The following is a 142,705-nucleotide window of genomic DNA, read 5'->3' as shown; positions in this document are numbered from 1 at the left end:
CATCCTGTTCCTGAGGCAAGACGTCCCACATCCTCGTCCAGATGCCTCAGGACTTCATATGAGCACACAGATACTTCCTTCACATCTCTTCCTCAACCTCATCCACCCCACAGGAAGCAAGTCATCACTCCTTCAGTGGGATCATCCAACCCAGCCACAACAGAAAATAAAGCCATAGGGAAAAGCATTAGGCAGTATCTTTAAAAGCAATTATCTCAACAGAGCTCCAACAACATCTTAACCCAAATCTCTCAAATTAGTATGCAGCCTACTAGAGCCTGGGCAGTAGCAGCAGTGCCTGATGATTTGGGGGAAGCACCTGTTGGCTTTCAGTTCCCTATGTAGGCACTGAAAACTCTGCCTTGGCAGAGGATTTTGGATCCATCAGCCATTTCTCAAGCATCATGTGAGCAAAACTTACCCCTTGCCTGCAGGCAGATGGACAGTGAATTGTCATTCACCAAATATTCAGTCCACAGACAAGTGACAATCACTTAAAAGGATTTTTACCCTTCTGCAAGCAAGCAGGTAAGTTAAGCTCTCCAGCAAACCTCCTTCTATCATGAAGCCAACATGAAGTCATACCAGTTTCAGACTCCATGTTAGGGCACTGAGCCTGCTCAGCTCTTTGCTGGCACATCACAGCAACTAAGATTTGTTGATGCAGCAAACAATCACCTGGTAGAACCCATTTCCTGGGCAAAAGGTGTCTGCTAGTCAAAGAATTTACTTTTGAAATGCCACACGTACAGCTTTCCAGAAACAAAAACAGTTGCTTACATAAACATCCTGAGCCAGGAGGTGTGCTTTTAAAAACCTACATACCACTGATTATTAATCTCGTCATCTCACAGCCTGCTGCCAGCCCTAACTTACTTACATGGTAATTAAAAGAAGGCATTAGATGCATTTTTAAACACACTTCACATTTTCAAAATCCCATTGTTCTGTCCCTGATACGTTGGCTGGCAATAAGAGCTGTCAGTTACCTCTCCAAAAACATGACAAACACACCATGTTTACAGCTGACAAAATTAACACAACAGCCATAGGTTAAAACTATTCTCCAGCAAGTCTGCTATTCACCATGTGCCTACCTAAATCAGATTTCTGGCAATGACACCTCACAGCCCTGAGCGTATACTTCATTTGTTAATTTGAAGTGTATGTATATAAGTATATTTACATACACACACACACTCACGTATTTCCCATCAAAAACTTAATTCTAAAGTTTAAGAAGTAAGCAGCAACATTAGGTGAATTTAAAACATTTTTTTTTCTTCTACTCACAATATCTATTCTTTCCATAGCAGATATCCAGGGTCAAGTACTTGGGATCCCTACCTAGCTAAAAATGTTTCCCCAGCCTGATTGGGTATTGCAGACAACTCTGATGTCCTCTTATTATCAAAAACAAATAGTCCTGAGCTGAGCCCAAGATTTACACCCAGCGCTACCTAAAGATGCCATTTTTCTTTAATCCTAAGGGAAAATCTGAATGTTTATTCACACACACACACACACACACAAAAACGCAACATTTGAGTTCAACAATTGCAAAACTCTGAGTTTTTGAGTATCATAGAATCATAGAATCACCAAGGTTGGAAAAGACCTAAAAGCTCATCCAGTCCAACCGTTCACCTATTACCAATAGCTCCCACTAAACCATGTCCCTCAACGCAACAGAGTATACTCAGAACTCACAGAGCTACGCAGCAGGAAGCATCTCTTTCACATGAAGGCTGAAGAAATATTTACAAAATACCTGAATTTTTCCAGCTGCCCAAACTTGCATTCCTTTCATTTTCCATTAGTGGTGTTACAATCCAGTAGGTGTTTACCAACCTTGACTGCACACCACCCCTCTCATCAAGAGAGCTGGCTCCTATTAGGGAGCAATAGGAGCAGCTGCTCTGCTCTGGGAGTAGCACCTGGCTCTACTAGAGGAGCTGCAGCAGCCTGGCTTTGGGAGAGCCTCTCATTGACTAAACGAGGATGTTTTCATCCAGTTACTAATGATATTTAAAGAGTTGTTATCCATTTTTTCAAAATAAGCTATCTTAGTGAGGTATGTAAAAAAGTGTCATATGTATTACACAAGAAACAGTAGGCACTGAGAAGACCTTACAGCAGCCTTCCAGTACCTAAAGGAGGCCTTCAGGAAAGCTGGGGAGGGACTTCTTAAAAGGACAGGTATCAACAGGATGAGGGGAAATGGTTTTAAACTGGAAGAGGGTAGATTTAGACTAGATATCAGAAATTCTTTACTGTGAGGGTGGTAAGATATTGGAACAGGTTGCCCAGCGATGCTGTGGATGCCCATTCCCTGCAGTATTCAAGGCCAGGCTGGATGGGGTGTGAGCAACCTGGTCTGGAAGGAGATGTCCCTGCCTGTAGCAGAAGGGTTGGAACCAGATGATCTTAAAGGCGGTCCCTTCCAACCCTTCCAACAATTCTGTGATTCTATGATCTACTTTCTTTTCACTTTAAAAATGATCATACATTTTTGAGATAGAAAATATTTGTTTCTTTTTCTAAATCCACCACAGGGCACCCTCTTTGACTGGATGGTGACGTCAAGGGATTCATTTATTGCTGGGGCTGGGATGTGCGATGACTGTGCTCAGCTCTCACAGTCAACACCAGCACATTGTACCCTCTGAGCCCACACTCCTTCCCCCAGGACCTGTTTGGTAACTGGTTGGTTATACACCACCTGCATAATGAGCACTTCTGTTTCTCTGCTGCTATCTCCAAGCTCCCATAGACCTCTCGAGATCTGGAAATACAGTTTCTTTTCCCTGCAGGAAAACAAGCAAACAAACCAGGACTCACGTTTGCCCCTCTATGGTAAGGACAGGACATATTGGAACTCCACAAGCCTCAGAGGCTGGGAGGTCAGTGTGGTGGGACCAAGAAAGGCTCCCAGCTGGAGCCCCTTTGCCTTCGGAGGGTCTCTGCACACTGCAAGGAGCACGGGGTGCAGGTATTCAGCTTCAGCACAACCACGTCCCCTCAAAGATGGGCCTGAGCTTGCCTTTAAGGTTGGAACCTAGAGCTGCTAACAGAAAGGAGGGCAACACGCAGGGTTTATGTGAATCATCAAAAACTTCAGTGTAGTTCAGCTTAATGTGGTCCCACTTGCCTTTGCCTAGGCAAGTAAGTACATCATGTAGACATGATTATTTTGCAGTAAGTTTGCCTGCTTATTCTCTGCTTATCCCCAAAGCTGCATTCTCCTTTCTGAAACAGCAGCCCCAGACTTGGTGGGTGAGGTGCAGGGAGGGGGTATTAACAGCAGCTTCCTCTGGGCAGAAACCATCATTTGGAGAAGTCACAAACCACACTTGTGAAGGCCTAAGAAAGAGTGAAATGAAGATTTAGCTCCTCGATGTACCCTAGCCCTGGGCAGTGAAGTCAGACCCGTTACGCCATCACAGACCTGTGCTTCTGAAAAATTCCAGCGTTGCAGTCTGAGGGATTGCCAAGGGACTGCAGTGCTGCTCTTTGTACTCAGCCTAACCCACAGGACAGCTCTGCACTCCTGGTTTTCTAGGAACTTTCAGATCACCTCGGGGAAGTGACTGCAAGGATCCTCCACGCAGACAGTCCCAGTGACTAAGATTTTTCTCAGATTTTCCATCCTCAGAACACGTCTTTTTGAGGTACATAGTGAAGAGATTATGGGGTTATTTCCACATTTTGGGGACTATTTCTGGCAGCACTCAATCAGAACTTGCTTCCAGCTCCCCACGTTGGCTCCATAAATGCACAGAAGTAAATCCGAACAACAGCGGCAAGCAAGCAATCTACTTACAACTAAAATGCAGGGGAAAAACTTTGTGCAATACTGTTCTGAGAAATCTACTTTTGCAAGATGTTGACACTTCTGAGGAGCCAGCTCAGGTAAAACAAAAATATTTGCATTTCCATTGCCATCTACTGCTAGCTACAGTGTTTATAGCTGAGGTGTAGCTGACGTTGGCCTCAAAGCAGGCCAGGTTCCCAGCATTTTACCTGCAGTACATGCAATGCTGGACCTACAGAAGTGAAAACATCAAATCCCAGCTGCAGAGCACAGTGGGTTTGCTTTCACTACCCTGAGGAATTAAACACTGCTCCTTCTGTATGTAATCCAGCTTCATCAGCTGAGAGACATCGAGTCCCCAGCCCAGGGAAACATCACCTGCCCAGTGGTCCCAAGTGATGCAAGTATGGGGTGGTTAGCATAGGGAACTCCCTGCAAGGCCAGAGAGTTGATTTAGCTTCTCTTCTGTGAAGTACACAACCAGAATATTTGATTGTGGTTTTAACTGCTTTGAATCAAGTATTTTAATTCAAAGTATTTTTTCCCTGAGATTAGTAGTAAAACTGAACGTGTAAGACTGTTGTGTGCACAAGAAGAGTGCTGTGTGAAGGGTATTTGCTTCTGCTCTGTCCCCACCTATCAAAATGCCAGGAAGAAAATGTAATTAATCAACATTTTATTTAACAAAAAGATCAGTCATCCCACATTTAATGATATCAAATGCCAAAAACAGTTCACTGCTTTTTCTTTAACAGCTGTATTAAAAACCAATGCAAAATGTTTTTGCCCAATCAAAACATCAGTTTCTAAAGAGCATCTCTCAGGGAGCTTACAACCCACATGTACAGATGAAGAAAAGCAAGGAAGTAGACACAAAGCATATAATGAAACACAACTCCCTTTCTACGTGTCTTTGACAGTGTTGCACTATACCTATTTGTGCTCCTTACGTGTAACGGAGTGAGGGGGGAAATCATACAGCTTTCCAGAAGAAAAAAAATGGCTATTCAGCATATTTTTATATTAAACAGCTAGAGCTACATTTAGAGCTTTCACGGGTGATTGTATGAAGAGTTCATCATCTAAACAGCACTCCCAGGGCTCATCTGATATATCGAGGGATACGCCAGAACATTTGCAGGTGTAAACAGGGTCTGTTCCTTGATTCTGTCACTGTCTTTTTGTTTGTTCACCATGCCAGGCTGCTCTGCTGCACCAGCTCCTCGTGGCTCCTGAGCCTAACAATTCCCTAAATAGGAGGCAGAAACCCAACACAGAATCGATTGTGTCCAGTACTTATGACACTATTTGGACCCCGTAATACTAATATTTAAAGTCTAACAGAACTATAAATAAAATTGCAACTATAAATGTTTGGGAATCACCCCCTAAAACGGTGAACAGTGTTTTAACAGGCCAGCAAGAAGAGTCAAAGTTATTCAATATAACAGAGGGTTGGCAAACTCATTTCATGAAGTAATAACCCACCCCTCACACGGATACAGGCCTGTTCACTTCACAGCTTAGGACATTTTGCAATGGCACGGTGATCACTGATGTGTTCTGCAATTTGCAAATCAAGAGCTCCCACTGGCAAATATTCCTCTGAGTTTGTTCCGTTACCGGAGAGAGCACTCATCCCTTCTGAAAGGAAATGGGATCCACTACTGACAATGTTGAGTTATTTTCACGGGGAATATTTTCTGATTTGTCCTCCTGCAGAAATATTTCAGGTACGGCGTGTTTCTCAAAGTTCTTTTGAAGGCACTCTGTAAGTGTCTCCCCTCCACACATCCAAGTCACTTTGTATTGATCCACAGACCGCATGCTTCACGACGCCACGTTTGGCAGTACACTCTATCAGGTTACACATCCTCTCTTAAGGCACTTAAGACTGCTTTTTATTTTTACATACACCTAACAGTTCCAACTGAAAAATCTCCTCCTGTTTCATCAGTCTGCCCAGCACACACAGGCTGAGCACTAACCTTACAGAAACACACTTGCTTAAACCCCTCCCAGTACACACGTCCTAAGAGTAGGCCAGCCCAGTACCCTTCACTCCTCTTAGCTTTACAGTTCATCGTGTCCCTCTTTGGCCTCTTGGTCCTTCAGCTTGAATTCTTCCGCAGTAACTTTACCATTTCCATCCCGGTCCTGATTGGTGAACATATTTTTGACAATCTTCTCAAAATCAAAACCAGGAGCTAGTTTTCCTTTGCCAGAATCAACCTGAGCTTGAATGTACTCTGAAAACTGTGGGAAAGGAGGAGAAAACAGCTCATTTAGAACAAACACTGAACTGATGAGATAAATCTTACAACTTAAATTAGACTAATTAGGAGAGACAGATGAGATTAAATTGCACTACGTGGAGCTCGAGGGGAATTTCCTCAACTTATTCCAGCCATCTCTGGATTCAGAAAAAGAAAAGCTATTTCTCATCATTTTGAGTGTTTTGTTTCAGGTTTGTTTTTTCTGGGTGTAGGAAAGATGAGGTGAACAAAAAGTGACTTAGGAGCAGTTCTGTACAGAGAGAGGGTGTCTAATTCTGCATGCTGACACAAGAAGTTTGTCTCGTAAAAGAAGCCTCCACCTGCAGCTTAAAAGATTGAAAGAATGAAACACAAATGAGAGCTGAAATATCAGGATACCATGCATTTTGTTAAAGTAGCTCCAGGCATTATGCCTTGCATTCAATTCCCATAATTTTGATGAAGGGAAGAGTGATGAAAAGGTTGCCAGGTTACAAGGTTAGTTTTCCCTAAAAATTCTTTCCTGACACATGTGATGATGTTATTGAAGGTAGACATCTGGCAGAAGTCATACTGCTGGCTTGCCATGAACAGAAAGCCCGCAGTCAGCTTTGCTGATCACTGATCTCTATGGCACTACTTGCTAAATAAGCTTCAGTGGCAAGAACTTCTTTTGCCATTCATTGACACTTTTTGGACTAAGCGCCCTCTGGTCTCCTTTGCTCCTCCCTCCCTCCTTGCCAGGCGACCAGGAGGACATGACAGGGAAGACCAGAGAATTCAAAACAAACAAATGAAATTCCTCAGTGAAGAGAAAACACAGAAGAACACCTCGCAGAGATTTATAGGATCAGAAGTGGCACGGCAAAGAGAAGGGACTTGCCACTCAGTGGCATTCTCACACCGCAGATTTGAAGAGCAAGTGAGGGGAAGGACTCGTTCATTGCACAGCACACCATTCACCTAGGGAGGTTCCAGAAGCATTGGACAGTTCCTGGATGCACTACTGCAAGCTCATCTTTGTCTCAAGATTTCACCAAAAACCTTCAGTGAGCAGACACTGTCAAGGTTGATATAGTGAAGGATCATTGAATACTAGCCTTGCCTTTTATGCCCTTTCCCTACAGATCTGATGTTGACCGCAGGAGACAACAGTAGAACAGAGTCTTAAGTAGTATGGCCATTCCTGTTTGGTTTTTTTCCCCTCACCTCCCTCTCTAGAGCTAAATAACTGTATTTAAACAGACACACTGGCTTCCTGTTAACTTGAAAACACCCGAGATACGAAAAAAGACAAGCAAAGTGATGCAAAGAGCCCATTCTTTGATATCTCAGCACCTTGGTGATGGCATCAGGAAAAAAACCATAGGAAGGATTTTCACTGCCTTAGCTTACCTCTTCCAAAAGAACCTCTCCGTCGTGATTCTGGTCTATTTCTTCAAAAAGATTGGGAGAGACTTCACCGTTCCAGACAAACATGTATCCTTCAGGCAAGCCAGACACCAGCTCCAGCAGTTCAATGTCAAAAACTAACACGGCACTGCCAGGCACTTCTCCTTCTGTCCCAACGAAAGGCAAAGAGAGGTATTTATACTCTTCAGAGTAAGTGAGGACATTTGCTTTTAATACAGAATTATATTTCTCTTCCATCTCCAATGGGTTCTTTTCTATTGGGATTCCCAAGCCCTGGGATTCCAAGCCCACCAAACCTTCCTGCTCCCTTCAGAGGTGAATGTAACATAAAGGAAGAAATCAGAATAAAACTGCATCCACCTTTTTTTTTAAATTAGAAAGTAAAAATTGTGGAAATTAATTTATCTACACAATATACTGTGTGTCAAAGTGTCAGTGACACAAATACATACACGTGTTGTACCAGCTAGCTATACTGCCTCAATTAAACTACAGAAGGAGCTTAATTTATCCTTGAAAAAGTAAAACAGAGGTCATCTCTAACTTTTATTCAGCAGCAACAAGAAGCTCTTCAGATTTGTGGGCATAAATCAAAACACTGACCATCATGTAATGTTTTAAACCATGGATATCAAATACAGTTAGTGTGATGCCAAATACCCACCACTGGTATATTCATAAGGGGTTTTTAAATATAATATTAAATTAAATATAAATAGCAGGGTTTTTTTTCCATTGTATAAGTTATTTTTCAATGTATTATATATAACTATAAATCTTATAGAATAGTATAAAATATCATATATTTCTAATATTCATATTTCTTCATAATTCTTATGGAAACCAGGTACAAGTATAAAAGCCTTTTTATCACTTATCACAAATTAATTCTCCATTAAGCCTGATGTTTGATGCCTGGCAGTTTTTATAAAATACAAACTGTTCTGGAGACATTCAAGGAGCATAGCTACTTACACAACTGTTTCCACATTAAACCAGAGCTTTTTGCTCTTGGGAATCTCCTGATAAGATTCGTTCCCCTCAGTTCTTTAACTATCAAAGTTCTTATCATTTCTATATTGATAATATTGTTCTTTCTATTGTTGTCCTTGTCATTAAAAAAGTGATAAGCCTCAGTGCTCTAAAACATGGATTTTCCAAGGTGCCTTGTTTTCTTGCTGGGGTTTCAACAGCTGTGGTCGTAAATTGCTGCACATTTTACACTCAGATTACATGGTTTCTGAATTTTGACTTTTCTTTGAATTTTCTAACACACAAGTGCTAAATTCAGTTGTCTTTACAGCACAGTGAGCACCCATTCCCTATCAGTGAGAACTGTGTTTACATCCCTCTGCAACACCAGAGTGCCTGGAGCTTTCCATTTTGACAAAGCAACATGACTGGAGCACGTGTTAACCTTTGTACTGGGATACTCTCTGCAGTGGCCACAGCAATAACATGACTTAAATGCAACACAGGCAGTGCGTTCCTTTCAACAGGGAATGGGGGCAGTGCCTCAAATAATGCAATGAAAACAAACTCTAAGAAATCACGTTCAAGCAGCTAAGAGAGACTTACCTTATATCCTAACACTTAGCAAGTAACAAAACCTGCAGACATGCTCCAGAGGTCCTAAGTGGCCGTGCAATAGGTCGTGGCCATGCAATAGGTCTCACTCACTTACCCACTCCATCTTCTCCATAACCAAGATGAGGTGGTATAACCACCGTCCGTCGCTCTCCGACACACATATCCTGCAGGCCCATGTCCATCCCTATCACCACCTGTCCGGATCCCAGAACTATGTTGTAGGTCTTGCCAAGACTGTGTCTGGAGCAAAGGGAGCAGGAAAAGAAACACAAAATTAAAAAATAAATAAATCAACATACTGTAGAGAATTTCTATTATTCAGAACTACCACGTAAGTAGCGGTTTCTAATTAGTGTTTTCTCTTTGGCAAGAATTAATTTCATGCCCAATGCTCTGTTCTACCAAGCAGTTACCTGAAGTTCTTCTCAAGGCAACATCAAACAGAAGTGTCCCAGTTGAGAAGCCATCTGGTATTAAAATTCTAGGTTTCATGAAAGAAATCCCATTAGAATGATTCATCCTGCCAATTAAACCCCCAAAGTAGTTTATTTCTAAGCAAGATGTTCTGCCTCTCAAATATTTTCAACAAACAACGTTGGCTTTTTTAGCACATCTAAAAACTCCAGATGTAAATTGGTCCCAGAACTACAAGCCTACGAGGACTGGGATACATTCACAAGCATCAGCCATTACATTAATATTAATCACTCACCATAACAAGTGAATTATCAAGGCAGCTGGAAAGCATAAGAGTACTACTGCTATTTAACATTATTACTTATTGAATTATGCTTTGTTGCTCTAGTTTATTCCTGAAATTAGAAATGACCAAGAGATAAGAGATAAGCATATGTTGTAACTCTAAAAATAAGAGTGTCCTGTGTCAAGACTTCTTACATAGTATGCACCACATCAGCAGGATCCTTTCTTCTGTCAGTCTCTGTCCTTGGCTGTTTGGCTTGACTTTACCATTGCAGGACACATTTTGTTTTTTGGTTTTTTAGAACGGAGCATTATTTGCAAAGAAAAGAATTCAATGGATTGCAGGCCCATCTTACATTTAGAACTGTGAGATACACGATCTTTGATGCCCTGTGAACTGCTTTGAATAAGACAGTCTCACTTGGCTCCTGCCACAAAATGAGAATTGTGCATTTCTACCACATAAAAGGTGTTTTGTATGCATGGTGTTATTTCTATACATACCTGACCACAGCATAATATCATGTGCTTCAACGTAAGTCAGCTTTTCAGCTCTGCAAGCTATTGTGTGAACTGTGAAAACTATGCACTGGCTTCCTATAATAATTATAACCTGTTTAAAAATAGCTTTTTCCAACTTCCCTGCCAAAAATAAAATATTATTTAGATGACTAATGCTATCCAAAAAACAACAGAAACAAGCTAGCAAAAGTATTGAAGCTGCAGCTAAACAGTGTTGCGAGCTTACTTTAGTTGTATATGAGAGACTGGAGCACTCTGCTACCCTCATAAACCTACTGTCAACAGGAAGAGAAACACTATAATCACAGCAATGACCTGATGATAATTTCTCCACGCCGCCACTTATTGCAACAGTACAGTTGCACTAAGGAAAACCAGCACCCATCCGTGGTACAGATATGATGATGACTACTTACTGTACAACACCCTGAAGCTAGCTTTAACAGGATCACACAGAGTGCCTCTACCAGACCTCTCTCAGGAGCACTGAGCCAACAGAGTGCAAACTCTACCAGGAAACTGGTTTGTTCACACACATAGCCCTGTGCCACTGCGGTACAACGGGCCCAGATTCCTGAATTTGCCATCTGTCATGCAGCCAACTCGTTTCATCACTCTGCCTGTAGTGTTTATGTTCTTCCCAGCACATTCCTACGCCCTCTTTCTTCCTGGTTCTCTCACTATGATAGACTGCCTTCCTTCTCCAATACTTCTTAGGCAGGCAGACATAAAAATACAAACTGTGTAATAGCTTCTCAGGCTATTCCAGACAAGGGTCCAGAGGAGAGCCACGAAGATGATCAGGGGAATGGAGCACCTCCCCTATGAGGACAGGCTGAGGGAGCTGGGCTTGTTCAGCCTGGAGAAAAGAAGGCTGCAGGGTGACCTCACTGCAGCCTTCCAGTACCTAAAGGGAGCCTACAGGGGGGAGGGGAATCAACTCTTTAAAAGAATAGATAACTGCAGGACAAGGGGAAATGGTTTGAAGTTGAGGGAGGAAAGATTTAGGTTGGATATCAGGGGGAAATTCTTCACAGAGAGTGGTGAGGTGCTGGAACAGCTGCCCAGAGAGGCTGTGGATGCCCCATCCCTGCAAGTATTCAAGGCCAGGTTGGATGGGGCCCTGGGCAGCCTGGTATGGTATTAAATGGGGAGGTCGGTGGCCCTGCATGTGGCAGGGGGTTGGAGATTCATGATCCTTGAGGTCCCTTCCAACCCTGGCCATTTTGTGATTCTGTGATATTCACTCTGCCTTCACTGCTGCCACAGCCATTTTCTTTAATGGGTAACATACTTACGTCGAGACCAGCAGAGTGCCATCCAGGAGTGAAGCATTGTAGTGATACTTCAGGTAATCTCCCTTCTTACTCAGGAGGCTGCAGTTGGAAGGTTTGTAGTTAACAGTAATGCTGACTGAATCAGAGGGGTTGTGGAAGTCAGCCACATGAATGTCAAAGACCAGCACCGCAGATCCAGGAATCTTTCCTAGATAAGAAGCAAATTAGGCAAGTAGTAAGAATAGAAATGGTACCCAAAAAGTCATATGATGACCAGGTTCTGTACCCAGTAGAAATAATAATTCCCTCTACGTCCACTACTGAGTCACTTTGCTCTTCTTGTTCAGAATTAAAGGATTACAGCTCCTCTACAAGCAACAGATGCAAGTTTCATCCAATGTAGGAAAGTGAACCAGTAGAAAAGCACTGAGTTTGCACTCAGTTCCATGATGAAGGAAAAAATATTCATTATTCCGAATTGGAAAACCACTCAGAAATGAAGCAGTAAGCATGTATTTTCCTCTGACCCCCCTAAATGAAACTGCTATTTGTTTCACACATCAACTCATTATCGACCATCAGAATTCTCCTAGGATTTCTCATGCTTCAAGGAATGCCATTGTGTCTTAAAGGTTACATTTTCTTAATATGTGCTGATAGCAAGCAACTTCTTCTCCCCTATGCAGAATAACGATAATTGCATTACCAGCAGTGCCCAGCACATCCAGAGCCAGCAATGAGTTTTGTTGGTAAGGAACCTCATTCCCAAATCAAGAGCCCAGAATTTGTATTCACAGAACACAGGCTTCTCTTCTAAGTCAGTTTTTTTCCAAATATCAACCCTGGAGGTAGCTTTTAAAATACCAGCCACAGAACTGTGATTGGCTAGAAGGATTATCATATTCAACCTCTCACAGCAATCCTTTCAGTACCAGTAAATCCTCCCAAAGGAATTTTAATTGTATGTTATACATACACAGATACTTTGCTGTTACATGCATCCGTTTACAGAGGCGGCTTAGGAGTCCACAAAACCTGTGGCTGTGGAAGGAATGGGGAAGAAAACTTAACACAGTTAATTCCTTTAGCACACAGCACTTGTTAAGACACACAGGAAGGAATCTGATTCTGCAATGCTGCAGAGTTCCTGGCACCCAAGTACCAGTCTGTCTGAAACACTGATTATCCAAATGATTTCAGGTCACCAAGTACCAATCTGCCTGAAACATTAATTATCCAAATGATTCCAGGTCACCAATTACATGAGAGATTGTCCTGCATTCCTATTGTCCTGCCTATTGGGTAATTAAAATAATTTTGCACGTTCTGGGTGTTATCCTGTCAGTTGCATGCCCACAAAATTAACAGATTAGTTTATAAGCCTTTTGTATGCCAGAAAGTTGGAAAAAAAAAAAAATACTTCATATAGCTTAACTACAAACAACTGCACAGAACAGCAAAGGAAACATCATTAATTATGGAAGTCTTGAATGAAAAGTCAATCTTACCTCTTCCTTCTTCTCCATATCCAAGGTGAGGAGGGATTATTATTCTTCTCCTTTCACCAGTGCATACACCTAGCAAACCTTCATCCATCCCAGCAATCACATAGCCCTTCCCCACATAGGTGTCATATGTACGATTTCGTGAGTAGCTGTGGAAAAGTTATTTGCTTTTTTAGCACTGGCAGGTGCTCAAGAGAGTACAGAATCTTGCAACACAGTTCTTAAACCAGTTAGGTCAAACACGTGGTCATTAACCATCACCAGAGAGACACAGTGCAATCACCATGAATGTAGGCCACCAAGTTTCACGAGTCAGTGATGCATACGTGCCATTCAATAGCCACCACTGGGACCCTGGCTTGTTTGCAAATGCATCCCTACTATATGCTGAAAAACATCTCACCTTTGTCTGTACTTTATTACAAATGATGTTTGTTGAGTTCAAATTGCTGGAAAAAAAAAAATATCAGTTTTCTCCTTTAAATTTTCCCATGCTCTAACCCTATTCTCATCAGTGCTTAGCAAGATATATTGCAGGTGCATTTTGTCTCAGTTTGCAACCACAGCTATGCTGCTGAACTGCTACAGGCAGGAGGCAGAATAAATGAGTTCTCCTGGGATGCACAGCATTAAAATGAGTCATGACAACAAAAAGTATCGACACTATCCTTCCGTTCTTAACTATCTCAATCGCTGAAACACTGGTTTATGAATATGCTTCTGCACCTAAGCTAAGAGTGAAACAAGCCTGCAACAAGTGATTGTTTACCAGAAGGATGTGTCTGTCTTCTGCCTTTCTTTGAGCCATGTTACATGAAGGCACAACACAAAGAAGGGAAGGCAGAAAGGTTTTAATTCATCTTTACAAGGAACTCTGGGACAGAAGGAGACCAATATACAGCCTTAGTTAATTTGGGGGCTTGCTGAACTGCTCTAAGTCCAGACTGCCTTGGCTGAGCTTCCCAGGTACTTGCTGCAGCTGAATATTGCAGAGAAAGAAATGAATGAAAAGATTATTAGAGATCTTGACCCCAGCCATTAGCTGTGCTTTTGGAATGCTCCCTGTACTAGTGACTTTTTTTTTTCCTGGCTGACTCCAAGGCTTTCACTAACTATTGCTAGCTGCTCTATTTCTTCCTAGGCTTGTCAGACATGGCCTTTCTTGTAAATTCTGCAGGAAGCCAGGATATGACACTTTAACAAAGATTGTAACAATTATCAGCTCTTTGGAATGATATACAGGCAGCTGCCTACAAAGCATTTATTACTAATTATTGACAAAACCCCCAGTAAACATATTACAGCTATTTTAAACGATTGTTTAATTACTACAGAAAAGGCAATACCCATTTACTTCTGGAAAATTAAAAAAAGAGAGATATTCTGGCCAGATGCACTGTGGATAACCTAGAAGTTCTCAACTTGCAAGTTTTTGTAAGGTGCTCTGAAAGGTGGAGAAGGAAAGTAATGTACTGCTCATTAAAAGAAAAAAAAATAATGTCTCAGTAAGTTACAAGGGTATTATTCATCATATAATTCTGCACAAGGTGTGGATGTACCCAGAGCACTATGAATATGAAGTGACAGTGAACCTTCTTCCTTTATCAAGTAACTGTGTTGATGAATTTTGTCTTGAAAGGCACCAGCCTTCAAAATGTAGACAGCTTTCAAGTAGATAAGGAAGGTTTCAACCTCCAACTAGGCACGAGATCACTGACCCACAATTCTCAGGACATAAAAAATAAAATAAGAATCATATTTACTTTCTCTCTCTTTAGTAGAGTTACCTACTTGGCATATAAGCTCAGTGGAGCAAAAACTATTCAAGCACACATGTCTGAAGCATGTAGAGCTTTATCAGATGGATGGCAACCCCTAGATGGCGTCTCTGATAGTGCCCAGATACAAAATAGCCCTCTGTCTTCTTAGTTTGATAAGAGCTGGGTGTTTTTTTTAATGCAAGAAGACTCCAACTCCATTGAAAACTTCCGAAAAGGAAGGACTGGCGAAGAGTTTCACGTAAGCATATTATGGACAAGACAGACAAACCAAGTTGGAAATGGATTCTGTGGTGCTCAAGGGTTTGGGTACCTGGAATCAAACAAGGTGCCATCCAAAAGCGTGCCGTTGTAATGGTATCGGATGAAGTCTCCTGCTTGGGTTCTTCGCTCACAAGATTCCGGCACAAACTGGTTCTCAATAGTAATACCATCTTTAGGGTTGTGGAGATCTAGCAAAGCCACATCAAAGACAAGAGAAGCTTGGCCAGGGATCTCCTTACCTGAAAACGACAGCAGAAAGCTGGTAAGACAGAGCCCATGTTCTACAGGGAGCTGAAGCGTTCTTGATGAAGAAAAATACTGCCAAATCAGGCACTTCAGCTCCCAAAATAAACCAGCATAATCTGCTTCTAGTCAGTCACTGTGTGTGTGGGTTTGTCACTTGATTTCCCATTCCGTTATTTTCCTCTGTTCCTATAGTGATGGCACTGCCTCACCAAAAACAAGGCTCTTTGGTAATGCTCACCTTAGTCACTGTATGCCACCAAGTCCATCTGAGTTCCATGTTCTAAGCTACCACTATTTCCAACACACTTTATGAATAAAGTGCCTAAAATATCCATCAACATACAGATGTGGTACATCTGCTCTTCCTCTCCTGTTAACACCAAAACAGGAGACTACACAATGGAAGCTGAAGATGGATAAATTGACTCTCTCAGTAAAAAAATACCACTTCACCAACACACAAATTGTAACATGGATTGCTTTGTCTGACAATCAGTGAGCTCAAGATCTTGTCAAGATTTCCTAACACAGCCTCTGTATTTCTGTTTTCTGCTCCCAGTGGCAGCCTTTGGAAGAATTATGCAGTCACCTGACTTTTTGGAGCCATTATTAACTACAAGTGATATTCTCTAAATGAAATTAGATTTCAGTATATAAAGATTATAATTTGTACCAACAATATGTTAACTAAGCAACATACTGCTCATGTTAAAAAAAAAAAACTTGTATTTTATAATCAGTTACATCCCATACGTGACACATTTTTATCCCTCCTTCCATCACTTTGTTCCCTTTGTCTGAAATTAGCAGTCATGTATTGTCATGAATTTAAAATACTCAAAGCTCGACTTTGTATTAGAATATAGATGGCTCAGATTAAAAATAATAATAATAATAATAATAATAAGGAACAACTTTACCATCTCCTTCTTCTCCATATGCCAGGAAAGGTGGAATTGTGATAATGCGCTTCTCCCCGACGCACATCCCCAAGAGACCCTGATCCATTCCAGGAATCAGCCATCCAATGCCCACATAGGTATCGTAAGTTCTCATCCGATTATGGCTAAAAATATAAACAAACCAAAAAAAAGCCAACAAACAATTCAGGAACAACATTAATCCCCAGCAGCCAACCACTAAGCATGATATACGTCACCATTTGCTGCTCGTTATTAACATTGCTCATCAATTGACCAACGTCTCGCTGCCTAGCATTTTCCAGAACACTTAGCTATCTCAGAAACCTAGCAGAGGTTTTGAAAACTTATTTACAAATAGAATGGCAGCTGTTATTAAAGCATCATTTTCCACACGACTTTAACGAAGGACACATGCTGCACATTTAAAATCTCAATAAAAAAGTGTTAATAGCTCAATTTCTTTTAAACCTCCACCCGCTTAACTTATAAAGCTTGTATGTTAACATGAAGAGCTATCCTGCATTAGTGATAAAGCTATGAGCTGACTGCAGCAGACAGTAATACAGATACGGGCTGTTAATACCTAGCAGAAATTCTACAGCTGTTTGTTTTATTGGTCTGAGTCAGTTCTGCTGTCCCATAGTGCCTGAATAAATCACTTTTACACGATGCTGGCCTTTAATTTCTTGGGAAAACTGCCTGTGTTTCTGGTCAGATAGCACTAACTGCTCTACCAACAGAATGGGGGAGAAGAGGATGGTTTCACATGACTAATTCAGATGCCTGCTAAAATACACAAGCACACACAGCCCAGCTGCACACCTGGAATCAAAGAGAGTCCCATCTAAGAAGGTCCCATTGTAATGGTATCGTACAAAGTCGGACACCTGGACCCTCCGAGTGCACTTCTCAGGTTTGAAGTAAGTCTCAACCTGCACTTCATCTTCAGGATTCCAAAGATCTATCAGAAGCACATCAAAATGGAGCACGGCATTGGGGGGGATCACACCAGCTGCAAAAAGCAGAACAACACAATGGAGTTTATGTCCTGTTTTCTAAAGGGCAGCAATGTAAAGGGAATCAACCTGCACATTCCCTAAACAATCCGTGGTGCACAACTTCTTCATCTGTGGGTTTGTATCCCTCTGTTCCTTAACACTTCTGCGGCTGCACAGGGGGAGGAGGATCTGACAGCATGAACTGCTATCAACTACATCCATCTGTTCAAGTGACCTTGATCTAAGCCTGTGAGTCTGCAAGCAAAGCTGCTTTTGTCACTGGCAAGACCTGGTGCAGACTGACAATGGCAAAACACAAAAAAGCATCTGACAAAAAAAGCAGATGCAAATAAATAGCTATCTCTAGCTAGCATGGCTACAGCCTGAAAGTCCTCTGCAGTCCCAGCTCCCCCTTCAGCACACTGTACTTACACACGCCTTCGCTTCCATAGGCGAGCTTGGGGGGAATTTTCACGAAGCGCCGCTCGTTGACACACATGCCAACCAGGGCCTTGTCCATCCCAGCAATAAGCTGCCCTTTTCCCACAAACACGTTAAAAGTGGATCCCCTGTCATAGCTGCAAAGGGAAAAGCAGGGAGAAAAGGTTAGTGGTTCCTTTACTGACATTCCTGCTGGTTTTTCAGAGCTTATCTGTACCTCGTCCCCCCTTTGACTGTTAGCCCAAGTTTATTGAGAGGCAGCTGCTAAAGGAACAATCAATTCCAGGTGTTTCTGAAACTCCAACCCATCCTTTCCTCTGCTGGCTGCTCGCCACCCAGCTGACACACATCCTAACGCTGTGCCACGGACACAGCAGGCACTCAAAACCCACACCTACCAACGATTAATTTATGCACCAGTGCTAGGAGCAGCACTGAAAAATTCAGGACAAAAGAGAAAATTAAATGCTGCTGCAGGATGTGAAAGGATGTGAGGCTGCTCTCACAACAGGATCTTAACATGTCAACGCTGGTAATCAACATTAAACACCACACAAGACTGACAAGCTTTGCAATGTGAGACGCCGTGCTTGGTGGCTGCTAGAGCAGAGAAAAGGGAAGAAGGGGCCTTTGAGTCCTAACTGTGAGGTTTGCCCATCGATTATTTTCTCCACCACACACCCAGCTCTCATTTCACTTAGATTTGAATAAATAGCAAAAACTACAGCTGTGCCTTGAACAGCAAGTCAGCCAGATTGAAAATCAGTTGATCTGATTAAGAGATCGTCCACTGCAAAAAGAAACATTCAACAGGTGAAAGAAGTTGTTCTGAAATGTTGAAGAAAGCCTTCCCTGCAGTCCTGAAAGCAGAGTGTTAGCACAGCACAGCATCATCACCAGCTTTGTCAGTCCTGCTGCTGCCCTAAGCCCCCACACCATCCTGTTCTGCTGGACCCAGCTTACCGCCGCTATTCATCTTTAAAGGGAAGTATAAACCTGTGTCAGAAAGTTTTCAAAAGCCTCATGCCTGTTTCTAAGCTTCCACTGCTTTCACCTTTTCAAATTCCTTTCACAATTTAAAGGATTTATTTTTATTTTTTTTAATTTTATTTATTTATTTTTTGCAGATAGAAAGGAACGTGGAGAAGAAAAAGGCCTCTGTTCTGCTGCAGTGCTGGTGGGCAGCCAGCGCTGCGACGGTGAGGGGGAAATGATGTCAGACCCTCCTTGGAGGATGCGAGTGTCACTCACACAACACAACACACCGAGCTCCCTCAACAGGCCCGGGCCCAGCAGCCCCTCGGATGTTCCATGGGAGCTCTCTGCTTCCTGGCAAGCACTTCCCTGAAAACAGAGAGCCCTCTATAGGCAGCGCTCGCTTTCTCTTGCTCAGATATTCTCGCTGGCCCGCAAGGACGGAAAGTATTCAAATAAGCTCCCGATAAAGCAGGACATTGAGTTTGGGATGAACTTCAAAACGTTTTTTATTGTTTTTCTGTGGGTTTTTCTTTTATTATTCTTGCCAAAAATAAACCTGCAATTAAGAAACCACTGGTGCTGAGCAGGAGCTGAATAAAGCACGGAGTAGAGCGTACAGCTCTGCATAACTGACCTGGCAGACCCTTTACAGCTCAGCAATATCGGGTTCTATCAGCAGAACTCACCACACTAACAGCAGATGCATAGAGAACTAAATTCAAGCTTAAAAACCCATATCGCTTTGTGGCTGTGGAAACAAGAATGAATAAAGAAGTGTATCAGTTAGTTATGTGAAACAGCTGTCACTGGAAGAGCTGGGAGTAGTGTGTTGGCAAGAGGAGCAGCATTACAGCTTGGGAGCATCTGCACAGAGCAGGAAGCTTAAGGCCATTTTCAACAACTGAAGAAGAATCCGAATAAACCTTCCCTTATTTCAACACCTGAGGGACTTTGGTGAGGCTGCCACTGTCACCGGCTATCAGCACTGCCATTTAGAGGGCCCGAGGGGACAGACAACCCACAGCCCTGTCCTACTCCACACAACTCACACCCACGCTACCAGGAACACAGAATGAAGTCCAGCCAACACTTCTGTACTCCACAAGCACACGCTCAGCTGCGGGGCCCAGGTGCACAGCGTGGTGCAGAGCTCTGCAGGCGCAGCTCGGCACAAGACCGATGGACGTCTGTGGGTACAGCAGGAACGCATCTCTGAACACGTGGCTGCTTCCCACAACGGCATGCATTTTCAAGTGAGCGGGGAGCACGTCGCCCTCATGCAGAGCCATCCTGAAACGCACTGGGAAGCCCCCACGACCGAACTCTGCAGGACGATCATTTCCCTGGGGCACGGGAAGATTAGCGAGATTATAGCGAGATTATAGAGAAGAAAGCAGGCAGAGAGCTGTGCTGGTGTCCCTCTCGGTCTCCTGATCCCACTGTTTAGGTTTCCTGATCCCAAAACAACACGAGGAAGGAGTTTTGCTGGAGACAGTCCACGTTGACTCAAGGATAATATACACAAACGTTTCAGAACGAGCACTGCTGTTGTGTTGCTGTTAGCGACGACTCTCAAAGCTTTGCATTCTGGTAGGGCTAAGCCTCAACAAGACAGAGGAAAGGCACGGACGGAAGCGGGCAGGAAATCCCTGGGCTCTGTGACGGGACGCCGCTGCCCACCAGGACATCCTGACGGTCCCGGAGCCCCCGGGGTAGCAGTGTGAACGCAGCGGAGCGTTCCGATCGCCCCAAAGGGGGCCCGACGGCCGCAGCGACGCCCCCTCACCACACCGCAGCCCTCCAGCCTTCCTTCCCCACACCGGACACCCACCCGACCTCCTCCCCGCGCCCCCCAGACGGCTCCCTGCCTCCATCCCGCCGCCGGAGCCGCGCGCCGACCTGGAGTCGAACCGGGTGCCGTCGGGGAAGGAGCCGAGGTAGTGGTAGCGCACGAAGTCTCCGCGCCGCACGGCCCGCGGGCAGCGCTCGGGCACGAAGCGCCGCTCGACGTGGACGTCGGCGCCGTCCCAGGGCGGCTCCGCGGCGGGCACCGGCGGCGCCTGGCAGGCCGCCCAGCTCACCAGCATCGCCGGCAGCAGCAGCAGCGCGCCGCAGCCCGCTCCCCGCCGAGGCACGGCCGCCGGCCCCGCCATGGAGGGAGGCGAGGGAAGGCTGCCGGCCGCGCCCGCCCCGCTCCGCTCCTCCTCCGGCGGCGGCAGAACTTGCAAACGTGGATGCGGCGCCTCCGGCCCCTTTCCCCCACAATGCTCCCACCCGGGGCGGGGCGCGGCCCCCGCCTTGGGGACGGGGGGTGCGGCGCGGTGCCCCCGGCGCGACGTGGCGCCGCGCGGGTCCGGCCTGCCCCGCCCCACCGCTCCGTGTCGCGGCGAGGAGAGGGGACCGCGGCCGGGACTCGCCTGGCGCCGCGATCTGGCGTGACGCGGAGGCCCCGGAGTTGCCGGGGCGAACCGCGGGGTCGGCGTCACCTGGAACTGTGCAGGTTCGGAATCGCCGCCCGCGTGTTCTGACTTCTAAAGGTACAGGTGTTCGCAACGCCCTGCCGGCTGAACCGTGCGGGCGGCACAGAAAAATGACCTCGCGAACACCGAGTGGGATGCCAGGGCTCAAAAGAAGTGGGCGTTCGTGGCACCCGAGCATCCATTTTCCCTACTCTCTGGTCCTGCAAGCTGTGATAACAGAGAACTTAGCTTTCTCAGTTACCCTAACCAGCCTCAGTGGAAAATCTAAGCACCCAGCCCTAGTCCATACAAGTTAAATAACTTTTTTTTTTTTTTTTTTTTTCTGTTCTTTTGAAAAAAGAATGAACATTGTGGCAGCAGTTTCCTGGTCAGAAGAAATGCCTCACCCTCCCTGGGGTAGCTGGTTGGAATGGAAGTGCACAGAAGCATGTCAGTTGTTTAAACAACACCTCTGATGAGAGGCTGATACAGGACACAGCATCGCTTTCATGTGCATGCAGCACTTGAGGAAGCTACTGAAATAGAATCTTAGAATCAAAGAATGGCTTGGGTTGGAAGGGACTGTCAAGACCATCCATTTCCAACCCCTTGCCCTGGGAATGGCTGCCACACACCAGATCAGGCTGCCCAGCATCCCATCCCGCCTGGCCTTGAATGCCTCCAGGGCTGAGGCATCCACAACCTGTTTGGGCAGGCTGTGATGGTGCCTCACCACCCTTTTGAGTAAAAGATTTCTTTCTAACATCTAACCTAAAGCTCCCCTCTTTTGGCTTAAAGCCATTTCCTCTTATCCTATCGCTAGTAGACAGTACAAAAAGTCAATCTTACTCGCCTGTTTATAAGCTCCTTTCAGGTACTGGAGGGTCACTAAGAGGTCTCCCCAGAGCCTTCTCTTTTCCAGGCTTTCTTTCTGGCTGCATGCATCTGACACACAGTTGTTTGACAGCACCCACAGGGATGCAGCCAAATCTAATGTTTTTAAAGTGTTTTCAAAGCTCTTGCATAACACTAACATTGCTAAGACCTTGCAAGGTGACCTAAGTGAAAGAAGTCAGCAGCTCAGGCGGCTATTTCAAGATAACCAGGTTTGTGGTTACAATCACTTTCTCATCCCAACGACAGTTGTGCTGCATGTTCACTCTTCACAGCTCCCTGAAAAGACCTGGGGGTCGGCCTCTTCTCCCAAGTAACCAGCGATAGTACAAGAGATGATGCCTTAAGTTGTGCCAGGGGAGGTTCAGGTTGGATATTAGGAAAAATTCTGCTGAGAAAGAATGGTCAAGCGTTGAAACAGGCTGCCCAGGGAAGTGGTGGAGTCACTGTCCCTGTAGGTGTTCAAGAACAATGTGGATGTAGCACTGAGGGACACAGTGTGCATGGCGGGGATGGTTGGACTGGATGATCTTAGAAGTCTTTTCCAATCTTAACAACTCTGTGTTCCTGTGATTCTAAATCAGCCCTGTGAAACACTCTTTGAACAGGCTGCTTAGATGATCTGGCAACCGCTGCCCATGTTGATGTTGGGCTGTATGGGCATGCTTTATTTTCTTAAGAACTCACAGTTCACCACTGAAGCATGTTGACACAACCAACATGAAGATAAGGCTTATGTTTGCCAGCTAGTGACACGTTCTTTATTTATGCCCATTTGTTAAGTTCTGTGAACTTAAAACAACTCCTTGGACTCAATTTATACTCAGTTTCGTTCTTGTTACCCATCACCTGTATCAATAACAGTTCTCCATCTCTGATGTTGCCACCACTGCCTCAGGATGGCTGTAAGTTATTGATGTCAAGGGGAGCCACTTGTCCACCCCGCTGTGGGCATAGATAGAGTGGTAGTGCTCAGCCAGGTGGACGTGCTTGCTCTCTGTCCTCCTTGCTTATCCAGGTAGCACAGTAGCAGCAGAACACCAAAGGTACTGGGTATTTTTCTCAGAAATTCATTTTTAGCAGTTCACTTCTTTTTCAAAGCATACACAGACGCAGAAAGGGAAGACCTATTTGTACACCAGTTTGTTTGAGCAGTAACCCCAGCTCCTGGGGGACACAGAGCATTATCAGATCACCTGCCCTGCATCCAGCTCAGAGCACTGCTCTGACTAATGCGGGGTGAGCAGGGGATAAGCACAGGCATGTCTGAAATTCCTGCTCCTTCAGCAAGGATTATCCTTCCCAGACCACAATGCAAGGTATAGCTAAGGTCCATTCTCTCTAAAAACTTGTCTTTCAGGAATCTTGCAGGCAGACATGAGATGAGGATTAAGTTGCTGGGTGGGATTCATGCCTTTGCACACCGTCTCTCTTTGTAGGATGCTGTGCTCCTCATGTTCCAGGGGCTGCAGCTCTTCTAGCTGTGGACTTTGCTATATCAAATTAAAATATAATGCAAGGATCCTATGCTGTTCGCTGAGCCTTTTTAAGGTTAAGGAAGTAACAATACCAACTCAGATTCTCTACTTGTATATCACAGCAGTGTTACTGTTTGAGCTCATCCAATAGCTCAAGTACCGAGAAGTTAGATAAGAAAAGTCCTTCCCACTTGGCTGGTACAAATCGTGTCTCGGGAGCACTGAGGAAAGCTGAGGAGCATGCTGATAAATCATTTCACATAAAGAATAATTTATGGGAACATGGGAAAAGGAAATTAAGTCTCAGCATGAATCTGAGGTAGGCAAGATGCTGCCTGAGTGTAACCTGAGATCCTGCTCCATTCCCTGGAATGTGCTCGAAGCTGAGCAAGAGACAGCTGTGAGATGCTGGGCCTAATGGAAACTGAAACATCTGCAATACATTCACTCACAAAAATACAGGAGGGCTGTGACTAGTGAAATGTTCTGCTGTGTAGCCTTTGGACTTATCCAGTTCTTAACCACTGACTGTTCTAATCACCCATCACGGAGCTGTGATTGCAAGCCTGAAGATTCAGTCCCCAGGTGCCTGAGGAGTATATTGTGATTTGACCTGGATGTTTTCTAAAAAGGTAGCATACAGAGAGAAAAGCATGGAGTGGATTTACAGTGTTCTCTAAATGATCAAATGCAGAACAAGAAAAACAGAGGTAGTTCTTTTTTCCTTAGAAAGAGTATGTCAAATGCTGGAGCTTCTAGACGGCGTTAAACCGCGACAGGCAGATTTTGAACTCAGGCACTGCAAGTACAAAACTGAGAGCAATGGGAAACACAGCTTGAACAGGTATCAAACCCCTTTTGAAAAATGTCTCTGCTTCTAACTAATATTAAGAAAGACCACAGTGTAATGCTGGTTTGGGCTGTGTAATCTGCAGGAGATTATGTGAATGATTTTTCTTTTCTGCGGGTTTCCACAGCTGTTCTTCTCAGTATGTACTTGCTTCAGAACTCTTAAGAGGCTGTTCAGAGGATAGCCTCCAGCCACACCAAGTGTGAAAGAAACATAGTGCTCTTCTTGCTGAGCTGAATAGCAAGTAAGGAGATTGAAAATCCCCATTGTCGCTCAGAGATAACTTCTCTTTCCAAATATATGCAAAGATGGTGAAGGTTTCCAGATACTATGAAGCAACCACAAAAGTGCAGTGTGTTAGTAGAGATTGTAAATGATACGGCCAGGATAATATATTCCTAATAAAAACTGGTTTTAGTAAACAACATTTTGAGCAATTACTGTTTTATGTTCTGATCAACTCAGAAGACCTGGAGTGAGAAATAGCTCTTTGAACAAACAATATTTCCATATTCGTTCTGTCAGTTACACATAAATTAACAGCACTTTACTGCCAGCGGTGTGACCCATAAGGGACAGGCAAGATCCCCAATGCCTTTGGTGTGGGCACATATATATACTCCACTCCTCACTATAGATGCACTCAAAGGGAAGTTAAACAAAGATCAAGTAATGGTGTCAGACAGTATCTTATCTACATTGCACCAAATCTGCCTTGCCTGCACGTACGCACAAATGCCCCTGCTGGAGGTCACAGCTTAACATGACCAATAGAGCTGTTTTAATTAGTGCTTATCAGCCCAGCATTGAAACTGTGCTGCATTAAATTATTATCCAAATGATTCAGGAAATCTGTCTCCCTTTGATTGACACCAGGTGGACAGAAAAGGCCATGTCTGATGGAGCCCTAAGCAACCTGATCTAGTACTTGATCTGGGAGTGTGTGGCAGGGGGGGTGGAACTTGATGATCCTTGAGGTCCCTTCCAACCCAAGCCATTCAATCACTCTGTGAATCTGCGATTCTGTGAGGTAGTAGCTTCCAACAGACAAACATGAATTACAGCTGATTGTTGTCTTCCACCAACACTGCTGATGGCTGTAAGGAAAATGGCTGACAAAAGCATAAGGCTAAGCTGCACTGTTTCAAGGTATCACTCAGGCCTTCTTTCCTACTGGCATTGCATCTATAGTTTGTGCACCAGCAGTAAGCATAATTCTAGCAAGCCAATTCTGAACCAAATTACTTCCTAATTACTTTATAGCAATTGTGTTGGCCTCAGTGCTCATGTGCCAGTGCAAAACTGAAAGGAAAACAAACAAACAAAGAAACAAATACTGTAAGAGTCCACAGGCAGTAGAGTTTTTCTACTCTTCCTTGCAACTATACATTTAAATGCCATCAATTTCAGTGCACTATACATACATTTATCAGGAAGTATGTATATGTATGTGTTAAAAATAGAAATGCCCCTGTCTTTGTTTCATGCAAAAGAAATGGGCACAATGAACCAGGTTTTCCAACCTAAATATTTCTGAAAATAGAGACCACAGAGGTTAAAACTCACTTTTTCAGAAAAGCTGAAAAGTCAGCAGTCTGCTCATAAGTTACCTAATGTAACACAGGAAGCTGGAGGCAAAATGGGAAATGTGCTGGATAATAAGCCATAAAAATTCATATGGACAAGAACATAGAATCATAGAATGGCCTGGGTTGAAAAGGACCACAGAGATCATCTGGTTTCAACCCCCTGCTACGTGCAGGGTCACCAACCAGCAGCCCAGGCTGCCCAGAGCCACATCCAGCCTGGCCTTACATACTTCCATATACTTTAAATATATTGCAGTATATTGCAACATACTTTAAATATATTGCAGGCACCCACAAATTCAGAGTATTTATATGTATACGAATACAGCAGAGTGTTGTATTAAGTTGCAGAGAGGTTTAGATATTCATAACCAGGGATGCATGTGGTAAAGCCACAGCCTATGGTCTACAGATTTTTATAGGTTTATGCACAAGCAGTGAGGAAGGCTGCTGTATGTTGTCCTAAATTCCCCAATAGTGAGGATCTGCATCTACAGTGGAAAAGATGTAGGAGACTGCACACCAAGAAAGTAATGAGCTAAATATTAGCCTTGTGCCATGCAAAATTTGGAAAAGGTGAACTTTCATATGCAGCATGCAGTCTCACAACTCAAGCTGCAGGTACAAGTTGCTGCAACCAAGGAGCCCACTGTTTTTCTGAAATTTATTATTCTTACCTATTACAAAAGGGTGTCACCAAATCAAAGAGGAGGGTAGAAGCACTACGCATTTATTTGAAGACTAAAAAGCGACTCCAGAAGCAGCACAGTCACTAAGGTCTGAAAAACGATTGGTCACAATTAAGTAATTTATCGTGCTGAAGTTCTATCTTGCCCGATCTGTATTCTGTCTGCTGGAACTGTTATGTCTATAGTGAAAAATAATGTTGTTAAAAATAATAATGGCTTGTTCCAGCGTTCTTTTAAACAAAGCTGCCTTAATAAAGCTGGTTTGTAAATTAGGTGTGGACTGTGACTCCCAGCCCAGAAGACAGAACCCACTCAGGATGGCCTCCCCCATCCTCTGCCCATAACGTTTTGTCTATAAAATACCTCCTGGAAGCTGTATGTGTTGGGAGGAGGAGAGGAAACAGTGCCTCTGCAAGCGCTTGGCGCAAAGTGAGCTGTGTAAACTTTCTTGAAATGTAAGGATGTCTGTTCTACCAGAAGTGAAACCAGCCTGCGTTTTGAAATGAGCACACAGCAAATTCATTTTGCTGTCTTGGCTGAAGGGATTTATTTGCAGAGGTGATGTGAAAGAGGCAAGTCAGGTCAGTTACCTCCCTGCATACCAGCACCGCAGCTGCAAGCAGCAAACAAACCTAAGCAAACTGGAAACAGAACACCTTGTTATTTTTCTACTCCCGCATTAATATTTATTTGAGAATCCCCTGGGAACTGCCTGTAGTGCATAGGCGTTATGGAACAGTGCTCTCTGCTTCTTATGGTTGTATGCAGGCCTAAGAGCAGCTTAGCACTGCAGTGCCAGTGCAAGATCACTGCAATCATCTCCACTAGTTAGTAAGCATTTCTTGATTCTTGCACAAATTTTCATTTTTTTTTGCATCTTAAGAGAGAAAAGTCATGTATTTAGATGTCAACTCTTAATGCTACACTTCCACTAAATATTTCAACATCATTTTGGAACCTGATTCACGTGCATTCTTTTCTGAATTTTAGATAGAAAAGCATCCATCTCTCAAACAGTTCTAGAGTAATATTCCAATAACCAATTTCTAGGCACAGGAAAATAGTTTTAGGTCAGACTTAGATAATTGAGTGCTTTCAGCTCACCACCATATTTTGCCATTCACATGCAGCTGGTTAAGTTCATGTTGATCCATTATTGTCCCATGCTTAAACTTTCTAATGCCTGCACTGTTATGTCATACTCGTACTGGAGGCCCAAGAAATACTCCTCTGTATTGTTTGCTTTTTTTTTCCCCCCACCACCTCAAACTGTTGATTCCAGAAAACCTGATTTAATGTTTTGTTAACACAGTGGCCAACATCTACTTGTTTTGGCAGCATCACTGGTACGTTATTAAAATTACTTCATAACTGGCAGAACACCTCTGATTACTTAGTTTATTCAAGCATGATCAAAAATTAACTCATAAGGCTGACAGGAGAAAGCCCATTAGAGGATGCTAAATTGGACTTTTTACACACTACATAAGTGATATATAAGAGCACAGGACAGGCACAGATCTGCCCAGAGACAGTCTGGCCTAGGAAAGAATGTGTTTTCAATCTCTGTAATGATGTATTTGTCCTTTCATTTCTATACCTATATAGTTACAGCTGGCAGTAATCTTCAGTAAAAGTCACTACAGTGGAGCATTGCTGGATGGTATTCATTGCAAAACTAGAGTGCCACTAAAATGGAATTTTTGTGTGTTTGCTGTGAATTTCAACATTTCTATATGAGAATTCCTCTTCTCATCAGAGCAGTTCTGAGTCAATGAGACCCTTGCTTAGCTAACAGTTCCTACACTGCCATACCACTACTCTAGGCTTTCTGTAATTACCTTCTTGACAGGGGCAAGGAAGGAGAGGATCCAGAGCTGCGAGTTTCCATTTCTTTCTTTTCAATTGCCTAGAAAGAAGCTATTAGTAGCTTGACATATGGCAAGTATGTTAAGCTTAAAGAGCTGTGAACTTTGGATAGTTCTGAAAAAGAGTTAGGGTTTAAATGAGTACAGCTGTTGTGAATGGAACTAACCAGTCAGTGATTTTAAGAGGAGAAAATCATCTTCCTGTTTAAAAGAGGTGGCAAAACAAACTAAGAGTCTTTGCCTTAAAATTTTAGAAAGTGTTTCTTTCTTTCCTTATTTAATTTTCAGTTTCTGTGATGCACTGAAAAAGACTGGAGTCTTTTCAGGCAACTAAACCAATGTTCCCCTGGAAAGCTGGCAGCTTGCAGAGGACATACCAAGAGCAGGTACTGGCACTGAGGTGGAGCTTGACTATTTCACTTGGTGCTCTGGGCATCGTTAAAATAGGAACTGTTTTATCAGTCAGCATCTTACAGAATTTCAGGAAGCAACATTCAGGAAACAAATCTGCTTTTGCAAGGGAAAAGTTCTTACAAATCAGTTACCAATGTAAGAATATCACCTAAGCTTGGAAGGAGGAATGTCTTGCAATGATGAAAAAATGAGGCTACCAGGCAAAGAATCTGGCTTTGATCCCTCTTGAAGTCAGTAGCAATATTCCTGCTAACTTTGATGGCAGTAAGACTACACCCAGTAGGGTTTAAGCAGAAATATATATAGATTTAATACACGAGGAACATCCAATCTGGAAGAATTATCATCCCTCTAATAAGGAGTTCAAATTGCAGCAATCCTGACTTAACCTCTCATCTGTCAGAAACAGATGAATAGAGAACTGTGGATTCTTTGTGTCTGCCTGTTTCTTATGAAACCAAAGTCATGCCCACTCAGCCTGGGCACAAATGATCCCACAAATGATGGTATATTTTGTAGGAATGTGGGAGATCATCCAAGGGTTGTCAGCCAAAATTTCCCTTCCCCACTGTTGTTCCATAATGTGCTGTTAGCATTTCAGTGTTCCTACTGCATGCAGCTTACAAATGTGCTCAGTCCTTACGGAGGCAACTACAAAGATTGACTGAAACTTTGCCTTGGTACTGACATATCTGGGTCCTGTTCTCAGTATATAATTGAAGATGCAATCTCATATCACCAGTATACTACACAAATAAATGTCCATCAAATTAAACCCTTGTTCTTGGAAAACATGTCAATGATGCTTAACAAAAAAAATGGCTTAGAATACTCACAGTTGCATGTTTATTTGTAAAGACCAGAAAGCAAGGGCAAAAGCTTGTGAAAAAAACTCAGTGATTTAATGTCTCTAAAGTTTTAAGTGAGGTAAAATAGTGAAGAGAGATGGGAGATAGACCATTTTCACTAAGTAATGACATGAAAGGACAGTAAGCATTACAGTTCTGATGGAACCTTATACTGCCACTACAAACTCCTGGAAATCAAAAAGATAGCAGAAGGGTGGGTGAAGCTAATCCATAGAATCAACTATTACAGCCTTGGAGAACAGAATTTAAAGAAAAAAAAAAACAACCAACCAACCAAAGTACCAGCTTGCCAGTCTTCATAATAGATCCAATAAAAATCTTAAGTGCTTAAAATGGAATGTAGTCTTACAAGGGGACTTCAGCCTAAAACTGCAGTTCAGGTAACTCTTCTCAGCTGCTGCCCCATCCTACTTTCCAATCACTCCTCCTTGCTTAGCTGTAATGCTTTCCTGCAAGTGCTCATTTTTGAGCACTCACAGCAACCTACTTTTTGCCGAAACAAACAACTCAATGCCTAGATCATATCTGTGCTGTGCTAGAATCAAAGATTTGATGCCTTTCTGACCAATTTTCCTAAAAGGATTGCACCTGCAGATATTTACACAGGGTCAAAGCTGTACCAAAGCAGCCTTGGCCATGGTGTTCATTGAAAAGTCTGCTCCCTCACTCCCTTTCTGCAATGATGTATGGCAAGAAACACCACACTGATGGTTCAGCTATGCAGGAGCATAATATTACCAACCAGTGTAATGGTGCTCATAGCATTGATTCTGTCTTACATGAAGAATTACAGTTTCCAGTACTAGGATGAGCACCCCTTCTAGTGTACTTAGAGCCAAATTCAGACACATTTGTCTTTCTGGCCCCATGAATCTCAAAAGCTTTTCTGTACTGTTTCTCTGTGGAGAGGAACACAAATGGAGAGTGGGACGACCTTATTAGCCATAAGTTAGAGCAGACATGTCCAGTCTGCAGAACACATGCAGCCCAGCACAGTTCACACTATAGCCTGCCACATGCCTGCATCCGTCCCAGTGGCAAGTTGAATGGGGTGCTATGTCAGGGCAGCCACACTGGTTCCTGCAGCAGTCACTGAGGACACACGTGGTAGCTCCTAGCAAGCAGGTTGCAACCACCAGTGGAGTGGCAGACATATGCCAGCCACTGCCCTGCAACATGTGCTGCTGAGGCCTTACCAGTCCCTTGGTGCCGCACTACAGTGAGAACAGGGAGCACTTCTGCTGTCCTACATCCTTGTCGACCTTCTGTGCCCAGTGCTGAGAAAACTCAGTGCCTGCAGCCCGCCCTAAGCTGTCATTTGCCTAGGTCCCTCCCAAGCCTGAAGGCCTGGGCTCAGCTCTCACCTCACAGAGCAAAGTTTTCCAGACTGCAGAGTCCAGGAGGAGAAACAGGTGTCCCAGTGCAAACTCCAACATACCAAGAAAGGAGAGGCACTTACTCCAGATTGGTGCACAATAGGCACTGCTTGGGCTGAAATCAGGACGTGGGGAGGGTGCAGGGCTGTGCTGACTCACCTAATGGCAAATAATTGTGTGCAATTTAATACACTGGCAAAACGTAGTCCTGTGAACTGAGAAAAACATGCAGCCTTGCTTTCTGTTTTGACACAGGAATTTGAGAAGAAGTTTCAAGATTGCAAAAACAAACAACCAAACAAACAAAACAAAACCATGTTCAGTTGACATAAATACAGTACTTGCAAATTTTAAATGGCATGCATAGGGCTGCAATCACTTGCAATCTCTTTACCAGGCCTTTATAAGACCTCTCTTAGCAGATGTATATTAGAGAACTACGTCTTACTCACGTTATCACGTTTTGGCAGTACATACATTTGGGAACTACTGCTTTTGAGGATGAAGTATAGGAAGATTTCATCAAAAACCTCTGATGAGCACCTGGAGAATTCACTAAGAACGGCAGCCACTGCCATCAAACTGAAGTGATGCATTAGGATCACGAAAAGAATAGTTAATATCTCTCTGGTTTTGTGGTTTTATTGCTCTTTGTGAGCAACAAAATGCTCAGTGGGTGCATGCCCAGGGCCAGGCTGCAATCCTTGGCAGGGAGGTGTGGGGCAGGGGGAGGCTGCAGGACAGGCTGTGCTGGACCATGGGTTGGACGTGCCTGGGTTAGAGTATTTTTTGAGATACCAAGGTCACACTATGAATGTATTCTATCTGCTATCTTTGGCAGCTGCACACCAGCCACACTGGATTCAGACTGTGCACAGGCTGCTGTGTGTTCTGGATCCCATGACGAGGTGCTTAACTTCCTGTGGAGGCTATCATGGGTTCTGGATTCCTCTCCTCTGCGTAATATAATCAGAAACAGATCCCATCTCAAAGCTCTAGCCAGCCAAAAATGGAGAAAAACAGATTGGCTGACATTCCACCACTGTTACACTCTCATAGGCACACTGATGCCTACGGGGTGACATAGATGCAAATTAATTTGGCCCTAGTGTTATCATTTATAGTTCAAACATTCAGTTGTTTATAATAAAAATACAGTCGGGGCGGGTATCGTGAAACACACAGGCTTTTCAGATCATTTAAACTGCAGTAGCAATTGCAGTGCTTGCAGGCTGGAATTAGAGTGCTGTGACAGCCAGTGGTTGCAGTATGAGAACAGTTCCCCCAAATTAACTTCTTGAAATATCTGAAGCACTGTAGTCAAATAAAGAAAAGAATGTCATCTTCAAGTATTCAGCCTACTAAGTACACAGAATCAGAGCCTCAGCTAATGTAAACCCTTTACCACTTCACAGATATTGAGGATTTCTGCTCTAGGACCAACAGAGCTGAATATAACCATTATACTTTTTCATCTCCCTCTTTCTTCGCTGTTCTTTACTTTCTGTTCTTCCCTGAGGACTGATACTAAAGCAATTGGCTCACTGGGTTAGTGTGCAACAGAGGCAGGAATTCAGGGCTTTTCTCAGCAAAGGAAAACAAGGAACTTTGGAGTTATCTACAAATGAAGTGTTAAATTACTAATCACTAATTTAACAGAAGGAAGAGGACAGTATACCACTGTCTGTCTTTGCTTCCTCTAGGCAGCCCCCAATGCTGCTGTGACTGTGCCTCAGGCCTCCAAGCCAGATGCTTACCTGCTCCAGACTGGCAGAACTGTGTTCATTTCACCCAAGCTGGCAGTGAAGGGTAAATGAAAGTGAGGCTGGTATGGTTTCCTGAGATCTTTCTTTTTTCTTACTGCACGCATCCCTTCTCAACCTTGGAATTATCTTTTCTATTACTGTCCAAAGGCATTGGAAAGTCAAACATTCCAAAATTTGACTAATCTATTGGTTAGAAAACATGAAATGAAAGGCATTTAAGCTAGCAAAATATCACTGGAATTAAAGGGGGACTGAAAATGCCTATTGTGTCACTTGAGTTTGCTGCCAAAATAAAGTCTCTATTTGGTAAGCGTCCGCCCAGATGGTGCCTAACTTTTAGTAATTATTGCCACTTCTCTAAATAGAGTGAGTATTTGATACTACATCTCATTTAAGTTCTTTCAGACATCTTAAATATAATTGCGGGGCCTGGAAGCATTTCTCCTGCTTTGCTCATTGCTTAAAGACACAGGGCCACGCATGGAACCAATTGCGATTTGGCGTTACCACAAACCAGTGTCCCGGTAGCAAAACACCGCGATGGAATCAGAACCGGCGGACGGACGCGGCGCTCCGGCAGCGCTCAGAAGGACGTGCGCTGCTGCTCAGGCAGCACGGCCGAGCGGCAGCTTTTAGGAGCGCGTCCGCGGCCTCCTCGGCACCAACGGCGAACCGAAGCGGCGCCGCAACGACGCGGGCCGCGCTGCCGGCGGAAGGCGGCGTTTGGCCGAGGCGCCCCGCCCGGCCCGGGAAGTGAAAGCGAAATGCGCAGCGGGCGGGGCGGGGTCTGCGCGGTGTGACCGCCGTCCTGAGCGCCGCGGCGATGTCCCACGGGCCGAGAAGGGGACGGGAGGAGGAGGAAGAGGGAGCGGCGAGGGGCAGCCGGGCGCGGCACGGGAGCTCCCACGAGTCCGCGGGCGGCGGCGGCAGGAGCCAGGGCCGGCACGAGAGGAAGAGGAAGAAGCAGGAGGCGCAGCAGCTGCAGAAGCTCCAGCACCTGGAGTCCTTGTAAGGAGCGGAGGCCGTGCTGCGAGCCCACCCGGCGGGGAGCGGGGCTCGTCCTTCGGGCACGGCGAGCGTTCTGCCGCTGGGTAGGCGCGGGCCTGGCAGGGCCCAGCCCTCTGCCGGCGGCGGAGTCCGGCTCCGGCACCCCGCCCTCCTGCGGGGCTCGGGCAGCCAAACCCCGGCGCCTCGCCTCGGCCTCGTGGGTCCTGAAAGCGGTGAAAGCGAGCCCTTCAACTCTTAACCTTTCCAGCGCTGTGCTCTGAGGGCTTTGGTTGTCGCCAGCCGTGGGTCAGATCGGGGCCCTGGGGCTGAAAACAGGGCCGAAATACGCGGGTCGCTCGCCTGTGTGCGTCCAGCTGGGAGGTCTGCAGAGCCCGCTTGTACACGTAGGCAGGTCTGTTCTATTTGAGGAGCTGACAGGAGGCCTGATGGCGGCTGCAGCGCCGAGCTCCTTGCAGGAGCATTCACAGGAGATGAGTGCTGCAAAATGGCAAACGCACGGCAGTTTGAGAGCACGGGGTCTCAGCATGCTTGCATCCAGCTCTGCTGCTTGGTTACTGATGAAGTAAAATTGAAGGGAAAACGGGAGGTGAAAATTGTAACTCCATCCCATCCGGGTACCGTATTTTGTCAATGATTTGTTTGTGCTAAGCTACAGAGTAACAACATTTCTATTGCTTTTCAGCTATGAGAAACCTCCCCCAGGGCTAATTAAGGTTGGTACCTGTATTGCCGTGCATCTTTAGCTTTACAGGTGATTTTCAGAGAGTGCCTCGTATCCTAGTTAAAGGGCCTAGGATACCTATATATAAATCACAGAGATAAGTGCTTCCAGAGGGCAATTTAGAGCTCCTCGTTTGCAAGTGAACCTCTTTGACTCCCTAAATCTCAAGCAAGATGCTCAGAGTCAAATAGGATGGTACTGGTTCCTTCCCAAAATCTTAGGACAGAAAACTAATGTAGTACTTGGTATGGGTGCAGGGAAATCGTGTGTGGTGAAGCATATTTTCAGTTTGTATGGCTTCTTTTCAGGATTCTTCTCCATTGCTTATGTTCAAAATATTTGTGTAAAAACACTTTCGTAGTGATTACTGTTGTTGTCGAATGTATATAATGAAACCATAATCTGGTGTTTTTAACCCCCCAATATACTTCTTCATGTTGTTAAGGCTATTTCTAGTTCTTATGTTTTGTTGCGACAAAGAAGTCTCAGCTTCTGCTGATTTTTCAATTCTATCATTTATTGAAAAAAAAATTGCTAGGATAAATGTCCAGAAAATCTGAAGTAGGAAAGGGCCAGGGAGAAAGACCCTTCTTGTGTTGCAAGAAAAATAAATGTTAGAGAAAATAGTTTTCATATTAAATGAAGGCCCGTACACTTGGAATATTGATTCTTACAAAGGTGGGCTGTTCCTGTTTCTGTTTCTGTTTGTTTGTTAAGGTGATGTTATTGTGTTTATCTTTCTCCATAGGAAGAGGAAACAAAACCAGAAGACTGCATACCTGATGTACCAGGCAATGAAAGTGCACGAGAATTTCTGGCACATGCCCCAACAAAAGGGCTTTGGATGCCTTTGGGAAAAGAAGTCAAAGTTATGCAGTGTAAGGCTGAAAATGTTCCAGGTGTCACTGGATCTTCATGTCTTCTTACACGGAGGGAGGGCAGGATGTGTAGCGGACAGATGACAGGATCCAAATAGTTTGGCATCATGTTGATATAAGACAATCAACAGATTAATGTAATAGCCTTCTATTTTATGGAAGCTACATTTATCAATATAACACTTCTCTTCCTCTCCCTTTTTTTTTTTTTCTTAATTTTTTTTTTCCAAAACTGAAAATATTTTCCATAAGTCTGCTTCTCTGTGTTTTGTTTTGTTTAAATGCTGGTCTGGCTCACAGATGCAATTCACTGTTGGTTTTTTTTTTTCTTTCCCAAGGTTGGAGGTGTAAACGCTATGGACACAGAACAGGGGATAAAGAATGCCCATTCTTTATTAAAGGCAATCAGAAACTGGAACAATTTAGAGTAGTGAGTACAAATGCTGCATTATTATTGCTTTTTTTTTTTTTTTTTTGACATTGGTGATGAATAATATTGCAGGTGAAGAGAAGCCAGATAGATGATGATCTGTTAAGGACTTTTCTTCTGTCTCTAGTTTAATACAGAGGCCAAAAGTCTCCTAATAAAGAAGAAGCTACAGATGTGGCTGAATGTTTGGCTGCTTTAAAGAAAAATCTATTCTGCAAGAGGAAAATAATTAACATTTAAATTGGAAATCTTCAAGAACCTCTTTCAACTGTCATATTCAGTCAGTATTTACAGCATAAATTTTTGTAATAAAACACAACAAATATGTTTAGTAAAGCCTGAGCTGCCTGTTACAGCTATTTCAAACCTTCTGCTGTCACTGACCAACCACATCATGAAGCCTGTTGTCTAGGTGTGTGATCCATCCATTGTGTGCTATTCTGATCTTCTGCTATGTGAGACTGCATCTTTGTTTTTCAGATTCTTTCAGCATGGCTTCTTTTGCTTTGCACTGTTAAAATGTATTTTAAGATATCATCGCTTTGTGTCTTGTGTTTTTCTATCTGTGAAAAATGGAATCCGGGCTCCTTCTGTCCAGCAAGAATGGTGCTGCAAGCAGTTATTTGACTCACATTTGTGACCAGATTGCCTCTATTCTTCATATTTTTTTCAGGCTTCTTCTCTGTTGCATCAAGCTCTCGTGTTATGTCAAGGGCCATCATAGTCCATTCCCACCATCTTTCATTTGCTACTGAAATTTGAATTCCCACCTTCATCAGCATCTGATACTGTTTCTCTGTCTCTCTGTTTGCTGAATCTTCCAACAGAGATGGTAGCCTCAATTCTTCTTGCTTGGCATGAACTGGCCTTAAATATCTGCAAGTTTATTTGCTATCTTCCATCACAACTATCTTTTACTGCAATGCCTATTCAATTTAAACAGAACTTGGTTAAGAAGCAATAGTAGTAATACATAAGGACAGCTCCAATTTCCAGTACTTAGCAACTGTATTGCCATGTGTTTGTATCTGTGTTTTAAAATGTGCTGTCAGGGAACTGTATGTACTATTTTGAACTTCAGTGTTCCTTCTGTGTCTAGCTAACTATTCCTACAGTATATGCTGGGGACCTCTTAGTCAACTGTGACTGGAGAGGAAAAGCAGGAGTATACCTAAGGAGAGCCTCCTTCATCAGCGATGTAACTAAGAAAGTAAAAATCAGCCCACGTTAATGAGGCTCTTGTTTTTCATTTTAAAGGCACATGAAGATCCAATGTATGACATAATAAGGGAAACGAAACGTCATGAAAAAGAAATGAGGTAAGTGTGCCTCTGCAGTAAAATGCATTTTCAGTTTGATTGGATAACATGATTCTGATTTAGGGTTTGTGGTTGAAATGCTGATATATTACCCTCACCAACCAAACATTTTTAATGACAGTTTCTTTCTATTATCAGAGATTAATGCATTTCTGCTTTCTCAGTGATCATTCTGTATACTTCCTGCCTCTTTAATACCTTCTACATTTGTTCCCAGAACAAAGTTCAAAGAGGAATCCTTCATTTATACCATAATGTTTGGGTACTTGGATCTTATTCTCTTTTAGGTCTAATAAAGACATTTTTCATTGGCTTCACTAGTTGTTTTTATGTCAAAAATCTTTCAGTAGACAGGAAGGGATGGTTTTAGAAGGTTAGCTCTAGGCATCAAATTCTGTTCCTCATGTGAGGTCATTGTTCAGTGTGTACAGCAGGTATCCCTCCACATCTGTCAGGAATTTGTGAAAGCTCAAAGGAAGAGTACTTGTCAAAGATACCTCTGCATCTAAAGTAGAATCTGCCCAGGCAGCTTCATTGACATCATCTCTTCATCAACAGGACACATATTTTCTTGATATTATAATCCCAGTGTGCACCTTTGTGTGCATAAAGTTAGAACTTCTTACAGTGGTCTGGTGATTGCTTTTGTCTCTTTATTCTGTGCTTAATTAAATTACATTGGCTGCTCTGAAAGTAATGCCTTCTGTTTTATTATGTTGGCCCACAACATCAGAGGTGGATGTTGGTGGTATGGCAGTAGAGACTGACCCTTCCAACCAATATTTCATTACACTTTGCTGTGAAACTGACAGCAGCAGAGAAGCAGTTTGACAAAATGTGTCTGACATAGAAGTGCATCTGAAGCGAAGGGGTGGAATTGAATTTCTCTGTGCAGAAAAATTGACACCCACTGACGTTCATCAATGCTTGCTGAATGGTTACGGAGATCAAACAGTGGATGTCAGCACAGTGAGGTAGAAGGTGGTACGTTTCAGCAGTGGTGACAGTGACATGAAAGACAAGGCACATTCTGGACAGCCATGCACAGCTGTCACATCACGAAATGAAGAGCATCTCGATCAGCTCGTCCACATGAATTGGCATATTATAACAGAGCTGAACGTTGCCTTCAGCGCACTGGAAATGATGGTGGAAACTTTGGAATGTTGCAGAGTTTACATCAGGTGAGTCCCATGAATGCTCACACAGGAATGGAAAGAATGCTATGAAAGCTTGTCAGGATCTATTGAACCAATACAAGACTGAAGGTGCCAGTTTCTTGGATTGCATTGTTACTGGTACTGAGACACGGTGTCTATACCACTACAAGCTGCAATCAAAATAATAGTCCATGGAGTGGGGACGTGTGAACTCCCATCGAAGAAAAAGTCCAAGATGCAGCCATCAGCAGGTAAAGTAACATGCACTGTCTTTTGGAATAGGAAAGGTATAGGTAATGCTTCTGGACTTTCTGGGACATGGACCAACCATCAACTCTGATGCTGTACTGTAATGATGACTGAGCTGAAGACTGGAACTTCTATAGTCAGGCCAGAGAAGAAGACAACCCTTATCTTGCAACATGATGACACCATGCCACATTCCAATTTGAAGACCATGGAGCACACTGCCAGTCTTAGATGGTCTGTCCTACCATGCCCACCATACAGTGTGGATTTGGCACCTTCAGATTTCTGTCTGTTTGGGCTAATGAAAGGTGAACCATGTGGGTAGAGCTGCTCTCATAGCATCATTGCTAGGAGTCCGTGGGTGCAGATTTAAATGAGTGTGTCATGCAGGCCCTCATCCACTGCTAGCAAAAACATATGGCTAACGGTGATGACTATGTTGAAAGATAGTGTTTTGTAGCTTTGTAGAATTTGCTCTGTCAAATAGTTTTATTGTGCTTCTTTTAACTTATTGTAGTTAGATTCTGTGGGAATAAATAGGAGGCATTACTTTCAGAGTGACTTATTTATGCATTGTCAAATATGCTAGTTTGTGATATCCCAGGGGATGGAAAGATGTTGAATTCAACGTGTGTATCTCAGAAGAGGTTGTCATCAGTCTGAAAATTGATGGAAGTTGTAATTCAGCAAAAGAGGCAGCGTTCCCCTGCTCTTTGCATGCAGCTTCCATTTCTCAAGCTAGGGAGGAAAGAGATGAAAGCTAGAATAAATTGTTACAAGGAGAGTCTATAAAGGATTCTCATTCATTTTTTTTAAACACAGGATACAGCAGCTGAAGCAGCTCCTTGAGGATTCCACCTCAGATGACGATAGCAGTGATGACAGTGATGACGATGATGATGAAGATAGCAGCAGCTCCACTTCCTCGGATAAACACAAGAAAAAAAAGAGAAAGAAGGAAAAGAAAAAAAAAGAAAAGAAGAAGAAGAAGAAGAGAAAGCATAAATAATCTAAATCTGATGAGAATGACTGATAGCAGTCACCTACTGTATGCTCATTGACCTCCCCCATTCCCTGCCCCCACTTTTGAACTGCCTAGAAAGACCCAAAGAATTAGGAAGAAACTAGCAAAAGGGGCTTTTTAAAACTACAGATGGATACATGTAGCATCCTTCACTGGCTCTTTTTTCTACCCCTCTGCAGTGCTGCAGCCAGAAAAAGTAGAGCTGTGCTGAACAAAACACAATCATACATATCTTTTTAACCATGAAACTTGTGCAAAGCATCACCCAACTTGGGCAAATTGCTATGTGGCTGCCAGCAGAAAGCCATCACTACCGTGGTGGAAGAACTCAACAGACTGACTGCTGAAGCATGTTTTCACCACACAGTCATTTAATTTTATACAAAGCCTCATTGCAAGGGGGCTGCAGTTTGCACTGGCAGTTCACTTACAGTGAGGACCTGTATTTTTTTTCTGCATACTGCCTGTGTTTTGAAGTCCACTGTACTTAACTTGCAGCTGGGGAAATAATGAACACTGCTGAAGGAGGGGAAATGTAAATCAAGGGAATTGGAGACAGAACCAGAGTGAGTTTTTTGTTAGCAAAAACTCAGTGTGATTGCAGTAGCCACAGTTCTATAATATCTAGAACATTCCCTAAGCTGTAAGACTGTGAGCCAGCTGTGATGATGCTAGATGCCAATTTCACTGGTAGGGGTTGTTTTTGATTATTTAAAAAAAGGGAGTGGTGGTTCATGTTGGAAATGAGAGAAATGCATTTCTACATATACTTCAGTATCAGTTGTTTTGATACATTTGATTTTTTTTTTTCCTTTTAAAAAGGCTTGAGGAAGTGAATTCCAACTTATGTTGTATGTTTACTAGAACTATTTCATGTAGTAATAGTATATGAATCATCCCACAAGAATATCAACATCTAAAGAAGTTTCCAAACGTGCTTGTAAGCTACAGAACAGTAGCAAAGAAGTGTAAGCAGGAACGATGTTATACACTGACTACAAGTTCTTTCTTTTAAATAATGTTCCATGATAAACTTGACTGGAACAGCTGAGATTGTGATAAGTTGTTAGAGTAAATTCTCTCTTTTTGAAAGAGATAAACGTACAGCAGTACAAAGCCGTGATTTGAAGGCCTAAATATTCATGGATACTCTGCAAAAGAAAAAATAGAATTGCTCTGAAGGGAGTAGGTAATATCTGATCTCATGCAGAACTTAGTCTCTGTATTTATGCTTACATTAAAGTACGATGAACATCAGTAACCAGTGCCAGCAAAATCAAGACATCATACACTCAAGTGCACTTAAGTTTTTTGGTAGTGTTTGTTTTTTCCTCTTTCACCTGAGGCTTTGGAAGAGAGACAGGAATATGTGCATTAAAAAAAATGTTTTTTCCCCTTCTGCATATCTAAGCCATTTAGTAAAAACAAAACTCCATTCCTTGCCAGTCATTTTGAATATGAGTTTAACTAAGGTAGACAAGATGTATTTAGAAGAAAAATAATCCCTCAATCACATTTGAGACTTCACATCTTCAGTGAAGTCAGCAAAAACACATTCATTGATAAAGGAGTTGAACAGCTTGCAACTTAAATATTGCTATATCCTAGCAACTTTAGAAAGAGCATTTGAACTGAAAACAAGCTCCAAGGAGAGGGACTTTAAAGCCCTCGTGGTTAGCAGGTTGGCCATTGAGCATGCAGTGTGCCTTTGGGGCCAAGATGACCAGTAGTATCCTGGGGTGCATCAAGAAGAGTATGGCCAGGAGGTCAAGGTTAGTTCTCCTCCCCCCGTACTCTACCCTGATGAGGCCACTTGTGGAATACTGTGTCCAGTTATGGGCTTCTCAGTTCAAAAAAGATAGGGATCTTCAAGACAGAGTCCAGCAGAGGGCCACAAAGATGATTAGGGACTTTGAGCATCTCTTATATGAGAAAAGACTGAGAGACCCTGGACTATTCAATTTGGAGAACAGAGAGGATCTCATCACTATTTACAAATATCTAAACTGCAGGAGTCAAGTCGAGGGGGCCAGAGTCTCTTAAGTGGTTTGCAGCAACAGAATAATGGGCAACAGGCAGCAACTGGAACACAAGAAGTTCCATACAAACAAGGAAGAACTTACTGTCAGAGAAACGGAGCACTGGAAAAGGCTGCCCAGACAAGTTGTAGAGCCTCCTCTGGAGATATTCACGATCCTCAGGATCCATCTGGACACCTTCCTGTGTTACTTGCTCTGATAGTAGGGTTGGATTCGGTGATTTCCAGAGGTCCCTTCCGACCCTTCCAGTTCTGTGATTAATCAAAGCAGTATCCTTGGGTGAAATTCCCTAATTGTTTAGCTTGTTGTCTCACCAAGCTTGAATGTTCTTCTGGTGTTCTGTCCTCCAGTATTATTTACCACATCATTACAAGTGACTCTGGGTAGTTGATAATACTGATACAGAGAACTGATTTAAAGCTCCTGGTTCTTCAACCAGAAAGATTTAACAGATGCACGCAGAAAATTTATAATGGCTTGATTCTCTGTCTTATTCCATATGATGCTAAGAAAATCCATGTTTTGAAAGCACTGGCGATCAGACAGATGCTGGAAGCCACAGCAAGTAAAGCATAAACCTGACACATTACAGGGAATTCTTAGTGAGTTTGAGTAGAGCAGGGGTAACCCAAGATCTGTTCTGTTACTCTGGCTTTTATCATTTCAGATTCTTCTGGAGCTTAGCTTAATTAAAACAAACTCAGCTTCTTCCTTGTTTCTCATCCCATTCTTTGGGAATCGGTCCATCCCCTTGGTCTGCTCAATAGAATTTCCACAGAATCACCATGGTTGGAAAGGACCTTCAAGATCATCCAGTCCAACCATCTTCCTGTCACCAACAGTACTAAACCACGTCCCTCAACACAAAATCCAAACATGCTTACTTTAAACAGTCCTGAAAGATTCAGTACATATCAAATGCAATTTAACATTTTGTTTTGAGATACCAAATCACTGTTCTGCATCAGACTAAACATCTATTTAACCCAGTATCTTCTTCCACTCCTGGTCAATAGTCAATGCTTAAGAAACACAGCAGGATAAACTGTAATGGTATTTCACACACATGCACAAATCTTAGATTGCTTGAAGCACAGTACTTTGAATCACAAATTTTATTTTAGTTAGTAACCCCTAGGAGATTTTTTTTTTTAAATACCCAATCATTTCTTTAAAAATGTATTTCCTTCAGCAAGAATCCCCTACAGATCATACAGATTAATTATTAATTGACAGAGAAACATCACTTGTGCACGGGTGTCCAATCTTTCAGCTTGCCTAGGCTGCATTGAGTGAAGAGGAATAATTTAGGGCCACTAGGTCGCTCTGAAAGTAATGCTTCCTATTTATTCCCATGGAACCTATAACAGATTAAATGAGTACAGCAACACTGTTTGGTAGAGCAAATTCTTAGCTACAAAACACTTTTTCAGTACAGTCACTACCTTTGGTTATCCATTTTCATCAGTGATGAACAAGAGCCTGCACCACACCTGTAAAAATCTGTACCAGAGGTGACCCACTGCCACCACTAAGATGCATCACTCACAGCCTCACATCCACTGCTCTCCTTAGACATTCAGCAAGCAACAATGAATGTCAAAAGGTGCCTTCCCCCTCTCTCCCTCCCCAGAGGAATTCATTGCCACACCTTTGCCTGGTCAGCACTTCCACATCAGATGCCTTTTGGTCAGACTGCTCCTCTGCTGCCATCTGCCACATGGCAACAACATGCAATGGGATAATGGTAGGAAGGTTCAACCTCTACTGCCATACAGCTGATGTCCACCTCTGATAGCCAACATGGCTATCAGACATGGGCCAACATAATAAAATAGGAGGTTTTACTTTTAGAGCAGCCCTCCTAAAGTATATACTATAATTCACATATAAGTAACAAAACATTTTATGTTTTATTATTTTTATTACAACATTAAAGAAAAAGAACAACAGAAACAAAAAACTAAAGGGATATTTGACTTTTTTTATGGAACTAGTCCATCGGTCTGGTTTGATGACAGTGGCTGCAATGCCCAGTGATTTCTCAAGCTGTTCATCAGAGATTTTTGATGAAGTTTTACTCTTCCTGTACATATTTGCCCTTAACAGTTGCTCACAAATATGCACACTGCCAAAAAGCAATGGCTTGAATAAGGTGTGATTGAAAGCAAAAGAACCGTTTCTCTCTGATCAGCGAGGGCTTATAAAGGTCTGGTAAAGAAACAATCAGATTGAGTTGAACATCTGACTGCAACTTCATGCATTGCTTTTGAAAATTTGCTGGTAATGTATTTATGTCAACTTAGAATGGAGTTGCAAACAAATTGATCTCCACCCCCTCCTCCTCAATCTTGAAGCACATTCTCAAATTCTTGTATCAAAATAGAAAGCATAACTACATATTTCTCACTGTTCTTGGGACTGTGTTTAGCCACTATATCAAACTGCACACAATTATTTGCCATAAACTGTGTTAGCAGTGCCCTGCACCCTCCTTGTGTCCCAGTTTCAGCCCAGACAGTGCCATTCTTGCAGCACTGTGCTTGCTGTGAGCAATGGGTGCACACCCAGCCACCTAATGGGGAAGAGCCATAATCAGGGGGTGGTCACATTGCAGGCTGTGCTGGGCCACAGAATGCACATTCCTGCCCTCATTTCCACACTGGTTATTTTCCCCACGTCATTCTCAGTGTTATAAATTTCAGCTATTCCCAACATACAGATTTTAATAAGCATCTACCCAAACTCATTAAAGTAGGGCCAGGTTCAAAGTTGAAAATTTAGCACACTCTCAACTTGGTAAGGTTTCTAGTAGCAGTAACTGGTGTGAGGGCACTCAGAGAAATACAGTGCATTTAATCACTTCACATTTTAAGCAGTGCCAAAGCTATTATTTAAGAGACACCAGCTCTTTAAGAAATACATAGACTAGAGATAAGTTCTAACACCTGTTTTAGTAATGGAAAATGGTTCAATCCAGAAGTAATTCTAGAAAGCAGGATAGGAATCTGTATTCCTGAAAGATGGATTAGCCTTATTTATACCTCACCAATGGACTATCCATTTCCTATTAAAGGAACAAATTATTTCCTTGTCATTACTGCCTTCTTTATAGTGTTTATATTTGAAAGTTACACTGAAACTTGAGTTGTAACAGTAGCATGAACCTATTAATCCCATGGATCTAAACAAATGTGAACTGTAGCTGATACACAACTCATTGGCAATACTGCTACAACTAATGATTTTCAGCTCTTAGATACGATTAATATTCCAAACCAGTCTTTTCAGAAAGATTACTTCAGTGGTAAAATGACATTTTTTTCAGCCATGAAATGACCCAGGTTTTAACATCTCTCTGCCTGAAGTGACCAATGGCTGTGAGTCAGAGAACCTTTTTCTTTTTAAAAAATATAAAAAAAAAAACAACAAACATTTTTCCTCACCTCCCTTAAAACGCAATTACTGTTTCAACCACTGAATCTTGTCTGCCTTCTATTACTTTAGCAAAAAGACATGCTATTAATGTTTCCCAGTATAAGGCAGAAAACAGGACATTAGGAGAGGAATCTTTATGTCACGTAGATGCTATAAAGTCTAAAATTAAAATACAGAATTAAAATCTGACAAACTAACATAACCATTGGCTTCACTGTAATGACCACATTCCACCCACTTCGCAACAGAGGTTGCAATTAGCCACAAGCAGTGACTTCAAAACTGAGTCCAACACAACACCTGACATGGCAGTTTCAGAGCCCCCACTGTTCATTACTGCTCTGCCAATAAGTACATGGCTTCTCCACTGTCCTTCAGGGGATGTTGCAGATGGCATGTGAATGCTTCAGAGGCCGTACAATACCGTTATGGCTTTAAGCTTACAGGAGTGCTAGCACCATAGTTACTCATTGCTAGGCAATCTAGCTTCACAAGGAACAGAGTTGACACATGTCTATATGCTCTATAAGCAGAAATCGATTCTGAGACAGCACAGGCTAGTTACCTGTCTGAACCAAAAGAGGCTGGACTTCAGTTCACAGCCTTTTAAAACACGGTTCATAGTTTACAACTTTCCTAAGCCACATCCATCTCACTCACTGGAACATTAAATGGAGTTGTAAGCCAACTGACTTAAGACAGAGTCCATAGATCATTTATGCCACTGACTGAAGAAAAAGCCAAGTAAAAGATACAGTTTTAAGACCACAGTTCTAGTTCTGTGGAGCACAGCACACCAAACATACATAACACTAATGCATTATTTTTCACACAATGCCATGTAAGTAATCCCTACTGCTTCTTCCTCACATCTTCCCAGGAGCCATTATCACCCAGCTCTAAACTGCTTCTTACGTCTGGGTAGAAAGCACACAGACTGATACTAGTCCATTCTTTTACAGGTCTGGTATGATTTTGGGATAACTCTGAATATCAGTCACTGCCAAAAATGAGTTCCTGCCTACCTGCTAGATCACAAGTATTCCATTATCAGACAAGACGACAACAAACAAATCTGTCAGCAGAAGCTACTTAGTACTCAATTTCAAAGCCACACTCAAGGGGAAATTGTCAGCCTTTACCTTAGAGGTCTTAGCTACAGTCATTTAGTCTTCAGCTTGAAGTAATTCTGCTGCTAACTCTTGCCACCACAGTAAAGGTCTAACCCTCTTTCCTATACTGGATAGGTAAGAGCAGAAGTTCCCATACTTTTCAGAGCAGGAAGAGTATTACAGAAGTTCCATGTCTGAAAGAACTGTTCCCCAGTTTACTGAGTTTCTGATGCAATGCAGGTTCTGTGCAGCATAGTTTGCTATTTCCTTGTTATGTACTTAAGAGGAAAAGAAAAACAACCAAAAGCAATCTGCACCAACACTGCTGAGTTCTCTCTCCTACTACCTTGGGAGTAAAGGCTATAATTACAGCAGCTCTTAAACAGAGGTTTCTACAAGTGCTGTTAATAAACAATAGCCAAGGGACAATCGAGTAGTGGAGACCTTCTCTCTAGGTTTGTGCAGTTTCCTTATCTTTTTCTCACTGCCATTTTATTTGGGAATCAATAATAGCTTCCTGCTTTGTTTTTCTCATGAGGTAACGACCTCATGACTTGGAATTCTTGTATAGTCTACATAATTTACGTAAAGAAATAACTTTCTTAGAAGTGAAAAAGCTCAGATGTTTTGGTGCTATGATTAGGCTATTTTGGTTATTTACAAACCGTTCAACAAGAGATCTAGTTTTATCACCTTAGTTTTACAGGAGAATTTATGTAGCAAGGTGCCAAAGCCAGCGTGAAGTTTTACAGGAGTTTTTAAGAACAGTGTTGTGCCTCATTCCCTGACTCAGACTTAGCAGCAAAATAAGAGTCAGTTATATCTCTTTTTCTGTAGAGACTCTGACCTGGAGAGAAGGAGGAACATAATATCAGCACAGTGTTTTAGCTTTAGTCCTCCAATCACAACTTTGAGAGAATAAAATGAGGAACCATAGGATTGCTCAGGTTGAAAAAGACCTTAAAGATCATCAGGTCTAACCACAACCCAACCATACTACCCTGACTCTAATGTTCCACCACTAAATCACATCCCTGAGCACCACATCCAGAAAAATTTTAAACACATTCAAGGATGGTGACTCAACCACCTCCCTAGGGAACCTATTCCAGCAATTAACAATCCTTTCTGTAAAGAAGTCCTTCTAGATATCCAACCTAAACCTCCCCAGCACAACTTGAGGCCATTTCCCCTCATCCTGCCACCAGTGAGAAGAGACCAACCCTGCTCTTGCTGCCAGCACCTTTCAGGTATTTGAAGAGAGCAGTAAGGTCTCCCCTCAGCCTCCTCTTCCCCAGAAGAAACAGCCCCAGTTCCTTCAGTCTCTCCTCACAGGCCATATTCTCCAAGCCCTTCACAAGCCTTGCTGCCCTTCTTTGGTCCTGCTCCAGCACCTCCATGTCCTTTCTGTGCTGAGGTGCCCAAAACTGAACACAGCACTCAAGGTGAGGCCTCACCAATGCCAAGTACAGGGCAGGATGACTCCCCTAGTGCTGCTCACCATTCCTGATCCAAGCCAGGATGCCACTGGCCTTCTTGGCCACCTGGGCACACTGCTGGCTCAAATTCAGCCATCTATCAGTACACCACTGCAAGTCATTGTAACTTATATATCAAGTCAGTAGTTGACCTCATACAGCTTAAACTGTAGTCCTTTATAATTTCACAGAAAGAAAGAAAACCAACAAACAGCCAAATACCCAGCCAATGGAAGATAAGCTTACAGCTATGTCCATATCACATAGACTAACCATGAGATGACACTGACAGGCTTTGTAATCCTATTGAGCTGAAGGACAGGGCAGCAGTAACTGGCGTGCTGTAAGAGTATGACGGGGATATGCATGCATCAGTAGTTTTTATTTCCATGTACAAATGGAGACTTAAATGCACTTCTATTAAGTTTATTATTTAAATAGTGGATGCATTAGTTACAAAAAGTGACTTAGTTTAGTGTTACATACTTACTACAGTTTAATTGCAGCATCATAAATATGGAGGGCACTTCTTACCCTTGAAGAGTGCACAGCAACTTACAAAATATACAAGAATATTAATTTACTTTTGGTTTCATGCAAGCCTATGATATTTTTTCTCCCCTCCTGCCCCAATATTTGCAGTTATCTTCTCTTATAAAGAGACCTCCTTGCTCCGTGCCCTAAAGGAAAAAAATTAATGGTTAAGGTACACATACTCTGAGTAACACAGGTCAACTTGCTTCTAAAGGAAGGCCAGACATCAATGACTGCCCTTTCTTATTGCAGGAAAAGATGCTCGTGATTGAAATTTTAAGTAGGTACTCAAATGCCCAGCAAATTAAATTCTGGGGACAGGATGCTGGACTGCAAAATATCCCAGTGTGACAGATAGGCAGGAGTTTCATATCAAACTTAATTTTTCAGTGTGCTCTTGTTGAACAGAAGGCATCCAAGATTCACCAACTACTTCTGAGAAAAATGTAAGAGGTCACTTGGGATTGCACAGGTTTTCTGAAAGCTCTTTCAGGAAATGGTCAACAACTAAAGGTTACACATCCATGTTTAGTAAGACGTCATAACTGACACTAACTTTGAGTAACAGGATTGATTTCAGTCAAATCTGTTTCAGGTACTGAAAATACAAGGAACTGTAAATCCCATTTAATGTTGCGTTTGCTTTGAGAGAAGAAAGTCTCCCCTTAAGCATTTCGCAACTAAACATTTAGGTTGGCTTAGCTTATATTTAAGTTATGCCAAACTGTTCTTTCCTAGAAGGAATTAAGATCTTTTAGAGAGCTCCTTTATATACTGATCCATTTCAATTTGTAGCTTTCTGGACTCTCCCACAAATGCAAAAAAAAAAAAAAAAAAAAAAAAAAAAAAGCATATTGGTTATTGACTTTACAACTAGCAGTAAGTTCCTACTTAAAGTTCTTAAGAATTATCTATGTGCATTTATGTTGAATCAAGACACCTATTTTGGCTGAAACAGGCCTACAGCTTAAAGACAGCAAAAAGTGACACAGGAACCAGGAGTTAAATAAAATACTTTGAAAAGCAAATAGACCAAAGTAGTGTTTCTCCTCCTAGAGTTAAGGAACCTAGCTCAGTCAGTGCTACAACAACCAGTATTCACAGTTAATTTCCCATTCAAAGTTTAACGAGTATTATTTTAAATTGCCTATATTTGCTATTATTTCACAAATAACCCAATGATATCCTTATATCAATGGACACATTGCTCCAAGATAGTAACAGCCAAATGTTTGTAAGAATCCTACCAACCTCTGCGTACGCTCCTTTTAGGCATCTCCCACACTTCCACTTCTTCCACCTCACATCTTGTGTCTCTGCGTTTTAGTGGGGGTTTGCCTATTCTCTTCTTTGGTTTAAGCAGAGGCGGGCTCCCTAGAGAAACACCAGTTGTATCTTGAAGTCATATGAAAGCAAATTTAAGCTCAGCTTTCCTTCATTGCTTCTAGTGCTTCTCTTCCCCTCCTGCATACACACTACTCTGTGCCTATTCCACTGACAGATAGAAAGTAGAATGTATAGAAATCACATAATATCACTTGCCAGGATTAGGAACTACCACTGCATATGAACTTAAGAGATGCATTATTTGGGTGAAAAATTAATATTCCAGCTTATGACAAAGAAGCTTTGCACAAATAAGGGCTCTGTTTGGCCACATCACATTCAATATTTCCCATAATACCTTTAAATAAGCTTGCTCTAACGTGCCACTATCTGCATACGTTTGTGTTTAAGAAGGATATGAAACATCCTGAGATGTATTGGACTGACGACACACTTCAGCAGTAACAGAAAAGTTACAATTAGTTTCCTTATCTTCAAATCTTACCAAAACAGTAAGTTCACTGTGTTTCATACTACACTCTTCTGGCTATTTCATAAAACAAACACTGAAGAAAATGTACCTTGTTCTTTGCTCTTGGCTTGGGGTGAGAGACTACCATGTATTTGTCCAGTGAATTTGGGTTTAGCACCACTTCTAATCCAATACTCTTCAGATGGCATCCCCATGCTCTCCCTCAGTCTTCCTAATAGAAGAGTTGATTTAAAAAAAAAAAAAAAAAAAATCAGTATTCTTGCTTGCTAATGTTAATATACTGTTCAATCAACCAGACAGTTTGCCAGAATGCAAAGCTAGCCACTGAATCTTAAGAGTCTTTCAGAAACAAAAACATAACTTTGTTGACCACATGACAAAAATTGCAGGTTACAGGCTGCTTTAGTTAAATCTGTAGATTTAAAAAAAAAAAAAAAAACAAAAAAAAAACCATTACCCATATTACTAGAAGTAGATCCTCTTTCAGATCCTCTTCATAGTAAGATTACACTAAGCAGCAACCTCTCAGTGTACCAGTTATGAACCTTAGTAATTCTGCTTGTCACTTCCAATTAAAAAGATACTAGTAGAAATTGGATTAAGTAAATAAAATGTTCCCAGAAATATAGTAGTTTCACACTGATTTTATAAAAACACAGCAAAACTTTGTTGCTAACAGCAAGACAGCAGCCAGCAACAACAATCAATGGTTTGATGTTCCTGCAGAGAAGGGAAGTTACACAATGCATGGTCATCAGATTACAAGGAACTTCAGCATGTTTAATCTACCTAACATCAACTGGGATGGAAGGTCAAGTCTGTTTAAATTTAAATCCTACGTTTCAAAAATATCATTAAACAATGGTAAACAAGTATAATTAAATTGACCTTAAGCTTTTCAAATGAATAAGTTACCACTAAGGTCAGGAAGTTAAGCCTATTAGTCTAACTCAAAGGAGTTTATTACTGAGGTCTCTACTGACTGCTTTATCATTCTGTGTCTTCAAACAGATGAAGTTCTGCCTAAAAAATAATTCTGAAGTACTTCTGACTAAGCCAGAACTGAAATTATGTTCGACTCCTCCCACGCCCAACTGGTTCAGCCTACAGTTTGCAGTTGCAATTGTGTCCTTAAAGTTTTCTACTAACAAGCACCTTTTTCTCGGTACTTATCTTACCTCCCAAGAATTTCTGAAGTGTTCGCTTGTGTTCAACTTCTTCTCTTCTTGCCATTGGCCTCTTTCTTCCATAATACCCATAGTCACTATATACAACTTCATCTTGTTCTTTCTCCTTTGGTTTGTAAACAACACTGATGTTTTCACCAAACCTACTCCTAGTTTTTATCTTCTCTTGAGCAGGCCAGCTAATTAAGTGAGTTGGAAAAGCATTTTTTGGTGGCTTCCAAAGCATCCTTTGGCCAACCTGTCGGTACAAGTTTCCTTTACTTGGCATCAAGATCCCATATGGAGCAGCTTCTTGAAAGAAATACTCTATTTCATCCACATCGTCATCTTCATACTCCTCATCCTCTTCATCTTCATCCTCCTCTTCTACCTGCATAGAGTATTCTTCTGAGTCCTCAATTTCTGACAAACTCTTGGCAGATTTCTTCTTGAGAGAGCAGATTTTTTTCCGACTAGAAGATCTAGGAAGGACTCTCAGCCTTCTACCTTTGCTGGAAGCCTCTTTAATCTTCGTGGTTGAAGAATTTTTGACATCTTGGCCATTCAAGCTGTTCACCTGCTCCCTTCCTACCGCTTCATCTTCATTGAGGGACCCACCACTTTTAATTTTCTCTTTCTCCAAGCCCTCTGTACTTTTCTGGAAGGTATACGTGCTTTTCTGAAGCACATAGTCAGGTACAAAATAAGACACTGGGGCATTATCAATGGACGAGCCATCCTCTCTAGAGGACATGTCATCAGAAGAAAGACTAAGTACACTTTGACGTTTTCTTTGTGGCAAGCACATGTCATAGCTGTAGTTTGCATCCATATTATCCAAACAAGCCAGCCAGCTGTTAGAAGGAACATACTTCTCAACTGATTCTTCACACCAAATGCTTCTATCTGTTTGACTTTCATTGTTAGCGCTATGGCTTAAATTCAGCTTTTTCTGCTGAAAACTCAAGTCACTCATTACCTCCATACTAGATGGAAGCAATCCTGCTTGTTGAATAAAGCTGGACTCTTCTTGAGAAGTTTTTGAACCTGTGGATCTCCTAGAGCTAGATTTCTTAGCTACTAGCACATCCTGTCTTACTGCTGGTTGGTCTATGGTAACAGATCTTGCTAATTCTGCTAGTTGTACTGCCATGGCTTCACCTGGAGGGGATTTTGCCCGTTGACCTGCAGTCACCTGCTTTTCTGCATCCAGCTTCACTTCATTATCTTGGACATCTTTTTCTTGCATAGTTTCAACGCTCTGTTTTGAAGAGAGGACAGCTTTTCTCTCATCTATGTAAGTTCCTGGCACCAATTTCTCCCCTTCGTGAGGGCCATATATCATTCCCTCACATGAGCTAACAGAAAATACATCACGCTGCACCACGTTCTCTGGGACTGGTTTACCACTTGCCACATCATACAAAGGAATGGTTTCTTTAAAGGACTTCCACAGTTGAATAGCTGGAGAGCCATTTCCGTATTCTATTCTCACCTCTTCCTTCTCAAAGGCATAGCTTCCAGTAGGAAGATTTCTATACTGTGTAGAGCTGGAAGGACTATTATGAAACTCCCTGTCTACCACAATGGAAGATCCAGACAGATCTTGTTTCTCTGAAGTACTTTCAGTCTCTGTACCTATACCAGAAGAAACACAGGCCATATTTCCTGCATCACAACCTTTCGTTTCTGTATGGGTATCTTGATGCTTTTTCTGCTTGTTTTCAGGCTGTCTAGGATCAGTCTGTGTTTCTTTTGTCTCTGTTTTTCTCCCAGGGGAACTGTAGTGTCTAAAGCGCGTTGCATGATAAAACATGGGAGAGGGTGGGGGAGCATTAAAATAAGGCCTTCTGTTAATTCTTGCATGCACTGGATGCTGTGGAACAAAAAATCCAGGGTACTCATGGAGTGCAACAGAATAAAGCGGAAAATACGGATGTCCACCCCGGAAGCCTAAATAATTAGAAACAAAAAAGAAATACCTTATTTCTGAAACAAGCCATTCTGATTAGTAACAGCAGTCACAGTGTACAGGAGCACATAACAGAGCAATGAGATCAGACACACGGGCAGTTAAAGCACTCCAGTTATCAATATCTGGAAGCAAGTCTCCTAGGGAACCCACAGTCTTCTGCATTACAGAACAGCTTATCTGGACAACAACACTTCAGAACAAAGCTTAGTTTTACTCCCTGAAACATGCTATTTTGCTGCTTTTTGTTTGCTTGTTGCCTCTCCCTTCTTTCACACATTGTTCTATAACATCATCTTCACTAACAGAGTTCCAGATAGAAATTAACATGGGTATACTGTTCACAAGACGTATTATGATATTGTAGGTTCTCTTTCAAATTTGTATTTATACATGTTTTAGGTATGTATATAAGAAGCTTACATAAACATATTCATTTTTAGTCATATTTAGAGCTCTGTATCCATAGGATAACAGTTACCATCTTGCAGAGTTCCCATTCTCCAGAATGAGATGCATTTCAACACAAGCAGGTCACAATTGATTAACACTTCTGAAATTCAGTCCTTAACAAGACAAACCTTACATTAATTCCCCTTTGAACTCACAGGCAGCTTTTTTAAACACACATTTCTCCACTCTAGGAGCAATTTACTACTTCAGGTAGCTGTCATCTACCTTACCTGGTGCAGGCACACAGTATGGATTGTACGTATGGCTGAGGTACCATGGATGTTGAAAAGGTTGCTGCGCTGTTGGCTGCGCATAGAAGAAAGGTCTTGAGTGGTTTGTGGAATATGATCCACTCTCCGAAGCAGGTGCAGAATTCATTTTCTTTTTCTTAACACTGTAAAAAAGATAAGTGATTTGGATTAGTCACTTTAAAGCACACATAACTTGATGGTTCTTATGTTCAATCAGAATTCAGCAGGCAATTCTCTCCCTATCTTTATTTCTAACCCAGTGAAACAATATACTTCTAAGACGACTACTGTCTTCCATACAGAAGTTAGAAGACTAGTACTATTGAAGTTATTACTGTCAAAGACTCTAGTTGCCTTTTGATAAGTAAGCTTTTCTATATAACTTGTAGCATTAGTACTTCAAGTTAATCGCATAACACATTTTAAAAATACAGTAACTTCAAGGTAGTCTTGCATACATATAAGTGGTTTTTTCACCAGTTTAGCTTTTGGCCAATTGGTTTTGAGCAAAAGATCTCAAGAAAAAAAGAGAACAATCAGGTTTCGTATTTCATAAAGAAAGCACTTCTAGATGTTATCACATATGCTGTATTTGAGATCACAGTAGAGGTACTGATCCAGAGTTCTTAAACACACACAACAACAGCAGTAGTTAAATAATTCAGTGAAACTACGCTTCCTGTGCTTAAGTTAAGGCAACAACAAAAAACCCTAAGAAAAACTCCTACACATAAGCTCACATTCAGAGTCACACAAGGCTCACAAACCAGAACTGCCATACTTCAGCATTTCCTCAGCTAAGAGATTCACTCATACCAACCCAGTCAAGTAGTGTGATATTGTACAGCTTAGAAGCAGGAGTGTAAGAACGCAAGGAAGGTCTCTGGTCTACACAGAAACAGACAGCTACTCAGCTATTTACATCTGCAGAACCTAAATACTTAAGAAATTCAGAGAAAAAAAAAAGATTTTAAAAAAACAACAATTCTGACCTGTTACAAGCTAGCATACAACTCAGGTCTAGAGTCTCAGAAAGCCCTCAAGAGAATTAGAGCCCTCTCCAGTTTCCATCCAGAACAGTCTGCCCAGCTTTTTCAAGCACCAAAAACCTACAACCCTCTTTTACTCAATCAGGCCAAAGAGGCCCAAGGCATAAAGAAGGTTGAAAAAAACAAACAAACAAACAAACAACAAAAACAAAACAAAGCCCTACAAAAAGCCAAGCTGCTTCTCCCCCCACTAAAGCCCCTCAAAATTAATATCCTTGCTGCTGCTACCTCCAGCCCAGCAAGAAACTACCTCTCTCCTCAGCTTAGCCTCTTTATGGGAGGCAGCTGCTGCTTGCCCACTCCCTCTTCCACCTGCAGCTCATTTGGCCATGATGCAGGGGCCCCTTCCATCCAATGGAAGGCAGAATCAAAACACGAAGATAGGAATAGCAGTAAAAGCTTTTATCCTGCAGGAAGAAACACATTGGTACTGTTCCCATGACTGGAATTGTGTAGTGGATGGCTATAAGCTCTTCAGAAGGGATAAGCAAGGAAGGAGGGGGTGGTGGTATGTCTCTGTGCTCGAAAATGTTTGAATATTGATCTCAGGCTGGAAAGGATAAGTCTCTGTGGATAAAAAATCAGGGTGAAGGCCAACAGGGCTGATCATTCTGGTGGGGGTCTTTTATAGGCTGCCTAAAACTGGAAAGAGATGGACGACGTGTCCTACGAGCAGCAGGCAGAAGTTGTGCAATTGTCAGTGCTGTTCTTATGGCAGACTTCAACTTCCCTGACGTATACTGGAAATATAGCAGCCTAGGAGGCTTCTTGAGAGTGTGGAAGACAAATTCCTGATGCAGCTGGTAATAGAGATTACTAGGGCAGGTGCCCTGCTAGACCTGCTGTTCACAGAGGACTGGTGGGAGATGTGAAGGCTGGGAGCTGTCCTGGCCAGAGTGACCAGGAAATGGCAGAGTTCTCTATTCTTGGTGAAGTCAGGAGTGAGGTCAGCAAAACTGCTGCCTCACTTCTGGAGGGCAGACTTTGAACTACACAGGACAGTAGTGAGGAGAATCCCTTGGGAGCCTGTTCTGAAGGGTAAAGGGATCCAGGAAGGCTGGCTGCTCCTCAGGAAGGAAGTCTTAAAGACGCAGGAGCGCAGGAGCAGGCTGTCTGTGCTATAAGATGTGCTCGTGGTGAAGCAGACCAGCATGGATGAACAGGGAATGTTCTGTAAGGCTCCAGGAGAAGATGAGTCTACCTCATGGTAGAGATGGGCAACTCCGGGAAAGTACAAAGAAGTTGCTGGTATATGCAGGAAGAAAATTAGGAAAGCAAAAGCCCTGCTTGAATTCAACTTGGCCACTGTATTAAAAGACAAAAATGTTCTACAAATAGATTAAAAGTAAGAGGAGAAAAAGGAAAATCTTCATCCTCTACTGGATGTAGTGGGGAATGTGAACACTGAGGATAAGGAAAAGGCTGAGGTTCTCAAGGCCTTCTTGATGTCTGTTTTTAAAAGTCAGACCAGTTATCCTTGGGGTACTCTACCTTCTGACCTGGAAGTCTGGGATGGGCAACAGAATAAACCACCCACTATTCAGGTGAACAGTCAGAGACCTGCTACTCCATGTGGACTGTCATAAGTCCATGGGGCCAGATGGGATCCACCCCAGGGTGCTGAGGGTGCTGGCAGAGGTGATTACCTCTTTCTATCGTCTATCAGTGTTCCTGGTAACCAGAATGGTCCCAGAAGGCTGGAGGCTTGCTAATGTGACTACAATTTACAATAAGGGTCATAAGGAGGAGCTGGAGAGCTACAGGTCAGTCAGCTTGACCTTGGTGCCAAGAAAGGTTATGGATCAGATCATCTTCAGATCATATGGCAAGTGCGGGACAACCAAGGGATCAGATCCAGCCAGCATGAGTCCATGAAATGCACGTCCTGCTTGACCAACCTCATCTCCTTCTATGACCAGGTGATCAGTCTGGTGGATGAGGGAAAGGCTGTAGACATAGTCTACCTAGACTTTAGCAAAGTAGTGTCTCCCACAGTATTCTTCTGGGGCCCAGAGAGTGGAGGTGAATGGAGTTAAATCCAGTTGGCGATACGTCATGAGTGGTGTTCTGTTCCAGTGGGGCTGGTCCTGTTTGATATCTTTACTGGTGACCTGGATTAGGGGATTGAGTGCACCTTCAGTAAGTTTGTAGATGACACCACGTTGGGAGAAGTGTTGCCCTTTAAAGGACATGCTGGATTGCTGGGCTGAGGCCAATGGGATGAAGTTCAACAAGACCAAGTGCTGGGTCCTGCATTTTGGGGTCATATCCCCAGGCAACACTGAAGTTTTGGGGCAGAGTAGCTACCTCTAGTGGAGAGGTAAAGAACCTCTACATGAGCCATTAGTGTGCTCAGGTGGCCAAGAAGACCAAAGGCATCCTAGCTTGTATCAGAAATAGTGTTGCCAGCAGGAGCAGGGAAGTGATCATCTCCCTATATTCAGCTCTGGTGAGGCTGTGCCTCAAGTACTGAGTTCAGTTTGGAGCTCCTTGCTACAGGAAAGACACTGAAGCCCTAAAGTGTGTCCAGAGAAGGGCAACAAAGCTGGTGAGGGGTTTGGACCACAGGCCTTATGAGGAGTGACTGAGGAATTGGGATTGTTCAGTCTGGAGAAAAAGGAGGCTCAGGGGAGGCCTTATTACCCCCTACAGTTACCTGAAAGGAGGCTGTGGAGAGGTGGGGGCTGGCTTTTTCTCCCAGGTAACTAGTGATAGAATGAGAGGGAATGGCTTCAATTTGTGCCAGGGGAGGTTCAGGTTGGATATTAGGAAAAACTTCTCTGAAAGTGGACAGGCACTGGAATGGACTGCCCAGGAAAGTGGTGGAGTCGCCGACGCTGGAGGCATTCAGAAAATGTGTAGATGTGGTACTAAGGAACATGGTTTAGTGGGGAAATACTGGTAGTAAGTGGACAGTTGGACTAGATGATCTTAGAGATCATCCTCAGAGGAGATGTTGTCAACATAGCCCCACACGAGGTCCCAGGGAGAGACAGCAGAAGGTGGGAGCACAGGGAGCGTGTGTGCAAGCAGCAAGTGACCGGAGGCAAACAGAGGTGTGGCTGTTTGGAGGGAGTTGGTGTTTTTAAGCTGGGAAACACTCATGCCGCTTTATTTCTGTACTATTCAGATTAAGCTTGCCTGCTTGCTGTAAGATGTGAACTGTGACATGGGCTGTGTATGGGAGGGATGATCTCGGCAGGCACACCGTGTCGTTCTCTGACAGGGGCTCTCATGTGCTGACCGTTGGCCGCCTGCGTGCCTCACAGTGCATCTGGCATCCTCGGAATTCCCAGCTCATGCATTCACCGCAAAAAGCTTTCGCCCTTAAAGGGAAAATCCCAGCCTTCCTTTCGGCGGGTAAAGGCTGTGGAGCTCAAACGGAAATAAATACAGCACAGAGCGGGGGGGGGTTGAATCTCGATGATCGCTGTGATCCTTTTCAGCCCAGGCCGTTCTATGAAGTACATAGACGCTCCCCGGTTTCCAACGTATTCCCTATCGGGTGTGTTTTATTCTCGCGGCCCTCGCCCCTGCTGCTTCTCCCGCAGCCAGGCCTGACAGCCCGGCAGCGGCACTCGGGGACGGCGATCCCGACACAGCGCTCCCGCCTGCCCGACCCGCGGAGCCCAGTAGAGGGAGCCGCCGCTCGCTCGCTCTGTTGGCCTGCGCGCACGCGCACTCTCCTCCCCGGACCCCTCTCCCGGCCCGCCCGCAACGCGCCTGCGCTTTCGGCGGCGGAAGCGCCGGGGCGGCCGCGGTTACCTTGGTGCGCGGGCGCTCGCGTAGGCAGGGGAAGCTCAGAGGAGTGGAACAGGAAATGGAGACGGGCTGAGGCGCCGGACTTGGCGCGCTCGGGGATCTTCCTCCCCCCTCCTCCCCGCCTCGCGGCTCTGCGCACGCGCAGGGGCGGCCGCGCGCGGCGCGTCGTAACGGCCGCCGAGCGGCGGTGATGCTGTGGGGCTGAGCGGCGGGCGGCGGAGGGCAGCGCGCCTGCGCGCCGGGTGGCCGCCGCCTCCGCAGCCCGGGCGAGACCGGATCCTCCGCCCCCGCTTCCCCGGCCCGCTGGCCGCCCGCGCTCGGGACGCCGAGGCGGATGAGGACGCGGCCGTCGGAGGTTTGTCCGGCGGGACGGCGGTATCCGAGCCGCTTCCCGTCTCCCAGGGGCCGGGCGGGGGGAGGGAAGGAACCGCGGGAAGCGGGAGGCCCGCGCGGCGGCCTGGCTCTCCCCGAGCCTGGGCGCGGCTCCCCGCCGACCCTCGGCCGCTCCCGGCCGGCGCTGCGGCCGTGGAGCCCGGGCGGGGAGGCGAGGTGGGGCCGGGCGGGGAGGCGGCCGGCGGCTGCCCGTAGGGCCGCTCGCGGTGCGGCGGCACGGAGCGCCCCGCTGGCGGGGATGCATCGTTCCTGGGTGCCGCCGAGGGGAGAGCGGCTGTGGGGCTCCTCGGTGGAGGCCGCGTTCGGGGCTTCGCTGCCCGCAGAGCTGCTCGGAAGGGCGGACGGCGCTGGCGTTCCCGAGCCCGGTGCCCATCCGCCTCGGCCCGCGCTCCGCACACGTACGGTGTCAGCACCTGCCGTGACCGCGGCTGCGCTCCGGCTGTCTGTGCGTGGATCTGAAGAGGTGAACGGGTGTCGGTGAAGTTTTACGGGCTAAATAGGGACCGAGTAGAGACTGTAAAAGAGCTGCGGAATCAGCCATCTGCGTGCCTCAGATTTTCCAGCGTTTGTTGTGACGAGCAGGGTAGCTATCTGCTGCTTCTGGAGCGACTTCTAACCGTGATGTAGGAACGGCTTTGCGTTGTGGTTGGCATCTGCGGCCTTAAGAGCTTTCCATGCGAAGCTAAGGCTTGGCTTTGTGGTTGTAGCAGAGCTGTAAGATTGTGCTCTGGTGTGAGCCCAGCGAGGGCTGTGTCCACGTGAGTTCTCTGAAGATGTGCGTTAGGAAACCTTCAGGTATGTCATCAATTCAGAACTCTTATCAAAAGCTGAACTTGGGAGAGCAGGTAGTTCTTAATGTTTGATATTTCAGAGTATTCAGGTGTGTAGAACTTGACTGAGATTACGGATGTTGCACATCTTTCCAAGTTATTTTTGCGCGTGGAGTAAAAGGGGCCAGTTATACACAGTGCTGTGCAACCAGCGCCGTACAGAAACAGAGCAGAGCTGAGAATAGGATGTTGCTGCTTAGTTGTTTTGATTGAACTTTGGATGTGGTTGTAGTTTGGTTCCTTTTATAACACGGATTTTTTATATTGGTCATGTGACTGTGAAACAGGCCATGATCCCAAAATGTCTTGTCCTTAATTCAGTAGCAGTTGCGTGTTGAGAACAAACTTCACATGGCTAAACAAGTATCCGTTTTATGTCTCTAGCCTTTCAGGAAGTAATTCGTGGTTAGTTGAACTGCATTTGTTAGTAGAGTTAATATCTTAATGTACAAATGCTTGAGTTTGCAGTTAAGTAATTGCTGGGATATGGTGACGTTCAGGGAGTGATGTACTTAGCTGTTTGGAGTTTCAGTTCGTCAGAAAAACATACCAGAGTTCAAAGGGGAGAAAAAGAAACGAGATGTCAACACACTTCCATACCCTGGTGGTACATGGCTGGCCTTGCTGGAGGCACCTTGGCCCCCTTATATTCAAAGGTTAATTCTCTGAGACAGGCCAGGTCTTTCCACGAAACAGAAATGCCCTTGGGGGTGGAAACTACCTGTGCTCAACACGGAAGCCCAGTTGCCAAGTGAAGTTGCTGGTTTATCTCATGTTAATTTTATTTCTGAGCAGGTATTTCCTTTAGTGCGCTACTTCCTTTAGGAGCAGAAAAACAGGAAAGAAACTGATGCTGAGGAGTGCATTGTGAGCAAACGTGTTCTTAGCGTGGAGTCTGGCACTTCCAGGCTCTAGCTTCTCTCCAGCTCACCTGCCTTGAACTTGTGAGTTGCTTCCCTGTGGTAATGTATGGAAAATAGTGCAAGCTTCCAAGTGGGCAGCAGTTTTTGGGATTAATAACACTGTAAGAATAAATCAGTCCTTTGTTTTTGTGAGATTTCACGTTCTTGACTTACTAGAATCTTCTTGATGTCCTCAGGTTTCTGGACAACAGTGCTTTCAAAGATAACTTTGATAGCTTTAGAAAAGAGGAAAACATCTTGCCTCATCAATTACCTATTTCATTTTCGCTGCCAAGGATGCAAACTTGATACATTACTCAGGAATCCAGAGCTTCCAACGCCTCTTTTTCTTTCCTTTCTATCTTTGAGATCAGTTGGCTAGATGTATTGATTTAAATAATTGATTTTAATCATTTTTAGTACTTGTATTCCCTTTCGCCATTAGTTGGGATAATCATCTTGAAAACACATTGCTTTGTAACTCAGTGTACTGCTAATCCTAACCCAGTGTAGGTGCTTTGATACATAGTGCTTCCCTTGCTCACTCTGCACAATTGAGTGCTTGTGTAGTTTGGCTTATGGTTGTGCAGTCCTTAATTCTGACATTTCATTAGGTTAAAAATAGTGAATGACTCACTTCATTAGACAGGTTTTTGCTTGTGATTTGTATGAAGCTGCACTTAGATGGGAATTGGAATTTGATGGAAAGTCCACAAATAGAGTGTTTAAATCTTTTTATTACTTAAATCTAAGTCAAGTAAGTTGACTGTCCAGGAAAGTAAGATGAAGTACGTGTAAGGGCAAAGTGGGTATACAGATAATTTGGAGAAAATAGAGCAATTTTTTTTAAGGAAGATTTAGTTAAGTAAATTTAATTGAAAAATATTATATCTAGATATCTTCCTGCTAGTGAAGCTGGAAATTAGTATTTTTTCCTACAATACAAATTGAACCGTAGGACAGCATTTGTACAGTGTGTAGTGCAGGATGTGTCTGTTCATTAATCTTTGTCTGACCTCAGAAGAGAAACAGATTCCAGGAGAGCGATTAATAGCTTGTCCCATAACTCATTAACATCTGATGACTAACTCTTCAAATGGCCCAGCTCAGATTTGAAGTACGTGAGCAAGTGTGAAAGCCACCTCATTACAATTGCTGCAGCAAAAAGAGTAATTACTTTCGCCCTTACCTGTCTGTTGCTCCATGGTTCTGTCCATCCTGACAGGGACTTGCTCTGGCTCTCTGGCTGACAGTGTTGCACTTTGCAGTCCGGTACTGCAGCAGCCTTCCAGAAGCCGCCCGCTGTCCTGCTTTAGCCAGCTCACTTCTGAGGATTTACCCAGCACAAAACGGTCACGTTGCTGAATTGAAGGGACCTTCTATTCTGCCATCTTCGCTTCAGGGCAGTATGCCAACTGTAAATCTTTGCATCTGTAAGTCAGGAGTGCCTATCTGTGTAGCTGCTAGAACCACAGGACGGTAGCTGTGCAGACATCCTGTCACGCTGATAACATCAGTGTCACCATTTTTCAGTTAGCTGTGATTTATGAGCTGTGTGCCAACCAAGCTCAGTGCTGTGGCAGTAGGCTGGGACCTGGGAGGATGGAGCCTCTTACAAGTTTTCCTTTGGATGTGCTGATTGCAGTGTCTCAGTTTCTTAACCTTTGAAGTGAATTCATCTCTCAAAACCATCTTGAACTCTTCAGATCTACGTAGTCTGTGGTGTTTTGAACAAATTCACTTCACTTGAGCAAATGAATACTGAAGTAGTGATCACTTTAGAATAGAGATTCAGAGTAAGGACATGGAGACTTTAAATTGGAAGAGGGTCGATCTAGACTAGATAATAGGAAGAAATTCTTTACTGTGAGGTGGTCAGGTGGAACAGGCTGCTCGGAGAGGCTGTGGATGCCCACTCACTGGAGGTGTTCGAGGCCAGGCTGGATGGAGCTGCGAGCAGTCTGCTGTAGAGCCTATAGCAGAGGGTTGGAACTAAATGATCTTAAAGGTCCCTTCCAACCCAAACTATTCTGTGATTGTTTAGACCCTGGGTGAGTTGCTTTCCTGAGAGTTCGATACGGTTCCACTAGGAGGGAGTGGGATATGACCTTGTGCCACACACAGACATTTGTTCTTTAGCCAATGGTTATCTCTAGCAGCAAGAACTCAGCATGGATGGGGAAAGTGAAGTATGTATTGTTTTATGAACAGAAGCCCCAGTGCACATCATGAGAGAGAGTGCTGGATTAGCTGGAAACTAGAGTCCAGCTTTGTGAATTTACAGTCTAAAGGTGATTCAGGTCACATACGTGTTCTGCAACGAGACTCCTGGCATCTCCTCAATCTTCTCTGCCACTGAGGGTCATGCTCAAATGTTCTAGCTATTTATAGTAATTAATTTCACAGTTTCATCTGGTCTTCTGTTGAACAGGTCTGCTTTTTCAGTCATAACTGTCAGCCACGTTGCCAAAAATGTATTTACACTGGGTGGTGTACATCAATTTGTTCATGGGATCCGGGTTCTGCTATATGATGACTGAAACAGCTCGCATTGAAGTTGTGTTCTTTCCCTTGCTTGTCCTGGAGGTTTGTTATTTAAAATCACATCAGAACAGGAAGCTTTTGGAGATGACTTTCTTTGAGTAAAGCCCAGCAGTACTGATGTTCTGCCTGAGCACAGCTTAATGCCCCAGCCTGTACTGTGAGACTTTACTCCTAAGCCAGGAAAAACAATGCTGCAGAGACCCCGGATCCCAGCAGGGCCCTGAGCTATTTATTTCTGTGGGCCTGACACGCTTAGGAAGTCCGTGTGCCTCTGTAGACACTTAAAGTTCAGTGCAGAATCTGTCAATGGATTAGGTTGCACGTTTAGCTGTTATCAGATAGCCAGGGTAGTGGTCAGCAGCGTACAGATGGAGTGCTTGGGAACTTGGGGAAAAGAAGCCACGACTTGAGGCAAAAAGTCATTGCTTCAGATAAGCAAATTCCGTGATGCGCATCTGCTTCAGTGACCTCAGCGTTTAACTGCACTTGCAAATTTAGGATGTGAAGTAAAGCATTCATGGTGATATCAGTTATTTCATCAGAAAGTAATTGCTCCTTCCTCTTCCTCCAAATATTAACCCCTTTTTCTACTTTTTAACAATTAACTGGTTTCATTGGAACAAACAGTGAACATTGGTTTTAGTTATTTTGACTTTTCTGGTTAAGTAACAGTGATACCTAAAAGTTAGAGATTCCTGTTTGTGTACATTTGCTAAGGGGAGGAGAAAAAAAGATCTACATTAAGTTTGTGGTAATTGAAGTGGCTTTAATTACCTGTCAGACTGCTGTTGTTGAGTGGTGTTACAGGTTGAAACAGCAGATCTCTGGTATGGCTGGCAGGTATTCACCTTACACTAAATCTCAGCATTTTGGATGGAAGTTGAAATGTGCCATTTCAAGTAAATGTATTTCATGTGTTGTTCACGAACTGCCATGGAAGTGATGGCAGTGTTAGATAAGTTGTTCCTCAGTTTGGGAATGTAGAAGAACAGTGCAGTATTAAATGAATGTGGAGGTATACATGTGATAGATAGGTACTCTGGGGTCCTTTATGGTAATATTTCACTGTCACAACTCTCCCATCCTAATTGCATGTCTGTGTTCAGGTGGAAGGTAAAAGGAGGAAAAAGAAAATCAACCTCTTTTTAAGGGAAACAGAAATGTTCAAACAGGAAAGCAGACCTTGGTAGCCTCTGATCGTTACTCTTACAACTACAACTTTTTTTGACCTCTGCTATTCCTTTGCTCCCATTCTCTCCTTGTTTTTCTTTCCTCTTGCTAGCAGTGTCACACGTACCTGCTTGTTTGGAAGTTGTGCAGGAGAAAAAAATAAGTGGAACATAAATGCATGAAGCCCTTCTGCACAGGGGTGATTGATCAAATAAACATTGGGAACATGCTTGTTAGGTTTTTAAATCCTTAGCTTTGTTTCTTCTTGTTCTGTGGTAGAATGTCAGAGGTGGAAAAGGAAACCGGTGGATTTTGGTGCTGAGAGTTCAGTTGGGAAGCGATGGGATGCTGAAGAAATGGTGTTTGTATTCTTAGCAGGCCTGGGGCCAATAAGCTCTGAGTAGACACAAATGAACCAACACACAGAACAGCCGCATCTCTCTCACTGCAGGTAAAGCAGCTGCCTTAGCTGTGCTCCAAGGGAACACGCAGGCAGAGCTGGTGGGAAATCCAGGTGATTCCTGCCAGAGGATTGCTCTTCCTGAGCCTCGTTTTAGTTCTGTAGCCTTAAAAGCTGTGCTGACAAAAGAAAGTATCTTAATTTATGGGTTGAGATCTTGAGAATTCATATACAAGCTCTCCTGCTTTTCTCTGTTGTTTTTGTTGTTTTTCTTTGTTTTCATGCAAGCAATATGCACAAACTAGAAATCAGTCTGTTAGACAGTTAGTTTTAATGGGTAGCTATAAAAAGGAAATGGAAAAGTGCTTGTGTGTAAATCAATTTTATTTTCCTGCTTTCAGTCCCTCAAGTGCAGCCACTGATCACGAGATGTTACCACAGAACCTACCTCAGACTTCGCTTTTGCCGATTCGTTTCCTGCATCGTTATCAATCTCTCCAGGAGCCCTGCAGACACTCTTGAAAGTCTCTGGACGTATTGTGCCATCGTCAAAGCATGATGACCTAACGTAGGTCAAAGTCTGGAGCATTGATCCAGCTGGCAAAGATAACGCTGCCTTTTTGTTTGATCGGTATCACTTCTGAACTGACTTCAGAAACGCTCAGCTGGCCTTTATCTGGCAAAAAGATCTTCACTTTTCTCTCTGGTCCTGGAAATATTAATGGAATACAGTCATGTCTACCCAGGACGAGAAGCAGATAAATAGCGAATATGCTGTGTCCTTGCTGGAGCAGTTAAAGTTCTTTTATGAACAGCAGTTGCTAACTGACATAGTATTGATTGTGGAGGGTACAGAATTTCCCTGCCATAAGATGGTTCTTGCAACATGCAGCTCATACTTCAGGTAAGTATTCAAATCAGGGCTCCTTCATTGAAGAGAATCTGAGGTGTCTGCTTCTGTGTGTAGTTGAGGTTAACTGAGTAACAAATAATGTGTTGCAGAATGTTTTGGAGTGAGGTGAGAAAGTTAAATATCTATATATATATATTACATCAGAAGAGTAACATACATTTTCCAGCATCTTGTGACTTATTTTGGAGTTTTCAACAGGAAGTGTGAAAGGAAAATCACATCTGCAATGGTAGTATTCTTCAGGGAGTTGATTTCAATCTTAACGAACTTCTTACTCTTCATACTTAACCATGTTGTTCCCCAAGATGAGGTGCCTACAGGTCGTTGAGACTTGGCTATGGAAGTGTCATTGCCATGTTCATCTCTGTTTTCTCAGCAGAAGCCTGCTGTAAGGAGGGAGTGCTGTGCAAGCTCGTGCCTTCCTTTTCTAAATCATCCGTTTGTTTTTTTTCCCCTCTGCTCAGCGGTGAAGCCTGAGAGTCATGCAGTAGTGTAGCTTTTAATTTGGGAAGCTATTCCAGGATTAATTATTTTCACAAATTTTTGTCCCAGCTATTGTTTGTGTTCATTTTTCTTCATTTCAGATGAATCTGGTACAATTTTTAGCAGCAAGTGTTTTGTAATCACTAGATAATGATTATTGCTGTTGGCCTGCTGCAGATGACACAGTTCCAACTGTCTATAAAATCACAGCCACTGGAAGAGTGGCCAGACTTAGTGTGGGTGGCTCTAATCATAAGGTTGGAAAGCTGTCATGAGTCCATGCAGTGTGAAGCATTAGAATATGCAGTCAGATCTCTTATTCATACGTGTTTTTATTATTTATGGAATGAGGTTTTGGCACTGGTTGAAAGAAGCATCGAGCTCGTGGTTTTGTCATATTCTGTTTTTTTTTTCCCTCTGCTTTGGTTTACAAAAAGATGTTTAGTTCCTAAATTTAGCCTTCTTATGAAAAATTGATAGTCCTGAAAGAGGCTGCAGGGAGAGGGGGAAGACCCGAAAGGCATCTCTTAGTGATCCAGCAAGCTTACCTTCCAGCTTTGTGCTCGAGCACTGCTACGACTGCACAGCTTGGGCACGTGCTGCTTGGCTGTGTGTAGGCGTGCTCTGCAGCCAGGTTCTGTAACAGCTGCCCCCTTCGTTTCTATGATGAGCAGCTTCTTTGGTGCTCTTTAAGCGTCTTGCTTAGCTTTAAAAAGCTGCCTGGCAAGTTGAGATGCTCACGTGGCCAGTGGTTCCACCTAAAACACAAGGTTGCCCAAGTTAAGGAGCTTAGAAGAGGACAGAGAGGCAGGGGCAGGAGGAGGGCAGTGGGTGCTGCCTTTGTGCCAGGTGCTGCTGAAATGGCTTTGCCTGGGGAGCGCATCTCCATGCTGCCTTCACTTCTGCAGCTGCAGGCAGAGTACAGGGTGCACCACTGTTCCTTCAGACTCCTCTCAGATCTGGTTTCCTTACCAGTTCAAAATATAAAGAAACTGAAGCTGAGTTTATCATATAACTATTAATAATTGCCTTTCTGCTTTTTGGGAAGGTGCAATAGAGATACTTTAAGGATCTTTTTTTCCTGCCCTTGGTTCATTTTTTGTCTACAAACTTGAATTTACTCTACAGTGTGAATGGTACATAAAGGCTTCACAGAGTGCTGATGCTTGCTCCTTTCTCTGGCTTTCTCATCCTTTCAGAGGAGCACACTTTTGGTACAGCTTACGTTTATGCAATAGGCTGAGCTGTTTCTTTTCATTTTAGAATCTAAAATCACTGTTATCTTTAAGCAGCACATGCTGGAGTGTGTTTCTTCCTTTTCAGTTAACAGAGAAAGCTTGCAATTCATTAGTTCTCTGCCTATTGACGCAGATTAGTTTGCATATATAGATAGATAGATACGAAATAATTCTACAGAGGGCACTGATGGTATTTTTCAAATGTTCAGTACGAGTGCTTTAATACTGGATGGTAGCCCAAGGAAAAATCTGTAAACAGGCAACCAAAAAAACCTGTTTACCTTTTAGAGTGTAATCACTGAAGACTTAGGAAGTGACTGTTTACTGATGGTTCTTGTCTTAATGTGTGTGTTCTTCTTCAGAGCTATGTTCATGAGCGGGCTAAGTGAAAGCAAACAAACACACGTGCACCTGAGGAATGTGGATGCAGCCACTTTGCAAATTATAATAACGTACGCATACACGGGTAACTTGGCAATAAGTGACAGCACAGTAGAACAGCTTTATGAAACTGCCTGCTTCTTACAGGTAGGAGTGTTTTACTTTGTGTGAAGTAACTGCTTTGATTTCAGAACTGTTTCTTCTTTGACTTGTTAGGTTTAGAAGCTTCAGAATACTCTTGTTCAATTTACTTAGTATAGAGAGACAGCAGTTGCCTGCCAGATACGTTTCATGTACACATCCCTCCTTGCTTTATTGGCCCTCTGGAGGGTGGCAGCAGAACAGCGTGCAACACTTGGGTAATTACTTTCTCAAACAGCCATCGTAATGTAACGTACAAAATCTGCATGAATCCATTGAGTCACTGCTGTGTTTTTGTGTATATTATGTTATTCCAGGCCTAAGCTCTGCTGTTTAGCCCAAAACACAAATACTTTCACCTGCTGATGGAAAGAGAAAGAACAAACTGTCTGTGGCAATACTGAATTCTTTTCTTTTTGCATTACAGGTAGATGATGTGTTACAGCGGTGCAGAGAGTACTTAATCAAAAAGATCAATGCAGAAAATTGTGTGCGCCTGTTAAGTTTTGCTGATCTCTTCAGCTGTGAAGAGTTAAAGCAGAGTGCTAAGAGAATGGTGGAGCACAAGTTCACAGCTGTGTACCACCAGGAGGCTTTCATGCAGCTGTCACACGATCTGCTGATCGATATTTTGAGCAGTGACAACTTGAACGTGGAAAAGGAGGAGACGGTTCGTGAAGCCGCTATGCTGTGGCTGGAGTACAACACGGAATCACGGTCGCAGTATTTGTCCTCTGTTCTTAGCCAAATCCGAATCGATGCACTTTCAGAAGTAACACAGAGAGCCTGGTTTCAAGGCTTACCGCCCAATGATAAGTCTGTGGTGGTACAAGGACTGTACAAATCTATGCCCAAGTTTTTCAAGCCCAGGCTTGGTATGACAAAAGAGGAGATGATGATATTCATTGAAGCTGCTGCTGAAAATCCCGGTAGTCTTTATTCTTCTGTCTGTTACAGCCCACAGGCAGAGAAAGTTTACAAGCTCTGCAGTCCTCCTGCTGACTTGCATAAGGTTGGAACACTTGTAACTCCTGATAATGACATCTATATAGCAGGGGGGCAAGTTCCTCTGAAAAATGCAAAAACCAATCACAGTAAAAGCAGCAAGCTCCAGGCCGCCTTCAGAACTGTGAATTGCTTTTACTGGTTCGATGCACAGCAAAACACTTGGTTTCCAAAGACACCGATGCTCTTTGTTCGTATCAAGCCGTCCCTGGTCTGCTGTGAAGGATACATCTATGCAATCGGAGGCGACAGCGTCGGCGGAGAGCTCAACAGGAGAACGGTCGAAAGATACGACACAGAAAAGGACGAGTGGACCATGGTGAGCCCGCTGCCCTGTGCGTGGCAGTGGAGCACGGCGGTAGCAGTTCACAACTGCATTTACGTCATGGCACACAACTTGATGTACTGTTACTTTCCCAGGTCAGATGCCTGGGTAGAAATGGCTATGCGACAAACAAGCAGATGTTTTGCTTCAGCTGCCGCTTTTGGCGATAAAATATTCTACATCGGAGGACTCCACATCGCCAGCAACTCTGGCATAAGGCTCCCAAGCAGTACTGTGGACGGGTCTTCCGTAACTGTGGAGATCTACGACGTGAATAAAAACGAATGGAGAATGGCGGCTAACATCCCTGCCAAGCGCTATTCTGACCCGTGCGTGAGAGCCGTTGTCATCTCCAACTCCTTGTGTGTCTTCATACGAGAAACCCACATGAACGAGAGAGCGAGGTATGCCACCTATCAGTACGACCTGGAACTCGATCGCTGGTTTCTAAGGCAGCACATATCGGAACGCGTGCTGTGGGACTTGGGCAAGGACTTTCGGTGCACTGTAGGAAAGCTGTATCCATCTTGCCTCGAAGAGTCCCCGTGGAAACCTCCAACGTATCTCTTCTCACCAGATGGAGCGGATGAATTTGATCTGGATGGGGAGATGGTTACTTTACCACCTGTACAGCTCCAGAATTAGACTGCGCGACCCATTCAGTGTATGGTTACCTTGAAATAAATGATTGTGAGAAGTCTGGGAAGAAGAATGTCCAATCAGTCCTTCATGAGTTGTATTTTTATGCCCTACCAAATACTTGCAGCAGTTCAGTATGAATTGATGAAATAAGCTGGTATGCTTCCATAATCTGAAATAATAATATCTGATAATTGAGAAACATGTATGTATATCATGATCTTAGTCATCTGACTTGTCTAAAGAATTAATTTCTAGTTCTGTAAAGCCTGTTTCAGGAAAACTAGCTTCAGAAAAAAAAAATATTTACTGTTTCTAGGATGATATCATAACTCTTCTGAAAGTACCTTGCAGTTATATTTGAACTACTTCTGGGTGTTCTAATCAAGTGCTAGTTATATAATTGTTGGTGTGGCCTAATTAAGGGACTGTGCTGCACTTAATACTAGTATCCATGTTGGTATAGTAATGCCATTTAAAAACAAACAAAAACAAATCCCATGGATCTACCTGCAGTAGGAAGGGTAGATCTTCCATTGTATTGTAATGTGCAGGGCAAGATGACTGCAGGTTCAGTCAAGCTGTACTATTAGGTGCATGTACTCTATTTTCACAAACTTATACCTGTCTGTTTAGAATACAGGTCTTCCAAGCAGCTGGTAGTTTACCAGGTGTGGACTTAAGTTGCTGGGCTTGCAATAGGAATTGTCAGCCCTCATAGTGCGGGTCTCTGTGGAGCTTTAATCAGTGAATGCCTCCACATTCTGTATTACAGTAACATTGGCTCATGTATATTACTTCCTGCTGCTGATGTATTTTTCCATTGTAAAACAAAGTTTTAGTGTGGATTAACCAGGTCTTTATTTTCTGTTAATTTAATAACAAGCATTACTGTAGTGTGATTGTGTATAGATATCCCTTAGCTATCAGGTTTTTTACTTCGGGGGGACGGGGGGAAGCAACCAGTTCAGGAATATCCTGTACTCTTTGTGCAGGAGAGCAGATGACTCGTGCTGCTCCGGCATTAATCCCAGGAACCACTAGCAGTAGCGGGGCACCGCCAGCCTAACATGAACACAGGTGCTTCATGACAAACCTTACTAGCATGTTCAGTTGCATCATGTTCTGGCACTGTATTTTGAATGACATTAATTTATTAAAAAAGACTGAATCCAACCGAGTTTGGGTGTGCTTTCTGCTTGAAGTTGACACGGTTACGCCCTCTCCCTCAAACAGTATCTCTTAATTTATTGAAAGCTGTTTCAAATAGTTAAGCTATGGAAAACTTGGACCTATGTAGCTAATTTCCAGCATTACACAGAACTTGAAACTTCCACTAAGACTTTTGCAAAGTGACACATCTCCAGTCATGGTGTTTTGTGGAATGTAAGGATTTACAGGACAAGTAATGCTGGCTAGTGAAGAGAAAGAGGCAAACTACTAACTTTAAGGAAGGTGACAAATTACATGTTGGCATTTACTGCTTCATCAGCTCTTCTGCTGCCTGAATTGCTTAGGCAAGAAGGGAGGAGCAAGTTGTGCTCCTGGTGGTAGCGTGTTACTGTAACCTGGAGCACCAGATACAAGTTGGTCCAATGGTGCACAAATTAGAAGAACAGTGTTGCTGATTTGTAATGTTTGGAGAACCACAGACCTCTGGCAAAAATGGTGGTGGTATCTTCTTCACTGCAGCCTGACCGGACTGCTTAGTTCTGTGGATTGTCCTCGCAGTAGCCTGCTTCATTGAGGGCTACTACAGCAGCCTTAGGCTCAAGACATGCTTTAATTTCAAGTGCAGATGATCTGCAGCTAGGGAAGGAGCACAGCAAGTGTGTTCTGTTAAGTAGGAACTTTCAATTCAAGTTTAAGATCTCATGCATGATTTCTTGCCCTAAAAAAGTGTGATAGATTCAAACAGTGCACTCAATTGCACTCAGTGCTTCACGGGACCAGCTAAAGACATCTTCTGAAATGCAGAGGGACTTCCTGCTAGTCTGCATTTTGTACTCCTTAGAACAGGTTGGTGTAAGCCTGCGTGGTACCTTATTTAAAATTAATTTTAATAATGCAGTACTTAAGGACAAGACTAGTCAGGTGTCAAACAGTGCTGTGACTTGGTCAGACGTGCTTACTATCAGCTCACTTATACCACTAGATGCTGCAGTCAGTATTTGACCCCAGACAAAAGCAGCTGGCAAATGCGAATCTCTAGTCTGAATTGTTCCTTTTCATTATTAGAGGAGGAAACTGCAGGCAAAGCCTTGTCACACGTCTGGAAATGGTCGCCAGTGGTCGAATTCGACTGCAGTGGGAACAAAGACAGTGGCTGAAAAATGCAGCTCTCATTTTATAAATAGAGCAGTGATGATTAAAGCCTCCAAAGAGTTCTAAAACAGTATCTCACTACAAAGCTTCAACCTAATGCTAGCCTACTCAACCTCTACTTGACTACAAGGTACATTTACATACAAGCTCTAATGACTCCTTATGTCCTCAAGCTTTCCTATATTTGCAAAAAGTTTGCTTTTTTTTTCTGATAGAAATACCTTTAAGTCCTATGTAATTTCAATTCCCTGTACCTGAAATAATAAAAGAACACTCTACCAACACTTTTAGCGCATCCACTTATTTTTACAGTTGTTTAACTGCATGCCTAATTGAAAGCTTAATTTTTGTTCTAAGGGGAATAGTCAAAATTAGGGCAGCCAATTGTGTCAAACTGTACAGAGAACATTAGAGGGGTAAGTTAGCTTTCATGAGCAATTACTGGTAATTTTTTTAAAGAAGCTCTACAGCTCTGCCTGGTACTTTACATCATTTCCCCTTTCATATGTTCCATATTTGTTACCACATCACTTCTGCAGCATTGATCAAGAACTTGTAAAGCAAGGCAGAGCTTACAGCCTGGAGGAAAACAGCAGCAGCCTGAGTAAAATCCAGGGAGGCAGTTCACAGAAAATCTGTGCATCTTCACACCTCCAAGTTCAGGTATGGAAGAGGCTGATAAAGGCAGGAACTTGGATGTGGAAGGAAAGAGGGAATTTTTCACACAGCCTGGTCTGGTGGTTGGTGACAGGGGGCTGAAACCAGATGATCGTTGTGCTGCTTTGCAACCCAGGCCACTCTATGATCCTATGATAAAGATGGGGTGGGCACAAGGGTAACGAATCTGTAATGAATTACTGTCAGTAATGAAGGTATCTGCGTGAAGTAACGCAGTAACAATTGTACTTTCTATCAAACGCCCACAGTCAGACCACTTGGAATCCCAGCAGCAATAAAGAGCTCAACAAAACAGCTAAACTTAACACTGCTGCAGCCAAGATGAAGCCATCTCTGTGCCATGTCATACACATGAATCACGTCACTTTGGGAATAACAATCATACTAAATCCACCACCACACTGGCACTGACAGAAGTGACCCATCTCCCAGTTTGAGAGTCCTACTGGTACTTGCAGTGTTTGATAAGGAACAGGACAAGAACAGAAACATCACGGAGCTAAAGCTCTATGCCTACTTTTTTTTTTAAGCTCTCTCTCTCTTCTACTGCCATACTAAGGACAAAAAACAGCGTGAAGGAATTCCTTCTGTCTTTCATCCTATCACATAACAATTACATATTTCTGCTTTTTATGAATTCTCTACTTCTATGTTACTCTTCTCGTTATAAAGCTAAACAAAGTACAACTGTGCTGCAGAAAGATGATGTGAATTTAATATGTTTGAACAACTTCTTGCATATGGGTATTTAAAAAAAAAATAAAATAAAATTCAACAGTTTTTCCAACAGAAACTTTATCTAATCCACATCTGAATGTTACTCAGACTCAATTAGTTTCTTCCAACTGGAAGCAGTAACTTGCCAAATCATGCTTACCTTGGTGCAGCTGCAGTGACTGCAGCAGTTTTAATATCAATCTTTAATGAATAGGCTGCTATTGTAGAGAGAGAAACGTGCAGCAATTATTGGCTCTGCATCACAACTAGATCTCAGCACCCCAATGAACCACGCACCATCTTGAAGCTAAATCTTTGAGGCTAAATAGTTGAGAACATCACAGCCCTACCTGAAGTTCTGACTGATGCACAAGATGCCTGTGACCTACTGAAGACTTTAAGCCACCATCAGTTTAAACAGAAGACAAGTCTCAAATGGATCAACAGTGCATCACAAGCAGCTATCAACATCAAAATTGGTGTGTTCTGCTGGGACTACCTCCTCAAAGCACAGCTTTTTGAGCAGACACAGCTTTAAATAGGCTGGATGTATTTATTTTCAAGCAGCACGAGAGAATTCAAATCCATTGCTTCTGTTTTTCAATGATCAAGTAACAGTTTCTATGTTTAAAAACTGCATTCACACCTTCACTTTTACAATGAAATACTGCCACTTTAGTTTTGCTGCTTAGCAATAATTTATATGGACATAAGAAGCTTGTTTAGACAAAATACTAAATTTCATTACAAAGGTGCTTAAAACAGACGTACAAACAAATCAATGGACTAGAAGAGTGATCTGAAAATGATAACTGATTGTTACATTTGAAGGAAGTGCTGCCAGATGTGCTCAAGAATTAAGGTTACAACATGGAAATGATGAAAAACAGTGAACACTTCGGCCAAATGAAATATTAGGTCAACAATACTTAGTCTAGTGGACCTGGGGGGATTTGTGTCTATGTACACTCAGTAGGCAGTTCCCCAGATACTGCTAAGCTACAGGTTGATGCCTTTGTCAGAAAGTTGAGGGAAGTGTGACACTTTCTTATCTGGAGGTGAGTTCATGCTGTACATTAACAATCAGAAATACCTCTGCAATTACGTTGTGACTGAGCTGTAACAATACCTTCACAGTCGACTCTCATTAGAGGTGCTATCACCAATTCATTTAGAGCTCTCCATTGCTTGCTATGCAGAAACAGATGTCAAGAGCCTTTGAAATAGAAATTGACTGCAGAAATCCTTTTGAACAAGTAATAATGCTTTAAAACAGGGGAAGAAAAGAGCTTGCATTCACTCTGGATTAATGTAAAGAGATCACAAATATGAAATTAAGAAGAAGACTGCATCAACTGAGATGAAAGTCAGTGGCTGCTATCCCTCCTCCCAGACCAAAAGTACATTTAAACAAGTGTCAAAGAGCAAACATACCTATTAATGAAGATAACTTATTACAAAGATCACTTCATCTCCACCCACTGCTGAGTTTAAATCGTCATTCAACTTGCTAGCAGGAAGTTTATTCTTAAGAACATTGAAGATAAATACAAGTTTCTTAATCCAACCTTGTGTTGAGAAACAAGAAAGGAAAATGCTCTTAACCTGGTGGTATTTTTGGCTCCACAACAGAGACAGCCAGAATGGGGGGGAAAAAGATCACAAAAGCAAGCCATTATTTTCTTACCTGTGTGCTGAATCAGAAAGCTCTACAATCATCACCAATAACTGCACCTTTACTCTTATGTCAGCACAGGTCTTCCTACAGGTATTTCATAATCTTTAAAAAGATATGAATGTCTATTACAGAGTCGTGGAGTAGGACATTAAAGGGCATCAGAAGTTTTACAAGACAGGCACATACATATTGAGTTCAGGAGCAATAGATAAAGTTCTGTAGGTGTATTTCACTTGTATTTCAGAAGCAGTAGATTCAGAAGAGCTTTAGGGCCATTTTTTGCCCATCTCCAATGAAGCTCCTCAAGCCAGCCGTACACTTTCAGGTTTTCTGTGGTTGTCTCACATATTTAGCTTAATAAACCCTTTAAAACAGATCTTCTGTTTTCAAATTGCTAACTGAACCAATAACACTGAAAATTACACTGTTGGACAGTAACTATGAGATCCAGCTGTGCTTTTCCACTAGCTTTTGAAGTGCACCTGAAGAAAATAGAACCTGTTAAATTACATTAGAACCGTCTTATTTATCTCATGTACAGCTATTTTATTTGAGGAATGTATGAAATAACCACGACTCGAAACCTTGGCCCCAGAAAAAAGCATGGCAGAACACAAAGACACTGATAAGGGAATAAACTAAGAGCGTTCCAATACAGAGAAGTTGGAATACCTGATAATGCAACACAGAAAACGGTACCCTGTGGGGATGCTAGAAGGAACAGCACATGCATTGCAACTGACAGCAAATAATCTGTTTCAGGAGCATGAAACGTACAGTGTGGAACATGTTTACGTACAGAAGCCACTGCCTGCACTTTCCATACGAGGTACAGCATTATGTCACTTCTCTTCATACAAACTATTATATTCCTTCATGCCAGGATAAGAACTGAACTGTTTCAGTTGCTCCCTCAATTCTGGTGTTACTTTCCTTATGAAAAAAGGAGTTATCCAAATAGAACGTTCCCTGAGTAGGCAAAGAAAAAATCTGTAGAGCCAATCTTCATTTGGAAGAGTCTTCATAACTTCACTGGCAAAAAAAATACGCAGCCTGCTACTGTGCTAGCTTAGGTAATTTTAATACTCAGTATTCGTACACATAATAATTACATTGATGGTGTAATTATATCCTAACAGAGCAAGACCTCAGAAAACTGTCTATGATTCAATCTTAATTTTGGAGTACTGTGTTGTAATACTTTTCATGAAGAGATCTCTCCAACTGGAATCCTGTTCATGCCCTGGGGTAAAACACTGCCAAAACATTCCCTGTTACAAAGGCCTACTGTGTAATACCAAGAAAAGAGCAATTTCGCAATCATTACACAGAATTGCAGACACAAAGAGAGCTAGAGAGATGAATGCAGAAGACTGTGCGTGGCTACAGATGAGAAAGGAGAAACACTCAAATGTCAGCCAGTCTTCTTCTGCACCCTGCTGATTCTGGTCTGCAGGTGGAAGCAGCAAAGCAATACCTGGCTTTGAGCCATTCCTGGGCTTCCACCCATCCCTGCTGCTGACATGCTCTCTAACCCAACCTGGAAGATGAATCAGTAGTCACACTCTGCTTATTTCTAAGAAGATTCACAACCGTTTGGCTACTTGGATCGAAAAATATAACTACTTTACATAAATATCTCCAACATCCAAGAAAATGGACAAATCTAAAGTCAAACACGCTTGGCTTGCAGCAAGCCTTGTTTGCTAATGTCTCTATAAAGGCTCAGATTTGAAGTAGTCATCTTAAATACAACTTATATCCAGCAAATGCCGTCTCATCATATGGAGGCACTCACCATTCTATACTTCTAGTGAAACTGAGTAACATTCCACATCTTGAAAGCAACACATGCCTTGTTTTGGTCCCGGACAGGCAGTATTCACTCCTACTTTTTGAAGCAGTCCTTTTACAGCTCAGAGAAACCATTGCACCTGAAATATTCAGCAGCACTGGGCAAAGCCATCACTTAGTCCCCAAGGCTTTGGCTTGACTGTGTAAAAGTGGAAAACCATGATGACATGGCTGATTTTGCACTTGTGAAGGCTCCTCCAACCGACTGACCTGCATTACAGAACAAAAAAATAACAGTGTAATTTTACCTTTACTAAGCTTCTTAAAAAGTACGACCAGTAAAAATAGAAAAGAATTCAAATCATTTGCTACCCGATTTGGAATTTCTAGAATTCAAAACTCAAGCTTGAAGAATGTGTCAGAAAACATTCAAAGAACTTGAACGCAGAAGCTCAGTGGAAATGGACCATGCTGTCCCTCTCCTTGAAGGCTGCTGAAAGGAGTTCCTTGCCAGAGTACATAGTAGCAAAGAGCAGCAAGACTTTTATAGGATGAAAAAACAAGCTGAGCAACTTTTGGCAAAGCAACCACAGGACAACTGTAGGACTTTTCAACTGGTGATCTTCCATTCTCTTGCACTGGAAAATGACAATGTGAGCAAGGTGCTCCTGTTTAAGTTCACTGTTACACAACACACAGGGCCTCAAATCAGAGCAACATTTTGAGTGGTAAAGTTGCTGTTTTGCATGAATGTTATAAAATACTCTTGGATTAAAATAAAACGTAACGAGGATATAAGATGCTTCCTTAACAGAAGGTACTGCTTAGATCCAAAACCAGTTTAAAATAAATTTCTTACCTACAGCTTTTCCTGTTTGCACGACATTTCGGCTGGTGGACACCATCACATTTCCAATCTTCTTCCCACGTTCACTGTTTTGCACAGAACTAAACAGGAGAGATACTGACGACTGTTAGCCAACTGACCAATGAACTCCAGGTGTAAATACTTATTTTGAACATCTATCCATACACAGATCTCCATAGCACGTGCAAATGAGTAAATCAAGCCCATAATTCTTGTGTAGGTTTTATGCATCTTATCTGCTAAGATCGGTTTGGCAAGACTGTCTGAGGAAGAAGAGATACTGCCAGCAACAGGGACCAAAACATCCAGCTGTTCGTGTTTACAGAACACGCTGATGTATTTCCTAAATGTTTACCAAAACCAGATCTGCAAAGGTTTTGCAAAGTTTCAGCCACATCTAGAAGCTTTAAACAAAACAGTGTTACTTGATGGTCGTTATTCTTTTTTCCAAATAGAGTTTACTTTGTATCTTGCTCTAACATAGAATTTTTGATCAAGTATAATTCATATTTCTGTTCAAAATGCAAAAGAATAAAAGACACTTCCTTAACTTGAAAAGGATAAACGCAAAAGCAAATCAATTCCACTGCATGAGTGCGATGACTTGAAAATAAAATTTACTCATTTTAAACAGCAACATTCGAGTCCACACTTCAGGCCTACAAACCCATTTATGCAAAGCTTAACAACTTCACCACATGTGATTTTTTGCAGGAGAACTTTGAACGCAGTTTTGTGTACATGGCCAACCTGAACCATTATTTTGTTTAGGCCATTACTGCAGCACTGTGCTGTTACTAATATTTGCCTGCACATTTTAAAATATACATACCAGACTACGCTATACTTACTGTGACAATCTTAGTTTAACGTCTGACACAGAGTATTGTCCCTGGAATGGATGGCTACAAGAGGAGGAAAAAGCCAAGAAAACATTATTTTTTCTATCATGAATCCATACTTCAACTCCTAGTTATGTTTGTCCCTGTGGCTTACAAAAAACAATCAATCCCTGATAGGCAGGGTACTGTACCACTTTACAGAAGGCTGGGCAGTACTGATTGTTCAGTCTTAGCTTTCTTACAATCCATGTGTAAGCTGCCTCCTGTTTTCACAGCAGGTATTAATAACCTTTTCACACTAAGGCAGACACTTCTTCCAATTAAGACAAAGAATGCAAAAAGGAAAAGAATCTCTTAGGCAGACCAAAAAAGCCTTGCAGGTCTAAAGAAAAACAACTTCCTTCAGACTACATCAGCTGGCAAAGCGAGAATGAAAGCTAACAAAACTCCCTGCACTACAACATAAATGCATGCTAAACAAAACATACGCATAGCCTACAAGTCTGGCATCATCTAATCTTGGAGTGGAAATACAGACAAAACAACCAAAATAATAGAACATGCAACATAAATTAACCAGCTTCCCTCCATCCCTATCAGTGACAACCCCATGCATTGCCTTGTAAACCTGGAAGTAACTCATGAGAAGCAGAATCGCCTGAGGACAGTGACAAATTCTCTACAGCTGGGGACAGCCAGCAATTAACATTAATAAGTTCCACTTCTCCTGACTCTGAATATAGTTTTCTTCATACAATTGTACCCCAGAATTAGAGCAAGGCCCTGAAAAGTAGAAATATTCAATTTCTGTACTCACAGAATCTTTACTGCACAGGGTCACAAAGCCTTCAGGGCTCTGTAACAGGAACAAGCAGGACACTGGTTCTACAGAACACCGTGTGCCCAACTGCTCCTCACAGGAGCATTTCATATGAAATGCTGAAAAAATCCCCACAGTTTCTCACCTGCAATGTACTTCTGCAAGAGCTGGATGCTTGTTGCTATTCCATACTCTGTAGTTGTGAGTATTTTTCCAGGCTGCTACAAAGGCTGTTCCAAAGTCTGACAAAGTCTTGTCATTGTCTAAGGAATTAAAGATGTTAACTTGTAGCAATTCGTTATGGATGCAATACAAGAAAAACTGTATTTCTGCAGAAAAGCTGAGATTTTCCAGACTCTCATCCAATCATACTTTGCTCTGCAAAATGGCCCTTCAAAATGTTTACTTTTTCTTTATTATTACTTTTTATTATTATTATTAAGTCTCTCAAAGTCGCTCAAACAAAACAAGAAATCAAAAAAAAAAAAAAAAAAAAAAAGAAAAAAGAAAACCCATTTTTTTCTCCCTTTAATTAATTTACAAAGTTCTCAATGAGCTCAGCTGGAGAGGATTAAAAAAGGATCCCCCTCATAGGAACTGACCTGCATTAGTTTTGATGAGATAGAATTTGGTTTGCTGTACTGTGTTAACACTCATCCCAATTGAGTAAGCTTCAAATTCACTCCAAAACAGCAACGCAAGCTACTGTGGAATAAACTTATCACAACATTCCCTCCATCCTCTTTAAAATGCAGATTATGGGAAAACACTTTGGAGCCAGACAGTTAAGTAGTAGAATTTCAGGAAAATTCCACCATTCCATTATCAACCCCATGATCATCTTACAACACTGACATTGCCAGACAAAGAACTTGGCATCTTCAAAACTTTAAATTCAAGTTCTCAACCCCATGGTTTCTTAGAAATACCACAGAACAGGAACTGAGTTACTGAATTGGTGTTAAGGGAGAGCAGTCATGAAGAGGATGAAGTTAACAGACTTAGTGCTAGGCAAGCTTCCACAAATAAGCCACTGATTATTTTAGTTACGTTCATGCGTGAAAGGCTGGAACATACAGAATCCCCTCTGAGTTGAGACAAAGATGTTGAGCTCCAGAGAACAAAAGCTGATAAAACCTCAAGCTGACATTTTCAGCTTAAGCGAATCCTTACTCAAGACCACAGCAGCAGCAGGAAAGAGATGGGACAGCCTAGCAAAACCTCCTGAAAACAGCCACTTCATGCCTCCTTGAATCCAATTAGTTCCCCGAACTGACTGAAGTCTGTAGGATATCTAAGTTTGTAAAAAGCCTTATCCTACACATAGCAGGGGGGTTGAAACTAGATGATCAACGTGGTCCTTTTAAACCCAGGCCATTACACGATTCTACTTATAGGGAAAGCTTAACTAAAATCAATAAGGAGACAGTCAAAGAAAAAGTAGGTCTGTAAGGCTGTGAAGAATTAGTAATAATCTTGTCAAGGAACAACAAAGAGAGTCAAGGGCAACTGAAAAAGAAAACCCAGCCTAAAAGTGTAACTTTAGGCAGAGGGATTGTCAATGACAGGCTACAGGAAACAAAAAAGGGCAAATACTTTTTAAACCCACCCTCATCTCTGGCCCTGGACAAGGCAATTGCTCTACCTGGTTGCAGCACAGAAGCGAGCAGCGCATGAAGATAAGCACTGAACTGAGCCCTGATCCACTCATCTCCTCCTTCCCATCCAGTGCCGTCAAGGAAAACATCATCTCTGTTCTCAGTCACGTGCTTCACCAAGTAATCTGCAAATCTGAGGTCAGCTGTTGTAGGGTTCAGGATCTTACGAAGTTCTGGATCGTGGATTTGTACATGAGCATCTTCTATCTGTTTGTAATAATTCCAAGGGTAAAAATTTATCTAAATAGAACTGCTTACATGCACAGCATACTGAGAACCTACCTAAATCTAAACCCAGCAGTTTCAACAAATATAGAAAAGAAACAAGTGACCAATGAAATTCTGAATGAACAGTTGTCAGTGTCAGCTTTAGTTCAACCTGAAACTGATAACCTTCCTGGTAGATAGCAAAGCCTGCTCATTTGATAAGATTTAGAAGAGAAGTTTGGTGCTCACACCTGTTTTCTTAGAGGCTCACTGATTTGCATTTCAATTTATTAAGTTGATTATCAACATGTAGCTATTCAGGATATCAAATTTTGATAATATAGTTGTATTCACTTAGTAGAGCAGACACAGTGCTTTCTTAGATATTGTTTGCCCTGTTGATTAAATCAAGCCAAAGTCAACATTAATATGCTGCATTCTCAACTGTTCCTTAACTGCAGGCACTGATTTTTGAATACTTACTGCAAAGCCATGAGAAAAAACCACGACACGAGAGGTAGAACTACACCAGTGACAAAATAAATGTTTTAAACAAATAATCTGCAAATTCAAATACAATACCTAACATCAAGACAGACACATGACTTTTGCACAGGAAAGGTTATGTCCTACCCTGATACAAATGGAATAAGCTTCAGAATTTAAGAATTTATTCACAGAGAAGTAACTGAAGATTTGGGCATGAAATCACACACTCAAAATGCAACCCTTTTTTTCCCCCCCTTCTTCTTGTGTTCAAGAAGCTTGAATACAAAGAGTCATACTTCCACAATTGCATCGCTCAGATGTTTCTGCTGACGGAACAGGATATTGGTGGCTCCGGCAACAAAGCCGCGGACTGTCACATCTGACAGAAGATGATGCTGCTGCAGTGCCATGTATGGCAAGCAAAGGTATCCCTAAAGCAACAGAGACATTTAGAGGATTAATGCACACACAAACTTTTTTTTTTTTTGGTTGATATTCAGATTTTTTTCCCCTAACTAACAAAAGCCGCCACACTGAACCCAGTACAGACAACTCAGGCTACTATAATTTCACTACATCACATCCTCAAAGCAAAGCAACCAGATTCCACACTTGGTGAGTTTTCCAAGAGGTTGTACTGCCTTCAAGTCTCAGGACTGAAACTACAATACAGTGCGAATTGAATGGAATCAAGTGTGTTTACAAGTGAACAAATTAAGCAACACAAATTGATGATGAGGTCTCAGGTTAGTTAAGAGATGGGAACTCAGTGGAGACAGAGATTCATCCCTCTGCTTGCATACCATGATGGCTTTTGATGTGTCTCAGGTCTACAGTGTCAGAGAATTAGAAACACACACAACTGCCATCCGCATTTGGAGGATGGAAATCTCCCAGCAGTCAGTTTTTGATGGGCACATGCATGCCTGCTTTAAAAGAACAGGATAGAAAGCAATGCATTGTGCTCTTCAACTACTCCATGCTTATGTAAATCTCCTATTCCATTCTCCAATTTAATAGATATAAAAAAAACAACCCAAAACACTTACTAAGAAGAGTTACATGGCTCTGAGGTAAGTAAATCAGAGATCTTGTGAAGCAGCTGCAGTTATTTAGAAGGAGAATTATAATACAGGAGGAGCAAAACCATGAAGTTGAGCACTCAAGTCTAATTCCAGCTGTCCAGCTGCAGATGGCATAGAGGGGGTTATTCACTACAAGTAACCCAGATGAACTCCCAGTATACTGGACAGAATTAAAAGGCACATGTACTTCATCACACAGTAACTGGAAACATACAGTCGAAAGGAGCACAGCTACACTCTTGTTATACTGGATGCAAGGATGGCTTTCTAGATGACAATCATCTGAAAGCAAACTGTGTGTGTTACATCAGATGAACTCAGATGAGAAGTGCCTATGTGGAACAGGAGGTAAACATACAAAATGCCAGCTTCCTTCAAATTGTTAGCTTTTCCATTTTATGAGCTTAGTAGCAAACTAAGTTTGCTCCCATAGGACCTCCTATCAGTCACTTGCTTCTTACTTTCAATCTAGTATTTTCAATAGAACGAAAACATAAATTACAGGCTGTTCTGTTGCTTAGATAAGATCGTGAAGACAAACACCAGACTGTAGTTCTGTGCTGTAAAACCCTTCTCTAACAGTGACTTGAGGCAATATAGGGAAAATAATGTTTGAACTGCTCAGTTTGGCTTCTGTTTGTGCTGTTACCAATTAAAGGTATTCCAAGAAGCTCAAGTGCTATTATTAAACAAAACATTCTGCAAGAAAATGCAAATAAACATCTCCAAAGGAAGAAATGCCTCTGTAACCTCATCAGCTTGAGGAGATATATCTCGATCATCTGCTTAAACAGCATATTAAAAAGAAAACAAAAAAAATATATACCATCTCTCTTACTAACAAAGCTACCCTTAAAGGGGAGGCACTTTTTCCCATTTGAGACAGAAAACCAGTCCCAGTAGATGAACTGCTTGTTAACTAACAATGCCCATCAGAGCCCATAAAGAAACTCTGGAATACCTGGAGGTCAGTTAGGCATTTTTCAGCGAAAGCTTGAAGCTCAGCAGTTCAGCACTGTGCACAGGGAAGAGCCATACACAACCAGGAACAGTTATCATACAAGGAGGTGTGAAAAAATATACACATAAAAAAAGGAAAATATGCTTGGGTGACAGATAAGATACAGCTTTTATAATTAGTTTGGATTAACATGTCTAAACACTTAAGTACTCTGATCTCAACCCGTACAGATTAGATCAACAATTCTTCAGAGTAAAAGAAAACAGTAGTTACTGATACACACCATTCATTAACCATGCTGGGTTAAGAGGTTATGGTCTTGTAGAACTGCAAATAGTACTAAGTGTATGTATGAAAGAGAAGTGGAATGCACGTGCCCACATCCCTTTCCTTCTGCGTACGAACATGCAGCCACTTGTCAGAGACCATGCCTCCATGCTCTGTAGTACCCTACTGTGTATTTGGAGTTCAGTTAACCATAAATTACAAGACAACTCTGACAAAGAGAAGTCCTTTTGAGTTACCAGATACCATGAACAACCTATTTACCTTTGTAAAAATAGCCAACGGCATACCATACTGGTCCTCCTCCAACCCAGAGATGAGTCCTGGAACAAGCACCACGTGTCCTGTGTTGGCTTGGGGCTGCACAGTGATTGGAAGACTTTCCGAGCTCGGGCATTCACTTGGACGATTTTCCACCTGTTCTGATGCTGCTTTTTCACATTCTCCTTTCATAGCAGCCTCATCCAAAATGCTAGGATCTAAGGTCTCCCAGTCACTTTCAGAGGATTCCAGAGATGTGCGGGAAGGAACTTCTAAATGTTGCACAGTGCCATTGGAGGACTGAGCTCCATTATAAGTCTTCTCTGATTGGGAGAAAGGCATGTTTGCTTTCTGACCTTCCATCGAATGGTCTCCTGCCATCTTCCTGCCTCCCTTCTCTGCTCCCAAGTTTGTGTTTGAAACATCACCAGCAGACACAGAAGCTGAGTTTTCTAACCACGGTGTAGTTTCTTGCAAGCCAGCATCCTCTGATATGCTTTTTCTGGGTCTATAGTGTGAGCTGTCAGTAAGACCATGCTCAATCATACCTGCGAAGTGACATCACACGTTAAAGTCAGCATCTCAATACGAATCCAAATGACTTCTGTTAAAGACAGCGAAGAAAGTGCCACTGTTGGATACTGGAAATCACATGTTTTACACTACTTTGGGAAAAAAAAGAAAACAAACAAACAAAAAGAAACACCAAACAAAAAAAAAAACCCTCCTTTCAGAAAAGAGGCCTACCTCAACTTTTTGTTTTGGGAAGACTGGCTGTAAGTTAAGAATTAGTAAGGTTATGTATGGGTTTATCTTTTTGTTTTCAGAAGCTCACGCAGAAAGTTATGATTTTTAAGGAACTTGGCTAATTCAGAGTCACATCTATGTGACCCACAGTTAATAAAGAAGATCCAGTGGCTTTAATTAAACACAAGAAGTAATTCAGATGGTGCAAACAATGTTAGGAGGCATGCCCACATTACACACATAAGTCTACAAGTTATCCTGTTTTTCAGGCAGCATTTCAACATAACTCTGTTTTCATATGATTTATTCCCCTTGTAAGGCGGTACATACAACCACACTGTAATAACTGAGAAGTTCAAGGCTCTCTTCTTACCAGGAAATAATGACAGGACAGTCATCAGAGCTCCCACCAATCTATTTACTGGAGAAATATAAAACAGCACCTGGTGGCAGAAGAGGAGGAGAAAAAATAAAAAATAAAAATAAAAGAACAAAAAGAGCAGAGGGGAAGTAGACAAAAGGGAATTAAAAAAATAAATCAAAACTACAGTTGGGGACAACAAAGAACACAAACTGCTAAAGGAATTTATTTTAAAACAGGAATTCTGCTTACCCACAAAAGCTCTTACAAAAGCTCATATTAACTATTTGAATACACATGTTGTATACTTGTACTTTATAATATTTATGATATATACATTGTATGTATGTGCCTGTGGGCATAACATACAGTCAGATTTTTCTGACTGAATGGTCTTATCAATCCAGCATGCTGACTGGATCAACTTCATAGAAATCTGATCAGGCAGAAATTGTTTCTGGCACTCTACCTAAGTTGTTGTTAATTTGTAGTGCATTGAAGTGTCTCTTCTAGATCAAAGAGGCCAAATAATCTCCGTTCCAGAATTCTGGCAAAAAAAACCCTCCATGAAAATATATAGAAGGTACGTGAAATCTAGGATAACTGCAGCATGCATGTATCTTCCTATGATAAAAACTGAGTTTACAGAAACAGAAAACATGATTGATATTAACTTTAGTGAAAAGTACTTAAGCACATAACTTCCTAGCTTCTTTTCAGGTGCTGGTCAATATGAAAAACACAGAATGCAATAGCAAGAAACTGCAGCAGGAATCCTACAATACCCTTCCAGTTTTATGTTGTCATACGCCATGTACTTGTAGCAAAACGTGTTTTTGAGACTACAGAAATAACTAAGTCTACAAAGAAGCCCTTTGTCTTCAGGAAATTTACTTAAATTTATCTTCAGTTTGGATGGACTTGCCAACTTAAGCCTTTCAATACTTTTATGCATTTGTTCCAGCAAGTCCCTCTGCCATCTTTCCATCTGCATAGGTGCAAGTTCCTTTACCCCTCCTACATTTCATGACCTACAACATCTACATCAGCAAACTAGGTGGTCCTGGCAGCAGAAACTTAAATGATCACCACACGCAAGAAGTCTCCTAGCCCAGTAACAGCTGTGAAGTGAAAAAAACAAATAGCAAAAACATTTCTAAAGCCTGCGGAAAGGCATCAATCAAATTGCCAGGAGTCATAGGAAAGCAGTTCGTGGAATGGAGGCATTTTTCAGCTCAAGGAAAATTGGCATTACTACAATGTGCAAGGCTTCTTGCACGTTATATTTAAGGGCTTCGAACATAGAAATTTCCCCAGTTGCTCTGGAACATTCACATCTGTCAGAAAACAGGCAGTGCCAGAAAACCAAAACGCCTCCTTTTGAAACAGTGAGTGTTGTCTGTCTGGTGGAGCTTAGGGGGAGCTTGGAAAAACTTCTCTTCTTCACTCTGTGCATTTATGATTTGTTTGAGCTTCAGAAAATAACCCACTAGGATCAGATATTCAGATCAGAAAATTGTAGCTCAGTAAAAGTTTTGAATTGTCGTGATGAAATACTAACAACTTCAGCTTTTAAACAGATCAGTAGAGATGCTTAAAATTTTAACTGAAAAAAATGCATACTTTTTTATATATTACACATATATATAAATATATATATGTGCATACATTATATATATTATATATGGCTTAAAAAAAACAAACAACATTGTAGACAAAGTGTATTGATGGGATCTGAGGGAAAGAGCTTGCATTATTCCATCCTGATTACACACATTTCCACATGTGCAGTCCCACTATGTAATAATTATATTCTATTCAAGTACTTCTCTTTTAGAAGGTCACATTCACTGCCTTAATAAGGATCCCTAGGCCACAGACTCAGCTATTTTGCTGTCTGTATGCTGGATCCTACTGGCCTTCCAGTTGCAGTTAATGGGAAATTCCTACTTTCCTTCTCAACAATCTAAAGCAGCTGGGTGTCCTCATAGAAAAGAATATGACATTGGGGGAACTGAAAGTGTTCTTTTAATTCTGTTTAAACATTAAGACAAAAAGTTCCTTCAAAAAAAAGTGTGTGGGACTTATAGACACTCATCACTGAAAGTTCTCCTGTTTATCTCTTGATACCCCAAGGCAAGAAAACAAATATCTTTGTAGCCCAAGGCAAACTCTAAGTAGAGATCTTTGTTCGTTTCTTTGTTGGTTATTTTAAAACAAGTCTGCGTTCTCAATTCAGCATGACTGAACAGAAATGACTTTTTGCATTGTCTCCTAAAGCTGTTCACACAACTCAGGTTTGTAAGACATTCCTTGCACAGGTTTCTTTGTATGGTATGTCTAATTAAAACAGAACAATTTTACTTAGTGAATTCTACTTAGTGAAAGCTGTAAAGCTGTATGTTCCATTTTAGGTCTCAACCTTTCCTACCCATTTCTCTGCATAAGTACCTACTTGCATCCCATACATCTTTTCTTGTCTTCTGTAAGATGTTAAGTTTCCCCACTCACATTTAATTGCATTTTACTTCACAGCTACTAATAAAAGTGGAGAACGCACGTAACAGCAACAGAAGCAAATTTATACAGCAACACACTGAAGTTACTTTGAGCATACTTTCTGCATATGTATGTAAAATTGCTGATCATCAATCCAGATCATTTAAACTTTTTTTTCTTTAATTTTTTGCTGGTATGTTCTACGTATTTTCATACTTAAAAAAAAAAAAAAAAAACAAACTGTTTCTATTTCAATTATCTGCCCCAGCCTACAAAATGATACCTTCTTCTCTAGAAGAATCAATTTAAAAAGGATCAAGACCTGAAAAACAAAGGAAAAACACAGCAAATGAGGCAGTGCCATTGATCAAAACTACCATGCAAGTTTATCCTATTCAAAATTTCTCTGCATAACTGTCAAATGATCAAACCTGAACAACAAAAACCAACCAGTGTTTCAATACCTTTTCTTCACTAGAGCTCTTTGAAACGACATTTGAAACACACACACACACACACAAAAGGACTTCGTGATTGGTGATTCAAGTCACAGAAAGCTTATAAAGAAGGAAGAACATATTGTATCATTCTAGAATTAAAAAAAAGAAATTGCATAAACACAAAAGTTCTTTTACAAAATTACAGATACAGGTTGAGCCAAACAACTTCTCCAGGAACAGCATTCACTTTACCTAATGTTAGACATCTACAGACAAGACATCTAGATCAGAGCCAGCTACCTGTACTCTTTAAACCCAAAGAAATGGAGACACTTCTGGGGCAATCACCAGCACACACGTGAAGTGTATTAAGCATGCACACATACACCATTAAATGCAGAACTTCAAATTTCTCTCCTTGAAGCCTCTCAGTTACAGACTTTAAATGCTATTTGTAACTTTGCTACAGGATACAAACTCAATTTCAACAGCCATTAAGAAAAGCCAACGGGAGAAATTACTAGATTATTTGGTGGCAGGAGCTGCAAAAATTACATATTGGGAAAAATATCCCAAGTGTCTGCAATGACTTTAGCAGTATTATTCCATCATATTTATTTGACAAGGCACAGGAAATAGAAACAAGACCATAATTGAGATACCACTTTCACTTTAGGCCAGAACTAAAGAATTGTAACCCAAGCCTAAAAATCCACAAGAAATCCAAAAGACAGACAGAAGTTCTCATTATGGAACTTACTTTTACAGAAGACCTGTAGGTGGAAACGAAAAATCAGGAGACTGTAACCAGAAATACTTAAGGAGCAATCTCACTTCTAGCTCAGGTATGTCTAGACATTCATCTCTCAGTTCTTCAAAAGGCATTTTACTCCTCAAAATAAGTGCTGTATTTTATAAGTCTAGCAGAAAAAGCCTACCTTGTGTCTGAAGTGAAGAACAAGATCCCGAGGAGACAGACCTGAGACACCAAAGGAGCTGCAATTACTCCACTTTATAGCTAGTAGAGATACTAACATTAATTCCTGTCAACTTTTTGTGGGGGAAGGGGGGTATGCCCATTATGCATTCTATGTGAACCACGGTTATTTCAGTAGCAGAACTCAGAGTACCTTCTCTCCTTTGTGCAGGTGAAATAGTTAAATGACAGTGGAGACAATAACATGTTTAGTCACACCCTGAGTTACTCCTGTTGGCTGCAACAGCATTATGGAAACAGTGAACTAAATCCCACATTGTGCTTTCTAAAAACATAGATAAGAGTCAGAATAAAACAGGAGATTTCCCAAATGACAGACGAAAGATCTAGCATCCCAAAACATCATCTATGAATTAAGAAAGTACTGTTTTCCAAAAACAGCTAAGCAGACATTTGTCAGACTGACAGGTGAAGAAGTACGACGACTTTTAACCCACGACTAACTTCTATTACGAAAGCAACACTGCACTTATTTGACATTTATTTAAATCCCTAAGGAGAAGTAGAACAGAATACTGTGCAGGCACACTCACCTCTATGTTTAATGTGTTAATGTACATAAGCAAATCAGCTAAGGAAGGGAACACATTGATTAGCACAATGTTATCCCTGCCACTTGTACAAAAAAGCCACTTACCAAGATAAACTTGTGACCCTTCTAACAAAGTCCCTCCCAAGGAACTATTCATATGATCATAAAGTTCCTGTAAAAGTATGAACAAAAGCACACAAAAAATAAAACAAGGTCATTAATGGTACGCAGTCGTACAACATCCACTGCTAAAAAAATTGCCTTATTGAAGGATTTCAATGCCTTACTCTACAAAGAAAGTCATGTTTTATTAAGAGTCAATGGAGATACAGGTTGAATATCATGCTCATTCTTCTATTTGAATACATATCAAATTTGTAATCTGTCATGAGGGTCATATGGGTCCTCTAAGGTATTAGAAGAGCTGAATAGCTGAATGACCTATGGAAATGAAATACCTGAGCAAGACCACTAATTAAAAACACTGAAGTCTGCAGCCATACACTGCAGGCTTGTTCCATATCGCTTTTACTTTAAAAGTTACCTTTAGGATTGAAATCTGCGAGAAGTCTTTTTCTTCAAAATAGGCGTGAGTAATGAGCTGCAGCTTGGCCTGGAGTAACCCATACAAAGGCTTGAAAGAAAAATCAAGTGAAAAAAATAATCAGTCCAGTCGCTTTGAACATCAGCCTTCTCCCATTCTGATCTTGCAATATAGTCACTTTATTACACACAGAGTTCACAGAAGGAAAATGATAGACCTGAATTCTTAGCTGCTAACTTACAACATCTTTTGTCTGTGCTCATTTTAAATTATTGTCATTAACTGTACTATCAGGACAATAAACCATTTTGATTCATCTTGTATATACCATACCAACGCTGGATATCTTTCCAAAAAAGTACTTTCCTGTTTAAAACACTGCTCATGCAGCTGTAATGGGAGATCTTCCTTCAGCTTTAAGCACAGAAAATTTCCACTCCCTGCCTGGGGAGTAATAGCTTTTGCTAAGTAACTAGTAAAGAAGTCCCCTCAAAGGAAGAATATACTATTTCTGTGATCATCTTAAAACCTCTTTCATGGCTGATAATAGGCACTCCCTCAGTAATAACACCTAAGCTCAAACTCCTATTATATATAAAGAATTAGTAGTGCTTAAGAATCAGCAACAATTTAAAAAATAACATATTCAGAGCCAAAAGTTCCAGAAAAAAGTATGGAGAACAAATAATATTTAACACATTATTTAGGAGTGTTTTGAGATTTGAGCATTCTTACCAGCTGACTGAGAACACAGACACTTTTCTGCACTGTTTCTCGGGTGATGTCTGCTTGTCGTACTTTTAATGCCTAAGAAATAGAAGTATAACAGCATATTTACCTAAACACACTTCCAAAAACAACTGTTTCACAGGTCAAGATGCCACATATTCCCTATTTAAACAAAATCCTAAGATTTCCTGCCTTCAGAGGTGGAACACCCAAATCACATTTTTTACCTATTACAGTCATAAGACTGATTCTGCAGTTATGTTGTCAACTCACTGAGCACAGCATAAATCCAAATACAGCTGTAATGACAGGCAGAGGACTGTTTGGAAGGCACTACTATGAGTAAATAGTCCTGGAATAGCCTAGAAGCAGCCCTGGAAAAGGCAATGGCATTTTTAATGCAGGGCAATGTACCTGGAGAGAAGCAGCCACAACAGCTAGCTCTTCTCTAAGTACTACCTATGAAAATGAACTGGGCTGTCAAGTCTACCTGGAAATAGTTTATACTCAAGGATTTTCTCTAAACCATCCACAAAATAAAGGAAGTATCTCCAGAAGGAACTCCATTCTCAGCCAGACCAAACGGCTAAGGTAGTTAAGAGCTAAACTAGAAAGAGTAAGGGCAGAAATGCAGCAGTGATTCTTCTAACTGCACAAACAGTGTGTAGATTGCAGCCCACACATCAGAAAGCCAGATGGAAAGGGTGCTCAGGCTGTTATATGAAACACACACTGTTTTGCATTCTACTTTCTCCAAAGAGTACAATTTAAACAACCCTTTTAATTCGTTAGTGAACAGTATAAGCTTGAAATCAAGACACAATCAAGCTATGTTAAAATAACTGCACAGTTAAATAGAGCAAGATTAATAAGATATATGTGAGGACTGGCTGGAAAGATAGTATGCTAAAATCAATGTTAAGTTCAAGAGAAATGGAATTAAAACCTACACATGGCAAATTTCTCCTATAGCATAAATAGAAACATGAAATATAACTAAGGTGTGCTAAAGACAGAGTACAAAATTTGCATCTTCTGAATACAAAACTAATTAACTCTCAAGTCCACATGGCATTCCAGATCCTTGGCACGCCACTTGAAAAGAAGTGATTATTTATTTTTCAAGAGATCTGTAATAACATCTCAACTGTAGTTACTTAGACTACTGCCACTGCTACTTTTGAAAATCAAATGCACACTGTAGCTCTCACCAGTTTTTTCCAGCTTTATTGCTAAAAATTCAGTAACAGGTGCCTACATAGAGCTGCATACAATGAATGGCAAGATTTTGATTTACCATGCAAGCATTTTTTTTTTTTCCAAAGGAGGTACATGAAGATTTGCATGATCCCAACAGATACCCTAAAATTCTTCAGTCACATACTAGAGAAATTTAAACTGCTTCCATCCAAGGGACTTTCTTCCTGGCAACAGGACTTGGCAGCCTGAGCAACTGTCAGTTTTGCTACTTGGGACTAATGTCTGGGTTTGTTCTCAAAAAGCAAAACATTTATCAACTGCCTTGGATATTTTAAAAAAATAAAATACAATAAAATAAAAATAAAAAATAAAAATATGCTGGCTGACATAAAGGAAATAATAGTTCTCAAGTTCTGTAGCTACCTACTGTGTCCATTTTCATAGTTTTAAAAATAAACTGATCGTGTACTTTGAATGTTGGTGTTAATACAAGCCACTGAATTTCAGAATCATTAGTGCATTAAGCCTATTACTTCAGTAGTATTATTCATAGCTTGGAAAGTTACCTTTGCTTCAATCTGCCTGTAGCAAGAGACACCATATACTGTGGTTCGGTCCCCATATCTTGGTGGCAAATGGAAAAACACAGTATCTGTGAAAAAGAAAAGAATGTCCCATAAGTCACTAACAAGTGTAGCTTTCTTGTCACCATTACTTTATAAAAGAGTCACTGCTGAAATACTGGTGCATATCTTTCCTGAGATGTTGGGGAGGAAAAAAAAAATAGTTATCAATAAAGCTATGCTTGCACCCAAATTGCATGGTACTTTGTGGAAGAAGCTTCAGCATTGCTGATGTGGATATCTGAATGGCAGCCTCACGTTTACCCTAATCAAGCTCCTTTATAAGCCCACTGACAGATGTTCAGAAGCAGCTGTTGACAGCACAGAAGCACCATTGAAACCAACAGCCATACAGCTTTTCCAATTCAGTATAAAGGAATAAAGACAAGGCACTGGAAGCCACAGAACTGGTTGGACAGTGCATACAGCAAGACTGCAATGCCATTAGGAAGTTAATTGCAATGAAGGTAGGAAAACAAAACAAAGCAAGGAGGATATACACAGCTGAAAGGTTAGATTTGCTGATACCCTGCTAAGGCAGACGCGAGGTACAGCACTAGTGTGCTAGTAAAAGCTGTTTATTTACACAGTGATAGGATTCACAGAATCACAGGGGTCGAAAGGATCTCAAGAGATCATAGAGTCCACCCCCCTGCTAAAGCAGGGACCCTACAGTAGGCCACGTGGGTAGACATCCAAACAGGTCTTGAATACCTGCACAGAAGGGGACTCCACAACCTCCCTGGGCATTCATGTCACCTTTACACTAAAGAAGTTATTCTGCATGTTTGTATGGAACTTTCTGCGTTCACATTTTAGGCCATTACTTCTTGTCCTACCACTACACACCAGGGAGGAGAACCTGGCCTCATCCATTTGTCCCCTACCTCCCTTTCAATATTTACAAACATTAATCAGATCCCCCCTCAGTCTTTTTTTCCCCAGGCTGAACAGACCCTGGTCTCTCAGTCTCTCCTCATGTGGGAGATGCTCCAGGCCCTTTATCATCTTTGTGGTGGACTCCTTGCTGGACTTCTTCTAGGAGATCAGTTTCATTTTGAACTGAGGAGCCCAGAACTGGACACAGTTGTCTTAATGTGGCCTCACCAGGGCAGAGTAGAGGGGGAGGATCACCTCCCTCAACCTGCTGTCCACCAGAACACAAAAACATTTCACTGTGCAAGTGTAACATGGAAAAAAAATAGCAAGAGCGAGGCTTATGCCATGAGGTACACACGTGTACACACACACACAGCTGCTACTGCCAAAAGTTGCTAAGTCATAAGTAAAGGAAAGGAAAAATACATATTATGATTGTTTGGCTTTCAGAAAGTAGAATAATACCTGTTTTGAAATCAAATAACACAAAGGAAGTAAAATGCTTCTAACAAACTGAACAGAACAGATAACTTCCTATGTATCAAGTCCAGTGGGAAGAGGAGTTGTGTATTACAAAACTATTCCCTTGAATACATGTGGAGATATTACCGTGCCATCTCCCCTTTGCAAAAATGTAACTGTTAGTGGGAGTTAGTTAAAAGCTCCATTTCAAATAGAAATGGAGTAACAGTTATTTTATGTTTACAGGGAATTCATCTGAAGCAGATTTGTTTATTTCAAGTTCATGTGCATTTTACCCACAAACCACAGGGCTCTACACCCATTTTGTTGTCACATCTTGCCTTATTTTTTTTCTTGCCAAAAACACATGTTGATAATCTCTTAGTGCAGCAATGAAACTGCTCAAAGCTGAGCATTAATGGAGATGATGCTGAGCCAATAGGGAACAAATAACTGAGGCTACATATAGTTTTCCTAGCTTTGAATGTAGCATACTGTTCACTACATACTTAGCAATGCAGAAACAGAACAAAAATTATGACCTGGAGCAGAGAGACACTTTCACTTCACAGTGAAAGTACCACTGTATCTTTCTATTCTGCTGACAAAATACGCTAAAGGTCCTACCTTTTACATTTGCTGGTTTTCAAAATGTCATTCTACAGACACAGAACAACTTGTAGAATCACTAGAAGTTAGTGGAAGAACCAGATATATAATGAGTACATCATACATTACAAAGCTTAATTGTAGAGCTTCATTTTTTCCTTACCTCAAAAGTGGATTAGGTTTTACTCAGGAGTTAATTCATGCCTCAGATAATGCCTTGAAAGAAAGCTGGCAGCCTTCTTTTGCATTAGAACAATGTAACCTTTAAGGAGAGCTTTTGACATCTGATTTCTTCACGCAGGAGATACACCTTTATGATCTATTTTCATTTGAATCTCTGAAGTTTTGTATCAATTATTCTGCAGCTTAAACAAGAAGTAGAAGAACTCTAATAGCAAAGAGAATAGTTGGTCAACTGTTCAGATAGGTTGTTTTTTTTTGTTACAGTAGAAGCCTGTAGAAGGCCTCAACACGTGCAACTTCCTCTCCAGTTTCTTACCTTCCTGGTAGTTGTGAGCACCATCTGGTAAGGCAAGAAATGGCAAATATTTCCATTCCTCTGGTAAACTGTGGCTGTCATGTCCTTCTCCAGGCATCAGGGGTGGGTAGGAGAATTCAACCTGCACAAAGAAACAAAGAGGAAGCAAAAGGAGAACAGATTGTTGTTAGCAAACAAGCAAGCTTATGTAATTGAACCTAGCATATTTTTCTTTAGCAGTGGCATGGAAGAAACTTTCTACCAGCATTCCTTCTCTCTTCAACGCACCCATGGATGGGCTCATATCCAGTCTGATGGCAGGCCCTAGGAAGATCTGACTTCTACAGTGCTCCTATCCAGCCTAAGAGATATCCAACCTCAAAAGATACACAAAACAGATGTCAAAAAGAGGATGTCACCTTCTTCCCTGTATGCACATTGCAAGCAGCACGTTGCTGCCCCTGCAATACCAGCAGGGGTCATTGCTGGGGGCACATCCTGAAATCAGATTTGGCTTTTCATCGTCTCGAGTCCTCATGATGAGCTAATCTCTATCACATGCAAGCCTGTATGTTACCCTCATGGATACTGAATAATACACCAACAGCAAAATACTGTTTGTAAAGATTTTTTTATGTCCTTGATCTCAATGATGCAGCAGATTTTCCACATCTACTAGAAGTGCCTCCTTTTCCTTTTCAAGAAATCCTGCCTTTCAATTTCACTTTTCATTTCTTTGCCTTTTACCACTTTTTCCTAGTATCAGTGGCAACCTATTTCTTGCACTGTAATATCTGTCTACCATGGCTCTCCAAAATTAGTCTTCACACTGTCATCCTTTATTGTTTTGCTTTTCTATTGACTTCTGAGTTTCCAGCCACTTTCAACCAGTCTTTATTTCCACACATACTGATGTTAAATTACCAAACAAAAATCTAGGCACAAGTTTATCAGGAGAAGAAACTGCTGCAGCATATTGCATCTCCTCTTGGAAGACGCTTGGCTAAAACCCAGTCAGCTGTGGGATGTATAAATGGAAATGTATAACTTGTAGGAAACAAAAAGCATGACAAAACAAGCACGCAAAGCCTTAACGCTAGAAGGATGATAAAATAATAATACTATGAAGGATGAAAGTATTGAATAGGAAATAAAACAAGGAGTGAAATTCTTCACCTTAACACACGGTGTCACTCTTATCACAGCTGATGCCACCTGGCTCCTGATTCTTCTCATAACATGGAATTTGCTGAAAAACTATTTAATCTTCTTGGTTCTAGCTCATAATAGCTCAGGTGCTATCACATACCTCAAACAACACGGGTTTCTACAGGTCCAACAGTTCCAAATTCAACAGACTCAACAGGTATTAATGACACCACTGATAATCTTGGCTCATATCAGCCTGTTTCTTTCCAAGGTAAGCATCTTAATACAGGGATTTCTGCATTCATGTATACAGGTGAGAGAAGATCACAAGACAAAGCAGAATTAAGACTGCTTAAGTGCGCTTAAATAATCTATTTTATACACGGATGTCATGGTACACCTGATTTACATGTAGTAATACCCCTCTCTTTTCCCAAAATCATCTATGTAGGGAACTCTCAAGTTCCTTAGGAGGAATTCCATTTGTGTAGCTTAATAGACTGCAGACTGGGGAAGTACTGCCTCATTTTGTGGCAGCTGTAGGAAGAAAAAGGAAAATTCAGCAGCAAAGACAGCATGCAATGCCCTGGAGAACTTCCTCCTAAACCTGCCTCCAACTTCAGAGTTCTGAGCAATTTCATTTCAAAGCAGTTAAGCTGAACTCTTCCTCAAGTAGCCGCCGCAGGTGGGAATCCTGTCATCCAACTACTTATCAAAAAGCCAGAACTCCAAGCCAGTTTTCCTAAGTGTTCTACAGTCAGAAAAAACAGACACCTGCACTGGATGATTCATCCAATCTGTTTCTTTCTATCATCTCCAAAGAGTGCTAGCTCAGGCTCAGAAGCCTAATTTGCAGATGAAAATCACCCCGATCCTTATCTTCTAGGCATCCTGCTCGACTTCTACAGAGCAATTTGCACAACAGCATAAACTGCAGGTAGGAATGTTCTGCAAATAAAAACATGACTTCAAAACCAAAGCGTTATAAAATGCTGAACAGTTTCAGAGAGCAGCAAAAAATATAAAGATCCTCACACAAAACAAACCATAGTTCTTGGATAAGTCTGGAAATGAAAACCGCACACGTGAAAAAAATAAAGTAAATGAGGTAGAGAGAATCTCAGTTATTTTACTTCTCAATTTTCGAACAACAGTCTTAGCAAAAGTATTTTCTCAGGCTGCATAAACATGTGCTTCAATTTCCTTGTTCTTTGCTAATACATACATGCATTACAAACATCATCTGCAAACAAGAGAAAAAGTCTTTGTAGCAAAGCTCTGTATTCAACAGGAACAAATACGAGCTAAATGCCTCAGCAGACCTTACAGTTTTTAACCCTTCAAATGAATTTAAGAAGTCTCCTCAACAAAGTGAAATTCTTATTCAAAACCAAACTCTTCACAGACTCCAGCAGAAGCTATTAAAAAAAAAAATGAACCAGAGTCTCCACTGAAGTCTTACTCTTTCAAGTGTCAGAGATCTTCATTATAGCTGGAAAATATTTATTATAACTGCCAAAGAGTTTTGAAGGCAATGTTCCAGTTGTCTTCTTCTGAATGCACTGTGCTACTAGTGGATTTTAGAACAAAAATCAATACAGGATGCTGTAACACAAATCGAGTGGAGAAATAAATGTAGACTTCACTGCACAAAGTATTTCAGCTCCTGTGGATGACTGAATTAAAATAAAATGCAAAAAAAACCCCAACCCTAAACTAAATAACAACCACATTTCTGGAACTGACATCTGTATCTTTCTGTAATTCTGCTACATTAACAGACCTCTTGTTAAGCAGTTCTTATTGCATCCAACAGTTCAGAAGCAAAGCAGCTACTGATGAGCAGTCCTTTCTCCTTTGAAGGATAAAGAGAATCCCAGCACACACTTTTGATTCCTCCTCTTTAAAGAGATTTCCTAGCCAGAATAAATTGGCTAGATGTTCACTAACCTGCAGTAAGAAATGAGTGTGAACAAAGAACAACATACTTCAGTTCTTTCTTCTAGGAACTAAGACGATAGATTTTCTTTGATCAAATGCATTGATATCGTCTCCTACTGGATTACAAGTACACACTCAGAAGAAAGGTCAAAAAAGCATGGATAAAAAGAGGAATTCCCAAAAGGTATGTGCCTGTCCATCTATCACACTCAAACATTAGACAGGTAGTCTTCACTGATATTCAACAAACTTCTACTTAGGGCAGGTTGTTTTCCTTGTATACAAAGAGTTGCTAAGTGACAGCAAACACAGCAAGAGTAAAATCTTCAGTGAACATTAACCAGCAATAAGTCAACATGCTGGTGAGTCAGTACAAATTACAGACTTCCCATACTCCCCATTGCACTTACAGTCACATGTTTGAACTAATTCATTTACAGGTTAACTCTCCTCACATTCTCTTCAAATATTTTGAAAGATCTTACTTCAGAACACAAATGATAATTATTAAAAAACAAAACAAAACAAAAAACTGAACCCTAATAACTTCTTCCATTAATTCAACAGAGACTGGATTTAAGTTTAGATCTCTTAAAAATCTGAGATATTTAAAACAACAACAGTATTATTTAAGACACAAGAATACTCTTAGTGAGTTGCTGAACTTAAATTCCAGGGAGTGAACCCACTCCAGTATAGGAATAAATTAATGATCTCTTGATTGCTTGTATCACATTAATAGGTAGAACAATTGCTTTGCATGAAGAGAAGAAAACTGGTAAAAACATTCACTGCACTCCTATTTAGAACTTTTTCCTTCATAAATCATTTTGATCTGTATCGATGGTATCAGCTATTCCAATCTCACTTAAGAAGGAAAAGAGGAATAAGAAAAATAGGATATTAAATACTGAGGACACTGCTAAGCAGGAATGACTCCCCTCAACCCCCAAGACCCTACAAATTAAAATCACACCTGAAAACTGACCTCTCATTTCAGATAAACCAGCATTTGTTCCTCACTCAAAGCTAGGATTTCTGAAGGTTTTTCCTTGATACCTCAGACCAAGCACAGACACGTGCAGAGAAAACCAGAGCACCAGTGATTTTATCTGAATCACTGAGACAACAGCAGCATGCGGCCAAATGAAACTAGGCATACTGTTCATCTTTCATTAAATCAGACTTATATGACAAACTTTTCCCATAAATATGACAGAAACAACAGACCAGGATCTATAGATGGAAGAGCCTATCTGTAAATCAATCATGCCTACAGTGTAATACAATGATCTCTAACAAAAGGTCTTTTTAATATCTACTTTCATATATTTATATATATGTATTCATATGTCCACATAGATATTACAAACACACAAACAGTGGAGAGAAATTAATATATTCAAAAGCAGTAGGGCATTGCATTTTCTATCCTTCCAGTTCTTGGAACTTCCCCATGTGGCCCAGCATCAGAGCTCTAAAGCAATCACACAAGCTCTCAGACACCACTTGGATCACTACAGATGCACAAGATAACCATCCACATCTGCTCTGAGAAAACTCTAGGTTAGTAACATTTTTAAACAGAAACAGTACTCACACTCTTCCCAGAAGAGGAGCACAATATTCCTGCAGCAATTCCAGTCTAGAAGGCTTGCTAGGGAACCCTGTGCTAGGCAACTCCCCTACTGAAACAGGCTAACCCTCAGCTTTTGCTCCTAAGCTACCTCTGCCCAACACAGCAGCTGCTGTAAGGCAGGATCCACAACAGCCAGTGTTCCACCCACACAACCTGCTGCACTCACGGACTAGTAAGGAATGCATCCAGCTACAGGGACTGCTGGCATTTCCTCCTTCCCAGCCCATACCTGGAGCTCATCTCACAAGACGCAGATGTGCATCCCTCCCCCCAGCTCTGCTGAATGCCCTGGTTTCCAGCAGGAGGAGACCCTACTTGCCGGCAGGGAGCTGGCAGATCACAACCGAATCACAGGATATCCTCAGCTGGGAGGGACCCACAAGGATTACCAAGTTCAATTTTTGGCTCTACGCAGGATCACCTAAAATTCAAACACTATGTCTGAGAGCAGTGTCCAAACACACCTTGAACTCCAGAAGCCTGGGGCAGTGACCACAGCCCTGCAGAGCCTGTCCCATGCCCTCCGGTGCAGAACCTTTCCCTCACCCCCAACCCTCCCCTGGCACAGCTCCATGCCGTTCCCTCGGGCCCATCGCTGTCACTCAGAGCAGAGCTCAGCGCTGCCCTCTGCTCCCTGTGAGGAGCTGCAGCAGCCGTCAGGCCTCCCCTCAGCTCCTAATGCTAAAATGTTAAGGCAGCTCCTCGTTTCCAGGAAAACTGAGGACTAGAACAGTGGGTATGCTTTAAAAGTATATTTACTCTTCAGTTTAGAAGCAGCCATTATGTCTAATCTGTAAAGCACGTGTTGCTGAACTGATGCAACGTGCAATTACCTTGTCTTACAAGCCAGTGAGCATTTGGGTTCCCTATCACAGGATGTCGGAGGGTCCAATAACAGCTCCCAGTTAACACGCTCCTTTCTAACAAGTAGCATTTGGTTTAGCCCTGAGCATGGACAAACTCAGCTCTCTACCAAGCACAAGCAGCACAACACGGTAGCATCACGAACCACATAACATGCTCTGCTCTGGGGAGCACTAACGAAGCAGGCAGCCCCATACCCTGCATGTTTCAGCAGGCAAGGAACTTGCTCTGATTTTTTGTATACACAACTCAGCAAGCTTTCAGAAGCAATGAGCCTGTCTAGATATAATACTTTGGCACCACATACGAATGGTGGGATGGATTACCACGATTGGACACAAACCATGAAACAAGGCAGTGCTAGGACAGGAAACTATTGTATCTGCATGTAAATTAGACTGCCAACTTTGTGAAAGCAGGAAGAGACCATATTATCAATACTGGAAAACATTCTGAATTAGGTAATTAAAAGGTGCAATAGAAGTACAGAAATACAGCTTTTATCAATTCAGTATTAGTTCATTTATTGAAGAGAGAAGTCAAGATTCCAGGTACAGAGTGCCACTTGCACTGCTACTAGGATGGATGCCATGACACATACAGAGCACAAACTGGTAACAAGAGGAAAGCTAAAGGAAATGACAATGCAGGGTGTTAAGTAACTAACGAAAGGTATTCAGGAAGCTTCTCAACTCATACCAGGGCAACTATGGAGAAAATGCTATGGAGCCCTCATAAGAAATATTTTATTTCCTGTCTGGTAATAACTCAAAACACAGCTCTCTCTTTAAAACCTGAAAAACTAAACAAAGAAATGAAATTACATCACACCTAGGAACCTTCCTTGAACAACAAATACAAAATGCTACATAAATGGGTTACACAGACATGCAAAGAGTCCCACCATTAATTCTACAGAAGAGATTAGAATCTGCGGTATGGTTTACAGAAGCAAAGTGTCAGATACTAACTACACCACGTACTTTGCAATGCATTGTAAATTTAAAACCATTAGGATCCCACGCTAATTTGAGTAGCCTTTCTAATAAGGCTTCTGTCAGAATTTCTACCTGCCGAGCATAAGCTAATCTTGGTATTTCCACTCAGTGCTCAACACATTATAGGCTAATTTTTGATACTTGTAATCTTTTAATGATGTTAATAATAGCATAATATGTTCATAATGCTCCCTTAAACACTTCAAGCATTCCTATTACAAGCAGGGAACAGAAACAAAGGAGTCGTGCTCATGATCACAGGCTATCATCTGTAGAGCCCCTCAGCTTGCTCCAGGTGAGGGCCAGGTTGGGGATTTCAGGAGCAATTTCTTCTCAGAAGAGCAGGATGCTCTGATGCAGGCTGTGGGTGCTAGTGACTCTGTGCCATTGCAGCAGCATTATTTCAGCTATGGCTGCTTAACACTGCTGAGGAGGAATAGTGCCTTCCTGCTCCCTTCAACTAGATTTCAGTGAAGCTCCTTTTCAAGGTTCTTTTTTTGTTGTTCCTGTAAAAGGCCCTCATTTAACCACTGCAGATCGCCTGTTGCACTATAGTGCTTATGGCACACCCCCAAATCCAAAGACACAAGAACTAGAGGAAGACAAGGCACATGCAGCACTTACATTGTTATGGCAGCTTTAAGCAAATCTAATAGAGGCACAACCTATTTTAGAGGTCGGTAATTCTCTCTTGGAATCGAGTGCTATAATTAAGGATACAAAAACCTGGAAACACGAGCAGTGTTCCAGTTCTCAGCAGGTTTAACTTGCTCTTTCCTTAGACAACTCCTCATTCTGCAAACAACTTCAAATATAACATGACAAAAATTCCGATGATATTCACCTGACCTCTTTTGCTCTCTAGACAAAAGTATAAACAGGCCACATGCACTGATTGCTCAGGCCACTGCACATGCTGATTTCTGCAGATAAGCATTATCTTCCACAGCTAAAGTATTTGAAGCTCTCAAATTACAGGATGAGAACATACATAATTCGAGAAGGTAAGAAATCATCATCTTCTTCTTCTCTCTATAATATCAAAATATATTCAGATACCTTTTAAAAAAATACGTATCAGTTGTTTCATTTGTCTGCACACCAAGAATAGAATTTACAGCCAGTCAAGACAGGGAGAACGATCTTCAAACAGTCCACACAAAACCACTCACACGAACATGTAAGTCACACAATACTCAGAAGAAAGCAAACATTGGGTTTATATGAAGACATTAAAATACTCAGAAGTATTTCAAAGGTCTTTCAGACAAACACTGGGATTCCAAGAGCACATGCATTTCTGTATTTACAGTCGTCTGCCACTAAGTGACATTAAGAAGCTATTCTCCACTGCGTATAGAAAATGGCAGCTTATGCTGACCTGCTGACTTTACAGAACAGAGATCCCAAGCAAACAAAAGTGACTGGTAGCACAATCAGTCCAAGACACATATGGTACTTTTCTCCACAGCACAGTTAGAAATTTGTATGTTTAAGTAAATAAAGGGCAATTTGGAACATATTCAAGCATTCCAGAGCATACTCTAGGCCACGTTCACTCATTGCACAAGGACAGATGTGACTCGCAGAGCTGCTCAGGACATTGCATGCAGAAAAGCCTGGCTTTGTCCTACTGCTTCATAAATGAGAAGGTAGATTATAGGCCATAACTGGTGACAGTGGAGCCTACAGGCTTCAGTACAGGTGGAGACCAAGTTTACACACATTTAGCAAGTCCATGGCCTTATAGCAGAAATAGAGGATCAGGTTTCTTACGCCATATTAAGTAGTGCAGTAGTAGAGGGACCTTAAAACTTTTCAGTGGGCTAACAGCGACTTCTGTGCAACTCCTTCCTTTAAGTTCTTCCAGCTTTGCTGAAATCGTTTTTTCTTCCTCTCCTTTTAAAAACAACCAGTTTTCATTTTAACTTTGCCACCAAAATGAATCATTCTATTACAGTAAAAGCATATTTTAAGCCTTCCTGCATCATCAGCCTTATCTCCCTGCCTTGCCTTACATAAGTAAAACTTAAGATGCAGGGAGCTAAACAAAGTGCCTAGCACAGAGGAGTTCCAGTGGAGAATTACACCTTTCTCTCTACAAAGAGATCACCTAACTCCACAGATGTTCTTCAACACAACTTGCACCAGTTTCTGTTCAGATTAGATTTTTACAAAGGACTTCTATCATATGGTAAATAAGAATTTTTTACACTCTGTTGCTTTCAAAAAACTCAAGACACGTAACGGCGAATCGAGTTCTTTATCGCTCACTGTAACAACAGAGCCCTTTCCCTTTATTTCCCATCAAATCAATAGCCATCACTTCAGCTCCTGAAAACTACCAAGGAACTCAGTACCAATTGCTCCAGAAAAAATGGCATGAACAGTCCTCAAATCTAGGTTTTACAGTCCTACACTGAAGTAGGAAATCACTAGAGCTAACCAAGAGCAGTGATCTGGATGGGTTCCCTGCAGCAACAGCTAATGAACCAAAGAACTGCAGATGCTCTGAAACCAATTACACTGTTTCTGTCTGGCTCTCTAGAATAATCAGTTTATGTTCAAATGCTTTTATGATAAATTTTAAGGATTCTTCTCTCTCTCTCAAGTCCTTTCCCCACCTTTACCCCTGTTTACACTTGAATTTCATAGGCCATTAAGACAAGTATTTTTTTTTTTTTTAATCAGACAACTACTGAGACCATTCTTAATCAGGTAAGGAACATAGTGCTGTGTCTTCCAGGTTTACGTCAGTGGCAAACCCTCTACTGGAAGATCTACAGATCACTACTTTATTGTGGGCTAAAGCTATTACAGCTGAGACAGTATGAAGCCAATAATAAAATACTGTGAACCCACTTTTGTCTGAATGGCTTTTTCCATAAATCATCTTGAGACATGTTGCTCTGTGCTCTTGCAGCTAGGAACCATACCACAGATGTGAAGGATACATGTTGTGCAGTAAGGAGCTGAGAAGTGAAGATGATCTGAGCAGACAACTGAGGAATCTAATCTTTTTGTCTTAATTGTTACTAATTTTGCAATTTCTGGCTCTAGATTTGTTGGCTTGCAAAAAATATATCTAGCATTCCGCTCATTTTTATTGGATCTTCAGATAATTTCCTCATTTTTCCTGTATGAATTAAGTAGTAAACTAAACAAACCAACCTAATCAAGAACAAACTGCTATTAAGACATGAAAGGCTAAGAAGAAAAGAAATAAAGTTAGCACTTTTTGGTGGGATCACAATGACCTGGTATCTGTGTCAATGAAGTAAAGTTTTCCTCAATTCATTTGCATCCTGTATAACTCAAGAAGCTTGTAGAAACTACTATCAAATCAAAACAGAGTGCTTTTGTGATGACAGTGAGCAACTACATGCAATGAATGGATGTAACTACTCTTACCAGGTATAATAAAGCAACTTCTTAGGACTACTTTTTAAATAAATCAGTCATTTTGTTTTATAGAAATGAAAGTCACAACTGAATACTACACAAGACCTCTGCACATTTCAAGATTTCTGCTTTTATTTAAACAAGTACTGACAAGGGTTCCCATAACAAGTCAGCCTGTACTTACAAAGGGAAGAAACTCATCATAATGCATGCTTCAAGCAAATTATCATTCCCTTCTTTAATGGGCTGGATGAGAGCATGTCAAATACTATAAGGATCTACATTACAGCCAAGCTTCTCCTTCCATTCTATAAGCATACTGCCATGACTCCATCTTCCTTTTGGCAAAATGATGAGCAAACAGCACTTTTGGAACATTTCCCTGGTACCACAGTATAATTCAATAGCTAATCGGACCAAGTGAGGAATTTAGGGACTTGCTAGCAAAACCAAACAAAAGCACACAGCTTCTCCAAAAGCTCACTTAATACTTTGCTGGAGAAAACTTCTTAAAATGGATTTATTTTTTTTTTTTTAAACTTTAAAAATGCAATACATAACTTTTACACAGCACAAAGCCATCTTCACAGTGAGGAGCGACTCGAGGTTTAACAATTATACAGGATACTAAGAACTCAGACTAAATGTACGTATGGTAAACCTCAAATTTCTTACATAACCACACTTCAAAGGGAAATCAGACCCACAGTATAACAGTGTGTTCTTGGAAGGGGCAAGTAGAAAGAACGCTGTGTTTGCACTATGAATCAAGGGGCACATGGAAATGGACAAATCCCTTGGATTTCACTCTTTTTTAAAACAAATATATCCAGACTTTTTATGCAAGAAAAAGATGTTCTAATACATTTCCAAATCACACAAAATGCTTTGTTGCATAGGTAAGTACTGGAGAAGTTTAACCTGTAAGTGAAACAGGAACAGCTGCACACTTCAGACAGTCAAAGTCTAACCAGAACAATACTTGCCTAGCAATGCACAAGAACCTAGTTACTTGCTACCAACAGCAGAGACCACAATGTCAGTGCTCGTTTTCAACTTAATACATATCAGCTTTGCACCACGTTTCTGAGGAAGTCAGGTGATGAAGACACCTATGATCAAGTAATCTGTCAAAATGCCTAACTCTGTATGCATTTCTTGGTAACACTACTGAGAGAACACAGATGGAAACAAAGAACTGAAAGGAGCCTTCTCAGGGAAAAAAAACCAACAACAAACCAACAACACACAAAAAACCCAAACACCACAAGTTTAATTGCTGTTATTACACGCTATATGATCTCTCATTCTCAAACACACTAAGTTCAGCCTGTATTACTCTCATTCAAAAGCTGCACTATAACTTTGCTTTTCTATAATTCATTTATCATATCCAATCTAGCTTGTCCAGTTCACATCCATTTGTTCTTGTGCCAGCACTGTCTTTTAGATTAAATAAATATTTTTCCTCCTTATTTTTCACTTTCTGACATTCTCTTGGAATACACTCACGTGTAATGCAGTGGTCCAATGAATACTTCAAATACCATTAGCAAACATAATCAAGAGGAGTCTCGGATCATCAGCAGAGCTGTCTTCTGCAGACGAACTCTGAACAGAATCAGTGAACTGACTAGCAGAAAACCAAACTAGCAGAAAACCAACGTACCAAAACAAAGCTTATTTTTTCATCACCTCAGTTCCCCATTTCAGTTCACCACAGAACTGCTTCTCCTTTGCAGCAGTGGAAAAGTGGCAGAGAGAAAAAGAGTAGAATACTCACTTACTCACTGAAGTCACTGAAAGCATTTATCTGACTATAGCCTCAAAACTGACTTCATTAGCCTACCCAGCCTCTTCCAAGTCATCTTCCTTCTCTAAAACAGACGGTTCAAGGAGTGTCACTTCCATTTCTGGTAGTGGCAGAGATAATCTGAATCCATTTGTACAAAGGTTGGATCGGAATGTTTATACAATGATAAACATATTAATACTATTATCTTACAGGAAAACATGTTGCCCCCTTTCCTCCAAATCACTCCACTTTTGTGGCTTATCCTAGATCACACGCAGTCTTTTTTCCTCTTCCAGAGGTCTTCCAATGTTAATTCCTAAGCATACATCATTATTATTCATTCCTATTACATGACTTCATCATGCATCCCTTTTCCACCATCGCAGTATTCATTGTTATCCAGTTGCATGACATCCCAGTCTTCCTTTGTACCAGTGACTCCCCAGCTTTGGTAATCAGTGTTAGATTGGCCTGAGTACGTGGTGCCATAGCCACTCACAGCACCCCAAGTCAGTCTTGAGAAACACCATTGCAAGCATCTCTCAGAACAGCAGTTCCTCTTCTGACACAAATCTATTGTTGCTTTATCTTTTTCATACTGATCCTTACCCGAGTTCTAGCTCTTGTACTAATTCTCCAGCATCTCCAGCTTCAAAAAAGATTTTGTTGTACTGCAAGATACATTAGCAAATTCAAGGCAGATTAGAGCTACTACATTTCTTTTACAGATAAATTAAATCAATCATTAATTCCTATAAAAGATGCAGGCCAGTCAGGCATGAGCTATCTTTAGCGAATCCACATAGGCCTCACTCTACTTATTTTCATATTGTTAATTAAATTCTTGCCTTCACAAATTCTCTAGAGCCTTGCATGCTGCTGATGAAGCTCATTAGGCTGTGGCTGTGCATCTCCCTGCCTTCAGTTCTTTTGGGTACATTCTATGTATTTCAGTAACAAATCTGTTTAGTCAGAGCTAGAACACATTTAGAAGCCTTGTTCTTAGTGCTCCAGTGTCACGGATGAATTCTTCTTAAATTCTGAAACGAGCTATCTGAATTCTTTAATCAAGCCAATGGAACTTCTGCTTTGCCTCCCCATCCCATCTTTATTCTCATGCTTGATATCATTACTTTCACTGAAAAAGATGACAAAGAATTTGTTTAAAATAATCTGCATATGATTGAAAGAAATAAGCCTCCCTTTCCGCTTACCAACTTCCCTCATCCAGTTCTTTTTACATTAATGTGCCTGAAGACTGCTGTAGTTGGCTTTCCTTCAGAAAGCCAGGCTGTTTGTGGCTCTAAAAAACGTACTTATATTCCTGCAGTTCTTATTCTGGTGACACTGCTACTGCTTCTCCCTCCCAAACTACAAATCCCTCTGCAAATTCTCCTATTAATGTCTCAAGATAGAAAAACAGAAAACTTGAAGTTCTTCCCATCCATTTTTTGACAACACTTGAAAAATCACTTCTAAAACCATATCACTGGCTTCAAGGTACAATTCAATATTATTCATAGTTTTGGTTTGCTATTGCATCCAACCTGCATAATGTTACAAGTAGTACAAACTCAGATATGACAAAAGCCACATCCACTTTTGTGTCCAACCTCTGCTTTTTTCTAAGTGGCCAACAACAAGGGCGAGGGCACCTTTATAGGTGTTCTTCCTAAGACACTCTATGGATCTTCATCTCTTAGCAGTATTTGGCAAGAAAGCAACTTGCTAAATATTGCAAACCTTGCAACCCAAGGTGATCTAATTACATCTGGAAACTGATCCCAGGAACAGATGCTGGATGCCTCGAGAAGAAAGGATGCATGATAAAACCATGCAGACCTCTTGGAAAAATGGATTTAAGAACGCGTACAATGAATGACCACTCCTCAGCTTTAGCCACCGTGATATGACAGTTTGTTTTTTTTACATGTTATCATCCTGAGCTTGTTTAATTTCCTGAATTATTAACAAATACTGACTTAACTCCTGGGCAACTTATACAAATATGATGTTCACATCAGAACAAGTTCTCAGATAGCGAACACAGCATAAAATAATGCTTTCAGAACGCTTGTAAAGACAGAAAGCTCCATGGAAAAGACTGATCTGCCTTCTGTCACTCTCTGAAGAACTTCTAGAAATGCTGAAGCACACTGCTGCAGCAGTGCTCCCTTAACTGGATTGCTTCAGTTCTCCAGCAACCAAAGTATACCGGACCACTTCAAAAAACCATCTGCTTAAAGAAAGGCTGCTAGTCCTACAGACTCACTGCAGGTCGAGCCCAACCTTACAGTATCTGCTGTATAATAAAAGAGTGACATTTGGAGACGAGCTGGGCAACAAAATCTGATTCCTAGGGTTTTCTTTCACTTTAGGAATGAAAAGACCAAGCATTCGGAGTTACCCTGGAGCTCCACAACATTTAAAAACAAACTAGCAATCATGTGATGAGAAGTTATTCATCATTTGAAAACTATTTGCTTTCCTGAGCACGGCGCTGCCTTCCAAAGCAGAGAACGCAACCTCCTCAGGTTCCTAGATTCTGCCCTGTCACAGAACGTGCAACGACTGCAGAAGTTTAAACGTCAGATGCATCCCTTCATGTAAGACTTGAAAAAAAGAGTTTGAATTGGATCAAATGCAAAAAAAAAAATCCTTCCTGCAACAGCCTCGCCAAGATTAAGTTGGAGAGCGAAGGAGGAAACGCAACGAGGGCACAAAACACCTACGAAACACAGGACACGGAGGGCCTACGGGACGCCGGCGGTGCACGGCTGTCGGGAGGCCCCGTCTCCTCCAGGCAGCCCCGCACGGCACGCTGCCGCCCGGCCCCGGCACCCCACAGCCCGCACCGGCGGCGGCTCGCCCAGCCCGGAACCGGGGCGGGCTCCCGGGGCCCAGCACCGCACCCCTCACCTGGCAACCCTTCTTGTGATGGAAGCCCACCACCACGATGTGCAGCACTGGACCCCGCGGAAGGGCGGCCGGCGGCGCGCCCCGCTTCTCCATGGAGCCCGGCGATGGCCGCTCGGGAGGATACCGCCCGGGCCGGGCTCTCGCTCCGCCTCCCGGTGCCGAAGACCGGAGGGACGGACCTCAACCGACTGCGCTTCCGCAGCGCCCGGCGGGAGGAGGCGGGGCGGGGCCGCCCTCGTTCCCCTCGCCCTGCCCCCAGCCGCGTTGTGTCCCCCGGCTCCCGGCGGTACTCGGCAGCGAGGAGACCCGCGTGGAAAAGTGCTTGGTTTTATTAAAATTTAAGGGTGCTTTATTAAAATTCAAGGGTATTTTATTAAAATTTCAGCAGGGATGCTGCCGGCTGAGAAGGGAGAGAGAGAGAGAGCTCTTCTCTCTTTTAACTCAGAGCCCCGTCACAGTGCAGAGAGCTGCATCTGCACCCTGCCTCGTCTCGGGTGGAGGCCGTGCAGGCCCATGGCAGGCCGAGCTGGAGCCCGATATGATGTCAGTGCACTCTGGTTGCTGAACGTCAATCAGCAAAATCGAGTTTGTGCTGCTGCTGCTCATGCTGTTCTGCTGTTAAATGTGTATTATGGTAACCTGAGAGAGATGGTTCAAAGGCTTATCTGAGAGCGAGTGCAAATGTAGGGAGGCAAAAATGAACGATCCTCAACTGCCTGCCCCCTGATCACGCTCCCTCATTAACCTTGGTGATTTGGTTCGGTTTGTTTAAACCATCAGCACTTAGCAGAGATGGTGCTCACGTCTCTAAGGTCCTCTGTGGAAATCAGAGGAAGATGGTCTTTTTGAAAAGAACTATAAAAGAATAGTGCTCAGAGAAAATCTCATTGCTAATGCAATACACAGAGGCTCAAATTATAACAATAAAGCATGTAATTACGTATTGTTCCTCCGTTTCAACAAAGGTGCCATTATATATACTTTAGGGAGCAAAAGATAAGCTGCAAGGAATAATCCAGCACTGGCAACTGAATGAATTCTTACTGATTTTATTCTGCAACTTACTTTGATGATATTTAATGTAATTAAAAAAAAAAAAAAAAAAGGGAAAAAAAGAACCCAACCTTATCCATTATCTCTCGCAGAAATGAGATAAAGCAAGAGAAGACAAATGGGAGTACTTAGAACTCATCCTCAGTTCATTAAATAAAGGGCAGACTAGCACTGCTCTCACAGCTACAGGTTTGCATTCCTGAGGCTTCTCCATGATACTGCTGAATAATGGTGGCTTATTGCTTCTCTGAATAGATGATTGGATTTTTTTCACTGCTTGAAATTTTCTTTCTCACTAAGGCAATAAAAATGTTAAATGTGGGACTGAACAGTGCGAGCCTGTTCCAGGAAAACTGATTGACAGCATCCTTCTTCACAGCTGACATGGTTGTTTTTTATGAAAAAGGAAGGAAGGGTAGAGCTGCAACCAAACAGAAGCTCTTAGAAAAGAAGTTCCTACTGGAGTTTTCTTTCTCAATGTATATCTAATAGATATCAATAAAAATTCAGCCATATATACCAGAGCTGCTCTAAAAGTAGTGCCTCCTGTCTTATTATGTTGGCCCATGATGTCAGAGGTGGATGTTGGTGTTATGGCAGTAGGGGTTGAACCTTCTTGCCAATATTCCTGCCAATATATTTTGTTGCTGTGTGACAGCTGGTAGCAGAGGGGCAGTCTGACCAAGTGGCATCTGACATGGAAGTGTATCTGAAACAAAGGTGTGGAACTGAATTCCTCTGTGTGGAGAAAATGGCACCCATTGGCAGCTGGGGCTGTTCAGCCTGGAGAAGAGAAGGCTCTGGGGCTTCTGATAGCAGCCTGTCAATATAAAGGGGGGATATAAGAAAGAAAGGGACAAACTTTTCAGCAGGGCCTGTTGTGAGGGGACAAGGGTAAATGGTTTCAAGCTAAAAGAGAAGAGACTTCAAATGGGTATAAGGAAAAATTTGTTTACAGCGAAGGTAGATGTTCAGAGGGCTGGAGTACTTCTCCTGTGAGGAAAGGTTGAGTGAACTGGGATTGTTCAGCTTGGAGAAGAGAAAGCTTCAGGGAGACATATTGCAGCCTTCCAGAACTTGAAGGGAGCATATAAACAGGAGGGGGAACGGCTGTTTATGAGGGTGGACAGTGATAGGACAAGGGAGAATGGTTTTAAACTGAGACAGGGGAGGTTTAGGTTGGATATGAGGAGGAAGTTTTTCACCCAGAGGGTGGTGAGGCACTGGAACAGGTTGCCCAAGGAGGCTGTGGATGCCCCATCCCTGCAGGCATTCAAGGCCAGGCTGGATGTGGCTCTGGGCAGCCTGGGCTGCTGGTTGGTGACCCTGCACATAGCAGGGGGTTGGAACCAGATGATCTCTGTGGTCCTTTTCAATCCAGGCCATTCTACGATTCTGTGATTCTATGACCAGAGAGGTGGTGGATGCCCTGTCTCTGGAGGCATTCAAGATCAGACTGGATGGGACTCTGAGCAACCTGCTCTAGCTGTATGTGCCCCTGTTGACTGCAGGGCATTGGACTAGATAACCCGTAAGGGCTCCTTCCGACTCAGTTCTGTGATTCTATGGTTCTGTGTGAGCACAGCAGAGCAGCAGGCAAACTGGCAGCAGTGACTGTGGTAACTTTCACTGGGGCAGATTCTAATGAGCACAGCATGCAGGCTCTTGCTCTTGGCTGGGGAAAATGCACAGCTAATGGTGGTGACTATGTTGAAAAACAGTTTTGTAGCTGGGAAATCGCTCTGTTGAGCAGTGTTATTGCACTCCTCCTTGGAAATAAATAGGAGGTGAAAATCTGGTAAAACACCATTAGAGGGGAAAAGCGCCGGCGGCCGAACGAGGGCTCTGCCGGCTGCTACTCAGGGCTGCGTCCCGCCCTCCACAGTCTCTACTTCGGCGGGAAGCGGCAGCGATTGCCCAGGTCTGGCGGCAATATGGCGGCCAACGCGAGCACCAACCCGTCGCAGCTGCTGCCGCTCGGTGCGCTGCGCTGCAGGCGGGCTCCCGCGTGGGGTCGGGCGGGGAGGGAGGAGGGCCGTGACCGCGGTGGGGGAGGCCATGACGGGGTAACTGGGGAGATACGTGCGGCGGGCGTAGCGTTGCCGTGAGGGAGCCGTTGCTCCCGGTCGGTCGGAGATGGTGGGAGCTGGAGCGTCGTACCGTGGCTCGGCCGCCTCGGAAGGCACCTCTGGGTCGATTGGGTTCGTGTAAATACACTGACGCACTTTATTGTTGTGGTTTTTACGCCTACAGAGCTTGTGGACAAATGTATAGGTTCTCGCATCCATATCGTGATGAAAAGCGATAAGGAGATTGTCGGGACGCTGCTGGGATTTGATGACTTTGTCAGTATCCTTTGGTGGATGTTATCTGTGGGCATCAGCTTCATGGGGGGACTCAGCTCGTTTATTGTTCACTATATTAAGCTGTTTGGTATCAGGTTTTGGTTTGCTTCTGGGTTTGTTTGTTTGTGTTTTTTGGCGGCGAAAATCATAGTTTAGTGTAAAATAGAAATGAATTGCTCAACTCTGCCCTTGTGAGGCCCCATCTGCAGCACTGCGTCCAGGCATGGGGTCCCCAGCACAGGGAGGATGCAGAGCTGTTGGAGCAGCTGCAGAGGAGGGCCATGAAGGTGATCAGAGGGCTGCAGCACCTCTCCTATGAGGGAAGGGTGAGGGAACTGGGATTGTTTAGCTTGGAGAAGGCTCCAGGGAGACCTCACTGTGGCCTTCCAGTACTTGAAGAGAGCTTATAAGCAGGAGAGACTTTTTACATGGTCTGGTGGTGATGGGGAAAAAGGGAGATGGTTTTAAATTGAAGAGAGGAGAGTTAGAGTAGATGTTAGGACGATTTTTTTTTCACTGAGAGGGTGCTTAGGCAATGACAACAGGCTCCCCAGAGAAGCTGTGGATGCTTCTGTTCCTGTGTACGAGGCCAGGCTGGATGGGCCCTGTGGCAGGATGATGTAGTAGGTGGCAGCCTACCCATGGCAGGGGGTTGGTCTTTATTGAGGACTGGGTGGGCTTTAAGGTCCCTTCCAACTTGAGTCATTCTATGAAAAGAAATCTGGACCTTATTTTCCTTGAAACTGAACTTTCAGATATGGTGTTAGAAGATGTTACAGAATTGTAAGTATTGCTTTTGCCTCTCGTTGCTATTTAAACTTGGCTTTCCTCAGAAAGAATGTGGTATAAGGTCTGTTCAAACACAAATACTTACAAACTGAGCAGTTTTTATCCTGGACCTAAACTATACAGGATGATGTGTTCAGGACAGCCATGTCATAGAGTAGTTTTGCATGATTTATTTCAGTGAATGCTCAGAACCAAATTCCTAGTTTGTAACCTTAATTTTGCATGGGTTCTCTGTTGAACTTTCCAGTTGTGGTTTTTTTACATTTCCACAATAGCTAGTTAATTAATAAGTTGTCAGACTAAATGATTAAATACTTTTTACCTTATGCAGCGTTGCTCTTTGAAACCTATTTTGAGGATCAGTGTTATTGAAGAAATTGCCAAGTTTTAGAGGGCAAATCTGTGTTTTTATGTGCTGAACAGAAAAGTACAACAAATTTATTTAGTTGCCAAGTGACTTTCCCTGCCTAGGGGGTCAGTGTGTCAAGATGATGCTGCAGTGTTATTCCCAGTAAATGTCATCTTAATATGTGGATTTGCATCAGTGCTGCAATCAAAACTGTAACCATTGCTGATGATTATATGCTCATATTTTTTTCTAATATTGCTTCAGTGAGATCACACCTGAAGGCAGAAGAATCACAAAACTAGACCAGATTTTGCTAAATGGAAATAACATAACAATGGTAAGTCATCACTGCAAAAAGTCTGCTTGTGTTTCTTTTCTTTACCTGTAAATCTGTGATTGAATTCAACTACTTGAGCTACTTACCTAGTTTCCAAGGCATATGTCTTTATGAGTGATGCTGGAAATGTGATCTTATTGCTATATTTCATGTATTTTACAGTTTAAAATGCATGACAAGAGGAGTGTGAGCATGACGACAATTTTATTTTGGTAAATGCATTTTTGGTTTTTAATAAGGTGTGTGAGGGAATCTTTGGAAGAGTCTGGTTTTTAACTCATGAGTGTCTGTAAGTCTCTGGAGTGGGATACATCCATTATGTCCAGATGTGTTTGCAGCAGCTTGGATGCTTACAAGCTTGTTAAGTTACTTGGCTATTATTAATCATTATCATGTGATGTCTAGCACTGACAAAAATAATAAGATGGAGCTTTGTTGGACTATAACAAATCAGAAGCACTTCTTGTTTATTACTGATGTGTGTAGATCAGTACTAAAACAATAATATTGCAGTTATGCATCACTAAGTGAATTCTGCAGCTTCTTAGATACTTTACTACAACAGCAGACTCGGAGTGCTTCATTTGCTTACCTGCACAGATGGCTGCAAAATCTGGACTTCCTGCATAAGGGCATTTGTGCTTTGGTGGCAAGAGAGGAGGAGGGCTGACTTGAGTCTGTCTGCTCTGTGTGAATGGGGAATAATCTCCACATTGCTATCTCACCGTTCTGAGTAAACGCTATTTTGACTTAATTTCAAAACCTTTTCTTGCTTTTATGGGTAAAATAATTATCATCCAATTGGTCCGGAGGCATTCTTCCCTTGAAGAAGGTGCTAGTGATCCTTAAAGTACACATATTCAGCAAAACCCAACTGTGCTTCTGTACTGGGGATCTTGTGCCTCTTTTAAGGGTACATCTTACTACATCAAGAAAACGATGCCATAAAATTACTGACTCTGTCTCAAGAGCACTCCAGGTCTTTGTATTTTGGAGGTGTGCTGCTCATTGTTAAGAAAATACAAGTAAAATGATTTTTTATCTTTTTTTCCCTTTACCTTTATTTACCTTTTTTCTTTAATATTTCCTTTTATATTTACTCCTCAGCTCTTTATTCACAGGAAAATACTGTGCTGGCTTGTTTCCTACTGTCTGTAGAAAGGTTCAGTCTTACATATATACCTGTAGAAGCTTTGCTTATCACTAAAAGTCAGAAAGAGCAAAAGAACTTTTCAGCATAGCAGTGGTCTGGAGAAGAATCGGCAATTGAAGAAATGCTCTTGAAAGGAGACATGATTCTTTGTCCTTTTGAAAACAAACTGTAGAGTTCCGAGATGGAATCATCATCTTGGAATGAATAACAAGGACAAAAAATATACTATGTGTTATTTAGGAATCCTTCCTGCACACTGTTAAGCGTTCTTTGTATTTTAGAGTTTCTCTTTGACATGCGCTCCTCTTTTAGTGACTGACTTCCTTTTTTGAGACAATAATGAATCGAAAAACTATTTTTGTGGTCTACTGTGAAGTTCTTACCTGCTAAAATGTTTTAAAGGAAGAACTGTCATGTATGAATTTGAATAACTCAAAATCCATGGTGCTAAGACAAAATTATCTTCTTTTGCAGCTGGTTCCTGGGGGAGAAGGACCTGAAGTATAAATTGATACAGATGTCGTCTCTGAAGACATGTTATACATCATCTAAGCAGAGCCTTGGGGTGTGGGTGGGTTTTTTTGGTTGTTTGTTTGTTTACATACTATCAATTTTGACATTTGATAAAAAACAAAGATTTCCTGTTCAGGAAAGGTGCATTGCTAATGCTGACTTTGTAAGTTGAAATCATGACTTTCTTGTAAAGACATACTGATTTGCTCAGAATAAAGGCTTTTGTTTTGTTAAGTGTTGTATTTTGTCATGTAAGAGCATCAGATTATAAGAGCTGTTTTTCTATTCCATCAATCAGTTTAAAACCGTGTTTCAGTTACGTTCAGCTTTCTGGTTTTCTGTTTATTGCATTCATTTATGGCCCAGTCCTATATAAAATATGAGCATATTTCTTAATTGGAATACAGTCAACACAAAGGTGGATCCTTTGTTTAAACTCTGCTTCATGCTGTGGCACCAGAAGCCATGTGGAAAAGTGCTGTAGGATTCTGGTAGCACTTGCCAAGTGAATGCATCCATTTGATGCTCAGCAGCCTTTGGCTCTGCTGTGTGAGTTTCAGCTCTCTTGGCCATCTTTTGCTTGGTACATACACTTTCTTACAGTAAAGATGCTAACTATATTTGGCACATAAGAGCAGACAGGCCAGACCTCAGTCCATATTTAGCAGTAAAAGGCTGGTAAAACTTTTAAATTCGTATCAGTGATGATTTCATCTTCACCACTAAGTGGTGCTGTTTATACTTTTAAGCTAGGAGCTGCACATGGCAGCTTAGAGTTTAGGGTTGTCAGTTTAGTCAAAAGATCATCTCTCATTTTGTTTTCCTGTGATTTAAGGAGTTGGCAGATGCTGGGGGTAATTACTGCTTCAGGAGAATTTCTATGAAGTAAGACATTGGTGTATGTGTTGATCATTCAGGTGAGCAAACATCTGATTCTGAATCATGTCCAGTGCAGCTTGTACTTCCATCATATACTACTTACCTGATTCCTGTGTTTGAAGCTCTTTGGTGAAGAACTGCGGGTGCCTGCTGTTGCTACAGATACATAGGGTAGAGTATGGACTCAGGCAGGAGGAAATGACTTACCTTCCCATTACCAGAAGTGGAAACAAGAGTTGAAGGAAGGAGTTTGGGAGCAGAATTCTGTGAGGAAGTAGCCTTGGGTCCTTTTGCTTTGCTGTATCTGACAAAGAGCTGTGTTCTATTAGCTGGGTTTCAGATTGACATATGTTGAGTATTTCTTACTTTAGCTTTTTCAGGGGAAAGAGGTGCTCTCTTCTCCAGGGAACATGCTCATTAAGACCTAATTCTTCTGGATATATCATCTGCAGTTGTCATCGTTGAATCTAAGCATTACATTTATCCTGGCTTGTATCAGGAATGGTGAACAGGACCAGGGCAGTCATCCTGCCCTGCACTCGGCATTGGTGAGGCCTCACCTCAAGTGCTGTGTTCAGTTTTGGGCACCTCAGCACAGAAAGGACATGGAGGTGCTGGAGCAGGAGCAAAGAAGGGCAACAAGGCTGGGGAAGGGCTTGGAGAATATGGCCTGTGAGGAGAGACTGAAGGAACTGGGGCTGTTCAGTCTGGGAAAAGGAGGCTGAGGGGAGGCCTTATTGCTCTTCAAATACCTGAAAGGTGCTTGCAGCAAGGGTAGGGCTGGTCTCTTCTCACTGTTCTCAAGTTGCACCAGGGTAAGTTTATGTTGGATATCAGGAGAAACTTCTTTACCGAAAGGGCTGTTAATCACTGGAATAGGCTCCCTAGGGGGGTGGTTGAGTCACCATCCCTGGATGTGTTTAAAAACTGGATGTGGTACTCAGGAACATGATTTAGTTGTGGGGAGTTAGGGTAGTATGGTTAGGTTGTGGTAGGACTTGATGATCTTTACTGTCTTATCCAACCTGAGAATTCTATGACTGACTTCCTGAATGGTTTTTCATTTCCAGCTTTTTAAAAAGTATGTCAACTAAAATACTTAAAACAAAAAACACATGTATTTGATTAAAACATCTTTGTTTGGATCCTTATTTCCTAGAAATGAGTCTTTTCACTGGAGCACGTCGAAGCTTTCTAGCCAGCATAGTAGTTCTATACATATTTTAGTGTATGCCATGCAGTGTTTTGAAAGCATTGCTGAAGAGTAGGGTTTATTTGTGTTGGGAGGGAAAAAACAGATACTGGCTTAAAAGCAACCTTTCAAAGGGAAAGGGAAACTTGTTTCTTTCAGGAGTTTTATTCAAGCAGCACAGATATTTTATGCTGTCAGGATTTTGTTTCTTCCGGAATTAAAATAGAAATTGTGTTCCTTTGCTTCCTTGTTCTGTTGGTTGTATGCTTCCCTCAGAGGATGTGCTAAGCGTTGTCTCAGGAGGGCATTTTCCTTCATGACTTGCAGACATCACTCTGAAGACAGTTTCATTTCTTCTAAATGCTGTTCACATTTAATGCTGCTCGCGTTGTAAGATGGAAAGATTTGTAACTATGAGCTGAAAATTTGAAAGCATTCTGGAGTGGTCTGATCTGCATTGTGTTTAGTAGTCCCATCAGCTGTTGCTTTGAAAGTGCAAGGAAGCTTTTTCCTGCTGATTTCATGATTTATTTTTTTTCTTCATTTCTCTATTTACTTCTTTGACATGCAGGAAGCTCCCAAAGGATGGGTGGTGTCACAAGCACTCAGGCAAAAGGATTTCCACTTTAATTCAAATAATTGGCATGTGTTTGTTAGGTTGCTGATGCCTATAAAAAGTATTTCACTATGGTAATAGTCCCAGGTGACAAAGTGGATAGGTCTCTTGTTTTAATTAAGCCTCTCTTGCATTGCAGATTTTCCCATCCCATCCCCCATCAAGCTTATGTAAAAAATCAAGTAATGGGGCCATCTTGAAATAGAAATGTTAGTGGGTTTTAAGGCAGGGTGAATTGTTCTTTGGTCTGCCTTACACTATTCTGTAAGTTTGTTTTTTTTTTGTTTGTTTGTTTTGCCCAGCAATTGCTAAATTAAGCTTCATGCTACTGCTACTTATTATGGTCATTTAGAGGGAAGAGTGAATGAATACATTGTGGCTATATTGCTGTAGAGAAATTGCAGTTATGGCTAGTAATTATGGCCATATTACTGTAGGAAAGAGACTGAGCTTCTGTGTTCTATTCATACTGGATACACATTCTTTGTTAGCTATGTATAACTAATTATCCACACACTTAGCTAGTAATTAGAGTTCATAGAGTGGTTTGGGTTGGAAAGGATGTTAGAGATGGTCTAGTTTCAAGCACCCTGCCATGGGTAGGGACACCTTTCTCTAGACCATGGGCTGCTCAGTGCCCTATCCAGCCAGACCTTGGGACATCCACAACTGCAGTGCCTCATGACCCCCGTATGAAAGAATTTATTCCAAATATCCAATCTAAATCTACTATCTAATTTAAACTATCCTACTGCTGTACTCTTGGTGAAGAGTCCCTCTCTAGCTTTCCTTGGGCTGAACACCAAGCAAGGGTTTTGAATTCACAAAGTAATGTGTGATGGCACCAGGCGATGGACTGTGACCTGGTGGCCCTCTACTGCATATACTGGGGCACAGTAGAGCCTCGCCCAGCCAGGCTTGTCTTGTCTCAGGCTGAGCACATTTGTGAGGCTTGGAAAAACTAGCAGGTCTTCCTTGGGTTGTGCTGTGGGGCTCTGGGAGATGTGTCAGCGCCCATCCCTACAGCATTGCCTGCATTTCCCTGGTCCTGCCTGGCTCAGGCAGCAGGGCCCTAAGAAGTGCGCTTGAGACAGCAGAAGTGAGCAGTGTGGGGGCATGGCCCTGCAGTAACTGTGCGGTGGGTGCTGGGGTTCAGGAAACTGCTAGGGCTGCAACTGATGCTTGTCCCTGTGCCAGAGGGGAGCATGAGATGGGCCAGCTGTAGGGTCAGGAGGGTTTCTGGCTGAGGGTCTGGGATACTGCTACTTGCTGCAGGGCAGCCACTGACAGTGGCCTCCTCGGAGTGTGAAGCCCCTGCTGTAGTGGCACAGCAAGGAAGCAGCTGTTCATCTCCCAGCCCACTGCAGTGGGAAGGGCATGAGCAAGGAGGAATCATTTTTCATCTGCTGTAACTGGAGGCTCTGACACCTGCATGGTTGCCTGCAAGCACACGTTGTGCCCCTGCTGCATCCTCCTGTGGACCAGGAGGAAACAACTCACCTGCTGGCTCTGCAGGAGGCTTATGAGTGCCCTCCACTCCTCAGTGCAGGCAGATGGCTCTTTGCCTTGTGTTATCACGCTGCCATCAGAGTGCAAAGCAGAGAGCCACCAGGCAATCTCCTTGCAGCCCACTGCCACCTCATGCCCTGCTCCATCGGGCAGCCCTGCAAGTCCCACTGAGGAGGAACTCCTCAGCACTCCCCACACAACTCCTGGGGATCTCAATGCACATCCCACCATGCCCATCTCCAGGGAGATAGAGGAGCCCCAGGGGGAGCTGGAGTAGGTGGCAGGAGTGGGACCTTACGCCAGGGCTGCAGGTATAGCCCTGCCACTCCTGGCTGGAGCAAAGACCACTTCATCCAGGATTCAGTGTCCCAGGAAGAGAAGGGCTCACAGTACTGAGGGCATTTCACAATACTGAAAGAGGCCATCCCCATGGCACCATGAGCAGGGCTTACCTGGATCTTTAATAATCAATTATAATAAAACAAAAATGTAACTATTCCATAGATAATGTCTCAATCTTACTCAGAGCAGAGCTTGTGGATGCTGTTATCAATGGAGTGTGGTGTTTCTGGCTACAGGATACAAGGGTTTGAACTCAGCAGTTCCCAACACAGTTCCCTCGGTCCCTGTTGCTGCTACCAGAGAACAAAGGTCAGCACTGCCCTCTGCTCCCCTGTGAGGAAACTATAGGTCTTGTGTAGAATGGTGTTCAAAATACCAAATCAAGGAATGGCTGTAGCCAAGCTGGGATGCATGAAGAACAATGCAAATAGGAACAAGTTGCATATTTTGGTTGCACTAGCCTCTCTGTGCAAAATTTCAAAGGATGTAATGATGTTGGGTACTGTGAATATTTGGAGAAATGATTAGTGCTGAAATTCTGAACTTGCAGGTGAGATCCACCATTGAAACATGACTTTTCTAAGGGAAGAATTCCACTACCAGTGCTGTCTGGTGAGAATGTTACGACTTGGAATTTTCTTCTAATGTTGTAGTGTTAGGTGACATTTCATGGGTTTTTGCAGATATTTCACAAAGAATCAGAAATTCAGGAAGGAAAGGCTGTAAAAGCTTTGTTCTAAAATACAGATGTCTGTAACAGGGCAGTAGGAAAATGTTTGGAGACAAGACTGTCTTAGCACCTATAGTGTGTTTGCACCTCTTTGGTTATTTTCTCCTCTCCTCCAAAATCTTCTGAGAGTTTTAATGTGTATTACACACTACTTCATTAAAACACATGGAGCATATTAAAATACACACAGTGTTTAAAATAACTGAGATGCACACATGCTACTATTATATATGGTTTGTGTTCTGCATCTAAAATTACATGTGCAGAGTTGTTTCCTGCTACTCAAGAATCATATAACTAAGTAATAAACCTAAGAGCTTCAGTATAGATTGTTTATTAGCAAATATTTATTATTAAATCCACACAGCTGTGTTCTTAGGGTTTGTGAGTCTGGGCTCATGAGTGTAATATGCATATAGATAATAGCTCACAGCTATTCATGTAGGAGGAAATGGCAGCTCATTCTCATCATTTGAGGTCACTGGATCTCATTTGAGATCACGCAGCAGTGCTACAAAGATGATCAGTGCAGGGGCTGGTGGGGCTGAGGGGATTTGTTTCTGTGCAGTAGCACGGCTGCAGGATGCTGCTGAGTCTCGAGGTTGCGTTGTGCTGCCAGCAGCAGCTCAGCATCACACATTTGTTCTTTTGCCCCCTCTCCCAGTGGGATGAGAAAAAGGCAAGGAAAACAAAACTCATGGGTTGAGATAAAAACTATTCACCAAGACAGAAAAGGAATATTATTGCAAAAGCAATAATATAATAAGACAAGTGATGCACAAGGCAATTGCTCACCACCCTCTGACCAACGTCCAGCCAGTCCCTGAGCAACAGCCGCCGCTCGGTTCCCCTCACGTGATGTCATATGGTATGGAAAATCCCTTTGGCCAGTTCAGGTCAGCTGTCCTGGTGATGTCCCACCCCCCAGCTCCTTGTGCCCCTCACCCCCCTCACTGGCAGGACAGTATGAGAAGCTGAGAAGCTGAAGTGTCCTTGGCTCCATGCAACATTGCTCAGCAGCAACTAAAACATGGGTGTGTTATCAACATTGTTTTTCTCCCAAAGCCAAAACGTAGCATCCTACAAGACACTATGAAGAAAGGAATCAACTCTGTCAAAGCTGAAACCAGGGTAGTTGGTAATGTAATGCAGGACAGGCAAAACCCACCAGCCTGCAAGAGAAAGATGGGGTTTATATGCTTTAGGAGAGAGAAAAGCAGCAGATAAAGCAAGAATGCAATGCCTGAATCCACACTGGATTCAGATTAGATCACAGATCTGGCTTTGCTGCTTGAAAGCCTGTCATGTCAAACTGACACTGTATTATTTTAGTACTCCTTCAGATAGCTCTAATTAAAGTAGGTGGGCTGCTGGTGAGGGAGAACAGGAGTGCTCTTTCTTCTTCCCCCCTTGTACTCCTCTTCCTCCCCCCTGCTTGTTCTCTGGTTGCTGAGCAATGCTCCTCTTTCTGACTTTGTATCACAAGCAGACTTGGTGTCAGGTATCTGCCTCTCCTGTTGTGTGCCTCCACGAGGGATACAATGTCCTACCTGCTGGCAGAAGGTTGGTTGCCTGGCCAAGAGAAAGGGCAGAGCATGCAGCTCAGCTCTCCTCCTCTGCTGACAAATGTTTGTGTGCAAACAGGGCACAATCCTGGCAACTCATTTGAAGAGGCAGGTATCCTTATTGTTTCCATGAACACATGAAACCTCGTTTCCTGCAGGTTTGTGATCTGCATTTAGTGGTAAGAAGTTAAAGCTGCACTCTTTCCCCCAGTGGGGGTGGAGTTTTTAGCCATTTGTTCCTACAAATCTTTTCATTAACTTGCATTAGCTTTGCATCTTTGGGCAGTTTTCTATTTGGATCTAAGGCCTTAAAAACGATGGGGAAATCAGTGATCCTGAACACACAGTTTTCCTTTAGGCTGAAATAAACCAGCAGAAGATCATTGCCAACAGAGCTGGAAACTGAACTCAGATCTGTTACCGTGATGGACTCTAATTTCACTCCCTTTACATTTCAGAACAATAACAGCCTCTGGGTCCTTAACTGTAATATCCACTCTGGCCATTGCATTGGTAACATGACTGTAAGGCAGCTTTAGTTTATACTTCACCAAAAGATACTTGTCAGGAACAAACGTGATGTTGATTTTTTGGAGTCTGTGTACAGTGTGGAGTGTGGTAGGTGTCTGAAGGAGTTTTACGGAAACCTTGTATTTAGAGCTTGCTTGTGATACTTTGAGGAAAAAATGCATAGGGGCACATGGCTAAAGGTGGAATTGTAACAGATAGGTACAATTTGGCTTCAAGTTGGGCAGGAAAGGTTTAATTTCTTTAAAAAAGTGTGTCTGGATTAATTAATAAATCAACAGTGATTTACAACATTACAACATCAGTACTTCTGCTCCTTCTACTTAAAGTCCAGGAAAGAAGGACGGCCCTAGCACAAGAAATTCCCACTCAGAGGTTATTACATCAGTGTTGAGTTGCCTTGGGATCTTGCTTGCAGGAGCACAACAGATGAGAGAACCAGGCTGCTGCAGCAAGCACGGAAGAGCAGAACAGCTTCAGGAAGAGCTGTCTTCCCTCCAGACAAGAAATGGAATAATAGGCTGCAATTATCGGACTTCCATGCTGATGGAGATAAAACTAGCTGTTACTTTCATGTTGCTGATTGGTAGCACTAAAGTGTTACGTACAGATGCTCTGGAAAGTGTGGCTATATTACCACTATCATCTTAAACATCTCAGTATATACGCTTAACACTTCCAATTGTTGCAGTAATGAAATACTTCTAGGACTTGCAGTGCCCTGGAGAAGCTTTATGATACCTTTTTAACAGATGGGGAATTAAAGTCAGATTCGGAAGTCTCCAGCAGCTGAAGAAAGTCCAGTTTGTGCAAGAGCTGTGGTAGTGATGCTGTGATGTTGTTATAGCATTTGGCGACTGTAATTGTAGTACAGTCTGTTGTTGTAAGCTGCAAATACAGTTTGGTTAGTGATGCTATGGCAGTTCATATTCCAATATCACAAAGGAGTTGAGGTTGGAAGGTGCCCCTAGAGATCATCTAGTCCATCTTGTCTGCTAGAGGCAGTGTTTTATTCAGTCAGGAGTAATACAAGCACAAGCCTGGATGCTGCATTGCTTAAGGAGTCCTGAAGAAGTCGCAAAGGCAGGCAGGGATATATCCCATGTCTAAGTTTTTCTGTTCAAGGAAGTAAAAGTTATGTACGCAAGGACACAAATAACCTCAGCTCTGTGTTCACACCCTACAGTACCGTTGCCTTTCCCTCTGTTTATGGCAAGGTAACCCTCGGAGGTAGACTCAAGGACAAAGAACGACATTAAGAAGTAGTAAAGAGTGCTGAATTTACTCCTGCTCCCTTAGGAGAAAGATGAGGGATCGATGCTCCTTCTCACACCTCTCTAGGCGCAGGCAAAGTGAATTCCCTGCTGCGGATCGCACTTTCCCATCCCACAGCAGACACCCGTCCCCGGGACGGGGCTCAGCAGCAGGGACGCTCCCCAGGAGCCACGCCGTGCCCGAGGGGCGGAGGAGGCGGTGCCGGAGAGCCTCCTCGGCTCCCCCCCTCCCTCTTCTCTCCGGGAGCGCAGCCGCCTGCAGGAGGGGCTGCGGGCCGGCCGTGCCCCGAACTTCCCGCAGGGAGGAGGAGCGGGCAGCGAGGGCTTCCCGGGAGCGGGGCCGAGGCAGGGCCGGACCATGGGCTCCGCCAGCTCGGCGCTGGGCCGGTCGCGGCGCGCCCCGCACCGGGTGAGCGCGGAGCCCCCCGCCGCGCCGCTGTCCGCGGTGCTGAAACCCCGCCGGCTCACGGAGGAGGAAGAGGAGGAGGAGGAAGAGCGGCCTCGCCACGGCACCGCCGCCCGTGAGTGTGCGCTCAGTGGGTCCGTGCGGCTTCCTGCCCGAGTGGAAGGGCAAGGGGGCCGGGAGGCGCAGGGAGGCACGGGGGCTCGTGTGAAACCAGAGCGCCATTTGCTTTGCAAGGGTGAGAGGGGGCAGGAAGCACAATTGCGAGGAAGCATGGCACTGGAAGTGGTATCGTCCTTCCAGTTTTCTCATGCAATCCTCCGAGTGTAGCCTTAGGATGAGGAACAAGTTTGGTGACTGGTAGCAGTTTCTTCCTGGGACTTTGTCTGCTAGAAGTTACTCCCTCTGACAAAACTTGCACAGCTAAGATTTCCGGTCTCACTGTTGGTGCCGCTGCAAAGACTTTTTCATTGATATCCTTCAGTTCTAGAACAATGCAACCCCTCTTATTATTATTATTATTTTTAAAAGATGAGCATGTTTTAGTCAGCCAGCATAAAAACATTCAATACATTCATTCAGTGAAAGCATAAGCTTTGATGTTTAAGAAATCTTAAAGAAGTTGCAAAGGCAGGAAGATATATGTACTTAAGGAAGTAGATAGCCTGTTTTTTAGCTACTTAACAACGACTTTCTCTTACATAAATACTTCCAATTACATTAGGTGATAGGCGATTGTAATTATTCTTTTTAATGTGGCCTGATTTGTGTCTCATCTTCGTTCTTTCTAGTCTTTAGACAACACAAATAATCATTTGAAATCAATGATTTAACAAGACTTATAGGTCCTAATCTAACTAAATGGAAAGTATCTCTCTTCACTTTTAAATGCAGGGTCACTTGTGAGAAGATTTGACATTTTGACCTTTTTTTTTTCTTATATCATTCCTCCTTTCTTCCTATTATTCCATATTTGTGATGTTATATGAGTTAGAACAACTGCTTTTATGTACCATCAGTTTTTTAGTTTACTGACTCACCAGTTATGCTTTTTCACTTCAGCACCTACAGTTTTGTCTTCAGTGCAATGCAGTTGATAAATGATCAATTCAAACATCACAAATTCCTCAATAGCTCTCAGAATAATACAGTCAGAACCTGACATGTTGTAATCCCCTGAAATATACATAGTTATAACCGTTGATACTGGCAATTTGCCATTTGGATTTGTCTAATTACGCTTTCTAAATCCTCTCTAGAGGAGAAAGATGTATGTATAGTGGAATATGCAATTTATTTGGTCCAATTTTCTACTTTACCTGGCATGCGATGCCATTTACCTGGAATTTGAGTAGAAGAAATTATGCTGGAATTACTTCTTCATTTAGATAGATCTTAGAGAACTCAGCATTTTCTTTTTCCCCAGTAATTCCTAGACAGTTGACTTTGAATTCTGTAAGAATCGTGCTGAGGGCATGAGCGGTGTGGCAGTCATTTCAGTTAAGAGTGATTATTCTGATAAAGCTAAAGGGAATGGTCTGCTGTGATTACTTCCAAATGAACACTGAAGTTCACAGAGTGTTTGTTGTTCCACAGCTACACATTCTAAATCTAAGTAAGAGGGCTACTCCAAAAGTAATGCCTCCTATTTTATCATGTTGGCTCATGTCATCAGTGGCAGATGTTGGTGGTATGGCACTGCAGCCTGAATCTTCCCACCAGTATCCCATTACATTTTGTTGCTATGCAATGGCTGGCAGCTGAGGGGCAGTTTGACAAAATAGCATCTGGCATGGAAGCACAGATGAACCAGAAGTGTGTAATTGAATTCCTCCATGCGGAAAAAAATGGCGCTCATTGACATACATCAACACTTGCTGAACATTTTTGAAGACCAAGCAGTGGATGTGAGCACAGTGTGGTGGTGACTGGTGTCACTAGTGGCAACAGCAATGTGAAATACAAGACACATTCCAGACAACCACCACACAAATTTTTACAACTGTGCCATGCAGGCTCCTGTTCATCACTGGCAAAAATGTACTGCTAATGGTCATGACTGTATTGAAAAATCATGTCTTGTAGCTGAGAATTTGCTTAATCAAATAGTGCTATTTTGCCCTTTGTACCTATTGTAGTTTCGAAGGAAATAAATAGGAAGCATTACTTTTGGAGTGACTTATGTCTTTCCCAAGATAGTTATTTTGGACAATGATATAACTTTTTCTTTTGCTACAGCCATTTGAAGGTGTTTGTTTTTGTTTGTTTGTTTTTTGTTTTGTTTTGTTTTGTTAAATTTTAATACATTTTTCTTGCTTATGTTGGGAACATATACAAATGTTAGCTGAGCAATGTCAAATGTAATAGGAAATAGATATCCTCACTTATGTTATAAATCATACAATTCAGCTTAGGAATGATGCCTTATACTTGCTGCCTAATTAACAGTTAGACATGACAACATGCTTTGAGTTTGATTCAGTTTCATTAGAAGATTGAGAGACAGTCAGTGCCTATTTGACTTGACAGAATTTTCTTGCACCCAACTTTGAGCTCAGTTAGAACCTGGGCTTGAATCATGTGTGAGGCAGAGGTGCATCGTTCTCTGGGGAGTTCTTGGAGATGCTGCTCCTCAGGGGACCTGCTGGTACTTTCCTGAGATGTGTGAGAATGATTAAAGAAACGGTGGGAAATGAAATCTGCTACTTTTCTTGGTTCCTATTACATGTGTAAAAAACAAAAAATAAAAAAAGGTCTGAAACAATTAACCTTGAAATGCCAAAGTACCAACATATGGCTTCCACTCAAGAATATTTTCTTTTACTTCATAGCAAAAATTATTGCAGTTACAATTTGCAAAGTGGCTTGCAATAGTTTGGTTGATCTTAAGAACTACTCTCTAAGTCACAGTAGCATAATGTACAGTTCACGGTCAAACTCTATCATTGCAGGCAGAGTATCTATTTAGAGTATGGGTTCATGAAACGCAGGTCTTGCTCAACCAATGTGATCTTCTTCTATGACCAGCCTAGGGTATGAGGGAAAGGCTGTGGACATAATCTACCTTGACACCAGTAAACTTTGACACTGTGTCCTACTGCATCCTCCTGGAGTTGGCAGCTCATTGCTTAGACAGAAATACTCTGTGCTGGGTAAAAATTGGCTGGAAGGCCAGGTCCAGAGAGTGGTAATGAATGGAGTTAAATCCAGCTGGTAATTGGTCACAAGTGGTGTTCCCCAGGGGTCAGTACTGAGGTCCATCCTGTTTCATAGTTTAGTATCCTTATTGATGAGTGGGATGAGAGTATTGAGTGCACCCTCAGTAAGTTTGCAGATAAAACCAAGTTGAGAGGAGGTGTCAATCTGCCTGAGAGTAGGAAGGCCCTACAGAGGGATCTGTGTAGGCTGGATCAATGGGCTGAGTCCAGTTGTATGAGGTTCCGAAGACTAAGCAGGACTAAGGTCCTGCATTTCAGTCACAAGCCCCATGCATCGCTACAGGTTTGGGCAGAATGACTGGAAGACTGCATGGAGGAAAAGGATATGAGGGTGTTAGCTGAAAGCTGGCTGAATGTGAGTCAGCAGTGTGCCCAGGTGGCCAAGAAGGCCAATGACATTCTGGCTTGTATCAGAAACAGGTAGCCAGCAGGAGCAGGGAGGTGATCGTCCTTCTCTGTTTAGCACTGGTGAAGCTGCACCTCAAGTACTGTGTCAGTTTTGGACCCCTCACTGCAAGAAAGACATTAAAGTTCTGGAATGTGTTCAAAGAAGGGTAACAAAGCTGGTGAAGGGTCTGAAACACAAATCTTGTGTTTCAAGTTTCTTCAGCAGCTGAAGAGACTGGGACTGTTTAGTCTGGAGAAGTGGCTCAGGGAGACCTTATCACTCTCTACCTGAAAGGACAAAAGGTAATGGTCTCTTATTTGCATTAAGGGAGATTCAAGTTGGATATTAGGAAAAAAAAAAATTCTCAGAAATAGTGGTCAGGCATTGGAACAGACTGCCCAGGGAAGTGCTGGAGTCACCGTCCCTGGAGCTATTAAAGAAATATGTAGATGTATCAATAAGGGACATGATTCAGTGGGCATGGTGAGGATGGGTTGACAGATCTGATGATGGAGGTCTCTTCTGACCTTAGTGATTTTCTGATACTGTATGAGTAAATCAAAAGGCAAAAATTAACAATATCTTCATTTATCTCTCTTGTTTAGTATCATAAGGCCTCAGTACAGGAGAATATTTATTCAGATTGGCTGCACCAGTATGTCTAAACCACATGAGTTTCTGGCCACTTTATCATACAAGATGTAGGACATGGTCAAGCCTTCACTTATTAATTGGTGCTAAAAACTCATGAATTGAGTCTTTAACTCATCTTTTCAAGCACAAGAAGGTTTTTCTGTTGTTTGTTTGCTTTTGGAAAGCTAATTAATATGTGCATTCATACATTCAACGTCTGTTTGGGCTCTGTCTTTGCCCCTCTGATTTCACTGCTGGCTTTCTTTGCAATTCAACTCCTGCAGCCAGCCCTTGATACCTTCAGAGCACTTTCCCAGCCCTCAGCCAAGGTTTTGTAAAATCCACCTGAGGCAAGAGTGCTCTTTTCCAGCGCTAGCATGAAAACAAAAATCCCATGCTGTCTCCTAGCAACCTGGCAATCCTTTATAGAGCCCTCAGATGTTGAATAGTTGTTTCATGTCCAAATACAAAGGTTACAACTCCCACCTTCTCCATAAAATTATGAGAAAGTTGACACATTATCTGCACTGAGTATGAAGGGTGAGAAGACTCAGTGAGCTGCTTTTTATTCTGCCCCAGTCCTTACAGTTAGAGAGCATTGTAAGGTAAAATTACAACAAAATTAGTCATTTTTTTCTGGTTTCATTTAGTGTGGGAGTACAACAACGTCAGACCGTTTTGCTAATGAAAAATGCTGTGTAGAAATGTTAGCATTCTTGGTAGCACACTTTCTGTTTGTCTGTTGTTGAAATGTGATATATTTGTCTTGGATACTTTTTTGATATATTTTTTTTAAATCCATACAACATTTTGTCTAATTTATAGGATACATTCAAAGACAAAGTTGTGAATAAGTGTATCATAACAAGTGACAGGGTATTTTGACTTCTGGGGAACTTGAGCTGCAAGCACGAGGATCCAAAAGAGTTTCCTAAGTTCAGCAAAAGTATTTTGAGCTTCTTTTTTGACTTTTAGGGAAAAAGCATCCTTTGCACTGAGAACATTCAAACTCTTCCTCTGTTAACAGACAACATTTTCCTATAATTCTTAACATGCTATGTTATTTGCATGGATTTCTGTTGATTGTTTTCTACTTTTTCTTTTCTCTTTTTCTGCTGCCTTTGTTTATGATTGTTTTCTAAGATATCCAGAATGATACGTTATAATGAATGCAAATCTACAGAAATGGTTTGACTTCTGGCAATATGTGCACACAAAAATAGCTTAAAAATACATTTATATTAATTACTTACTTATGGTGCCCCAGGGCTCAAGTGCTGGCTGTTTATGGAAAAAAAGGAATAATTTAGAAGGTTAAATTTGTGTTAAGCAAGTGAGATATATGTCTCTAAATTGAGCTCTTGGGGACTGTTTCAGGGTAAGATCATGAAGTGCTGACAAAACTGCTAATTATTGGCTAGTAATGTGATTACTCCTATGAAATAGGAAAGATCAGAAGCCAATCCATCTCAACTAGCTGAAAATGAGAAAAAGCAGTAAAATACTGTCTTTATGTGAAGGTTTTTACTGCGAAAAACTAAATGGCTGACAGTGTTTCAATGTGGTGATGTCTGGCTAACTGAGCAGTGGGGGCATTTTGCCAAAATGTTAATAAGGGATTTTCAGAAAACACACCATTTAATCAATTGATGTGCCCACAGCCTTCTGGTCCAAAGGACAGACCTCTGATATTTCAGCTAATGGGATAATTAATGCAGCAGTACATGACATTATTGTCCTTTTCAACATATAAGGTGGATGCAGCCTGTAGTTTGTTAGAATAATAATTTCTATATAGTAACATTGGGTTGTGTTGAATAGAACTGTATCCAGGTGGAGGCTGGTGATGAGCAGTGTCCCCCAGGGGGTCCCTCACTGTCTTGGGACCAGTGCTCTTCAGCATCTTTGTCAATGACATTGACTATGGGCTTGAGTCCACTTGAGGTGGTGAGGTGCTAGAACAGGCTGCCCGGAAGAGTTGTGGATGCTCCATCCCTGGAGGTGTTCAAGGTGAGGTTGGATGGGGCTCTGGGCATCTGGTCTAGTTCCACATCTGGAGGTTAGTGACCCTGTCTGTGGTAGGGGGCTGGAACTTGAAGATCCCTGGGGTCCCTTTCAACCCAAGACATTCCATGATCCTCTGAATCTGTGATTAGATCAGTATCCAGTGTTATGTAAAGTAGGGTTACCTTCCACATAGTTACACGGAAATACTTGTTCCATCATTTAAAACACCATTTCTCTTCTCTGTGAAACTTGTAGGGCCAGTAACACAGGCGGCAGTAACACAGGCGCTGATCAGCCAATGCTCTCATCACCCTGCCCAGGGCAGACCTCCATCTAAGTTCTGCCTGGGGCGTCCATTACTTCACCAGGCAGTGTTGAGGGAGCACAGGTTTGTATTGCTCTAAACTCTGGTGCACTGACTGTGCTTCTGGCTGTCTTGTCACTATGGACTTGGCATAGTATCCATGAAGTTCATCCTGGCTTAGATCAGGAATGCTGTGGTGAGCAGGACCAGGGAAGTGAGGCCTCACTTTGAGTGCTGTGTTCAGTTTTGGGCACCTCAGTACAGAAAGGACATGGAGGTGCTGGAGCAGGAGCAAAGAAGGGCAACAAGGCTGGGGAAGGGCTTGGAGAATATGGCCTGTGAGGAGAGACTGGAGGAACTGGGGCTGTTCAGTCTGGGAAGAGGAGGCTGAGGGGAGACCTTACTGCTCTCTTCCAATAGCTGAAAGGTGCTTGCAGCAAGGGTAGGGCTGGTCTCTTCTCACTGGTGACAGGACAAGCGGAAAGGGCCTCAAGTTGTGCTAAGGTAAGTTTATGTTGGATATCAGGAGAAACTTCTTTACAGAAATGGTTGTTAATCACTGGAATAGGCTCCCCAGAGAGGTGGTGGAGTCACCATCCCTGGATGTGTTTAAAACCAGTTGGATGTGGTGCTCAGGGACATGATTTAGTAAAGGGTTGTTAGAGTTAGGGTTAGGTTGTGGTTGGACTTGATGATCTTTAAGGTCTTTTCCAATCTGATCAATTCTATGATTCTATGATTTGCCTGCCTGTGCTGAGACTGACTTTGACCATGGCTGCGCTCCCTGCACACGATCCTGGCATGGTGTCATAGAATCATATCGTAGAATTGTACAGTGGCTTGGGTTGCAAGAGAGCTCAAGGATCATCAAGTTCCAACTTCACTGCTGCAAGCAGGGCCACCAACCTCCATATCTGATACTAGACCAGGCTGCCAAGAGCCCCATCCAACCTGGCCTTGAACACCTCAAGGGATGGGGCACGCTTGTGTCAGTTTGTGTTGTCTCAAATGGTTTGTCTGTGATCTGGACTTGTAGCCAGCCCTGGGGCTGCCCTGCTGTCTTTAAGGGGTGGTCAGGCAGACACTGCTGGCCCGGGGTTCCCCACCTCCTGAGGAGCTGCCAGTTCTGGACATCCTGAGTGGAAGGAGCATTTCTGCCTACTTTTAGAGCTGGGTGAAAGCTGAATCAGCCAAAGTGTGTCAGTAGTGTGGTGGGAAGCCTTTTGCTGCTGCTATTGCTTGTCTCCCCTGGAATCATGCTTTGGAAAAATCAATGTTTCTAGTTTACCATGAAGATCTGAAAACAGTTGAAGCATGAAATCTATTAAAATTCCTGGTATTAATTTGTTTTAATAGTGTGGAGCTTGGGGATAAATACTTTTTTAGAGAAGTCTGTTTTTTGAGTCTTCATAGATTTAAGGGATCTTTGTATGCAGTAATATCTCTAGAACTAAGAATACTTGGCTAATTAACTCAGTCTGGATTAATTACACTGGGTGCTGAGCTTCACAAATGCTGCTGCACCGCTTAGGATGCTGGCTGGCAGAGTATGGTCTCAGATGATATGGGCTGTCTGATTTAGGCCACGTGGTATAGCTGTGCCATCAGTGGGGATACCAGATATTCCCAGGGAAGAACGTTCTCAGAGCCCAAGAGCAGTTCAGGATGCCACTTTCTTGTATTATGAGATCTTTTTCTTTCTCTCCAGTTCTCAAGACACAATTTCAAGCAATAACTAGGCATAGATCTTGGAAGTCCTTCCAAGGAAGGTATAAATCATTATGCCTGTCTCGTGGGTGAGGAGATCAAAGCAGAGCAGCTAGGTGGAAATAACTAAGGTACTGTGCCTTCAGGAGCCACCGCCTCCTGAGATGCAGCAGTTTTGTGTGTCCCCTGGGCACTAACATTAAATCAACAGTTTCTGCTGAGCACTGAGTAGAAATACAGACAAATTTTGATTGATTGCTCATGAGCAACAATTCCAGAGCCTTATCTGTAAAATACAATCCATGTGGATTTCCCTAAAGCACTTGATGTGCTACATTAACTAGCCATAGGTGCAAAGATGAAACAGTTTGTGTCAGAGCTGATGTAGCCGTGGCAGATACTGTTCTTTTCTGTGGACTCCTGCAACAGGTATGGGTGATATGGTGATATTCTTTAGTTACTTTTATCACCTATTCTCCAAAGCACATCAGATGGTGTGGAAAAAAATCATCTCCATGCAGCAAAGTTCCTGGCAATCTCTTGTAAATCCATGGGGATCTGTGCTTCTGGAGAAGTTCTGAGCCAACTTCTTTCCAGAAGTATAATGAATATATGTTCAACAAGTATCTCTGTCCTGCTTTCTTAAACCCTCTCCCTTTCTTCATATGAGCAAGCATCAGAGAAGAGATGGAGAAGGGAAACCTTCTCCAGAAAGTTTTTCTTTCCATTAGCCTGCTATATAGCTGTGCTGTGACTAGTTTTATACTTTTGGCTTGAGGAGGCAAAGCTTCTTCTGGAGAGACAGGTAGTGAAGACCCTTCCCAGACACCAAGCTGAAAAGCTGCCCTGCCTTTGAGAAAGCAAGCTTGACAGAGCATTTCTTTTCCTTCTGCTTATCAGCCTCAGGAAAGGCAGGAGAGGGAAAAACAGAAGACACACTTGACCTTGCTTTTGCTGAGGGCCTTTCATGATTAGACATGACGTCTGAAATGATGGGCAGCGGCTCCCTATGCTGTGGTTTTTCCCTCCTGGACCTTAATGCAATGGTTTAAAAACCTCACGAGATGATAAATGTATTGTTTTTTTCATGGTAAACTTGAGCTTGCAGAAGCTACCTAGATAATCCCGGCAGCTATTGCCAGCATAGGATGGGCTGAGATTAAGATTAAGGCTGAGCTGTGAGGGGCGGCAGTTGTGTTAACTGTGTATCTTGCGGTGAATTTATTGTCTTCCTGAGATTTATATTTAGCTTTTCTTTGCATTCTGGAAAAATACAACTGTTGCAAGGCTTGTCCAGCTCCCCATTTTCTTTTTAAGTTAGCGACATCCAAATCTGACAAAATATTACAGTTTATTTCTAGAATGGAAAACAAACAAACAAAAAAACCTGGAGGAAAGTAACAATGAAAGCCCTGCCAATGTAGCTGTTACAGTCTTTTGCCTGTATGTTTTTGTTACTCCCACATTTGTAGTTTTGCCTCATCAGGAGGATTTAATTCGGTTAAATGTGCAAATAGCACTTGGCTTCTTATTGATGAAGCTGAGTTCCATTCCTGGCTTGTTACAGTCAAATACTTCTTCTCAAAGCCCAAGGACCACAGGAAGAGCTGGCTGACTGGATGCATAGCATATCGTCATCCAAGTTTCAGCAGCTCCAAACTAATGTACATTGAGTGCTTGTGACAGCAAATTCAGCTTTATTATGACTGATGTTTCAAAGAATGGGCTGATAAACTAAGCACAGCCTGTGCACGTATAAAAGTCATGCTTGCACTTCTATGCTTTTGTGAGCAATAACTCAGTGACATTCCTGAGTAAATGAGGTTCATTTTATTTTGTTTCACTTCTGTGATCTGTTTTCAAATCACCTTCTTGTTGTCAGGTTTAGGAAGATTTTTTTACTCTTTATTGTATTTACATCTTTCCTGAAAGTGTTCAAGTAGAATCTATAAAACTATATTAGAAAAACTGTAGGCATAGTGCTGTACCTATATTTTCATTTCTGTTTCTTTCTCTAAATTATAAAGCCCCTTTTGTTCTGCATGGCCTCTGCCACTGTGCAGAACTTTATTTTTTGTAGTTCTTGTCAACTCTTGCGACTTGCATTTACTTATCAAGGGTGTAATTACATGAAAGCCTGACACTGAGTTTTTTTTAACAACATGATGCGTGACTCAAGATTATTGTTCTGAGCTACAATTAAGTGTTCATTTTATTTCAGCGGGTCTCAAAGGAAACATGATTGTTATTATTAACTGTAAATGTGAATACATACAGCCACAATGAACAACCACAGCTGTTATATAATTGCCAGTGCAAAAGAAAGCCGAATTCTCCCTCAGTTTACTTCTCCTAGTTTTTCCCTAATTCCAGGATACAACTGTATGTTTCCATCTGTGTTTTGCCCTGTATATAGTCCAAGCAACCTGGATCTTGAATGTCCATTTCAGGCTGTTCCTATTACCTGTGGGAGAAGCAAAGCTTCCTGAGAGTCCTTTTGCACGGCTAAACTGGAGGATCTGTCCCATTGGAAGGGTTATTTTTTTCTTTTTTCTCCCATATGGTAGAAGAGATGTGCCAGTGTGTGCTACCTAATTCAGCATTTAGGATTTTGTATTGCTGTACTTCCTCATATGAAGTGCCTGTGTAATCTCAGTCTGTACTTGCACTGCTAAATGAATGACCTTGAGCACTGCTTTCACATTCCTCTGAGTTGTTAGCCTGTTCCCCTGTGTGCTGTTATCTCATGTGAGTGTCTGGATGCATCGGGCTGGTGGCACAAGCGACTGTTCTCACCAGCTGGTGACACAAGGCTGGCCTGGGTTTGCATCCCTTCACAGGTATGGCTCAGGGCCACCTGGACCTACAGGATATCTGGGGCAAGTATATTGCAGATGGGTCAGCCTGTGCCACTTTGCCCTTGTTTTATGTAGCCCAGTAGGTGTCGCTTTGAAGGTTGATTTCCATTGCATTGTTTGATATGCCGTGGTTTTATAAGAGGAATTCCTTATAACAGTAGTACTTTGTAATACTGCTCTGGAACTGAAATAAGAATCTGGCTCCTGCTGTGAAATAGACTTGTTTCGAGTCCCTAGATTCTATGTATTTTAGGACTGGAGCATTTCACAGAAACGTTATCATAGAATCATAGAATGGCCTGGATTAAAAAGGACCACAGAGATCATCTGGTTCCAACCCCCTGCTGTGTGCAGGGTCACCAACCAGCAGCCCAGGCTGCCCAGAGCCACATCCAGCCTGGCCTTGAATGCCTGCAGGGATGGGGCATCCACAGCCTCCTTGGGCAACCTGTTCCAGTGCCTCACCACCCTCTGGGTGAAAAACATCCTCCTCATATCCAACCTAAACCTCCCCTGTCTCACTTTAAAACCATTCCCCTTGTCCTATCACCATCCACCCTCACAAACAGCCGTTCCCCTCCTGTTTATCCACTCCCTCCAAGCACTGAAGGCCACCATGAGGTCTCCCCGCAGCCTTCTCTTCTCCAAGCTGAACAAGCCCAGTTCCCTCAGCCTTTCCTCACACAGAGCTGCTCCAGCCCTCTGCTCATCTCAGTGCCTCCTCTGGCCCCGCTCCCAGAGCTCCACGTCCTTCCTGTGCTGGGGGCCCCAGGCCTGGACGCAGCGCTGCAGATGGGGCCTCACAAGAGCCGAGCAGAGGGGGACGATCACCTCCCTCTCCTGCTGGCCGCCCCTTTGCCATGCAGCCCAGAACACAGCTGGCCTTCCGGGCTGCAGGCGCACACTGCTGCCTCATGGCCAGATTCTCGACCCCAAGTCCTTCTGCACAGGGCTGCTCTCAAGCAGATCTTCCCCCAGTCTGTATCAATACCTGGGATTGCCCCAGCCCAACTGCAGCACCCGGTGCTTGGCCTTGTTGAACCTCATTATGCTCTCATGGCCCCACTTCTCCAGCCTGTCCAGGTCCCTCTGGATGGCTTTCCTTCCCTCCAATGTATCGACTGCACCGCTCAGCTTGGTGCCATCTGCAAACCTGCTGAGGGTGCCCTTGATTCCCTTGTCTATGTCATTGATAAAGATGTTTAAGAGCACTGTTTCCAAGAGTGACCCTTAGGGGACAACACTTGTATCTGGCCTCCCTCCAGTCATAGAACTGTAGATCCCAACCCTTTGGCTGTGATCAGCCAAACAGTTCTCAATCCATTGAACAGTCCATCTTTCAAATCCATACCTCTCCAATTTAGAGAGAAGGACGTGGTGCAGAATCATGTCAAATGCTTTGCAGAAGTCCAGATAGATGACATCCATTGCCCACAACGGCTTTCATCAGCATAAAGCCAGCCCACAGCAAAAGTTGAATTTTATTCTTAATTAGAGTAATTAAATAAAATTACCAGTTGAAGACAGGGTTTTTAATTTTTTTTTCCTTTTTCTTTCCCCCATTTTCTTTCATATGCAAGCTGTGCCTGGTAGAAAACTATTGTCTGCAAAGGCTCACCTTCTCTTGTTGTTCATGCACGTACTCAAAGCTTATGCACTTATCCTTTTTATGTGCTTCTTTGCTTCTTTATTTGTGTTCAGAATAAAGCTCAGCCTGTAAGCTAGCTTTCTTTATTGTTAAAGCAAAATTAAATTCAAGACACGCTTCTGAAAATGGGAGCACTGCTTGTGCAAGATGACAAGTCTGATATGCAGCTCTCCTCTGATTTTCTATATCAATGCCAGAAAGAGTTATTGATTTGCAAACATGTAGTTGGTTATCACAGTAGATTAATATTTTCATTTTAATCTAGTTTTATTGACTGTTTGAAGTATAGTATTAAAGCTGTTGGCAAAAACTCAAAAGGAACTGAAAAATAAAGTGATGACTGTGTTGAAAAATTTTGATATACAGGACTGACTTTCCAGGAAGAAAATGATTTATCTACCTCTACAGTATTTGTAAAAATACAGGCAGAGATAACTGAAGTCCACAGGCTTAACTCCACTCTTTCCACAGAAACTGTGTGTCTAAGGATGTAACTCATAAATGCTCATTTCCATCTAAAATTAAATTTGGTATCCTTTGTCTCTACCTTTTCTGGACCTCATTTGTATGACGGGTTGTGGTAGTTTTATGATGCCTATGGTCAATGTCAAGTTATTTGTAGTTAAAATTAAAACAAAACTGAAGTACTGCAACCAAGATTTCTCCTTTTCTCCTTTTCTCCTTTTCTCCTTTTCTCCTTTTCTCCTTTTCTCCTTTACTCCTTTTCTCCTTTTCTCCTTCCCCAGAAGATTTACAGCAGAGCTTTACTGAAGTCAGTAGGTGTGCTTTAACTTTGGTAGCGCTGAACATTACCTTGAAGATGTTTGCTTCAGGAATCCCTGAAATCTTACAGCTGCTTCCCTGCCCACCTCCCACACTGGCCCTTTCATTTTGATAGATCCAAGCAAATACAGCCCTGAAGTATTTCTTTCCATTCTAATGTCCCAGTAGCTGCTTTCTTCTCTTCTTCTCTTTGGTAGGTTGGTAGCTGCTGTGTTGCTCTGAGAACTGTGTTGGATTAAGTAACTCTGCTAGAAGATGTACTTGCCGCAGATCTTCTCTTCCCGTTCTCCCTTCTGCTGGAGGCCACGATTGCAGCAACGGCAGCAATGAATGCCGGCTCATCAGCTGCTGCAGCTTGAAGCAGTCTAGCACATCCAGTATATTAGAGCTGTGTACCATTACAACTGAAGAAATGTTGCATGCTTTTTTTGTTGCCTCTTTTGTTTCTGGTGTTTATCTCCAGCAAAATGAAAGAACTGGAGGAGAAAAACTGCTAGTCTATCAGAGCCCATATGACAGTGCTGAGCTGCATGGCTTACACTGGGATGAGATTCAGGTTAAATTGAAAACAGAAGGGGTTTATCTAAGAAACTCAATAGGGTCAGCATCTGGATTTTATTTACTTGATTTTGTTGCTCCTATGCTTTTGAAATTCTGGTTAATGTACATTAGAGTTAAACCCTGTCAACGATAGAACTGAGTCAACTGTTGCAACTGTCTGAACTTGGCTTTCCTGTATCTGGTTAGAGAGTGAAATGTCCTGTTTCACATCAAGCTTGACAGTTAAAGGAAACCAAATGATTCTTCTAAATGCTCACCACATATGCTTTTATGCATGTGGCATATTTCTGATTTAAAAAAATTACATATATTGTTCTATTCACAGTTCAGAGCATTACAGACATACTTACATATGAGGAGCTCAGCAAGGAGTTGTGCCTGTGCATGGGCCTTAGGTAGTCAATCTCTGTGTACTGTTTGTGGTCCCAGATGGCTACAATGCTCTCATTGAGCACACAAGGTCCTTTGCACATATGGGCTCTCCAGAAAGAGTACTGCACCTTCAGAATTGCACTGAATGTGACATTTTCTGCGCCCAGTGTTCATCTTACTGGACTGCTAACTGTAATTCACTGTCTTTCATAGCTCTACTATGGAGGATCGAGATCCTGCTAAGCAACTATCAGCCCTGCCATAACTAGAGGAAGGCTCCCCACAGTCTGGGCAACGATAATTTTCATGGAGTAATTTTCATGTTGGGTTTTCTGCCTGAATTCCACATGTAAAAATACTGCTCTGGGGGTGTGGGGCGTAACATGGGTAGATGTGACAGCTATGGAGGCAAAAACTATGAATTGTGTTTTTTTAACCTTTTCTGTTGGCTTTCTGTGTTTTAAAACCAATGGGGTTCATTATTCTTTTGAAATGAAGAACAAAGAATTCTGCACGAGCCAGATGTTGCCCTGCAACTGGATCATTAATTATGTTATGCCTTCATTAGAAACTAGGATAATGTTTCCAACTGATTGCTAAATTTGAATGATCTTCTAGTACACTGTGACTTCCAGCTAATGGGGACACTGCTTGTGCTGGAGCACTGCTGCTATTTGACCATTAAAGTATATTGTTAATATTATTTTGTTATGCAGAAACAACAGGAGCACTGAGTTAAAGTCGACAAGGGCTTGAAATATGCAGCATCTGGTGTTTGGGGTTTTCTTTTAAGAAAGTATTAGTAATCAGTCATTCAGACAGGACCACCAGTAGAAATTACATTGTAGTCCTGCTGTCTGCCAGCCTGGCCATCTCGCTACCTAGATTTTGTTTTGGGTCTGGGTCTAAAGTACTTGTTTAGCTTTATGTGTTTGTCCTCTCCTTGCAACAAGTGCTGTATTAAAAACAAGGAAACAAACAAACAAAAAAAACCCACCCAAACTTGTGATCTGGGGAAGGACAAATACTGATTGAAGCAAGCTTGACAACTGTGTGTGCAAATAAGATTTACATGGCTACAACTTTTTCAAGCTCAAAAGCAGTGGGGGTAGTATTTAAAGGTTGGAATAACTTTTTTGGCTGTCCAAATGCTTCTTCTAACAACTGTCTCAGAGACTTGACAGTAGGAAACAATCAGTAGCATTGTGGAAGAAATGTGGTATTTTTTTTTCTTCATCAGTTTCCTTTGTTTCATTTAGCAGTTCTTGAAATACACCAAATGTTTACTGTCAGTGCTTCAAAGAAAACACTCACTCTTCAAGAGTAGGCCTGAGCAGCAAATGTTGCTTAATTACATTGCTTTGTTGTTGCCTCTAGGCCTGAGCAGCCAAGATCTGTACTGATGCTGCCAGTAAATGACATACTTGTGCTTCTGGATGCGAATAGGACATGGTATGCTGTCAGGCCCCGTAATGGATAGAGAAAATGAGCAAAAAGTCTAGAGTACTACTTGCAGAATAGAACAGTGAAATTGGAAGGACCTACAAAGATCAGGTCCAACCGCCTGACCGTTTCAGTGCTGACCCAAGGTTAAACTACATTAATGAGGGCACTGTCCAAATGCCTCCTGAGCACTGGCAGGCACAGGGCATCAATCACCTCTTTGGAAAGTCTGTTCTAGTGCACAAAAACATTTCCCAGTGCCTCAGCCTCCCTGGTGCAGATTTGTACCATTCCAACCCTGCCACTGGTGCCCAGGAGCAAAGTCTGGCACCTTCCTCTGCTTCCCCTCCACATGGAGCTCCAAAGAGCAGTGAAGTCACCCTTCAGCCTCCTCTTCTACAGGCACAACAGCCCAACTGTCCTCAGCTTCCCCTCACAGGACACGACTTCCAGCCCTGTCATCAGCTCTGTGCCCTCCTCCAGACCTTTTCAAGGACCTCAGCGCCCTTTTTATACGGTGGAGCCCAGAACATCACACAATATCCAG

General features: G+C 42.3%; 6 protein-coding genes across 9 annotated transcripts; 3 read left to right on the top strand and 3 right to left on the bottom strand.

Annotated features, from left to right (window-relative positions):
- Nucleotides 1-4,473: 4,473 nt before the first annotated feature.
- On the bottom strand, nt 4,474-20,859 carry FKBP9 (FKBP prolyl isomerase 9). Its single transcript, XM_042888907.1, has 10 exons — nt 20,606-20,859; nt 17,720-17,865; nt 17,112-17,301; nt 16,287-16,432; nt 15,170-15,359; nt 13,082-13,227; nt 11,595-11,781; nt 9,167-9,312; nt 7,465-7,628; nt 4,474-6,070 (listed from the first exon to the last, which is right to left on the bottom strand). The coding sequence occupies exons 1-10, from the start codon at nt 20,857-20,859 to the stop codon at nt 5,888-5,890; spliced, it is 1,752 nt and encodes a 583-aa protein (XP_042744841.1). The 3' UTR covers nt 4,474-5,887.
- Nucleotides 20,860-33,753: 12,894 nt separating this feature from the next.
- RP9 (RP9 pre-mRNA splicing factor) lies at nt 33,754-42,494 on the top strand. The gene is made up of 6 exons (XM_042889000.1): nt 33,754-33,966; nt 34,649-34,679; nt 35,436-35,565; nt 35,904-35,995; nt 37,253-37,314; nt 39,546-42,494. Exons 1-6 carry the CDS (start codon nt 33,782-33,784, stop codon nt 39,730-39,732), a joined length of 687 nt encoding a protein of 228 aa, XP_042744934.1. The 5' UTR covers nt 33,754-33,781; the 3' UTR covers nt 39,733-42,494.
- Nucleotides 42,495-48,224: 5,730 nt separating this feature from the next.
- LOC122189505 lies at nt 48,225-58,917 on the bottom strand. 2 transcript variants are annotated; one of them, XM_042888744.1, is made up of 6 exons: nt 58,824-58,917; nt 53,989-54,152; nt 51,346-53,286; nt 50,256-50,378; nt 49,600-49,722; nt 48,225-48,494 (listed from the first exon to the last, which is right to left on the bottom strand). In XM_042888744.1, the coding sequence occupies exons 2-6, from the start codon at nt 54,134-54,136 to the stop codon at nt 48,457-48,459; spliced, it is 2,373 nt and encodes a 790-aa protein (XP_042744678.1). In that variant the 5' UTR covers nt 54,137-54,152; nt 58,824-58,917; the 3' UTR covers nt 48,225-48,456. The 2 variants fall into 2 exon arrangements, with proteins under 2 accessions (XP_042744678.1, XP_042744677.1); XM_042888743.1 differs by lacking the exon at nt 58,824-58,917 and adding an exon at nt 55,002-55,287.
- Nucleotides 58,918-59,087: 170 nt separating this feature from the next.
- KBTBD2 (kelch repeat and BTB domain containing 2) lies at nt 59,088-71,360 on the top strand. 2 transcript variants are annotated; one of them, XM_042889360.1, is made up of 4 exons: nt 59,088-59,175; nt 65,461-65,963; nt 68,056-68,221; nt 68,643-71,360. In XM_042889360.1, the coding sequence occupies exons 2-4, from the start codon at nt 65,794-65,796 to the stop codon at nt 70,188-70,190; spliced, it is 1,884 nt and encodes a 627-aa protein (XP_042745294.1). In that variant the 5' UTR covers nt 59,088-59,175; nt 65,461-65,793; the 3' UTR covers nt 70,191-71,360. The 2 variants fall into 2 exon arrangements, with proteins under 2 accessions (XP_042745294.1, XP_042745295.1); XM_042889361.1 differs by lacking the exon at nt 59,088-59,175 and adding an exon at nt 64,133-65,110.
- Nucleotides 71,361-76,639: 5,279 nt separating this feature from the next.
- AVL9 (AVL9 cell migration associated) lies at nt 76,640-110,802 on the bottom strand. Its single transcript, XM_042889359.1, has 16 exons — nt 110,660-110,802; nt 95,974-96,094; nt 93,468-93,553; nt 91,708-91,779; nt 90,973-91,062; nt 90,534-90,600; nt 89,838-89,878; nt 88,743-88,781; nt 85,973-86,042; nt 84,856-85,400; nt 82,557-82,691; nt 81,552-81,771; nt 80,052-80,169; nt 79,096-79,149; nt 78,236-78,324; nt 76,640-77,646 (listed from the first exon to the last, which is right to left on the bottom strand). The coding sequence occupies exons 1-16, from the start codon at nt 110,750-110,752 to the stop codon at nt 77,552-77,554; spliced, it is 1,935 nt and encodes a 644-aa protein (XP_042745293.1). The 5' UTR covers nt 110,753-110,802; the 3' UTR covers nt 76,640-77,551.
- A 2,755-nt stretch (nt 110,803-113,557) lies between these two features.
- Nucleotides 113,558-117,432, top strand: LSM5 (LSM5 homolog, U6 small nuclear RNA and mRNA degradation associated). 2 transcript variants are annotated; one of them, XM_042888728.1, is made up of 5 exons: nt 113,558-113,633; nt 113,966-114,061; nt 114,813-114,840; nt 115,460-115,532; nt 117,160-117,432. In XM_042888728.1, exons 2-5 carry the CDS (start codon nt 114,007-114,009, stop codon nt 117,190-117,192), a joined length of 189 nt encoding a protein of 62 aa, XP_042744662.1. In that variant the 5' UTR covers nt 113,558-113,633; nt 113,966-114,006; the 3' UTR covers nt 117,193-117,432. The 2 variants fall into 2 exon arrangements, with proteins under 2 accessions (XP_042744662.1, XP_042744661.1); XM_042888727.1 differs by lacking the exon at nt 113,558-113,633 and adding an exon at nt 113,635-113,692.
- The last annotated feature ends 25,273 nt before the right edge of the window (nt 117,433-142,705 follow it).

This window comes from Lagopus leucura, unplaced genomic scaffold (assembly GCF_019238085.1).
Source record: "Lagopus leucura isolate 7727_CA_CO unplaced genomic scaffold, USGS_WTPT01 Super-Scaffold_100157, whole genome shotgun sequence".
Lineage (NCBI taxonomy): Eukaryota > Metazoa > Chordata > Aves > Galliformes > Phasianidae > Lagopus > Lagopus leucura.
The sequence above is the reverse complement of the archived record's forward strand: the minus strand, read 5'-3'. Positions and strand labels throughout refer to the sequence as shown.

Bases quoted from the DNA above. Each gene is read 5' to 3' on its own strand.
- LSM5 (XM_042888727.1), top strand. From the start codon at position 113,647: ATGGCGGCCAACGCGAGCACCAACCCGTCGCAGCTGCTGCCGCTCG. The intron at 114,841-115,459 runs GTAAGTATTGCT...ATATTGCTTCAG, and splicing joins TTAGAAGATGTTACAGAATT to TGAGATCACACCTGAAGGCA. The intron at 115,533-117,159 runs GTAAGTCATCAC...CTTCTTTTGCAG, and splicing joins ATGGAAATAACATAACAATG to CTGGTTCCTGGGGGAGAAGG.
- FKBP9 (XM_042888907.1), bottom strand. From the start codon at position 20,859: ATGGCGGGGCCGGCGGCCGTGCCTCGGCGGGGAGCGGGCTGCGGCGCG. The intron at 17,302-17,719 runs GTAAGTACAGTG...TGCTTTTTGCAG, and splicing joins CTATGGAAGCGAAGGCGTGT to CTGGTGTGATCCCCCCCAAT. The intron at 7,629-9,166 runs GTAAGTGAGTGA...TCGTTGGGACAG, and splicing joins TTATGGAGAAGATGGAGTGG to AAGGAGAAGTGCCTGGCAGT.
- AVL9 (XM_042889359.1), bottom strand. From the start codon at position 110,752: ATGGAGAAGCGGGGCGCGCCGCCGGCCGCCCTTCCGCGGGGTCCAGTG. The intron at 90,601-90,972 runs GTAACTTTTAAA...ATACTTTTACAG, and splicing joins CGCAGATTTCAATCCTAAAG to GAACTTTATGATCATATGAA. The intron at 86,043-88,742 runs GTATCATTTTGT...TTCTGCCACCAG, and splicing joins TGATTCTTCTAGAGAAGAAG to GTGCTGTTTTATATTTCTCC.
- RP9 (XM_042889000.1), top strand. From the start codon at position 33,782: ATGTCCCACGGGCCGAGAAGGGGACGGGAGGAGGAGGAAGAGGGAGCG. The intron at 33,967-34,648 runs GTAAGGAGCGGA...ATTGCTTTTCAG, and splicing joins CTCCAGCACCTGGAGTCCTT to CTATGAGAAACCTCCCCCAG. The intron at 35,566-35,903 runs GTAAGGCTGAAA...TTCTTTCCCAAG, and splicing joins AGAAGTCAAAGTTATGCAGT to GTTGGAGGTGTAAACGCTAT.
- LOC122189505 (XM_042888743.1), bottom strand. The intron at 53,287-53,988 runs GTAAGGTAGATG...CTAATTATTTAG, and splicing joins ATACTGTGTGCCTGCACCAG to GCTTCCGGGGTGGACATCCG. The intron at 49,723-50,255 runs GTACATTTTCTT...GTGTTTCTCTAG, and splicing joins AGCCAAGAGCAAAGAACAAG to GGAGCCCGCCTCTGCTTAAA.
- KBTBD2 (XM_042889360.1), top strand. From the start codon at position 65,794: ATGTCTACCCAGGACGAGAAGCAGATAAATAGCGAATATGCTGTGTCC. The intron at 65,964-68,055 runs GTAAGTATTCAA...GTTCTTCTTCAG, and splicing joins ACATGCAGCTCATACTTCAG to AGCTATGTTCATGAGCGGGC. The intron at 68,222-68,642 runs GTAGGAGTGTTT...TTTGCATTACAG, and splicing joins AAACTGCCTGCTTCTTACAG to GTAGATGATGTGTTACAGCG.